This window comes from Antechinus flavipes, chromosome 3 (genome assembly GCF_016432865.1).
Source record: "Antechinus flavipes isolate AdamAnt ecotype Samford, QLD, Australia chromosome 3, AdamAnt_v2, whole genome shotgun sequence".
Classification (NCBI taxonomy): domain Eukaryota; kingdom Metazoa; phylum Chordata; class Mammalia; order Dasyuromorphia; family Dasyuridae; genus Antechinus; species Antechinus flavipes.
This window is the reverse complement of record NC_067400.1, coordinates 77,298,286-77,442,464: the sequence shown is the minus strand read 5'-3', so window position 1 is coordinate 77,442,464 and position 144,179 is coordinate 77,298,286. Positions and strand designations below refer to the sequence as shown.

The window sequence follows — 144,179 nt, the reverse complement described above, 5'->3', positions numbered from 1 at the left end:
TTTGGAGGGGGAGGGGGACATTACATCTAAAACCTTAATTTATTCACCTTAGACAGTAAATATCATTGAAATAGTCTGGACAAGGTGGGAAGCTGAAGGTTGGCTTTATAGGTGTTTTTATTTCTACTTCTTAAAGTTTGAGAATAACTAGCATCTACTATGACAATCATAGTTTCCTCCAAATACTCCTCCCTCCCCCTTCTCTCATCCTTCATCCTCTTCCCCTCCCCCCCTCCACAAATGTGCAAGTCGTTTCTATGTAGAAACAAAACCCCCATTGAGTCCTTAGGGGCTTTTCTTTCTCTGAATAAATCATAACCTTGAAAAGTCTGGCTTTAGGTGCCTCACGGGCTGCATGATGTAAATAGTAACAGAAAAGACTGCCTTGAAGGAAAATCTCTTTCTCAGTATCGGGCTGTTCTCCAACACCACCTGAAATTAAAACATATTTTCCCTTCTCTGTGAGAGTCAACAAAAGAACCAAACAAAGAAAGAGACATGTGCTGTTGGCTAGTGTTGAGGGGGCAAGAGCCGTGCACTCTTGAGACATTCCTTAGTCATTCTGGGTACAGTGGTTACTGATACAGGTACTGTGCAGGTGCAAGATGGAAGTAAGCTGGTTTGACTCAAGTACTGGTAGGGTAATCTATTGACAAATCCCATCCCCCCACTTCCTGATGAAATGAAATATTCTCTACTGAGGCCTGAAATTCCACAATTAGCAATTAATTTATGGTTTACTAGCAGGTTGTTGTTCCCAAACTGTTAATTCTCATCCCTGGGTAACCCCAACCTTCTTATTTCTCCATTGCACTTCCCAGGATGCTTTGTTAGTAAGTCATGTCTGACTCTTCCTGACCCTTTTGAGGTTTGCTTGGCAAAGATACTAAAGTGGTTTACCATTTCCTTCTCCAGCTCATTATACAGATGAGGAAACTGAGGAAAATAGGTTTAAGTGACTTGCCTAGAGTTACCCAGCTAGGAAGTATCTGAGTCCAGATTTGAACTTAGAAGGATGACTCCTCCTGATTCTATCCTAAGCAATAGCAAATAAAGTTGATTTCACCCATTATAGGTAGATGGTACTTAACCTAGGCTGGTCCCTCCTTGTTGAAGAACAACCATTCTATTTGACTTATTTCCTAGCTTATTGCCTCCAGAGAATGTTTCAAGATAAAAAAAAGTCCCTGGTTATATTATCTTCACCCTGAATTTAGAGTAGATGACATTTTCTTCTGCTTTGCAAAGATGAATCTTTTCTCACCCAAAGTCCTTAGACATGGTACATACAGTGGGAAGAGAGTTGGTCTCAGAATTCTGGCATTATTTCCTAAGAATCCATCAAGTCCACCCCTCTCCTTTTATAGATTAGGAAACCAAGGCACAGAGAGATTAAGCAACTTGTCCATAGTATCCAACTAGTAATCATCTGGATTTGAGGAAGCATTCTGTCTACTATACTACCTATCTCAAAGTCTGAGGAGTTGAATTGAATCTTAATTTTGCTATTTACTAGCTCTAGGACAAGTAATTTTACATCTTTGGACCTCATTTTCCTGATCAATATTCAATCAATCTATGAGTAATTATTAAATGCTTATTATGTAGCAGGCAAAATGCTAGAGAGACATAGAAAGACAAAAACAAAACAAAACAAAACCAAAAAACCATGGCTCCTGCCCTCAGGAAGTTTATATTTTAATACAGTAATTCTGTATAAGGGATAAGTAGAAGGTAAAATGTGGGAGTTGTACTAAATCTATGATACTAAGAATTTCCCCTCCTCCAATCCTCAAAACCTCTCACCAGCAATATTCTTGCCTCCCATCTCTTTCCTTTCTGCTTTGGAGGAACAGGTGTCCCTATTCCTCATTAAGACTCAGTGTATTCTCCATTACTACCTAGGTGAAAGTGATCTCTCCCTCCTCACATTTCCTAAAGCACTTTCTCAGGATCTAATCTTTGTTAGGTCTCCCTTATGTATTCTCCTTTGTGACATAACTTCTTGCATCTTTTCTCCCTGTTAGACTGTGGACTCCCTACCAGCAAGGTTGTGTCCTATTTATTTTTATATCTTCATCCCTTAGCACAGTGCCCATTGAACATTTAATAAATTTTAAATTTGATTAATTAATCAATGAAAAAGCATTAGCTAGTTGCTATGTACAAAAAAAGGTTTGTTGAACTAAGAAAAGAAAGTCTTTAAAATACACTCACATGTTCAAATTTTTTTTTAAAAAGTTTTCCATACTCAAATTTAAAAAAAAAAAGTTTTCCCTTTGTACTATTACTCACTGCCATTATGATCTCATCTCTCTCCTCCCTTTTAAGGCAGAATTTTCAAAAAAATGGCTTCCATACCATTACTCTACTTTTTCATCCCTCACTCTTTCTTCAACTGCTTATGGCCTGGCAACAGCCCCAATACAGTAATAAGAGTTTTAATTGCCAAATCCATTGACTATTTCCCTCCCCAGTCTTCACCCTTCTTAATCTTTTGACAGCATTCAATTCTATCTGCAACCCCCTCTTTCTTCCTTTGCTTCTGTTCCTTTCTAGGTTTCCTTTTAACTGTCCAGTTGCCCCATTCTTTGTCTCCTTTACTAGATCATCTTCTATCTGTACCGTAGTATGATTATTCCTCATGATGTTATTCTTGATGTTCTAGTTCTTCTCTCTCTATAGCCTCTTTGTAAACATTCTCTTCTAAAACCAAGGCTTCAGTTATCACCTCTAAGCAAAATATTGCCAAAACTATTTATCTGGCCTCAATTCTCCATTACATTCCAGACCTAATTTTCCAACTCAATGCTGAATATATATCATAGGGATGTTGCTCTGACTTTTCAAGTTCAACATGTCCTAAAGGAAATTCATCAACTGACCCATAGAACCTTGCCTCCTCCCAAATTCTTTACTTTAATATTATACTATTGTCCTAAAAATAAAAGAAATTTTGGTCATCTTTGCCTCTTCCCTTTTCTTCATCCCCCATGACCAATCAGTTAGTTGCTATATTCTGTCATTTACTCTTTCACAATATTTCTCCCATCTGTTCAATCTTTTCCATTTACATTGGCACCCTACTGATTCAGTTCCATGACCTCTTTTCCTCAATCTTTTGTAAAGGTCTCCTAACTCGGCTTCCTGCTTCCAGTCTTTTCCCTCTACAATCTATTTTTTTTATATACAATTGCTAAAAACAAACTTCTTCATATACAGGTTTAACCATGTCATTTCTTTTTTGGGGGGAGGGGGCAAGGCAGGAAAACAACTTTCAATGGCTTACTACTATTTATGGAATAAAATACAAACTCCTTATGGCAATACATAAGACCCTCAATCATCATCACCATCATCATCATTGCCAGCATTATATAATGCTTTAAAGTTTACAATCTGGTTTAACCTACCTTTCCAACTTTATTTCCTATCAGTCTATTTTTTCAGCCAAACTGACTTTATTTCTATCTCCAATTTTGTCCTTTTGTTTCCTGTCTGTTTATACAGGCCACCCCCTAGAAACTGGAACATAATCCTTCCACACTGTCTCTTGAAGTCTTTCTCATTCTTCAAGGAGTGGCTAAGGTAGCTCCTCTTCATTAAGTCTTCCCTGATCCCTCTAGCCAAAATTAGTTATTCACCATTTTCAATGTTTGTAAATAATTAAGACCATCTCCACAATAATTTTGCAAGATTCATTTATGTTTTCTAGTTTAAAAAAACTTAACCGAGTATTCTAAGGATTACCATGTGGAAGAGATCTTGAGTTTACTTTGTTTATCTCCAAACAGGAGAAATAGAAATGAAAATTGCAAATATTGAAATGGTACATTTAGTGAAAGAAAAAAAAGAAATACAAATAATGAGACCTAGTCAAGTGTGGAATGGACTTAGAAAGCAGTGGATTGCCCCTTATTAAAGGTCTTCAAGGAAAGACTGAGTGACCACTTGCTGTGGAGAGGACATCTTTTTTTTTCAAATACACTTTGTACTAGCTAATTCCTGGGATCTCTTTCAGTTTAAAATTTGGTGATTCTTCAAAATTTCTGGCAGAAATAGGTCTGCTTTTATCAAATTCTGTTGATGTCATGATTATTTGTGTACCTGATTATAGCTATATGGATAAACATATAAATAACATATCTATACCATATCTATATCTATCTATATGTCTATCTACATCTATATCTAGCTAGCTATATATATGTATACATATATATACTCATATATATATGTATATATATATATATTTATATATATATAAATAAAGAGAGAAAGAGAGAGAGAGAGAGAGAGAGATTGATTGTAAGTTCATTCAGGTCAAGAATTGTATCTTGTTATAGAGTGCTAAGATACACATAGGAACAGGATATGCTACTTTAATTGAACTAAATATTTCCTCTTTATACTTCCTTTCTCTTACCCCATTAAAGTACATCTATTTTATTTTTGAGTCTTTTCATCTTTCTGTATTTCTTGATGACTTAAGGTCATATTCAACATCATTTTTTACATGGAAAACTACAGGTTATAGTCTCTATGTATGATTATTGTTTAAAGACAATAGAAAAGAAAGCATGATTATCTCAAAAAAAATTTTTTAAAGGACAAAAACAACATTAGGTTCCACCCTTTCTTTTCTTGTACTCTCTTTTTATCCTGTAGATACTCACATTTTCTTCCCTTCCATCTCAGGAAGAAGTCTCCTTCTTCCCTTTTTAAGGTTAACAATATCTGACAGATGTGAATTCAATGAATTATTAATATTCAGTGTGAGATTCTGCTGGGGTGGGAAGGAAATTTGTTGTAATGGAAAAAACATTGAATGTGGAATTAAAACACTTAGATTTGAATCCCAGCTCAGTCTGGAGTTCATGTATGTGACCTTTGATGGCCATTTAACCTTTGTAGTCCCAAGTTTCTTCATCTGTAAATACAAAGGAATTAGCCTAAATTATTTACAAGCTTCCTTATATCTCTAAAACCCAGAATCAAAAAATATCCTAGAATGATTTCCAAAGTGCAAGAATTCATTCCTGTTGGCAGAGACACCTGAGTGCCTCAGAATTCAGAGTAAAACTCATTTATTTTCTAGATGTTTTCATGACTATCAGTGAAGATGGTTTAGAAGGATGACCCAGTTTAGAAGTGGAAGGAATTTTCTGACCAACTTTGTTACTTACAAAGATAGGTACAGGCTTAGCTTTGCCCAAGGTGGGCATTTGTATAACTTCCAGCATCAAAAAGGAGTTTGTATGCTTCTTTGTATCATATTCATTTGCTGTTCTAATGATATCACAGTAAAAACTATATCTATTAAAAGCCATATGTATCTAACACAAAGTGTAAATGAAGAGTTCTATTTTTTAAATGTAAGATAAAGCCATATATATCCTTAGCAACGTGGATTACTAATTAACTGTGAGTCTTGCATTATGAATAGAATTGTAGTTCATCTACTAGGAACCCTAAAAGTTCAAGTGTAAATAGTTGGCTTCTTAGAGTTGCAGAAGCTGAATTTTGCACTCTCCAGCTATCAATCATCTTTCTCTCTCCCTTGGAACACCATTCCAACAATGTTCTCAGTCTCTCTAGTACATCTAAGCTGGCACATCTGTTACTGGGTGTTCCAGGAGAAGAAAGAAGCATGTATTAGTGCACTCTGAGTCTCCTGAGGGAGGAATATAAAGTGCAAATACTTCTGAAAAGAACTTTGCTGTATGTCATCTTCTATCTTCCAGAGGGTCAAGATCTGTTACTATTGGTCTCCATACCATTTTCAATACCAGGACACTTTATCTCCCAAGTTCATTCAGATTCAGGGCTTATGATCCATTCATTAGGCATTTAATCATATACTGACTCTCACCATCTCTTGTATGATATGTAGTTCAGCAAGAGAACATATCCTTTGCATGTATAGGGACCCCCAGTGAGATCCCTGGCATTTCTAGCTTACCTTGTTATCTTGCTTATAACCTATATATGCTTTTCTTCCCCAATTCAAGAGCTGTGTTTTCTCTGTATCTTCTGTAGCCCACCTGTATGTCATGTATCAAGTGGTGGGAGTTGGGGTGAGGTCGGGGAAACAAGCACACAAGAAATATTTGCCAAGTGCAGAAAAGCATCCCAAGATAACCAGCTATAAAGTACTAATAAAATTTTATTGTATCCAGTTTTAAAGCCAGAACTAAGAATTTGAGAAGCGTGCTTTCCTCCACAAATGGTAGGGGGATGAGAAGGATACCCATAATGCATTTTAGAGTAACTACTTCTGTGAGATAGGAGAGAGAGAGAGACAGAGAGAGAGAGAGAGAGAGAGAGAGAGAGAGAGAGAGAGAGAGAGAGAGAGAGAGAGAGACAGAGAGAGAGACAGAGAGACAGAGACAGAGATACAGAGACAGAGACACACAAAGAGAGACAGAAAAAGAGAAACAGGGAGGCTTCATTACAAAGACAAATCAGCTCATTGACAAATCACTGGAGAAATTTCTGTGGAAGACACCCCACCATCCCACTTCAGTTTCCTGAAGTTCCTCAAAGACTGGAAGTGTGTTTAGAGCAGGTTGAAAGACAACTGTCATCTGGATAGCTAATGAGCTAATTGCTTGTTTTCTCAAGTCCAACTCGGATATAAGCCAAAGCCATCTTTTGGGGAAACTTGAGGATAAACTCACATATAAGGATTCACTTGCTTAGTGTCCCTCTCATTTATTTTCATTGTAATTCAATGAGTTTTCATTTTTTTCCCCAGCAGTCATGGGTGAGAAAAGGATCTGGACAAAATATATGGGGAAAACGGGTAGCCAAAAGCTTGGATGACTCTACATCCAACTAAGATTTAACCACATTATTCCTTCAAGGAGCACCTCAAATGATAGAGGTTCTCTGAATATTTAGTAATTAGTGCTCTACAAACTTTTTTATGAAAATTATTCTCTCTCTATGTAAGCATAAAGGTACATGTATATGTGTGGGGACATGAGTGTATGCATGTATATATGTTTTATATTGTAATCTCCTTAAGGTCAAACACTTTTATTTTCATCTTTTTGTACCTCCTGTGCCTAGTACAGTGTCTGGCACATAGTGAATTGCTCATTTGAATTGAATAATCAAAACCTCTATTTTCAGTTCATCGAGCCAGGTTTTTTTTCCTTTTAAAAAAGTATGTATGTTAAAGAATCAACATAGCTGAATTTCACCTAACTACAGGAGCATCTCATGGGTTTCCTTATGGTAGGATAGAAGTAAATTAAGGAGGGAGGAAGATGAAGGAACTACTTTGGAATGGGAGCTAGTGATACCCAAAAGATTTGATCAAGAAGACTACAAAGTGGGAAATTAATAAAGGTATTTTGAGAATAGAGCTCTTCATCTTGTCTTGATTCAGCTCTCTACATTCAAAGTTTCTAGAACCAACAGTGAAAAAATGTGTCCCTATAAAAAACAAGACCAAAGGATTGAATGTTAATTATGAAGCTCTAATAGAGAATCCAGCAGTATGTGAATGATCGTTTTAAAGGCATTAACAGACTTTTTTGCATTTAATTGCATTATATTATTTAACCAACTATAATTAGATGATAACCAGGGTAATTTAAGTATATTTAATGTGTTATTTTAAAATTCTTAATCATTGTGTTAAGAATAATGTTATTATCAATTAAATTAGCATCCTTACCAATTTTGTTATGAATGACAATAACTTTTCAGACTTTCCCAGACATCACCTAGTATTCTCATAAGCCTATCATGAATAAACACAAAGCATGACTATCCCTTCAGTTTCTTTAAGAGCCCTCTAAATTAAATGAGTTAATAGTTGTCCCTTTTGGTCCTCAGTGTCTTGTCACTATCTTTCTTCTGGAAGTTATTCCCCATTTCTCCTCCATTTCTGCTCCACAGACTCTCTCAGCTCTTAGTATTGTTTCACAAATGGTTTTTCTTCTTGTGATCCCCTCCACCCCGCCTACCCCAATCTGTTCTGTCTTCTTGATTTCAGATCCTTATTAAATGTTGCTTTTCAAATGTTTTTTTCTAGCTATTCTAAATCACTTCTTGCAGTCTTTCATTTCTCACTGAGCCAGTTGTCCCTGCTTTTTGTTCTGGTCCTGTTGACTTTTTCCTCTTTAGCATTTCCCCTTCATCAATTTCTTTACTTTCAATCTAGTTCTACTTCACCCCACTTTCTTTCTTTACTGAGCATTTCCCCCATATCACCTCATCCTCATTTAGATCCAAAATCCCAGTCTATTTTCTAGGGGATATCGTGTGTGTGTGTGTGTGTGTGTGTGTGTGTGTGTGTGTGTGTTTAATCTTCCTCCATCTTTATTTTAAGGGAAAATGCAGAAATGATAACATTGCAGAAACTTCCTGTAGCATTAGAACTGTCAATATAAAGAAAGCTCTTGCTTTATTATGAATTTTAATGTGTTTATGTGTTTATTCTTTTCCAAATATCCTTCTTATTCAGCTCTTTTGTTTACTGGCAAATGAAACTTTTTTTAAAGAGGCTACTCAAACTCTCTTGACATAGATCACAAAACTCTATGTCTTTGGAATAAGGAACCTACTTGTTAGTTAAACATAATTCTTAGAGCTTTCTTTGTGCTAATCTAATGGGCTCATTTTTTCCCCTTGGTGATGCTGTCATCATTTGAGATACTTTTGTTTCATCACTAAATAAAGCACCTGTGTCAGATGCCTATGATTTGGTTCGATTGAAAGGCAAGAAAAAGAAAAGGTCAGGATGAAATCTATTTTATCCAAATTGGTTTATCTGATTGGTTGTTCTTCTAAATTTCCAGATATGAGACATCTAAACCATTTTTTCTGATGTCATTGTTTGTGTTTTTCCCTCTCTAAGTTATATTGATGTCTTTTGATTTTTATATCGTACTCTCAAATTCAACTAGTATCTTTCCCACTAATTCTTCTATGTAGCAAAGAAAAGAGCTTAATCAAATCAACCAACAGTCCATTGACAATTCCTCACCCATAGTTTTTCCCCTCTCCAATGAAAAGAAAGAGGTTTATTTTCTTATCTTTTCTATGGTATATTAATATCAGTATTAGAATTCATTATGTAAATGATTATGTAGTACATACAGTTCATACAGCTAACACCTTAACAGGGATCTGATCGGTTAGTACAAACAAGAATCTAGAACTTAATATTTAATTAGATAAGATACATTTAAGAAAAGCTTAATATAAATTGAATTTTTGAAAATCAAATCCGATTTCAAATGTAATTTAGAACTGCCTTATGATAAATCCTTAGGTTATAGCAAAAGTTACCCCTAATCTGTTTAGTCATTTTTATTTTTCACATAACAGATTTGCTTTAGAGTTGCATCTGTAATAGTAATAATCATAGAAACAAAAATATTTATAACTCAATCTTTTACCTTCAAAAAAGGTTGAATTTATAGAAAAGAATCACAATAATGGATTTAGAGTTGAAAGAGAACCCAGGGCCATTAATGTTGATCTTTCCCCCACCCCTTTCTCATTTTTTTATGAATACAGAAATTGAAGCATAGAGAGGATGACTTTCCCATAATCAAATAGGTGGTAAGTGTCACAGCTGAAATTTAAACTCTAATTTTCTAATTCCAAATCCAATGTTCTTTCCAAGTAGAGGTGGTTCACAAAGTCCCTTGGTAACCTATCAGATCTCAGTTACCTTATTGTTATTGTTGTTAACAAGCAGAACTGCTTTTAAAAAGACAGCTAAATATTAATTATGATAAAAACTCTATACTATGATAGAAAGATAATTGGGCTAGCAATCAGGAGACCTGGATTCTATCCCTGCATCTATCCCTAATTGACTGTATGGTCTTAGCTAAGTCACTTGATGTTTAATGAGTCTTTTTCTTCCTGTGTAAAATGGGAGAACAGTTTAAGTATCAAATGAAATAATCTACATGAAAAAATACCCAAGTGCCATACAATTGAGACCTACCCAGACAACAATTGACCCACACAGACTAAATCTTACAAGGATGATTTGTGACTTTATGTAAGTTTTTCCCACTATAGGATTTTCTTCCAGCAATACAAAGCTGACTTGGTAGATTTGTCCTAGAGAGTTTCCTAGGAGCATTAAAAAAAAGTTAACTGACCCATCTAGAGTCACACAACTAATAAATATCAGGAAAAAGATTTTAATGAGAGCTTCCTGATTCCCAGCTCCTTCTTCTAGGCACTATCCCATGGGGACTCTAGAGTCAATAGTTTTTAGAGAGGATTGGGGGTTCTGGTGGTATTTAATTCTATCAATCTTTGATATCAAAAACTCCCAGTATGAAAAAAACCCTCCACTAATATAGCTCAATTGTTGCCATTGAAGGTCTTACAAAATTGCCTGTGGGTCACTGAAAACTTAAGCAATTTTCATATAATCATATGTGTCCGAGGTAGGACTCAAATTTGGCGCTTGTTGAATTCTCTGCCTGTTATGCTAGATTATCTCTCAGATTCAATCATACCATGAGTTAAATCATGTCTTACATGTACACATGGTGGTATAGTGCATTTTCTCTTATTGCTATCATTGTCTTCTAATTCAAATGTTATAAAAAATTTTACAGAGCTGAACTAATAACCTCAGTTTTACAAGGGACCAAGTTTAATTAGTTTTTCTTAACTTTCAAAATGTTAATAGCTACTTTTACAACAGTGTCGAATCATTGACCTTTGAAAATACCTTGTTATTAGTTTTATTAAGTCCATCCCTGTAAAATATCTTATTTAAATGAGGGGGGAGACAATTTAAACCACAGGCATTACAGAGGAACAGAGCCTTGGATTTGCAGTAAGAAAACCTAGTTTTCTCCCACTGCTCTGATATCTACTAGTGAGTTACTTAAGCTGAAGAATTTATAATCTTTCTGACTTCATTTCTTCATCTATAATCTTGAGACGATACTACTTTCATTCGCTACTGCATGTGATCACTTTGAGGAAAACACTTAGTAAACTATTAAGTGCCTCATCACATAAATGTGACTTTTGATTTTGTTTTAACATTTCTTGTTGCCTCATGCAGTATGAGGCTTCTATTGGGACCATTCTAATTTTCAGGGAGTTTGTTGCTTGGGTCAAGTTCTTATGCCCAATAAAATTGCAAAACTGTGCATAGCCTTTGATCCAGCAGTGTGTCTACTTCATCTATATCCCAAAGAGATCACAAAAGAAAGAAAGGACCCACATGTGCAAAAATATTTGTAGTAGTCCTTTTTGTAGTGGCAAGGAATGGGAAATTGAGTGGAAATTAGGGAATGGCTGATTAAATTATAGTAAATGAAGATCATGGAATATTATTGTTCTATAAAAATCATGAGCGGCTAAGTCACTATTGATCAGAGAAATGCAAATTAAGACAACTTTGAGATCACTATACACTTCTCAGATTGGTTAAGATAACAGAAAGAGATAATGACAAATGTTGGAGGAGAGGTGGGAAAACTAGGACACCAGTACATTGTTGGAGAACAGTGAACAGATCCAGCCATTCTGGAGAGCAATTTGGAACTATGCTCAAAAAGTTACCAAACTATGCATGCCCTTTGACCTAGCAGTGTTTCTACTGGGCTTATATCCCAAAGAGATCTTAAAGGAGGGAAAGGGACCCACAGGTACAAAAATGTTTGTGGCAGCCCTTTTCATAGAGGCAAGAAACAGGAAACTGAGTGGATGCCCATCAATTGGGGAATGGCTGAATAAGTGATGATATATGACTGTTATGGAATATTATTGTTCTGTAAGAAACAATCAGCCGGATGATTTCAGAAAGGCCTGGAAAGACTTACGTGAACTGATGCTAAGTAAAGTGAGTAGAACTAAGAGATTATTGTACAGGACAACATCAATATTATAGGATTATCAATTCTCATAGATGTGGCTCTTTCCAACAATGAGATGATGTCACTTCCAATGAACTTGTGATAAAGAGAGCCATCTACATTCAGAGAGAGGATTTTAGGAACTGAATGTGGATCACAACATAACATTTTCACTCTTTTTGTTGTTTATTTGCATATTGTTTTCTTATTCATTTTCTTTCCTTTTTAATCTGATCTTTCTTTTGCAGCAAGATAATTGTACAAATATGTGTATATATTTATTGGATTTAACATATATTTTAACGTGTATAACATATATTGGATTACTTGCCATCTAGGGGAAGGGGTGGAGGGAAGGAGGGGAAAATTTGGAACACAAGGCTATGCAAGGATCTATGTTGAAAAATTATCCATGCAATTGTTTTAAAAATGAAAAGCTTTAATAATAAAAAAATAAATAAAAAAGAAATAATGACCAGGCTGATTTTAGAAAAACCTGGAAAGACTTACATGAACTGATAGTGAGTGAAGTGAGCAGAACCAAGAGAACATTGTATATAGTAACAGCAAGATTACTTGATAATCAATTGTGATGGACTTGACTCTTTTCAACAGTAAAGTGATTGAAGGCAATTCCAATAGATTTGTGATGAAAAATGCCTATCCACATCCACAGAGAAGACTATGGAGAGTGAATATGAATCAGAGCATAAGTATTTTCACTTTTGTCATTGTTATTTGTTTGCTTGTTGCTTTTTTCTTTCTCTTTTTGATAGGATTTTTTTTTTTTGCTCAGCATGATGAATATGGAAATAGGTTTAGAAGAATTGTACACATTTAACCTATATTGGATTACTTGCTATCTTGGGCGAGGGGAGGAAGGAAAGGAAGAAAAATCTGGAACACAAGGTTTTGTAAAGATGAATATTGAAAACTATCTTTGCATGTATTCAGAAAGATAAAATACCATTAAAAGTTCAAAAAAAAAAGTTTGCAAACATGGGTCTCTAGCAGAATAGTGGTACCTTCAATAGAACCAGGTCTGGAGGTTGAAGGGCCTGCTCAAGGTTACACATCAATTTGTGATGAAATCACGGCCATAGCCAATCAACTATACTTTCTCTTGTACTGCCTACAGTATTTATAGATAGAATAGCATTTTTCATTAATCTAGTAAACTAGTAAATTCAACAAGACTTTAACTGATATTTTTAAATGACAATCTGATAGTAGAAAGATCTTGTTCTATGTTATTCTTCTATCTAAAAATAAAGAATTTTAACTATTTTCTTTTTTAAAAAAGTTCTATTTCTCAGCAAGCAAAACAGCTGCATAAGAAGGGGATTTGGAAAAGAATAAACAAATTAAAACTTAAAATAAAGCAAGACACTTTTCCTGATATTAACAGTTGATGTCACAGGAAGTTTCTACAGTGCTATCATTACCACATTTTCTCTTTAAATAAAGTTGGGGTGGGGGGAGAGACTGAATAACAAAACAAACCTACAAGAGATTCCCTAGAAAATAGACTGGGATTTTCTTGTATCTGAAAAATAATGAGATAGTAAGGGAGAATTCCCATTTTAAAGATGGAAAAACTGAAATAAGGATTATTTAGGGGCAGCGTGGTGGTATAATCAATAGAATGTTAGGTCTGAAGTCAGGAACAATTATTTCCCTGAGTTAAAATCTGGCTACAGACACTTTCTAGCTGGGAAAATCACTTAATTCTGTTTGCCTCAATTTTTTCATCTGGAAAAGGAATGGGAAAAGAAAATGATAAACTACTCTAATATCTTTGCCAAGAAAACCCCAAATGAGGTGACGAAAAATCAAACATGAGTGAATAACAAAACCCAACTTGCCCAATTTTATTAGGTTTATACGTATTAGCAATAATGATAACAGATATGTAATGATTTAAGATTTGTAAACACTTGACGTGCTATTTTATTTGCTCCTCACAATAATCTTGTGTGGTAGTCGTTGTAATTATACCCATTTTACAGATGGGGAAACTGAGGAGATTGTATAATGGGTCCAAGGTCACACAACCAATGTGTTCTGAGGCAAGAATCAAAATCAAATCTTCTTTAACACAGCAGAGCCCCACCTCAAGACAAGATCACATGATTCCCAGCCCAGTATGATTTCCATCGTCCCATCTTCCTTCCAAAAATGGTTTCTTGCTTTTCTTTGTATTTCATTCAGCACAGGGATTTCTATGGGTCTGAAAGGCACCCCATGGGACAATGTTGAAAGGTTGAATTGGGAAATGTTCATTTGTGTAACCTCAGCAAATGTTCAAATTAATGCAAAGTATTTTCACTTAACTCTTAGTGAATGTCCTGATAAAAATCCAGAAGGTAATCAAGCCAATTCCCCTATAACTTCTTACTACCCAACAAGACTCTCAGCCTGGAATTGATTCATAAATAATAATGATATTAATAAAGTGCCTATTTGTTGTTATTCAGTCGTGTCCGACTCTGTGACCCCTTTTGGGATTTTCTTGGCAAAGCTATTGGAACAGTTTTCCATTCCTATCTCTAGCTCATTTTATAGATGAGGAAAGAGAGATAAACAGGGTTAAATGACTAACTCAGGGTCACACAGCTAGGAAGGGTTTGAGACTAGATTCCAGATTTGAGATTTCCTGATCCCAGGCCTGGCACTCTATTGACCACATCACTCAACTGCCTCAATCTTTATGTAACACTTACTCTGTGCCAGATAATTTGGAATTGGTATAATAATAATTACAATAATAACATTTATAAAACATACTAATTGCCAGGTACTATGCTAAGTACTTTACAAATATTATTTCATTTGATCCTCCAACAGTCCTGTAGCAGAGGGAAGGTAAAGATTATTATTACCATCATCCCCATTTTACAGATGAGGAAACTGAGGCAAACAGAATGAAATATCTTGTCCAGGGTCTCACAGCTAGAACTTGTCTGAAGCTAAATTTGACCTCCACTGTATCACCTTATAAAATAGGTTTTTCCGTTGTCTTGAATTGAGGTCTATTCCCATGAATTCCTCTTTACATCCCCTCTGCCTCTTTTTCTTTTCTCTTTCTCACTCTTTCTTTCCCTCTTTTCTACCCTTTCCTCTTTCTCTCTCCCTCTGCTTTTCTCTTCCATTGTTCCAACTCTTTCTCTTTTCCCTCTTGTTTTCTCTCTTCTCTTCTTCTTTCTTCATCTCCCATTCTCTTCTTTTCTCCTTATCTCTCTGCCTCTTTCTATCTTTCCTTTTTCACTGTCTGCCTTTCCCCTCTCTTTATCCATCTCTTCTTTATCCATCTCTTTTTCTTTTCCTCCTCTTTCCTCTTTTTCTTTCTCTCCTGCCTTCTTTTCCTTCTCTCTATTCTCTCTCTTCCCTCTCCTCATCATTCTGCCTCTCCATCCCCCTCTTAGATCTCTCTCTTCCTTTTTGTGTTCTCTCCCCTTCCCTCCTTTCTCTCACTTGTGCTTGCAATGTTACAGAATACTAATCCCTTCTACTTACTTACCACTTTATTTTGAAGATTTGAATCCTTTACAACCAAGCAATGTTTTCTTTTGATGGCAAATAAAACAGTGGCAGAAAAACTGTGACTTGTCTAAAGTCAATTTGTTAGGGCTAGAGTTGAAGGGAAAAAATATTCCATCTTTTAGAATACCATTAACAAAGACAATTTTCACTTACAGCAAAAGCATCAGAAGTAAATTCAGTTAATACATTAAACACACACACACACACACACACACACACACACACACACATACACACATACATACACACACACACACACACACACACACACACACACACACACACAACTTCCCGCAGTTGTGAAGGAAAAGGAAGGAAATGAGTGTGTTCTTAATCACTGCTCCCCTCTGGGCAGAGTTTCCTGACCCTTCTTCCTCCCGGTACTCTCCAAGAATTGCAGGAAATTAGGCCTCTAATATGGAAAAAATAACACTTAGCAAAGAAAATTGTAAACATTTCCACTGGGGTTCCATTTTCTGAGAACACATCGATTAGCTTTTCGGGGATGAAATCTCTTGAGAAAAAGCAGAATTAAACCTATTAAACACAGAGCTCTCTAGATCCCTCTGGTTATTCCAGAATTAAGGAAGAGGAGGTTGTCCTCAAATCAGATTAAATGTGTGAATGAATTTCAGAATATCAAAAAGAATGGAGTGAAAGGAGACAAATTCCTAAAGCATTTAGGAACTTCTAGCATTCCCTGCTCCTACAACCAATGGATGTCACAAGTCACCAAGTAAACAGTGCTTGAAATTATGGGCCCTATTTACATTATTAGATTCCAGATCCAAGAAAATCCTTACAGGATACTAAATAAAATCATAGAATCTAAGTTTCAATTCTGGCTCTGCCTTTTCCTACAAATGAGATTTTGCAAGTTTTAATTTTTCTATGCCTCAGTTTCTGCACAAATGCGAAAAGATAGAACTAAAAGACATCTAAGGTCTGTTTCAAATTTACATCACTGCTTATATGATCCTAAATGTCTAAAAGAAGAAATGTTACTCAAGCATAATTTTTTTTTCATGCTATGGTCTATATTTTCTCACCTCCCAGAGATTTTATATTATTACAATTTGAACATAATGGAGGTACCTCATTGTGGTAGAAATAGCTCTGTCCTAGGAAACAGACACCTGGATTCCAGGATTCCTTCCCAAATCACACCTTCATTGTTAACTAGGTGTAGGATTTGAGCAAATTATTTAACTTCCCAGGGCTTCATTTGTCTTATCTGTCAAACATGATAAAAGGATGCCTAATTTTCCTGAAGGCCAAAGGCCTGAACCAAATGATGCACTGAATTTTCTTCCATATCTGAGTTTTTTGAGTTTGACCATATCACCTGGCAATGAAGTGGAAAAAATGATAGACTTAAGGGTGAATGTTCTGCATTTAAATTTTGATCCCAATACTGGTTGTTTCATTGTGAACAAATGACTTTACCTGAGTCCCAGTTTCTTTACTTACAAACTGGGCATGATAATTTATTATCTATATGACTGAATTTCTAATGAGTAAAATATTGATAAACTTTAAAGGATTATAGAAATGTGAACTACTATCATCATCCTCATCATTATTGTGAATATGATTATGATTACTGGAAAGATCCGTGGAGTGATTGATAGGAGAATTTTTATTTGGGCTCTGATTTCATTGTAACTAAAGGAGTTCTGTGACAAGATGTCAGCCATATAATTTATTTCTTATTCTTTAAAAGAAAGATACTCTCACCACAAGACATTACAAAGTGATCCATTACAAGGTGATTCTTCCATTTGCTATCTGTGAGACCTTGAACAAATATTTCACTTAGCTCCTCTGAGTCTCAATTAATGAAGGAGTTGGACTACATGACCTCTAAAGTATTCCTAAATTTATATTCTTAAGATTGAAGACTATTTCTCAGGTTGGCAGGTCAGAGTGCCCAGAGTTTGTGTTTAGACAAGCCTGCCAATTTGGGAAATGACTTCTGCCAAGCTGGTTCAGTACCATGAATATTATAAACATCAATAAAAAGAACTTATCTCAGGAGGACTCCAAGCATGTGAATTCCATGCCTGAGATTATTCAGTAGGCCTAAAATATTCTGAAGCCTTAAAAAGATGCAACATTATTAAAAAGAATTGAGTTTTTCTATGAAATCCACTAGAATCAAAGCTGCTCATACATCTCAAAGTTCTCAAAGTTCTTATTTCAAGAGTGTGCCACTTTTTAAGAACTACTTTCTTCACAGAAATTCCTTATTTCTAAAAAAGGGTACCTGGCAGCAGGTAGTAAACTTATAACAAGTAGGACACTGTAGAAGGAAGGGACAAGCTGACCTGAGTCCTGAGAATGTTGGTCAGAATGACAAGGGGGCTTGAAGCTATATCACAGGTGTAATGGTTGAAAGAACCAGGGATATGGGGTGTAGAGGAGATCAAGAGGGGAGATGGCAGCTATCATCTCCCTTCAGTTACTTGAAGGATTTGTCATATGGAAGAGAGATTAGACTTATTTTAACTTGGCCCTTGAGACCAGGATCACAAGACATTACAGAAAGGCAGATTTTGGCTCAATATAAGAAACTTAAGAATCTAAGATTCTCTAAATATGGACCATCACTAAGGGAAAAAGTTGCCTTGCTCCTTTGGAAGAAAGAATGCTAGATATACAATCAGAAGAACAGTTTCAATTCATATTTTTCTATTTATTATCTGGATACTCTTACCCTCCTTGAGCCTCTTGTTCATCATCTATAAAAATAAGTTAAAATGGGCTAGAAGATCTCTTCCAAATCCTATCCAAATGGTGAATGGGAAGTAGGAAGTAAGTTCCCTATCACTAAAAATATCCAAGCAAAGGCTGGAAGATTTGACCCTATGTAATTAATTTTGTAGAGAGAATTCATTATTTTGGCAGCAATTTGGACTAGATGACCTTGGAGTTCCTTGCCAATTCTAAAAGTTTATATGTATATTTTTAAATATACAATGTATTCCCCATCCTATATATGAAACATCTGAGGATGGGAGGAATTAAATGATGTATGCAAAATTTTTTTCAGAGCTAGAATTTGGATCCTTGTGCCAAATCTAGTTCTATTTACAGTAAACATTCCCTCTCCCTGGGTTATAAATTAGTGTTAAAAGTCTAAGACCCAGAGAGGTTAATCAGCTTGTCTAGAGATTCCCACTAAGGCACTGGTAAAGCCAGGTCTAAAAATGAGATCTCCTGATTGCCCTGTTCTATGCTCTTTCCACTAGCCCAGCTACCCCATTAAATAAGGGAGTCATTGTGTGGGGGGGGAGGGGGGAGTGTTGTTATGGAGAAATGTTCTTTGTAATTTGTTATAATGGAATTTTGACCACATAACTGATATTTCTGCCTTCTCCTTTTAGTTTGGCTTTCATAAGTATCTTCAAGAGGATGATTAAATGTATCCTCTAAACTTTGTGATATGAGGAATAGAAGGAAGCTTGAATGAGTAATAACAATTAACATGTACATAATGTTTTCAAGCTTCAATGTGCTTTACATATATTCCAGGAATGTCGTGTTTTACTGCACTTCATTTTATTTTGCTTTGCAAATTTTACAGTATTCTTACAAACTGAAGGTTTGTGCCAACCCTGCATCAAGGAAGCCTATCAACACCATATTTTCCAACAACATTGTGACACTGTGTCACATTTTGTGCAATATTTCAAACTTCTTCATTATCATTATATCTGTTAAGAAATATTTCAAACTTCTTCATTATCATTATATCTGTTAAGAAATATTTCAAACTTTTTCATTATAATGATCTGTGGTCAGTGATCTTTGATATTATTGTTTTGGGGCACCATGAATTTCACCCATATAAAATGGTGAACTTAATCAGTAAATATTGCATGTGTTCTGATTGTTCTACTGGCCCACCATCCCTGTCTTTCTCCCTTTCCTTGGACTTCTCTATTTCCTGAGACACAGCAATATTGAAATTAGATTAATTAATAATACTACAATAGCCTTTAAGTGTTCAAAGAAAGGAAGACTCAACCTGGCACACTTCATAGTAGTTTTATTTTAAGAAATTGCCACAGCTATCCCAACCTTCAGCAGTCAACTAAACTAGTAGCCATTAACATCAAGGAAGACCCTCCAGCAGCAAAAAAGAAAAAAAAAAGTAAAACTCATTGAAGGCTCAGATGATGGTTAGTATATTTTAGTAATAAAGAACTTTTAATTAAAGTATATACAATTTAGGGACAGCTAGATGGCACAGTAAATAGATCATCGGCCTTAGAGTCAAGAGGGCCTGAATTCAAATTTGGCCTCAGAGTTAGCATTTATTAACTGTGTGACTCTGGGCAAGTCATTTAATCCTGATTGCCTGATACAAAAAGAGAGACAGGAGGAAGAGAAAGAAGAAGAGAAAAAAATTAAAATAAAGTATATACATTGTTTTAGATATAATACTATGGCACATTTAATAGACTATAATGTAAACATAACTTTTATATGCACTGGAAAACCAAAACATTCATGTGACTGAGTTTACTGTGATATTTGCTTTATTGAAATGGTCTGGAACTCACAATATCTCTGAGGTGTGTCTATATTTCACTTAAGCTTCACAACTATCACCAGATGTAAGTAATATAGGAATTATTATGGTGATTTTATAAATGAGGGAACAAAGATTTGTTGAAGTTATCATGGCCCACTGGAATCAAACAGCTAGTAAGTGATTTTAAATCCACTTCACAAGCTAGTAACACTGGTTAGTGACTTCAATGTGAAGTGTTTTGGTGAAAGGCATACATCTCATATGGGTTTTGGGACATCAATAACATGGTTATCTAAAATAATCTCCTCTTTGAGAAACATGGCCCAGACATGAAAGGGCATAAATGACATAATTCCCTGGAGGAATGTGTATCTTCAAAGGAAGAAGCAGACAGGTTATGCTCAACTTAAAATGGGCAGGTAAATTAATGCCAAGGAGAGGAAGAAAATTATTTGTTGTTGTATAACCATGGGAAAACAGAATTATCTCCTAAGGAAATAGGAAAGGGGAGCAGAGATGAATTAGAGTCAGAGTATAAATATGCAGTACTTTAGTTTACAAAGTCCTTTCTTCAGTTAACAACTTGGTGAGATAGATAATATAGGTATCACCCCCAATTTAGATGATGAAACTAAAACTGAGAGCTTGCTTAAGTGTTTGATCAAGGGCTGACTACTAAGTGAAAAAGTTGAAATCCCATACCAAGCCTAATTGACTCCTCCATCTATAATGGAAACATCACCACCTGAGTATCGAAGCAGAGAATTTCAGAATTTATCTAGTACTCTAGCTGGATATCAAAATAGTACAGCAAAGAAAGAAAATGGAAGCACAGAGAGGTAAGGTGACAATGGCTGCCTTCCAGATATCCTTTTGGGTTAGTGCCCAAGCTGATTTGATTTCTACACCCAAGAAACTGATTGCATCAAAGTGAAGAAAGATTGGGAAATGTCCAATCACACTGAGTATAAATCAGATTCCAGGCATTTAAGACTGAACATTCATTAAGAGTCATTTAACACACCTGCTTTGGTTTTAGGTCAAAGCAGCATTTTAAAAAAAGATGTTTGCTTTATGTGTTTATACTTTGAGGTTGTTTTTTTTAATCACTAAATGGCTCAGCAAAAAATCACCACTTCCCCTTTAGTCAACAATAGGGCAACTGAGTCACCATTTGCACTATAGTTTTATTTTTTTTTTAATTTGCTCTGCTTGTCTACCCCATGTCATTTTCAAAGCTGGGGGGAAATAGTGTCTGGTATATGTCCGTCCCATCTTCCATAGTGACTGGTCACTGGACTGAGCTGCATGTAAGGCTAAATATTTCCCTCTTCATTAAGAGCATTTAGATGAGAAATAGGGAAGCAATGAAAAAAAATGGTTCCAAATTTCTTTTCCATTTTAGGACTAACTCTAGACTTCTCTGTGTGCATTCAAAGGTGATGTCTTGGGAGCAATGCATTCATTAGAGACATTGGGAGAAAAAGTCAAAAGTCTCTGAGACCTCATCTCACCTCTATCAGCCCTTGTTCATATGAGAGAAATAAATTCTAACAATATATTCGGTAAACATTTACCACAAAACAAGGCTTTGCTATATTGATTGCTGGATATCTGCTTCATCCTCTCCTTTCCAAATTAGCTCAGATTTACAGCACTTCTCTGCATATACCTTGAGCTAACTATATCATCCTTCCAAGGCTTCAGGGTCAAAGGAAGGAGAAAAGCAGAAATCTGTATCAGAGTATCTTGGAGGAAAGCTTTCACTATCATTTTGAAAATTTCTCTTTTATGCATTTTTTTTCCTCCTGGTTGGCTTTCCACAGCCCTATTTTTAGAGCTCCTGTCTCAGAATATAGATGTGTCCATATTCTCCTGCTGTCTGACCTTTGTTCTATCTCCTACTTTGACTAGAATAAAAATCTAAGGCTGAAAGTAGGGTTGGCCCAAGGCAAAACAGGTCAGTATCATCATGGTACCTTCTAGCTAACTTGCAGACCCAGAAATCATCTGCTCACAAGCTGATCTTCAGTAGCCAAGCTATGATAAATACAACAGACAATTTAAAGAACAAATTTAATTGTGTTCTAACAAAGGATATTATCATCTTATATTTTGTCTAATAAATAATGTTATCAAAGCCTAAATATTAGGAAAGAGGACAGGAATAGAAGTCAGGAGTCCTGGGTTCAAAATTTGCCTTTGATTCTTGTTGGATATATGAGTATAGGCAAATGACTTAACCTCTAGAAAACTCAGTTTCCTCATCTTTAAAAAAAATGAAAATTTATACTCTTTAAAATACTTAAGTCACAGAATTATTGTGAGAATCATAAAGGATAGAAAAGGGATTATGCTTATGATTTTTCTATCTACTATACCGCTCCTGGAAGATGGGAGGGAAATATACCAATAACTGTTTTCCCCTAACTCTGAAAATAGTATGGAGTAGGCAGGCAGAGCAAATTTAAAAATAATACTATAATGCAAATAGTGACTCAGTTGCCCTATTGTTGATTAAAGGGGAAGTGGTGATTTATTGCTGAACCATTTAGTGAGAAAAAAACTCAAAGTAAAAGCAAGCCGGTACAAACCTTAAGAGTGTATATATATATATATATTTGTGTATTTTTGTTGTACCTAACTTATGCTTTCATTAGTTTAATAAACACCTTCTGCCAACACAGATGAGCAACTCTCTGCAGCTATAGTCTAAGGGAAGACCTGGACTACTGAATGGTTAAGTGATTTGCTCATAGCTCATAGAGATGGTATGTCTCAAAGGCCAAACTTGAACCTATCTATATCTTTCAGGCTTCTAGAATAAGTATTCCATCCACTACATCCTCTGCCTGTTGTGTATATTTGTGGGCATGTATATGTATGTACAATATGGAAATAAAGGCAGGGGAAAGAGGACATTGCATAAAAGTTGCATAATGCCCAGTGCTAAATATAATGAAGCTGATAATGATGATTTAAAAAAAAAAAAGTTTTTTAGCTAGATATGTTGGAGGGAGGAGAAAAATGAAAAAAGATGGATGGGCTGATAAGAGATAGTTGAGTGAAAGCAAAACTACACAATTCTAATTTTAATGAGATGAGATAAGAGAGCACCTAGCTGTTCTTGTTAACTTCAACTCACCATACTCATATAGACTCATAAGTTACTGAAAATACCAGGAGATGTCATTTATAAATCACTGTTCAAGATCTTTAAAAAAAAAAAAACTCAAAAACATGGAGAACAGGACAGACTGCAGGATCAAAGTAAATGTTTCGATTTTCAAAATAAGGAAGTAGATAGAATATCACACTATTGATCAGTGTATTGATTTCATTTCTAGCAAAATTCTAGGGTAGCAGGGGATCTTTATGTGTCCTTCCTCCTCAAAACCCCTACACCATCACTACCCTAAGATCATGCTCAGTCATCATTCTTAGTGACTCCTTAGGAGCTTGCTGAGATGGCTAGGGAGAAGGCAGCTTCTGATTCATTACCAGCTCAAGCTTTCATGATTGAAATCATCACTGAAATTTGCAACTGATACAAAATTCTTTGGATTTACTAAAGGGTCAATCCACCCTTTGGTCAGTTCTTTTCCTTCTGACTTAAAAACCTGAGGATCATTCTCCAAGATGTCTGGAGGGTAGGATTACTAAACGCTCTTCTCCTTTATCCCCAACCTCAAGCCGCTGTCTACGTCTAAGTACATCCTGTCTACGGAAGTTTGCATCTTGAGTGGGGGCTGTGATCTTTTATGTATTTTTGTGTGTGTGTGGGCACAGGACCTTGAGGAAACTCAAAACACCTAGACATGTCCAATTACAGTGGCAGCTTTTCTCCCTGACAAGGTAGCATCTCCCCTGAAGGGGCAGTGACTGATAAAAGAAGGGAGGGAGTGACTACCTTGGGCAATTTGATTACCTGGAGGAATGTCTAAAGCTTACCTAGAGTGGGCTGGCTCTAAGGAAGGAATTGGTATTGGAAAGAGGTAAATCAAGTTTGGCCCTTTGATCAGATGATGCCAACTGAAGAGGTAAAATGTGAAATGGCTATTGAGGGGATCTGGGTGAATTATTCTATGTCTCAAAGAAGTTTGAATGTTGGGCTCCCAGATAATCATGTTAGTATTAACGAGTAAGCTACTGAATTCCGTTATAATTAGTCTGTACGGCACACTCTGATTCGCTTGCCCTTACCACAACCATATTTAAGTGGCAATAAATCAACTCCTCTACACAATTCAAATTTGTACACTGAGTACCTCTTGTACTTTCCCCCTATTTAGGGAAACCCTAGACTAAAGCTAAAAATAAAATTGTCCTCAGTGTCGTTAAGGTGAGGGTGATGAGTCAGTGAATGTGAGAGCAGGGAGCCCATTCCCCAAAGGAGACTCCTAGAACTAAACCCACAAAGATAAATAAAAGGATAGGGAATGGAGCATATTGCTGACCCTGGAGTCTCAGCTAAATTATTGCCTCTAATCACTGTTAGATTGAATCCCAGTATTCAAAGGATGATTTGTGCTAATTAAAAAAAGAAAATAATGATCACTAAGAACCAGCATGGCTTTATCAAAAATGGCTTTCTAATCTCATTTCACTTTTTGACAGGACTATTAGATTGGTAAAGTAAGGGGTTGATAGACATTGAGGTATACATCTACTTTACTCAGTGTCTCAATTATCAAGGAAACTTTAAAGGATGTCATTTAGAGAAAAGATGCTGAGGCTTCTATACCATTCAGGAATTCTCTATACCAATGAAATTACATTCCCAGCCTCTATTTAAATACTTAGATTTTAGGGAATCATTTGACCAGATCTCTCCTCCTTTGAACAAGTTGGATAAATTAGGTTAGATGACAGTACACTTTGGTAAATTTAGAACTGAATGAATGGCTGACCCACGCAGAAGGCACAAATGGGTCAGGATCACCTTGGGAAGAAATCTCCAATGGTATTTCTTTGAGTTCTGTCCTTGGTTCTATGCCCTTTGATATTTCATCAGTGAACTTAATGATATGTTTATCAAATCTACAGATAATATAAAACAGAGAGGTTAATTCTTATATGATGAAACCTGACAGAGATAAATGTCAAGTTCCATACTTGGGTTCAAAAAACCCATCTCACAAGTACAAAGAAGAAATATACTAGACAATGGTTCAGGAAGATAAAAAGATCTTGTGGTTTTAGTATCATTTGATAATTATTTGCAAAAGTGTGAACATGGTAACCAAAAAAACTCAGTATTACTTTACTTAGACCTTATCAAGAGAGGCATCATGACCAGAACAACAGAGCTAATACATTCTCTGTACTACATGTGCTCCTTCCGTATCAAAAGTACTATGATAAGTTTGGAATGCCATATTTTTAGTAGCACATTGACAAATTGGAATATAGTCAAAGGAGGAAAACTAGAATAAACTGAATTCAGACTATTCTATCTGAGAATCTCTCAAAGGAGATAAGGATGTTTTTCCTGGATTAGAGAAGCTTAGAGGATCATGATAGCTATCTTTAAGTCATTTAGAAAAAAGTTAGATTTTTCTTATTATGCCAGAAGATAACTAGAAACAAAGAATAGAAGTTGCAGGGAGGTAGATTTTGGCTCACTATGAGGAAAAGTTTCCTAATAATAGTGATCTATTCTAAAGGAGAATGCACTGCTTCACAAGGCATTGAGATGCCCGTCCAAATAGGTTTTCGATAACAGGGTGAATGACCAAGTTTTTGAGATGTTGTAGAAGATGACCTATTCAGATACAGGTCTCCTTCAACTCCACATTTTTGTAATTAAAAAAAAAATCTTTAAAAAATTTCCCCTTATAACCTTTAAAATATGATTTATTTAGAGAGAGGGATGGAACCTATGATTCCATATTTATATGGAACTCCCAAGTGAATCAGCTCTTTCTACCAGTGCAGTTTGGTATTTCTCTGCAACCTAAGAGTCTTACAGAATTTCCCAGAGCATTGAGATTAAGTGACTTGTCCAGGATCACACAACTAGTATATATCAAAGGTGGGACTTTGCCTCAGTTTGATTTTGAAAATAGCTCTCAATCCATTATGGTACATTGCTTACCGAAACAGATCTGTTTTGCAAAGAAAGGCTAACCTCTAGTTATAGTGAATGAATTGTGTTGAATGAACTATTTGGGGAATTCTCTAAGTGTTTTTCTTGTCATAACTCTTCCTAGTACTTAGTATGCAAATAGTTATTCTTTGCAAGTATGTGCAGTAGTTGTTTGTTAAGAAGTCAAAAGTGTGTGTGAAAAGTTAAGGTGGCTTCATGATACACTGGCATTTTTAATCCTGTCTGTAAATGATAAAAATATCAGCTTGTACCTAAGAGTCTCAGGGAAACCAACTACTATTCAGCATTCTCAATCTTAGATGTGTCTGGAAGCAGATCGGTCAAAAGTGGAATTAAGAGACATACATGGTGACCTGCCAGGAGTGTGGGGAGAGAAAGTAAGACAGACAAACAGAATAACAGAAACTATTATGGTCACAGAAATTAAGTCAGAAATAGACACATAGATGTAAAAATAGAAACAGAGAAAAGAGAGAAAAGGGAGAAGTGGAATGACCAAAAATAAAAATAAGGAGAAATACAGAGAGAGATGCTCTAAGAGAAAGTGAGTAAATGGATACTAGATTGATGAGTAGGTTGAACTGTCCTAGGAGCTAGACTAAAGCTGACTAGTAGAAAAACGGAATATAGGGAAATGGTGAAATGAGAAAATAAAAGGGAATAAAAGAGAGGGAGAACAGATAGGAGAAGTAAATAACATAGATGTCAGAGCAGATTATAACATGCTTAGGAAAGTTTACAGGGTCAAAATATATTGTCTTCATTTTCTATCTGGACAATATTGGATGATATCGTGAAGATATTGTGAGTCCTTGGCACCAATATGGCATTTTATAAATACAGTGTCGTAAATAATTGTTTCTGACATGTAAAATAATTTTGCAACAGAATTCACAAGCTCATCTGTTTGAGGTAGTACCTGTGATAAATCTCTTGGCATATTCATAGGAGTCCAACATAATTTACTAGTAACATTAATTTATCAATATTAGTTATGATACAACCCAAATATAAGTAAGCAATTGTAGGAACCTGGGTGAGTAGGGGGTGATAATGGAGGGAATCTGTGAATATATATTTTTGAAGTTGAAAAAACAAACAAACAAATAGTAGCTCCAGAGAAGAATTTATGTCAATGACCATGTTCTAAGAAGGCCCAAAACCAAATGCAGACTGCATCCTGGATTGTCAGACTTCAGGAAAATGACAAACTTCAAAGCTGTGACTCCGTCAAGGCATCCATCTTGACATGATTAAGTATACAGGAAAAATCGTCACAAATGTCCCCAATGACTCAGATGAGTGAATGTACCTACTGTCATAAAGAGACCATTTACTCCCTGCTTACTGGCAAGATTAGAGCCCAAGAAATTATTGCTTTACACACAGAAATAGGCCAAGTCACCATGGATCTGCCATTGATCCATTGATCTGCCATTGACCTGTTTGTCAGCATCTCACATAACTAAAGGCTATCCATTAAGGCTAGTGGCTGTTTTCCCTATGGAATCTTGCAGAATCAAGCTGTCATCCTTTTGATCCTACAGATGACTTTGCTTGCAGTCAATACAAAATATTGTTTTAAATCATATTCTTAGGAAATTCTGTGGTAACTGAGTAGTGGGAGATCAAAGTTCTTTTCTAATGTTCTATGATTCACTGAGTTTAATTGCCACAATCTTTACAGGCAAAATTAGGTCAGAAAAGGCAGCAGAGATCCTTGTCTGATCACCATGTCCCAAGAAAACTGAATATCTAAGGCATGAACATGGAATAAAGAGATTTGTTACTTTTTCTTCCTACCTGTGCCCTTCCTATGACATATTTTCTTCTCCAAGTGCTTTCTACCTTCCCACTTACATTAAAAAAACAGGTGATAATCTCATTCATGAGAGGCAGTTTAAGGAGTGGGCCTAAAGAGCTGACTTTGGAGTCAGCAAGTAAGAAAAACTGGATTGTTTCCAATATACATTGTAAATCTTTGGCAAGTCATCTAGTTTCCACTAAAATTTTAATTTATAAAGAAGGAAAAAAGAAGTTCTTCACTGAGCACTCTCAATTATGATAAAACTCTTTGTTTTTTGTTTTTTGTTTTTTTTTGTTTTTTTTTTAAGTCTAATTTATGCTAAAGGAAAAGTGAGGAAAAGTGACTGAGAAGGCACACCTTTTCTAGGAGTATTGACCTTTTAATAGTAAAGGGAAAAGGAGGTCAAAGGAACTTATTCTTACTGGTATAATTTTAAGAATAAGGAAACCTATGGGAGGAATAGATTATTGGTTTTGGGTTTAGGGTTGTTGTTTTGGTTTGGCATTTTGTTTGTTAGTTTTGGTTACCAAAATAACACTTCAAAGATTGACATTTACTCTTGAAATAATCCTATAAACCCTTTGTGAGGGGAGTGCTATTGCTTAATTATTTTGAGAGAGGTGTGGTGAAATGGGTAGAGAAATAGAGTTAGGAAGTCTCATCTTCCTGAATTCAAATCTGATCTCAGATACTTTCTAGCTATGTGATACTGGGCAAGGTACTTAATCCTCAATTTGCCTTCCGTTTCCTTATCTGTAAAATGAACTGGAAAAGGAAATGGCAAACTCCTTTAGTATCTTTGTCAAGAAAAACCCCCAAAGGGGTCATAAAATCAGACACAACTAAAAAACAACCAAACCAAAACCAAAACCAAAACCAAAACCAAACAAACCCATACTAATTCAATGCCTAATCTCAGTAATTTATACTCAATGCTCCATTTATCCTAGTGCTGGGTAGTAGTGACTATCTAAGATAGTCATTTCCTTAGGGATAAATGTGTCTGTTAGAAAGGTAAAACAGAGACAAAAATTGTATACTTACTTCTATTATATGCAATATTATTTTTCCTTCTGCCAAGAGTGTTCTGATACCTTTGGTATGGTATGGTATAATATAGTACGGTATGGTATGGCATGGTTAGTATGGTATGGTATCTTTATCATGGTACCAAAAGAATTGAATTAGCATTTATTACATCTTTTCATTGATATAACAAAAGGTACCCAGTCTGGAACTCAGAACAACCTCCCTCTTCCTTCCCCACCCGATTTAAATCTCAAGGAAAACCATGTAGACTAAAAACAAAACAAAACATGAAGACCTATATAAAAATGTCATACTTAGTAAAAGCCTAATGAGAAGAGATGAGTGGGGGAGACATGATTTTTCCAGCAGATTGTTTATAATGACTTGTTTATAGATATATAAAAGCATATAGTCAACTCTCAATGATCTAGTCAGTGATTTATCCAATATCTTCAGTTTTTTCTTTCCTCTGGGTACTTTCCTTATGGTCATTTCCTTACTCATGAGTACATCTAGCAGGAAAACAGATTATGTTCAAATGAGTCTTTTTTGTATTTGTTTATAAGCTCTGGGAAAAGCTGAGGTTATATAGTTCATAACCTCAACCAGGTGCTTGTAGCGCAACATCATTTGGACTCTATCCATTTGACACCTTCTCTGATCAATTTTCACTTTTTATTTTCCCCAATTGTACTCTGAACCATCACAATTTCATATAAAATTTTAAATAAAAAATTTTAAAATTCCTTTCCTATTCTTAGCAAAGCACTTTACCTCCATCCGCACTGGGAAGATTGAGGTCAACTGACCTTATTTCCTTCAGCTGCCCTCCTCCATTCCTCCAAGTTTTTTAGTATCATCAGTTACTATGTCTTCATGTTATAAAAGAGGCATTTCTTCATCTCACTATAAATAATTCCTCTACTACAGACTCAATTCATCTCATTCATCTTGGAGAGAGGACCTTGTTGTGACAGTCAGCTCCTTTGTTTTGGTTATACTCAATCTCTTTTTGTCTACTAGTACCTTTCGAGCAGCCTACTATAAAGTAGGTCTTTTCAGGTCTTTTAAAAATATTTCCTTCACCAATCAACACCAACTAATAATTACTGTCCCATCTTTCTCCATCGTGCTTCTCCTCATCCCAATTAAATTTGTTCAAAAAGGTTGCAGAAGCAGTGGATAGAACCCCAGGCTTGGTCTCAAGAAGATCTGAGTTCAAATCCAGTTGTAGTAACTTATTAGGTCTATGATCCTGGATAAATCACTTTAAGTCTGCCTGCTTCCATTTTCTAAACTATAAAATGGGGATGATACAATATTCACATGTTTGTTGCAAGGACCATCTAAGTGCTCAGAATAAATTCTGACCCATAATAAGCACTTAATAAGTGCTTGTTCTTTTCCTTCTTTAGGAAAATCTGAAATCAAATTTTGTTAGACATTTACTAGCAGTATGATCCCATACAAGGCAAGTGCCTAACCTCTTCAACTTCAGTATTATCATCTATAAAATGGGTACAATCATAACATCTGCTTCAGATGGTTGTTAAAATCAAATGAAATAAATATATGTGAAGCACATTGAAATTTTAAAATGCTATGTTAGCTATTATATACTCAAACTTCCTATCTCCCCTTTCCACATATCCTTGCAATCTAGCATCTCCCATCATCTTTCTATTCAAATATTTTCTCAAAGTCACCAGATAAATCCTAACCACCAAATTCAATGACATTTTTATTCTTATTATCCTCTTTGACCTTTCTCCACATTGATATACTTTTTGGTTTACTTCCTCTCTCCCTACACACCCACCTTTATTTGATTTTCCCTCTCAGTTTCAGAAAGCTTAAACTCTTCTTTTCCTTCCTAATTGGTCTCACTCTTTCTCCACTTCCCTCACTTCTTTACACCCTTCTCCTCTTCCCCTACCTTGATATGAGTATTCCCTAAAATCAGTGTTTGGCTCACTTTCTCTTCTTTATATAATGGATAATGAGATTTAGAGCTGTAAAGAAACCTAGATATTATCTTGCCCAACCTTTCCATTTGAAGATAAGGAAACTGTGGTTGGGGAGATAGGGCTTGCCCAAGGTCACACAATTTTCAGATTACACAGAACTAGAATTGAGATTCAAACTGAAGTCCTTTGACTTGCAAATCAATGCTTCTTTTTATTATAATAATAGTTCTCTAAGTAAGGTCTGGAGACCCCAAGAGTCCCTCAGAAGTCAAAACTTTTTTCACCATAACATTAACATGTTTTAATTTCTAATATGGTAAATATTGATAGATAGAACTCACATGAACAAAAGCTCTTTGGGGGAAGTGCCTTCAATAATTTTTGTATAAAAGAGTCTTGAGACCAAAACTTTGAGAATCATTTCCCTGCTTCATTTTCTTCAGGGAAATGGGAGTCCCCTTCAGAGTGGGGTCAATTAGCTTAGAAGGTAGTATAAAATTGAATTTGCTGACTCAACAAATGGGTTATCCCTTCATAAATGCCCTTTGTTAAATAGTAAGAGGTGAGAGCTGCTTGGAGCTATAACTAAGAAGTTATAGCTGACAATGAGGAAAATAGTAGAGATCCAGGCAATGTAGGGTCATTTAGTGCTGGCAAAAACAGCTCCACACCCTTCAATAATCCCTAAGGTCCTCACTATATTACAATGTAGTTTAACAAGTGATCTTTATAATGATGACCTTAAGTCACAGAAAAATTAGTCAATTATGTTCATATTCTTACATCAGTAAGACAGGAAAACTTTAGGGAAATAATGAAGTTTTGATCTTAAAAAAACCCAAAATTTCAGTACTTTGAAGCTTTTAAAAAACATATATATATACATACACATACACATATATAAACACTTTTACACGAAATCGAGCTTTCTTCCACTCTATTGGACTATCTCTAAAGAATTATTTCATTCTATCCAATTCTAGGCAAAATAGTATTTCTATTTATCAGAAAAGTTAAATGATTTATCCAGTGTCTTACAATTAGGAACAGCAAAGCACAAATCCCATGCTTCTAACTCCTAGTTAGTCAAGCTTTCCCACATGTAGTTCAGTCATATCTTCTCCTATAATACTTTCAACTCACATGTTTCGTAACCTTCAGGAGATATTTCAGGTGAAATTAACTTTTCTAGAAACAACTTCTTCCCAAATTTGGCTTTGTCTATTCGATAAGTACACAACTTTGGGATTTCTCTTCTATAACTATTTCCCTACCATGCTTCTTTTCCTGAGAAAGGGGTGTAGCTTTTGACACCACCCCTGTAATTACAGCTTTTCATGCAATCCTATTCAACTTTCCCTTCTTTCAAGATACTCCCTAGTTGTGAATCAAAGTCCAAGGCTTCATTCATTTCCTTCAGTCACCTGCTTCTGATTTAATTCTTCCTTATGAGCCCAGCAGGTAATGATTTGGTCATGTTGCCTCCCTTATGGCAAACAATTCATTTCAGATTTAAGTGGAAGTAGATTCTACCTGCTTTGGAGAAGCAAATATTATGGGAAAAGTGCAGAGAATAAAACTGTATATTGTATACTTCTTAATTTAACCCTCCCCTGAAAACCTTGGAGTAACAGGATAATCCTCCAATTTGTTTCAGAGCTTTATCTTTCCCTAGTCTATAGTCTTTCACTTCTAACACCTACTCATTGTTTTCTCCTCCCCTTATTTTTGAAGTTGATACCTACTTTTGTATCCCTGTTTTAAGATAATAAATCTTTAAGAGGCTACCACCTCTGACAGCCCTTCTCCATTTCCCTTCATAATAAGCATACTTCTCATAAACTCTTTTTCCCTACCTAATCAAGCTACCTTTTCTAAATCTCCCTTCCTCTTAAATAGTATCACTTATTCCCTTCCATTTGGTCTGACTCCTTTAATTGCCTCCAGAGTAAATAGCCTCCTACCTCCAGTCCCTAAAAGAAACTGCTTTAAGCAAGTCTCTCCTGTCCCCTCAAATAAATAGCTTTCCATAATCTGAATCAGTCTAAAATACTGCCTTTCAAAACCTCTACTCATTCTTCCTTCCCTCACAGGCATGAGCTTTCTTCTACCCTCCTTATCTGAATTTTGAATAATCTCATTGGAACTGATTTTTTTTTAAACTCTCAAAATAAAAAATCCTAATGTAACCTCTTTTGGTCCCTTTCTGTCCTGCAGAAAAAGCTATAGCATGAAGTATATAATATCTCACTTGTGCTTCTATGATTGCTTTTCTTCTAATAAAATGAGAAGGAGGATACGCTGAGCCATTCCCAGGCCAAACACATTCTACTGTTTATTACACATATTACATTCTTAAATAAAAATGCGTCACATAACATTTTTTGCATAGATATCTTACAATATACCAATTTAAAAAAGAATTATGAAACAGACCAGTAACAAAAATAAATTTTTTCTTCATTAATAATTTTGTAACATTAACATACCACCATCATATAATACAAATAATATTTTTAAATCTTAAGACTTTTGTACAGCAAAAAAACTTGACAAAGTAATATATTTATATATATATATATATATAAAAAGCTTAAAAAAAATAAAATGTCAAAAAAAGGCAGAACTGAGGGCTATAAGACTAGGTACTTCTGTGATATATTATAAATACCAAAGAAGGCCTGAGAGAATGTGACTGTGGGGTTGAGGGGTGGGTCTCTCCAAATACACTTGTTAGACATCTGGCAAAAGAAATGATATAGTGCAAAAAACAAATTCCTTCAAGCAGTATCTTTAAAAAAAAAGGGGGGGAGGATCAGATGCAATTTAAAAGCAAATAAGTTTGTGCGTGGAGGATTATGGGAGTGAGAAAGTAACTTTGGGGTAGTTTTGATGGTGAAGAGGGAAGGGCTAGGAAAACCACTAAACATTTATTTTGCCTTAAGTGTTGTTAGGGGAGATCTGGGTGATAAGTGGTTGTTTTGTTTTGACCCCTTCTTGGTCATGAAATACAAATGCAGACTTAAAAGAAAAAAACAAAACAAAACAAAAAAACCAAAACTCTAGTTTGAGCCTGTATTCAGAGAGCAAATGCATGCTAGAAAAAATAAATAAATCCAAGTCAAGGACCAGCCCATAAGCCAGAAAGCCTTCCTGGGTCTATGCGATTGCAATTATTCTACCTCCAGCCCAAAGGCGTCACAGTTAAAATGTCCCCTCATTGTGTTCTCCTCCCAGCGTTGACAAATTTTAACATACTGGCAACTGTAAGCATGCTTTCCCTCCAAAGAAGATAATAGGCACTGGTGGCTATTCCACTTATAATATTCGCAGCCCAACTGATTTCCTTTGGTGAAAGTACTGCACACACATACATGTGTGAATACCACCCTCAGAATTTTGATGTGGGGCTCATTTTATGGCAGTATACAAAAGCTGGAGTGAAATAAATTGAAGATTTCCAAGCTTACAGTTGAAAAAAAATTGTAAAAACAATCCCAATGAAGAATGCATCCACCTTCCCTCACAGTCACTAAGAAGCCCTGTTTGGGAGGAGGGGAGTAGGGACAAAAAAAAAAAAATTGAAAACACCAAAGTCTCTAGCTTAGGATAGTTGGAGATTGAGGAATTTAGGTGATTCATCTGTTTGTGGTCACCTGCTTCCCCTGGACTACATTTAGATAGCAGTGTTGGGATTCGAAGGATGAATACAGTCAATGATAGCTTTTCTGTGATCTTCCAGGAGATCCAGTAAAGGGAGATTTGAGAGAAAATATTTAAAAAGCAAGAGAAAACCCTGGAGTCTTAAGCTGTTAGCCACATGGTATTTACAAGCAGGTTGTTTTTGTTTTTTGTTTTTTTGATGTTGTTGTTTGCTCTAACAATTTTTGTTGCTTTCTCATCTCCAGGGATCCTGAAGACTCTTGGATAAAGGATCCAAGAGGTTAGTCTAGTCTCTATTCCCAGATATTTTAAAAGTTCAAAATAAGTTACCCCACCACATCTATACAGGTGAATCACAACCTCCCAGAATTTGTTCTTCTGCCCTCTCTACATGACAATCAGTTACTTCTGGGAAATACAAGCTGGAAAGTTTCAGCTAGCTGGTGCATTTCAATCAGGTTCTAATTTCTGAAATTTTATTTTATTTTGACAAAGATCTGGGGGCAGGATAACAGCCAGAAAAACTGGCTGTCATAGAACAGAGATTTTTTTAAAAAGCATCTGATTTTCCAGGTGGTATAATTAAATGGTTTGTATTCTATACATTTTTCCTTCCTTCTTCTCCTTCCTCCCAAAGGGCAAATAGTGGGAAATGGAAAATGGTAAATATTACCCATATCATGAATTTTTAAGGAATGACTTTCACAGAGGGAAAAATTTTTCAAACATATATTTGAGCCATTAAAGATAGTTCTCTTGTTTAAATGTCTTGTTGATGGCAAGGAATTAATATCCTTCCATTTAGCTTAGCTTTTGCAACGGCATAGCAATATTGATGTCCTTAATATATTGAATATACACATCTGAAGGTCCAATTTATTTGCCCCCTTCAGTGCAAAAACTCCACATGGCTGTCTTGGAAGTTGAGCCAAAGTGAAACCCTTCTTTTAAAATCTCCTTTGCCTTTTAGGCTTGTAGAGAATTTTAAAAAGAGGAATCAGTGCAATTAAACATGCATATGAGTTTCCTTTTATCTCCTCAGAATCAAGCCATCCAAAAAAAGGCAGAAAAAGATGGCAAAGAGGGAGTGAAAGATGAGGGTGAAAGTAAGGGGCAGTGTCCAGTAGAATCAGGATGAAGTGATGAAATCAGGAAGATTTGTTATGATCTTTGCTGAGGAAAGCACACAGGGACACACACAAAAAAAGGAAACAATTGGTTTATGAGATTCATTCTGAGCCTGGGAATATTTTGTAAGATGCTACTTTGACATGGAATTCAGACATCTATTTTTCTGGACATAATACCCTTCACTAGCAGGCCAATGGGCCGTGCCAATTAGTCATTCAAAGGACAGGAGATTCTATGAGATTTGTACACAATGACTGAGAGGTTGGTAGCCATGAGCTGCATTATGATTTAGGGGTACCTTGTCTTTGACTTATATTCAGGTGACAAGGGGAAAAGACACCTAAGTAGAAGAGAAAAAGAATCAGCAATATTTTCCATTCTGCAAAGTTAATTGTGGGCCAAGAGCAAAGTGCGTTTGAAAGGTCTCTTACACGAAATAAATAACATGCTGGCACTTTCCTTACATGGTTGGGATTTCCCAACATGTTAGAAGATATTAATTTAAGTGAAGAATGAGAAGAAATTGTTGTTCCATTAGGAACAACTTAGAAAATACTGCTCTGAATACCCAATCTTATTTAATTTCCTTCTCTCTCTCATTTAAATATGTGTGTATACACATATATACACACATATACATAGGCATATATATGCCCCAGATCTACTTATATGTATATGCATCTACATATATGTATATATGTACACACTGAGATTGGTTCCTTAGGTAGGCCCTTAAAAATCATCCTTGTACCTTCTTACCAGCTGGTAAGAAAGGCCTTTTCAGCAGATATTTTGTCTCAAGTTATTTCTCCCAAACAATAGCATTTAGTTCCTGGTGCCAATTGGGGCTGGTTGAAATTCACAGCTGAGACTTCAGCTTAAAGGAATATAGCTTTAAAATAACATTACATCGCAACTATCAAGTTCTTCAGCAATTCTAATGTTCCAACAAATGAATCAGGAGTAAGAGAGTGCCACCACCAAATATCAATGAGTCCAGCTCTGGGAGAGGTCAAGAACAAATTAATTAAGAGTCTCACTGGTACAAGAAAAGATAGAAGAATTACCAAAACATTTCAGACATTCTATGAGTACCAAAGGGCCCTTGTTCTGCCACATTTAAATGAGAACCTGACAAGACCACAAATGACAAAAGGAAGTAAATAATTAATGATTACTTTTTATAAAAAAAAAAAAAAATGTTATGGGTGTTATTTTTTTTAAGAGCCTTGCATTGAATTGTCAGTTTAAAATTTAAGTTGCCTTGTAGACCCTTAATAATAGTAGCATTTCAAGAGGCAAGAGCAGCTATTGCTCAGGAGAGGACCCTTATGATGTTGGCAGCCCAAGGCCTATTACCGCGAGTGATGTGATGTGTCCATGCACTCATGCTGAAGGCCGCAAACAGAAATGAGATTCTAGGGTGTCTACATTTTCATGTAACGCACTGGCTGGATGCGCTGCAGAGGAATACAGCTGAGGTTCAAGTACACTCACACTCCCAGCTATCACCCGGAAAGGATGCTCCACACATTCAAATGCAATCCCATGGAACTCCGGATGGAATGGCCAAAAAAGTATTCAAATGTAGAAGTAGAGAACTACAAGATTGTCAGCAAGCAGTGCTCCAGGAATTGTTTCTAACTTGTGTTAAGTTTTACATCTTTGGAATAAAATTAATTTTTTTTCTTAAAAAATACCCTCCGACTAATGTTTATATCATTGCCTCCAGCAGATGGGTAGAATTTCTGTGTGTGTGTGTTGATTTTTTTTTTTTCTATCGTAGAGTTTTTATTTGTTTTGGTCCACATCTTAAAGAAATTCTATGGGCCAGACCTCAAAATCCCTCCCCCTACCCCCCAAACGTCCAAATGGCAAGCCCACAGCATTTGGCTAAAGAGGCTCATTTACTCACAGTGGAGGAATTTCAACATCTCAATGAAATCAAAAGTTACAGAAAGCTGAGGAAAATCAGGTGCCAAAGATCTTGATGACTACTCATGGTGTTTATGTTTAATTATTATTATTATTATTAATTATTATTTTAAAGAGAGTTCAGTTTTGCATCCCAAATATGTCTGGGGTGACATTTTAACAGTCAATGAGTCAAAACAGTCAAAAGGAGGGCAGGAGGGTAGCCGGCTGGTATGAAGGAACAGCAACCATTGGTGGACCAAATGACATTTTTGTTTTCTAGATGTGTCTTGAAGGGATGGTCCAATAATATACAAAATATACAACCTGTCCTAGTGACCACCCCACCTGCTTGCATAGGCCATTTAATGGCCCTAAAGGCAGTCTTTGGAGTTGAGGCCAGTGCCAACTAGCTAGAGATACAGGTATATCGATATCAATTTGTACGTGTGTGATGAAAAAGTGAGGAATCTAAATCTCCTTTGAGCTCCAAAGGTCAAATTTAGCAATGGGCAGGATTTAGCTTGGAGAATAACTGGAGGGCCTCTGCTAGTCCTGGATGCTCTAAGTCCCAGGGCATGATGGGCCCGCTGCCTGAAATGAGCAATACTTCTCTCCCTTAGACAGAAAACCCCCAACACTTTGCATAAATGCCAGCCCTTCATTCCCACAATGGATTCTTAAAGTGTATTTTTTTTTCCCTTTTAAGCAAGCAGGATAATGTGAGCTCAGTGGAAATGAGAAAGAAGGATTGACTGATGCTGTGTGAAGACTCTGGACTTGGGAGGCATCCTCATTTTTGCTTCCACTCCTGGATGGAGGGATATTTTTGGCTTTTTTTTTTTTTTAATCAGGTCATAACCCAAAGTTAGGTTAAAGACACAGATGCCCATTGAGGCTAGAGACATCTATGCTGTAACTGGTTAGTAGGGTCGCAATAATAACACACAACACAATTGGTTGATCACCATGGGCTGAGGCCAGCAACGCCCCCAAGGAGGATATAAGAAGTGTGATGTCGCATCTGATTGGCCACTCCGGGATTCGGGGATCCAGGTGACGAGATAGTCCTAGAGGTTTTAGTCCATGGAGAAAAGATAAAACATTTAAGCTTCCAAATAAGCTTTTCAAGTTTTCATTAGCAAAATCAGAGAGATTAAAAAGAAAAAATCTAGCTATGGCAATAAGGTGAGGCCAAAGGTATACACTGTGATTTTTTTTTTCAAGGGTTTTATTCTCTTGGCCACTTTGTAGTCATGCTAGAAGTTTCCAGAATCCCTAGTGCATATGGTGTGCAAAAAGTAAGAAAACAAAATTCCTCCTTCACGAAGTCTACACGAACGCAGGCCAGAAAGTGTAAGGTGTCATTCCACAGTCTACTGCCGTTAAGGCCATTGGTACGGACTTGAAAAGATCTCAATAGCTCAGTCCTATGAAGAACCAAAACAGATCGAAAAGTCTGTGAGGAAGTCTGATGTTTTGAATATTGGGATTTTTTTTTTCTGACACAAAGGACAAATGAACCGAGAGGTTAATTTTGGCTACCAAACTGGGATTTGGTTTTCTAGGTCATTTTTTCCCCCAACCATTTAAAAAGAAGACAAGTTAGTGCTACAAGTATGCAACTTTAAGATGATGTATTCTCCTATCAAGTTGCATTGAGAAGCAAGTTAAATAAGCCCCTCTTACTGCTGCTGTCCACCTGCAGAGAAGTCACATCCATTTTCTTTGAATTCCATTGCCAACAGCAGGATGCAATTCTGATAGCGCTGAAGTAGGCAGCCTTTCTGCCTTGCTGAGAGTTCACCCGGTTTCTTCATCATCTTCTACCATCTGGCTAGAGCAAGGCATAAAGAACAGACGTAGATATCTTGAGTACAGTTGAGTGCATGACAGAGTGTGTGTGTGTGTGTGTGTGTGTGTGTGTGTGTGTGTGTGTACACAGAGGTTTATATGTGAGAACTCTCTCTCTCTCTTCCACAAGGCAGCAAGTTCCGACCAAATTCCAGCCCCTTGTCTAAAGATTCTTCCTTTAGACATTAGCCGGTACCATGAAGCTCCTCTGGTTATTAGGTTATTTAGATATGTCTCTTCATATGGAGGGCAAGGTGATCAGACCTGGAAAAACACCTAAGGAAATAAAAAAAAAAAAATACAATGTGTGAAAGTGGAGAAGACAAAGATCCCTCTTATCTAATAGTAGTTATAATTTACTGGTGAGACCCCAAGTTTATAGAACTGTGTCATAGGATCTCTGAGTCAATCCCATAAAGAATCTTGGCGATCACCAAGAATTGTCAGTAGCAATAATTCCAATATTACATACAATATACGATATACAATACCTCATTTGCATATATTATTACCTCATTGGATTTTCATAATATTCTTATGTGGTTGATGTTATTAATAATTACCTCTCATTAGACAGGTGATGGTGAGAGAGGTTAAATCATTTGCCTAGGGATTTGATTTCCAATGTACTCTCTTAACTGCTTTTACAAATGGCTCCAAACATTTATATGACTTGCTCAAAGTGGTAAGTACCAGAGCGAGGGTACAAACTTAGATCCTCTTTCTACCATACCAAGACTCCATTATTGTACTTTGAAAATATATGTCAAATGCATTAAATTTTTGTTTTGTTTTAATTTTCATTTATTCTTTTTTTTTTTTTTGCTTTATGGAGTAAAACAAGCACTTCCATAACATAACATGGAAATGCTTATTTTATTCCATAAAATAAAATAAAATAAAAATTTACGGAAAAATGAATATGTTCAATTTTTTAAAATATATTTTAAATATATTCTTTTTTTTTCCCCAAATAATTCATCCACCTAACACTGCCAGGCTACTAAAGGTACTATAGATATAGAATCCACCACTGGTATCTAAAAGCCATAGAATATATTCCTGATTTTTACTACTCTATTAAAGTAAATTCTTTTTTTTTCTTTTTTGCCTCTTTTTCTGCAATTCATAATCATGGGCTGAAAAGTTCTACTAGACTAAGGCTAATAGAATGGAGATTGTCATAATGCCTGTGTGGGTAGTTTCCTATTCTCCAATTTGGCCTCTATTTTTCTGAAGCTTGATGGTTCTCCTGCCTTTGAGAACATTCCCTAATGTTTTTCTTTTCCCCCAAGAAGAAGCCCCCATAATCAAAAGCACTTAAAAATATGTTAACAACTAGATTTCATATTTTCTCTTTGAGCTAGAGCCTCTCTCCATTTATGCATACTCTCATATTCTTCACATTTTCTCTCCTCGTGCACACAACCATAAAAATCTATAAATTAAGGTAGAACCATATTCTATAGAGAGCAGATAGAGATTAATAGCTACACTAACTCTTAAAACTACTTGTCAGTACAGGTCAGTGCAGAGATTTTTTCTTTAATTATGTAAGCGGGGGCAAGTAAGAAAAAAAAAAGTATATCTCCTTCTACAGAACTACAATGAAATTAAAGTGTGTAAAATCATGATAAAGAATCTCTTAAAGTCAGTCTCTTGTCACCTGTCAGAGAACTCTCTCATCTACCCTAGACAAGCAACACATGCTTTTCCTAAATAGAAACAAAGCTGGCAATAGCCACCAAAAGAAGAATGACCATCAATTCCTAGATTGATCCCTGAAAGGGACCTTACAAGTCTCATTAAGCCCAGGAATCTAAGTCCACACAGGGATCATATAATTTATCTAAGGTCACATAAATGTGGCAGAGTTGAGATCTCTGACCTCAAATCAAGCACTCTTCTCAATGTACCAGACAAATACATAATCATAATAAACTGACTATAAGGCATCATAAACTGAGTACAGATTAAAACCTATCTCTAAATAGTTTAATAAATCCTTTACTAAGGCCCTTTGTAATGACTCATTATGTCATTAAAAAGTCACAGGAGAGTCAAAGGATATGCTAGCACCAGTGCTGGAAGGACTTTGAGTCTAACTAAGTCTTATCTATGTACTGTGTCTGTCAATCAAAAACCTACATCTCTAGGAAGTGTTTGTGACTTGGTGAACTCTTAAAGACTGGAGGGGCTGAGATTTGCATTAATAGAGGGAACTGATAGAATATTGATAGAATAACAGATTGAAGAACAGAAGTAACAATTTAACAAAAGAATTTGGTCAATCTCCTTCGAGTTAATAAAAAGGATATTTGATCTGCTTACAAGTCAGTAGATTTCTTTCCAAGCATTGGTAGTAGCTTTATTTGTTGGCCAGAGTTATTCATCACTATTACATATTGTTCAAATTATACAAATAATAATTTTGTTTTTCTTCTCAGGTTTTTTTTCTTTCTAGATCTGATTTTTCTTGTGCAGCAAGATGCTGTATAAATATGCATACATATTTTGGATTTAACATATATTTTAACATATTTAACATGTATTAGACCACCTGCCATCTAGGGGAGGCGGTGGGGGGAAGGAGAGAAAAATTTGGAACAGAAAGTTTTGCAAGGGTCAATGTTGAAAACTTACCCATGCATATGTTAATATAAAATTTTAAAAAAGCTTTAATAAAAATAAATAAAATAAAATCATAAAAAGACAAATGAGCATAATATTAGGGTACATTTAAAAAACAGTATAAAATGGTGAGATATAAAGTATAAAATATATAAAGTGTTTTTTATACTGCTGGGTGGTATGGTGGATATAGATTGCTGGGCCTGGAATCAGGAAGCTCTGAATTCAAATTTGACATCATTACACTAACTGAAGACCTAGGCAAGCCATTTAACCCCATTTACCTCAATTCCTTATTTGCAAAATGGGGACAGACTGAAGAAGGAAATAGCAAACCACTCTAGTAGCTTTGCCAAGAAAATCCAAAACAGTGTCATGAAGAATTGGACACAACTGAACAATAACCATCATGTCACTATATGATCCAAGTCTTTGCATATATTGCTGCTGATCTGGTCATGACAGGGCAAGATTCAGTAGTCAGGCATTGATTTGTAGCCCACCTACTTCCTCTTTTTGTTCTGTTGTTAATTTCTTCTTCCCATCCCAGTCCTATCCTAAAAAAAATGCTAAAAGTCACTTATCATTTTTCAGGTTAAAAGTAGAAAGAAGATGGTGTTAAGCAGATAGATGGATACCAGGAACAAAATTCTGAATAAACGAACATCCTGGAAACTGAAATGAAGAGCTGAAGGCAAGGTGAGAGGCCAAGGGGCATGTAAGAACTGAAAACAGTAGAATAAAAGAAGAGGCTTTAGTACATCATTCTCAAAGTTAGGGCTTGTCAGGAAAAGACTACAAAAGGTTGGAAGATAATCCAATAGTTCTAGCAGTGGGCAAAAAAATTTTTTTAACTGTGCAATGGAAACCAATTGGGAAAAAAAGTCAATCCACAGAAGTTTGCTTTAATGTTGACTTTTCAGAAATGTGTCTACTTTGCATCTTTAGGCATTCATTCAACAAGAATATATTGAATGTGCCTAGAACTGTGTATTAAGATATATCTGAACAAAACTGTGTTTGTGTTAAAGACATGAAAAGTTTCTGTGAAAAAAGAAAATCAATGAAAACCAAAGAGAAGTTTAAAGCATTGGTAGTAGCTTTAATGAAATTTATCTTATTTGTTGGCCAGAGTTATTCATCACTATTACATATTGTTCAAATTATACGCACTATACAAGAAAGGTTAGGCTAGGTTCCTATCCATTGAACTTACTATTCAATAGAGCATCAATATACTTAACCATTATTAACTAGTATCTACTGGACTTGATTAATAAAATGGATAGTCCCTGTCTCTATCTCTATTCTTTCTTATTGAACATAGATGAGATCAGAGTCCCAGACCAAAAAAAGAACCTGAATGCTATTTAGGACTAACCCATGATATTAGGTAAGTCTGCAATCCAGAAACATAAAATCCAATTATTCAAAGAGGATAAGAAAAGACTGAGTTGGAAGGCTAAAGTCCTGCTTTCAATTTATAATAGCTGTATGAGCTTGCATAAGTCACTGATTTTCTCTGAGTCTCACTTTGTAAACTTTAAAAATGCTATATGAGTATAAGCTATTTGTTAATAATGATAATATAATTATGATATATGCAATATTATAGACAATATAATATATAACAATGATGTATATATAAACAGAATATATAATAAATTATATATAAACATATAATACATTTTACATATATATCTATGTTTATTTAGATAGATATAGATATATATAGTGGTCAGGAGCAGAAAACCAACCAAACTCTGAAATTGTCATTGTTCTTCCTTTGGAAAGAGGTAAAGATGGGGCAGGGGGAAAAGGAGTCACATAGTTATTAAAGACATATGGCTGCCAAAACAAATAGCCATCTTATTGAGCACCAAAGGGACACACACCAGCTGGCATTTCTACCTAATACTGGGCTAGACTGAGAACTCCAATGATCCACTCCTTTCCTCCCAATGCTCTGATCACTTCTTGCATTCACTCTGCCAGAAGCAGCCTTCTTGGACTCATACAAGCCTGCTGAGTCAGTGGTACAGTAACACTGGCTATTAGTGCTAATGGGAACAAAGCACTGTTTCCTATCAGCAGCGTCATGCTATGTGAGAGCATTTCTGTAAACAAAGAAGCCTGGTGCCTCCCTCTAGCTCTTCCCTCTTGCAGCTGGTGAGAGTGGGAAATATCCCCATCAAACAGTGAGGGAGTTATCAGTGAGAGGGGCCAAGAAAACAACATGGCCTTCCTCCACCAGACCATGGCGAAAGTCAGAGAATGGGAAGAACTCAATGAGACGTCATCAAATCCATCCCTATCGCTCTACACACATGGCAGTTGAGTTAACGCCACCAAGCTCATAGTTTTTGCCAAAGAAAACTCCAATCCTAGCTAGAAACTCAGTAGGATGGCACTGCTAAACTGAATACCAGATTAAAAGTAAGAGAAGGCTCAGATTCCCATTCACTTCCATTCTGGTAAGACTGCTGCACTGTGCTGCTATAGGTATTATGACTGTCTTAAAGGTGAGACTCTCTGTGGGAGGTCAGGAATGGTAATCATCTAGCCGCCCAGGGCTTTTCTCCCCCACGACTTTGTGCCATGTCAGCTCCCTCTCTGGTTCCCTATGCCACATCCCAAATGAATGCTATTCTTAGCACATAAATGCTGATTGAAAAGGAAAGTGGCTTGCCAATTCAAACTAACCCTGGCAATTGTGTGTCCTGAAGCCTCAGCACAAACTTCAACCCCTGGATTCAAGGGTACCTATTGTTTGCCTGTGCCATGTTTGCTCTTTTAATTGGGAATTTGATCTGTTTATACTTTTCCAAAACATCAAGAGAAAAGCAGTTCCCATCACCCACCCAGTCACCTGCAAATTTTCAGATCCAGATATTTTAGTATCTGATGTGTGGACCAGATACTAAAATATCTTGAAATCAAAGCCACAAAATACAAATATGATTGCAATGATTTTGTCCATCTCTCCTCAAGGCATGAATGAACACATTAGGTTCTACCACATTTCTAATAAGAAAGTTGTAAATACCCCAATATGTCAGGTTATGAGAGTTAGAAAGTGTATATAGCAATTATCCCCAAATGTCTCCTTCTCTTTCAAGTGTTCCATCATCTAATATGGCCATGTCCTTACTAACTCTAATTTAGAGTCTGCATTGCTCTTGAGAAGTGAGCAGCTTTTCACTGGTATTAGATTACCAACTAATTAAAAACATATGAAAGCTTCCAAAGGATTTGTCCTTCTGGGGTACCTAAGAAGTTTATATGACATAGAGGTACCTAAAGATTCAGTTCCCCCCCACAAAAAAAGGGGAGATTTAGTTCATCTAGGGATGAGAATGAGAGATATTAGGTAAAAAGAAATGATGAACTCAAAGCATCCTCAGTAGGAAGACAGCTGATGTCAGCTGAGTGAATTTGGAGGCAGGGGCTATAAAGGCAAAAGAGTACCATCTCCTAATATAGAAAAGGCAGACTCAGAGAATGAGCAACAGCTACTATATTTCCTTATGTCCTCATTGGAGCGGGGAGGAAGTTTATTTCTTTGGTTTTAGAAAGCAAAGTTTTAGTTAATTCTTAAAGAGTGATGGTAAGATGGGAGATAGCCCCCTTTTAGAAGGTGAAGACATAAAAGGGGGGAGAGGGAAGGGGAAGCCAGGAACCAAAACCCATGAATTCTCTTTTACAAATATCTAGAGAATGAGGAAAAGATCTCCTCTTGCAGGCACAGACCCGGCTTATCCTGTGTTTTATTTGAAACAAACAAAAAACTAATACAGGGAGAACAGGCAAAGGAAGCCTTAGTGAAATGAGCCTGGAGAGGGACATCAGGGCTTGGGAAGACAGGATGCGAAACTGATCGCATTTCCTTCCTTCTGAAAGCTGGGCCTTTGTTTACATCCTGTCCACCCCCTCCTGCCTTTCTGCATGCTCTCAGCCAACTCAGAGAGCCCAGAGGCTTTCAGTTAGCCTTTATTGTATTATAAGCATTTTTCTTATCACAACCGAGACCCTTAGTATTGCATTAAAAAGACAGTTAATTTTCTTAAGCTTCTTTTTTAATACAGAAATAGGATTAGAAGGATAACACGCTCAGATGCAAGCACGTTATTTGATTATGTCTAAACCTAATCCTGGCTTCACCTTGGTCTGCACAGTCTCCAGTTTGGGGGTTTTATTGGTTGATAATGTCAGCGCTGTCAGATATTATTACTTGGGCAGTGTCTGCTGTTACTTGTCCTTTCCTCCACTCCAAATTCTAAAGACTTGAAATTAAATTTTAGAATAATTCTTTGAAACCTCTCCATCTTGCAACTCTTGGGCCTTTCTCTCTCATTTCATAAGATCAATAAATCTAGAGCCCGTCAGCTAATTCAGCTTCTTTGCTTTAAAGATAAAAAAACTGAGATCCTGGAACTTGCCTTTATTACTTAGGTAGTTTATACTAGGTAGATTTGAAGCCAGATCTTCCAAGTTTTTGTCTTAAAAGAATAGGAATATAACCAGAAACATAGACCCGGCTTCACAAAAGGCAGGAAAACAGGGCAGGAATTTGAAATCCCACTTATTCCAGATTCAAGGTCCAACTGAAGTTTCACCTCTTCCCACTGATGCCAGAATGATATCTTCCTCTTTGAGCTTTCATAGCACTAGATGTCCCCAAAGTCTTAGTGCCATTTCAAACTATTCGGGCTTATAACATCACAAAGACTTTGGGATATCCTTTACTTTGAATTTCTGTTGCACACTTTCACACTGTACTTTGAATTAAACATTTTGATATGTTTAGCTTGCTAAAAACTTGTAAACTACAAGTTTCTTGAGATCTGAGACCCTCTCCTAGTCATCATTTTTAACGTCATATTTCCTAACATTCTTTCCATATAACAGGCACTCAATACAAGCCTGATAAATCAAATTTCGGGTCTTTTCTCTGTATTCCCAATGTCTGGCATATAGTAGGTGCTTAGTAAATACCAAGTAAAAAAAAGTGAAATTATTAAGAAGTTGCTTTTAGAGGAAAGTATTTTATACTTATAATTCTATCGCTCAGAAAAGGAATCTATGATTATAGGTCCCTTCAGAGGCTCATGACTAAGAGAAAGCAGAAAAGGGAGGGAGTGGTATATCAAACTAAGGAGTTGTTTCCTTCCTTAGCGTAAGACAGAATGACTAGGGAATTTAGAGCTGGCAGAATAAAATTAAAATCCCAAACCATGTTTTCAGTTTTCCTATTTAAAACTTCCTTGGGAGAGCACCTCTACTGTCCCAATTCTTTTAATGGAAAAGCTAAAGATATACATGCTTTAGGAAAGACTTGTGTTTAATCCTCCAGACTGATCAATCCACACTCTTCTCCCCTCCATCAATTCCCCAAATCATCTCATAAACCACTTTACCTGTCGCAGTGGTTGCATTTAAAGGGCTTTGCACCCGTGTGTTTCCTGTAGTGCCTTGTAAGCTCGTCACTTCGTGCAAAACGCCACTCACACCCTTCCCATGAACACTTATAAGGCTTCTCACCTGCGGGAAGAGATGAAATGAGACCTGTTAGTAAATGGCAGAATACCTGCTCCATCACACTTCATTATCTCGATGACCAATATTTTGGAAAGAGCTACTTAATGGGTAAAACTCCTTGGCTGCACGGGTGGCAAAAACTGAGAGATTAAAATGGACCTCAATAGTGTTCTGACAAGGTTCCTGCATCTGGAAATCCGATTTTGGTTCCCAGAGTTAGGGCATTTCCTTCAACTTGTAGAATAGTCATTTCTTATCCCAGGAGGATGCTCACCCCCACTGCCTGAGCAGGAAGGAAATGTGCTATTTTCATTAGAACCACAAATGCTTCTAATTCTATTTTCCACCAGAACCTACGGTAATTCGCCATTTCTGGCTTCTTGGTCTCCCCCTCCTCCTCTCTTTTTTCTCCATCACCACAAACTGTAGGCTTGTGGCTGATTTATAAGGACAGCAACTCACGACTCCAAGAGTGACTACTCCTTCCAGTAAATGCAGGTGAATAAATAGGCAAGAGAAAGAACCACAATCTTAGGGAAAAGAAGGCAAATAAAAAATGTGAAAAGTCTCAGGTATCCATGTTATCTTCAGCCATTAAAATCCCTGCTTAGCAAAGATGAGAGTTCAATTCTAAGCTATGAGACATACTGCTACCAGAGCTTTCAAACCAATTTGTGAGATGTGTTTTAGCCAGAATGGAGCTCTTATATGGGTATGTCTGAAATTATAGCATTTAGGATTCCCTGAAAAACTTTCCCATATAGCAACCATAGACTAAAAAATACAGTAAAAAGAAAGTGGGTTTTTCTTTAAAGTCTCCTTATCCATCACACCTAATCCCAGACATGACACACATATATATTTTTCACCCTACAGAAGGACAATTTGAAGGATAATCTCCATAAGATGACAGTTGTAGACAGTGATTTACTAATGATAATAGCTGATATTCATAAAATACTTTAAGGCTTTCATAGAATTTTATATTCCTTATCACATTTGAGTCAAATAACAATCAGATGAGATGGCTTCTACAAGTATTTTCACCATCCTTCTTGCCCCTGCCATCACCCATCATGGCATGAGGGAGTGTATTTCAGTTCTATTATTTCATCAATATAATCAGTATGGAAACTTTCTACTTATGAGACTATCAATTCTTTTTATGACTCTCCCATTAGACTGTGAGCTTTTTGAGGGCAGGGTCTGTCTTTGTATCCTCAGGGTTTACCAGGGACTTAATAAATGTTTACTGATGGACTGGCAATCTCACAGAATTACCTGGAGACATTAAGTAGATAAGTGATTTGTCCATGATCACACAGCTACTTTGAGTTAAAAGCAACTGATTTTAAAGCTAGCCTTTTATCCATTATGTCACATTATCTTTGATTATATTATATAGCTGAAGAATCTTAGACTCAGAGCATTTCAGTAAAATGTCCAGAGTCAGTCATATAACTTATAAAAATAGAGTTAGGATTAAAATCTATGTATTTTGTGACTCCAAAGTCAACACTCTTAACATCTTAAATTGTAGAAATTTGGATGTTTAGAGGACAAAAAAAATGCTTATAGTTATTGAAATCTGGTTGGTTGTTCCATTATTTCTACTTTGACAAGCTAAACCTGTCCTTCACTTTGAAATATTAAAAGACATTTTACTGTCCAGGCACAACACTTGACCTGCTTTCTTCTTCCCATCTTTTCCCTTCTCTTTAAAATTTGATTATGAAAGAAATGATCCTTTTTCAGTCTAATTTACCCTAAAACTAAATCTTAATGAAAGTCTTTTTTTTCTTCATGGGTTATTGTGAGCAAAAAAAAAAAAATTCAATATAAATATTTTCTTTTAAATTCTCTAAGAGCTTTTGAATGAATATCAGAAGAATGGGGAAAAGCCAGGATATGGATATATCAAAAATCAGAGGGGAAAAAATTCATTGATTACTATCAGGCTAAATTTGGATATTTAAGTAAAAATTTCAGAAAAGATACACTAGTGCAGTATAACAAACATCTTATAGACATCGAACCTATAACTTAACACTCTGCAAGTAGAAACACAATATTTAAATAGATCAGGGTTATCTGGTCTCATGGAGCTTACAGTCCAATAGGGAGATAAAATACAAACAGCTATCTCATTTGTCCTTTTGTTAATTGCTAAATAAATCCCAGGTAAAAGGGAAGCACCAGTCTTTCCTTTCCTGCCTCACTTGTTTTTCAGTTGTAATCCCTTTTGAGGTTTTTTGGGCAAAGAAAATCAGCTCATTGAGGCAAACAGGGTAAAGTGACTTGCCCAGAGCCATATAGTAAGTATAAGGTCAGATTTGAAGTCTTCCTCACTCCAGGTCCAACAACAACAATCATGCCTTTTCTTTCCTATTTCACTATTCATCCCCTCAATCTGCTCAAGTGATATTTACATTCAGGCCACCAAAGAAAACTTTTATTATCCTATGTGATAAGACACCAGCAAGTCTGCCCTTTTGTTAACTTTATTCCCAGAAAATGCAAGATTTCCGTAAATTTCTGCATTTGCTTTTAGTATATTAAACAGGAAACGATAAGAAAACTGAATTTTCTTTGTGCTTATGGAATGGAATGCTTGAGGGGGCTTAGGTAAGAACTGTATCCAAGAGAAGGGATAGAAGGAAGGAAAGAGCTTCATATAGACATCTCCTGTCATTTACCAATGTTACTGATCATGCGAAAAATTTTAAAATGGAAAATTGGGTCCAAACAGAAAAAGGGCAGCATTGGTAACTACCTGCTAGACTTCAGAAATTCAAAACATGCTTTAGTCCCCAAAACAAATAAGTAAGACACTCTTAGAGTCTCCGGGACCAAACAAAATTCAAAACCCAGCAGCAAGGTGTAGAAGAAATTCCATGAAAGGCTGTAGCTGTGAACCCAAAAAGCTAAATCCCAGAAATCAGTCCATCTATACAGTTGGCCTATCATAGGTTAACTGTGTTATGAAGGACAAAGGAAGGGAAAGGAGAAAAGAGGAAGAAAGGAAAGCTGAAAAAGTTATTCTTTAATTCAAAGCAAACATTCCCACTCCCATTCCCTGTACTTAGATTTAGTTATTTATTAAATAAATTTTTCACTGATATACAATGAAACTTGCTGGTACACTTATGGTAGATAATACATGTATTGAGTTACTCACTCAGCAAGGATACCCCACACAACTTTTCTAGGTCTCTCTAGGTTGTCCTAATATATACTGTCTCCAAGTACTACTATACTAACTTCTAGCAATACTGAAATTTCAGGTAGCTCCATTATTATTTATGAATGTTATCATTGCATAAGCTTAACTGCTCTCAGTGTGTAAGGTACAATCTAGAATATTTAAGCATGGTTCCTCTGAACCTTGAAGGTATCCTGCTTGGTTACATCTTACAATTTCATAAAGATATCTTCTCTATCCCTCTAATTGGTTTGGTTATACTATGTCATATCTAATGGGAAATATCAAAGTAAAATGAAAATAGCAGAAAACCAGGGACTTTTATCAAAACAATAGGGACTTGTGTATCCCAATCAACCTTGTCCCAAATCATGCTGGCTCTAGATATCAAGGACCTGAACAAATATAGGTCTGTCCTGAATTAAATTAGTAGAAAAGAACCACAGACAGGGATGGAGGAGGGCAGGAGAAGCTCTTTTAAAACTCTTTATCTACTTTCCAATCACCAATAACTCCCCAAGAATGGAAGAAAGAAGAATCTTCTGTCAGTGTGTGTAAGGTTGGAACACCAAATAATTACATGGGTGACCTAGGGGGAACAAAGCTCTCAATGTATTTGTTCTCATCCTGAAGTTTTTATTTGTTGTTTTAATAAAATACTTATGTTGCAAGAGGCTATGTCCTTTCCCCTTCAAGAAACCAGTAAGTTGGGTTATAGCTGAAGCAGATTGTTTGTACAATCAGAACACCCTCAGGTTGTGGAATAAGTACTGAACTAGAAGCAGAAAATCTGGGTTCAAGACCTGAAAGCAATAAGAGCTCTAAATCCATGGCTATTTAACCCAAACATCTATTTCCTTATTTGTAAAATAGAAATAGGAATCCTTATTATCATCAAATCCTTAAATTTCTTCTCTCAACACTTTTGTCAAAAAAAAAAAAAAAAAAAAACAACTTCATAAACTGTAAATAAGTAAACCGGTATGAGTGCAATCGATTATCATGGTACAAAGACAACAATTGACCATTTGGAACAATTTCCTTTAATGCTCTTATCTCCTATTTGTCCTGAAACCATTCCATTTCTTCTCTATTGAGAAGATTATCCTCCTGAGAAAATGCATATGAAACTACAGTAGGGATATATCTGGAATAACACATAGACGTATCTCTAAAATGGTGTGTTTAGACTGAAAAGTCCTATGATTCATTCCAGTTCTATACTTCCATGAAGATATAGTCTTCTTCCCTCAAGAGAATCTGGAAAACATCCACAGAAAAGAGCAACTAAATTCACCAAGATAGGTCTATGTGTATAAGGGGGATGGGAGAAAAGGTGATAAAGAAGATGAATCCCTAAAAAGCAGGTTTCCATCTAGAAAGAAGACCAGAGTTTGTAAAAATCACAAAGGGTATGAACAGGGTGATATTACTTTTCACCATGTTTCAGAAGACTAGGCATTATGCTACCTTAAAATTTGCTGGTAATAGTTGTAACAACCAAAGGTTGTATCATAAACTTGACAATTCCCAGACTTGGGATGGAAAATGCCACCTACATCCAGAGAGAAAACTATGGAGACTGAATATGTATTGAAGCATATTATTTTCTCCTTTTTTCTTGTTGTTACTTGTTTATTTATTTGTATGTTTCTCATGTTTTTTTCCCTTTTGGTCTATTTTTTTTTTTTTGCACAACATGATAAATATAGAAATATGTTTAAAAGAATTGTATTCAGAAAGGAATTTTAACTCAGACCCCATTACTCTTTTGAGTTCATTCAACATTTCAAAATCAGAACACACTCTTCTACCTCACTTGAGGCCTCTTATATGGCCACTGGAAGAAGCTGAAACCCCAGAAGATGGTATAGGTTGACTACATAAATAGATTTATGTTATAATGACTCATAAAGGATTATTAAAGGAAGTTTGTGGTACAGGCCTAATTGGGTGGGGGTTTAGGGGTTGGGAAACAGGGAACAGAATATTGAATCATAGACAGAAATTATTCTCTCTCTCTCTTTCTCTCTCTCTCTCTCTCTTTCTCTCTCTCTCTCTCTCTCTCTCTCTCTCTCTCACACACACACACACACACACACACACACACACACACACATGTTCATTGGTAGAATGACAAAGAACATATAGAATTGAGTAGACTCTTGTCCAAGTAGTGATGTTATCTCTGAGACTTTTTTTAGATCTAGAAGAATACAGATTACCTGATTGGTGTTTGGAAGAGTGGAAATTACTCTGATTAGCAATGCTTCTTTACCCAACTACTAGAATCTTCCCAGGTTATTTCTTTCCCCAGTGTAATAAGAAAGGAAAATGAATAGTTTTTACTTGACACACTGCTTTGCTATCCCCAAGTACCTCAAGAGAGTCCCTTGACAATAGCTCATGTCCCCACTCCCAGAAATTGCAGACTCCCCCATTGTCCTCCAGCCTAGACAATGAACACCCCTACATTTCCCTTAAGACTCTGATTTTGTACCTGATAATACAGCACTCTTGGGTATCACTCCACAGGGACAGCAAGTGCGTCATTTTATGAAACTCATTGGTGCAGCTGCTTTCCACTGATTGGATTTGGCAAATGTGTAAGTGCTATTTCAAATATATTGCGTTTTCATTTTTCCCCAACAGGAGCGGTCTTCTTTAGTCTAATATTTCATAGATAGTAATATATAGCAGAGATGTAATTATCATAGCATCTGCCACTCATGGATCACAAGGCCCCTTAAAATTATTGTTAATATAACTTAAATCATCATTAACAGCACTGATCCCAATGTACAGATGACAAATTAACTATAAATAAAGTTCAAGTTTTTGGTCCTGCTTGCAGAAGAAGAAGGTCCTGCTTGGAAAAACATAGAACTTTTCTACTCCAGTCTTGAAGAAGCTCTAGATATTGTCATCATGCATGTCCAAGAGTCAGAAGACCTGAGTTCAAATCCTCTTGTATCACACTGAGCAAGTCACTTAATCTTTACTTGCCTTAGTTTCCTCAATTATAAAAAAAAATCTCTCCAAGGGATCTACTAAGATAATTAATATTTGTAAAGTACTTAAAACAATGTCTGGCTATAGATATATTAGTTATAAATGTTAGTTATTATTATTATATACATGCCACATTTCTGCTCACCACTAAATAAAATTTTATGCAACATTAAGCTAAAAAATGGAAAATTAAAAAAATGTAAGAAAGATTGATTTGGATGGGCTTATACTTAAATGTGTACATGGATAATAACAACGAGAAAACCTCTTTCTTCCATATTTTCCTCAGAGACATGAATTTGATGAATTTGATATCACATTGGGGAGGAGAAGGTACAAGATAATAATAATAATGATAGCTAGCATTTGTATATTTACAGGCTTTACAATTTGCAAATCACTATACATATATAAATACACACACACATATAACCTTTGAGACAATGATGGTGACTCTGTTATAAATAATAAGCTAAAGCATAAAATAACAGCATCTTAGAATATTGTGCCTGTTAAGAGTCCAACTTTATTACAAAAGATTATCTTTGGTTGTAAGGAAGGAGAAAGAAGAGGAAGAGCCACCTAAAGAAAGAAGATTGCTTAATCATTCACTAATTTGTTCAAGTATTATTAAATTTAAGAGGGAACCTAGCACTGAACACCTAAAATTTGCTCAGCACTCCCATAGAAAATATAAACAGTTTCTGCCCCTTGAGTTTAAAACATTTACTCAATAAAACTTGTTTTTGGTATTAAAAATAAAACTGCCAAAAGGATAAATGGTTCAGAAAAACTCTTCCCAAACTAGAGCACAGTCTAACATGAATACAGATGTGAAGTTAGAGATGAATTGCTTGCATGTGTGTGAATCACACAGTCACTTCTTAAAATTATTGGTGTAACACACAATTTTTGTCAACACTCAGAAGTTCCTAGTCAAGGTGAGATGATGGGGACACTGTGGGGACACTTTGTATTAATCCTTATAGTCAAGAAAATCAGGGCCAAACCTATTCATACATATTTGCTGTGTGATTCCCATAAATAACCATCTAGTACTATAGGTAATTCTAAGACCAGAAATTTTAGGGAAAGTATTGATAAAGGCAGAGGTAATATTCTCATCAAGGAGTTACCTAGACCAGTGAAATTGTAGGTCTAGTGACTATCACTGTTTCCTATATAACTTTATTTTCAGCTGCTCTGAAGGTTGCCCCAGATTCTAACAGAAATTTAGCTGTAGAAATTTAAGAGGTTTTGCTGTATTCAAGCAATGAATTCCAAGCATAATTTTGAGATACAGCAGTGTTTGTAGTTATCTGAAGACATGCCGCAGAATTTTTAAAATCCATTTACTTTCATATGCCTTAATTAAAAAAAAAAAAAGAATAACATTCAAATTTTACTCAGGTGTTTAGATGAAGGGTGAAAAAAATTAGGGTGATGCAATTCTAAAAAAAATAGAATTAGTACAAAATATGTAATCTTTAACATTATTAAATTTCTCTTCTCTAGGTTATAATTGCTTATAACCAGTTAATACTCATGGCTACAAAACTGGTGAGCATAAGAAAGGCTGTGTTTTGGGGAAAGAATGGGGAAGGGAGTGTTTTGATGGCCCCAAGGTTATTTGATTTTTATCTTCTCTTTTATTCTACTTTACTGGAGTTAAATCTGGAATAATTTAATGCCCTTTACTATTTCGGTCAAAATAATCTTATTTTTCATTAGCTCTAAAAAATAAAACAGATGAAGATGAGGGCCTTCTATTACATAGGAACTAATCTGTTTTTCAGGAATGAGAAGGGACAGTATTTTTTAAAGAGTTTGCAATTATATATATATATACATATATATATATATACACACACACACACACACATACATATATGTATGTATGTATGTATATATATATATATATATATGTTTCCTTTCTGTTTTATGAAAGCAGCCTTCATTTTTACAATTCATTCAATAGCATTTTTTGGAGGTTCATTTTAGCCAATAACAGAGGTATGACCTTGGACACTTCTGAATGTCCTAATGTGGGAACTTGAAACCTGAGAAATATAACAACTTGATCCCAAGTATAACCTTAATTCTTAATACTCAAAACCCACAAGAGTAATATACATCATATCAAGTTTCACGACTATATAGTACATAACAATGCACATTACATATGTGGGAACATCAACTATTCACTGTAGATGATGGACAAAAATTCATTTTCCTTTGCATCAATTTTAAATATTTAACAAAAAGAGACAAATATCAGCAGAATGTTTATTTCATTTTTAAATATCATAATGGTTATTTTATATTATGACCAAGTAACTCCGATATATAGCAATCTTATCTTTTATTTAATCTGATGATTACTATCCATCTCTCTTCATGAACTACAATGATGCTGCCAGAAGTGATTTGGAAAGCATTGCTTACAATACGCAGGAAACTGAAGACCTTAGGAATGAAGACAGTGACTAATGTCAGGACTGATGTCAAAGAAAAGTGCTTCAGAATAAAGGTCAGATTTGAGCTGGTTAAAAAGATTGTGCATGAAAATTGGTTTTGTATTTGGAGCTCATGCTTAAAAACTGAGATAATAAGCTCTTGGCCAGGGATGAAATATACCTAACAAGTGTGAGGCGTGGAATATATCTCCCTCAAGTTCTACAAATCTAATCAAAAGATTAGAAAACTAAAAAGAAAGATAGGAGGAAAAAAATCATCATGTATATCCACCAAATTAGAGAATAGCTTAAAAGAATAACTAATAAGAAAGACAAACTACCTGGGATCTCAGTTAGCTATACAGAGATGCATAATGTATGGGTAACAATTGATTTTAGAAATCTTAATGTAAGGAAGAAAAGCTGGTTTCATTCATATCACTGCGACTTGGTGGTCTGAGACCGACCCTTAACAATATGACTATTAGAGAGTAGACATATTTGAAGGATAAGCAAAAGGAGTTCAAATAACACTGCATATTAAGAAGATAAACTCATGAGATTTATCCCAGGAATTTGGGAAAAGGGAAAGACTGAGATGAGGTTGTCACTCTGAGAGAAAATTGAAAGAACAGAAATAAAATAACTATCTCCAAAATATATTACAGACCACTAGAAAGAAAGGGAAAATAGATGAAAAGTTCACACAAACCTGGCACGAAAACACAAATAGAAGATTTCAATTATCCAAACATATGCTGGAGTTTTTTCTCTCTCTGCCAAAAGCAAAGTTGCTAATAAAATTCTTAACTTGGTTTACTGATAGCTTTACTTTTTGGAAGAGGAAAATGTTTATTCTGAGCATGATTCTCACCAAAAGGGTAAGACTAGTTGCTGAGGTAGAAATGATACAAACATTTTGGAAAGCCACTAATCATCCTAAAGTTCATATTTCTCACTGACAATATTCTATCTCCCATCTTCATGACTTTGTATGTATCATCTCTCAAGAATGGAATGGATGCTCTTCTTAAATTCTAACTCTGAGTTCCTCTCCCCCTTTGAATGAAACTCAATTACCAAAATTTTCCTAATCCCTCCTAAATGTTAGCGCCTTTTCTTCCATAGTACCTTGTAATTACCTACTTTGCATATATTTATATGTTCTTGTATATATATTTATCATTATATTTATATTGTATACATTATTATCATTATATTTATATTGTATACATTCATTATCTCTCCCATGAGAATGTAAACTCAATATGAAAAGGGATAATTTCTTCCTTTCTACTTATATTCACAGCACTTAGTACTTGACATGAAGTAATTGTTTAATAAATATTGGTTGATTGATTGAACGATTAATGATAGAGAAGAAAAAAGAAATCGGACATTATCTGATCTGTGTTCTACATCTTGAAAGAATAGATTTCAAAGAACAAGGAAATGATAGGATTAAATACAATATATTAAAATTCTACAAGGGGAAACCTTCCAATAGGAATAAGAAGCTCTTCAGAATGAAAATCTGAAGACATAAAGAAAAACAATTTTGGTGAAGATAAATGAAGAAATTCACCTATGTTAAGAACTTTTCTTAGATCCTTACTAGCTATGTGACTCTGGGAAAGTCAGTCACTTAATACCTGAGGCTCAGTTTATTCATCTACAAAATGGGAATAATATCTTACAGAGCTGTGGTTATTAAATGAAATAACTTCTGTAAAACTTTTGCAATCCTTAAATTGCTACATGAACATCAATGACATTGATGATAATGTAATTACTGAGAACTGTCTGATCTTTGAGAAATCTTAGAAGCAAAAACCGGTTTAGATCAACATATGAAGTTCCAAATGGAGATTTGATTTAAATGTAAAAAGTCACCTTGTTTTAAAAATTCAAGGACAATGGATGGAGGCATCTCTCAAAAAGGAAAATTCTTAATCACATACGGCATAGAGGAGATCCAAAATATAGACAATTTTGGTTACCTGCAGCAAATATTTTTTTTTTTTGCTTGAACAAAATCAATGCAGATAGGATAAGAATGGAAATTGTTGAGAGGGTGGGGATCTTTATATCAAAAGTTTCTACTCAAGATTTTAGATGCATAATGTAACGAATTGGTACAAATACATAATAATAGGAGCCATTCCCCAAGAGATACAAAGTTCTCAAAGTAATTGCAGCTTTTTAAAAAACATAGTGAATGACTCCAAGTCACTAATAACTACAAAATGAAAATTAAAACACCTAGAAAATTGTCAAAGATGAAAAAATGGACATAGTCAATGTTGAGGGACAATAGGAGTTATTGGTTTCTATTTCTTGATGATATACCAATTGATGAGATGGGAGATGTGTTTCCAGAGAATGTGGTACAACAAGAGAAAGTTTAACTCTGGTTAAAAATCAACTCCTGACAATTCACAAGAGTTAATCTTTACATAGCCAGTTGGGAAGCTGACTATAAGAATAAAGGCAGAAAATATCTCTGGATCAGATGTCATATGAGTTCAAAAGGACATGATATTCCTGCCCTCTGGAAGCTTTTCTCCAAGCCCAATTAATAATAGTTCACTACTTTCACAAGATAAATACTTCAACACAAACCTTAAAGCACAGTAGAATTAAAATCAATAAATAACCAGTTTAAAAATAATCAAATTATTTTTTAGAACATAGAATTTCTCCTTAAGCTAAAACCATATACCTAAGCCATCTGACCCAAGTTCAACATCTAAAGGTTGGAGAGGAATACTGGTCCTGAATCTGAGTTCAGATCTCAGTTTCAATACCTACTAAGTACTTAACTATAGGCAAATCTTTTAATCCCCTTGAGCTTCGATTTCCCTTTCTGTAAAAGACTCAGCAACATTTGTACTATTTGCCTCATAGATTTGCTGTATAGAAAATATTTTGTAAATTTAAAGGCCACATAGAAATGTGGAATAGTTATGGAGAATCTTATGGAGAAATTTTTACTCTCTCATTTTGACAAATGGTAAATCTTATGTGGTGGGTGACAAAACCCATGCAATAAATACCTATCTATGTTTCTCCCTTCAAGTCTTTCTTTTTTTTAATTTTCCTTTCCAACTACACTAGTTTGCTTTCTTATTCTAACCACAAAATGTGCTTCCAATTCCCTTTCTATCTGAAACCCAGCTCATGAAGACTACACTCAATCCAGCCTGAAGTTCTCTGCTTTCTCTGAGCTGTTTGAGAGTAGGCTCTCTCTTGGCTTTTTTCTATTTGTACTTCCCCAGCACAGAATTTGATACACAATGGTAACCACTTTACAAATGCTTTTTTAAAAAAAATTCATTCATAGTATATGTCAAATCTATCTGGTATTTTGTTCATGTTTTGTTAGCATTTTTTGAATGAACATTTTGATGATCATGTTTTATAGGGATAGATCTTATTCTTTTTGCAAGTTAAAGTTCATGAGACTATTCATTCATCATAACTTTCAGTCATCTGATCCCTAGTGCACCTCAGTCTACTGAGAACAGTTGAGCAAAATTTCTATGCATCCAATTAAAATTTTTAAATATAACTTTTATTTTATATACTTAATTCATTTAAAAAGCATTTATTTTCTTTCCCTTTTGTTCCCCCCATTTAAAGGGGAAAGAAAAAAACCACAATAAATCTTTTAATAAATATGGAAAGTCAAACAAAAACAGGTTCCTGCATTGGTCATGTTTAATAATATATATATTTCAGTTAGCACCCAGAGTACATTGCATCCTTTTCAATAGGCAAGTAACATACTTTATCATCAGTCTCTGGAATCATGGCGGGTCATTCAAATTTTTAAGTCTTTCAAAGTTGTTTTTCTCTACAATGTCACTGAGTTTGAAACTGTTTTAATGTTACTTGATTTGTTCTCTTCGCTTAAAATAAACCAGATCTGCTCTACAGTAGAGACTTTGCATTTCCACTTCTAAACCCTTTTTTACAGAGGGCCTAGTGTCAGTTCATCCTCAGTTACTCAGAGTAGCACAATCTCTCAGCAATCTTGGCTATCCCACGATTGTTATAGCCCCAAATTAGCACAATCCCTTCAACATCACTCTGGTCAGCTCATTTTCACCTCATCTCCACATGCAAAAAATGAGTTCTTCCACCAGAAAACAGATACAACAGACTGTAATGCATGCATTCTTTTCCTTTCTCCAAATCTTTTTATCATTTTATACTCCCACAGCTTCCCCTACCATTCCATGCTAGGAATACTAATAATGGGAAACAATACAATATAAACCACCCATGGAATAGATATCTAGATTCTACACACACACACACACACACACACACACACACACACACACCAACACACAAACACACACACACACACACACACACACACACACACCCCAACCCACAGAGAAACACACCCTCTTCCCCCTCCCAAGTTAAAGATCTGCCAACAATTTGGCTCAAACATAATGGCACCCACATATGTAGCTACACCCCCACACAGCCTGTCAGTATATATACTCCTAACCTCAAATACTCAACATATCTGTACCAAGCCAAGTAACCCCCAAATGATTTTTCTAGTTGTTCTAATATGAAAAGAAAATATACAGATTCAAATCCCTTCCTCAGATACATCAAAAGCAATAATGAAATAAAACAAGTACCTTATGCATCCTAGGAGAAAAACATCAATGCAATATAAGCTTATGTTCTAAAAACACAAAGGTCATGACATGTACAATTGTGTTTGACCTGAATTAAACATTTGTACACAAAATCATTAATGACCCATTCAAATAATGCAGTATTTTCATTAAATGCAAACTTTAAATTCTTTTTTTCCTACCATTTAACTACATTAAATTTTGCCTAATTAGTCCTTTCTCCTCTATTGTTCAACTATGCCTGCTTCACTTATCTCTCCCTACCTTAAATGTTCTGGTTTTCTAATCTTAGATTTCCAAAATCCCAATATGCATGTTTTCTCTTTTCCTTCAGCCCCTCATACCCACATTCCTAGCATTCAACTCAACTCTTCATGAGTCCATTTCATTCTTTACCTTCCAATCTTAGACTCCCAGTCCTTAAGACAGTGGTTCTCAAACTGTGATCCAGAGAATCCTGGGGGTCTCTGAAAACCCTTTCAGAGGGTGTACAAATTCAAAATTAGTTTTTATTTCCAGTATGGTAAATAGCCAAAAATATGATCCACACTAACAAAAACTCTTTGGACAGATCTTCAATAATTTTTTATATTATAAAGGTATTGAAAATAAAAATTTGAGAACCACATCTCTAAGATATGTGCTTCATTTTAAACAAATATCCTATTTCCATGAATGCTACTTCTCTATAGTTTAAATTGATCCCCATAAAAACACCCTATAATAAGCATCACTTTGCCAATAATGATTCTTCCCTTACTCATTCAGGAAATATTTATTAAATTCCTATTACAATGTGTTTGGTTCTGGGGTGCAAAGCCTATAGCTTATGCTTTTCATCTTTGACTCTTGGTACAGAAGTCAAATCAATACTGCTTTGGCAAGGCCATGTCAATTGCTTCTCCTGTGGCTCAAGTCATCCATCCTATCATTTTCCTCCTCTAGTAGATTGTAAGCACCTTGAAAGCAGGGACTCTTATTTTCCTTTATACCCTCTAGTATTTAGCATAGTATCATAAATTATAGGCATTAATAAATGCTTGTTGACTAGTATAGTGACTCATGTGATTCCCTGGATCAATTCATTTTTTTGGCCACCATTGTTCCATAGTTTCTTTCCTATTGGAACATAAATTCCTTGAAGGTAGTCACATTTTTCCATTTGTAGTTCTTTTTTATTCATTGTCAGTGATTTCTCATCTTCTACAATACTACACCTTCCTAGTTCTCCTTCTTCTGTCTTTCACCAGTTCGTCATCATTAACTTTATTCTCTAAATGTAAGAATTTCCCCAAGGTTCTGGTTTTTTTCATCCTTTCTCTCTATGCTTTCTCCCTCGGATATATGATTTACTCTCAGCTTCAACTACTGCATCTCAATAAATGTACCTCAGATCGGTATTTCTAAATCTAACTTTCCTAGAGCTATAGAAATAGCCACTTAGATGTCTAGCTGGTACCTTAAACTCAATCTGTCTAGAATTGACCTCATTATTGTTCCTAAAAACATGTAATCTTCCAACTTTGCTTTTATTATGACTAAGATCTTATCATGATCTTATTATGATGATAGCAACACCTATTCTCCCAGTTGAAACTTTGAAATTATTTTTGACTCCTCTGTCACTCAATTACCAAATTTCATTAAGTCTAGTCTATGGTCACAATCTGTCTTGTATATCTTTTCCTTTTTATTCCCAAAGCCATAAACGCAATTTAGGCTTTTTTCCCCTTTTACATGGAAAACTGTAATACCTCTTCATTGTTTTCCCAATTTCAAATCTGTCCTAGCTCCAACATATCCTGCAAAGTAATCACCCTGACATATCCACATAACCACAACACTGTACAGCCCAAAAATCTTCCATATCTCCACATCGTTAAATAAATAGCAGCTTCTTTAGTCAGGCATTTAATCCCCTTCCCAATCTGGTTCTATCCTACTTTTTCCAACTTGTTTTGACATTATCACCTTTCACATTCTCTATAGGGGATGTCCCAAAAGTCTTAGTGCAGTTTTAAGCAGTTAAAATAGCAGAATATAATAATAACACATTTATAATATATGTATATAATATTAGATGTAATATGATAATAAGATAGCAGGATATAATAATAATAATAATAATTAGTAGAACTTAGAGACATCCTATATTCCAGCCAGGACTTACACTACTCCCCATATATATCTCAAACTTTCTTTCTTCTGGTTCTTAGCACGACATTCTCTAGGAAATGCTTTTGCCTCCCTTGCATCCTTGCCTCCTTCAGAGAAGTATCCCTTAAAAATCCAGTTCAAAGGCTATCTGACTAAAAAGACTCTTCTAAAAGATCCCCTCAACTGAAAAGGATCTCATTTTCCTCTGAACCACAAGTTATATTTTACATCCTGATTGTATTATACTTGGTATTATGGTTGCTGCTGTAAATGTCTTATTTGTTGCTTACTAGATTTTAAGCTTTTTGAGTGTAAAATCCATTTCTTACTTAATTGAGTTTCCTTCCACCCTATTTTCTCATTGGTTACCATTGTAAGAAAATATAGCAGGAGCTTAATAAATATTTCTTGAATTACCTAACTCATTTCAGAAATTTTAGGCATCCATAGAAATCCAGAGTTTATATGGCTATTTTAGTTTTATGGAATTCCAGCAAATCATATATTAAAAATACACCAAGAGTCATGCTTACCACCTTAACAATTTAGAAATTCAGAACTTAAGGATAACACAGCAAAAATTTTGCAACACAGATTAATATAGAACCATCTTTAAGGCCAAAGGTCTAAATAGACTTGGCACAAGGAAAAAAAGAAAAGCTTAGATGTCATTAACACTGGGTCAAAAACTTATAATATAAAATCACCTTATACCTCATGGGAAAAAATTTTATTGCTACACAGGATCTTATTGCTCATTCAGATCAGCTATGGTAAAGTGACTATGGTACAATGAGAATGTGATCAGTTGAAGGTCATACAGTGACAATGGCAAAATCCAGATTTTCTGATTCCCAGGGCCAAATACAGACAACTACTTTACGAGCCACTTATGTACTTTGAAAGGATACCTCAAGAAACTACTCACGACAATCATGTCATATACAACACTGTCTATATGGATAACTGGAAAATGAAAAATACAATAACTTGATTTTTTAGAATTTTTAGATTTTTTAGAATATAGAGTTCATATAAGCCAAAATTGTAGACTGTCTCTGTCAGTTTTGATTTAATCAACACAGAGATTATTTACTTAACCCCAACTTGCTAGATCATAAAATGTTATACTGGAGTACAGTAGATAAGAGTAAGGAGGATCTGAATTCAAAACCAGCCTCAAACACTTGACATTTACTAGCTGTGTGACCCCAGGCAAATTAGCTAATCCTGATTGCCTTAAGAAAACAGATACAAAGTATCACTGAGCCTGACTATCTGCATTCAAATCTTTTACTTGTTTCTTTTGTGATCCTGAACAAATAATTTTACCTTGGGTGGTCTCAATTTTCTCATTTGGAAAAATAAAAGGGGTTGTACTAGATAAGCTTTAAAGTCCCTTCCAGATTTAAGTCTAGGCTCTTGACTTTTAAGGCTCTCTTAAAGTCTAAAATCTAATAATAAAATATTTAGATCACCAGTATTAGCTAGAAGAAGAAAAAAAAAAAACAACAAGCTACAGTCTATTCTATTTTTAATAACTAGTTAATGGAAATCAAAATCTTAGTTAACTGAATGACTTGCTTCGGATTATGTAAGCCTGATATATACTAACAAGCCAACTGTAGGAAAAAGGACAAATGAGAAAGACTTAATGCAAGTTTGTCTTTAAAAAGATGATGCTGCAAATTGTCCTAAAGGGCCAAGATTTGTGGACCAATTCCACCTAACCACCCACTTCCACTATATAGAAGTGTTTGAAAGCTCTAAACAGATGCTCATTTCAGCATGAACAATTAAAATACAAGAAATGCTTCTACCCACTTTGGAAATATTTGCTGGTGAAACAAATGTTTCAACTGGAAAGAATGTCTGGGGCATTCAGAAGCACCCAAGTATAGATGTACTTATTGTTAATTTAAAACATACTTGCCTACCTAGACTGTAACTCAAAGTTTATAATTTCCAGTCCAGTGTCTGCTCAACTTTGTCTTGGCAAAATGCAAAGATGACTCTGCCATATAATATTAGGTCTTTCTGTATTAACATACTTTCTTCCATGAAAGGAAAGATTAGATTTTACCTACTTATCAGTACTTGTTAGTATTAGTTCCAAGTCATCAAGGTAAATGTTAACAGTTGCTCTACTTTCTCTCCTCCCTTCCCCAAATCATTCTGTTTCTCTATCCACCATCTTGAGAGACATCCAAAACAGAGAAACTCCCAAAATGATGGATATGATCACTTCAAAGACACCAAGAAAAATGAACACAGCACAAGGCCAAAATAGTTCCTTCAGCGTGAACAGTATATCTTTATGAAAAGATCATAGAAAAAGTGCTGGAAAATTGGCAAAGATAATAAAAGACAAAAATAGTGGGACAGCTGAATAAATTGTGGTATAAAAAATGCAATGAAATATCAATGCCCCATAATAACAAAATGAAGGATTCAGAAAAACTTTGAAAGATTTTTATAAATTAATGTCAAGTTAATTAAGCAGAGGACAGGCAAATGGCACAGAGAATAGAATGTCAGGTCCAAAGTCTGAAAGACTCTTTCTGAGCCAAATCTAACCTTACTAACTTACTAGCTGTGTGATTCTGGGCAAGTCATTTAACCTTGTTTGCCTCTGTTTCCTCACCTGACAAATGAACAGGAGAAGGAAATGGCAAATCACTCTAGTATCTTTGCCAAGAAAACCCCAATTGGGGTCACAAAGAGGCAGACATGACTGAAACAACTGATCGACAACAAAAATTAAGTAGAATTAAAAGAATGAGACCCAACATTATTAAGAATATTGTCATGGAAAAACAAAGCTAAAAGAACATCAGAACTCATATCAATGTAATTCTTGATACCAGAGGACTGATGAAAAAATAATAGATAATGAACTATTAGTGTGAGCTAATATATTGTCAGATTTGGTCAATGTATTAGCTTCTTTGCAAGAGTTTTTGATAGAAATTATTAGGAAGTGATCAAGTAAAAAAGTAATAAACTTTATTTTAGGATTCTGAATTTAGAGTCAGTATAAATTATCTTTCCAGTATGTGAGATGCTAACTATATTAACATGGCTAGTCTGGGTCACAGCCTTAGAATCACAGAGAATAGGGAATTTACCTGGGAATATGACCCTGGGAAGGTCAGTTAATCTCTCTTCTAAGACCACAGTTTTGAGAGAAGATGCATACCTGTTTTGGTAGAGGGATTTTTCTTATGTGGGAGTTCTCTATGTAATTAAAATTATTAAAACAGTTCCCATACCTCTCTGTATCACCATGTGCAAATACAGCCTAAAAGCCACAAAGAGTATGTAGTCTTTTCTGTACCCTTAACATAATAATAACTGCTGTGTGTTTCAGGCTATAACCATAATTTCACAGAGTTCTAGTATTTTAGATCATCTTCAAAGCTAAGTGCTATTTGCAACTGTCACTTCACCTCAGTCCATTTAATTTCATTGGAATAGGCTTTTATGGAATGCAGGAAATTAGAAAAGAAAAATGAAAAAGAAGCACATAAAAAGAGAGAGAGAGAGACTGTTCTTTTTCTGAGGGCTGTTGTAAGGCAGCAGTTGTTAAAAGACCCAAGTAGAAATGGATAGGATTAAAACAAAGGCATGCTCCACTGTAGAGCCTAAATTCTACTCTATTTTGACTGGTATGCCTGATATTTATGCTATAGTTATCACATTTTCCAATGACATGATGATAGGAGGGATAACTGACCTAATGGAGGACAAAATCAATACCCAAAAAGATCTCATCAGGATTAACCTTCTAAGTTGAATCTCAAAAGACAGAATGATGTGGGCAAAAAACTGTCAGATTTGAAATCATAGAGAAACTGAGTTTAAAACCCAGCTCTCTCATTTTCCTATCTTGGGCAAATCATTGAGACGCTGGGATTCTGCTCCCTCCCTCACAAAATTAGGAGATATTAGATATTCATTAAGGTCTCTCCCGCTCTAAAGGTATGAGATGAAACTGGATAGATAATAAATAAATAATTGTAAAGTCTTACACTTGGGTACAAACAATAATCATCCTAAATATAAGACAGAGGTATAATTAGACAGCAGTTTGTTTGAAAAAAGAGCCAAGGGCTTCAGTGAATTGAAAGTTTGATATGAGTTAATATATTGTGATATGGCAGCTAAAAAAAAAGTTAATCTGATTTTAGGCTATATTAAGAAAAGCCGCTAGGCAGCACAGTGTATCGATAGAGCACTAGGTTGGAATCAGGAAGACACAATTTCAATTCAATTGTCTTCAGACACTTACATGTTGTAGCATTCTGGGCAAATCAGTTAACCTTGTTTGCCTCAGTTTGCTCATCTGTAAAAATGACCTGGGACAGAAAATGGCAAACATTCCAGTATCTTTGCCAAGAAAACACCAAAATGGAGTCATAAAGAGTTAGACATGATTGAAATGACTCATGAATATCAAAAGCAACAGTTGTGTCACTGTTTTCTGCCTTTGACAGATAATATCTGGAGAATTCTGTTTAGATCAAAGCATCCCCTTTTAGGAAGAAAATTAACAAACTAGCGAGTATCCAGAAGAGGAGAAGTAGAATGGTGAAAACCTCAAATCCCTGCTTTATGGAATCAGAGGAACTGGGAATTCATAGCCTACTAGAAAAATCATAGTACCAGGATAGAATTCAAACATTCAAATATTTAAAGAATTGGGCTGGGAAAGAGAAATTAAACTTAATACTACTTAGCCCCAGAGAGCAGAATTGGGAACAACAGAGGAAGTTGTGGAAATGAAAGAATTTTTGTAGAAAATATCCCTACCTCCTATCCCTCCATATATAATTTAATGGGAATTTTTGTACTTCTTTGTTGACCTACAAACATTGGAATCTAAATACTTCTTTACAGCTTTTGTAGTATAAATTGGTATATTAATATGTGTAGTATGGATAACATAAATACCAGCTAGAACTCAAACAGAATGTTTTTATGTTCTTACTGGATTCCTATTTCCCATTATCTGCTTTTAATAATTCTTTCAATAAATAATCATTAACCTTAAAAAAAAAAAGCCCAAGATTTAAGCTCAATATAAGGAAAAACTTTCTAGCAGTTAAAGGTGCCATGAAATGAAATGGGTTGCTTTTAAAAGTAGGAAGTTTTCTCTCCCTAAAAGCCTCCCTCCTTCCTTCCTTCTTCCTTCCTTCCTTCCTTCCTTCCTTCCTTCCTTCCTTCCTTCCTTCCTTCCTTCCTTCCTTCCTTCCTTCCTTCCTTCCTTTCTTCCTTTCTTTTCCTTCCTTCTTCCTTCCTTCCTTTTTTCCTTTCCTTTCTTGTTAAGTCACTTGCCCAGGGTCATACAGCCAGTTATGTCTGACTGAAGCAGGGTTTAAACTCAAGTCTTCCTGACACATGGGTCAATGCTCTATCCATTGTGCCACCTAGATGCCCCACTCAAGATTTTTCAAGCAGAGATGATAAATACTTGATGGATGTGTTATAGAGATCAAGAACAGATTGCATAAGATATTCTCTCTGATTCTTTTGACTTGGAGATTCTTTAATATTGTGACATTTCAAATGTTGAACTCTGCTATAAATATAACCTGTGTGACCTTGGATGATCACTCAATAGATCAATTGCCTACAGGATAGGCAATAGAATGCCCAACTTTTCTGGGTTTTGTTTCTGGATCAGATGCACTTGAAAATCTCTCCCAACTCTAAGAGCCTATAAACTCTCATAACTGTACAAACATAAAGCAGCATTGTTATTACACTTCAAGGTTTATATCTGTTTCCTTGGCTAAAATTTCATTTCTAAAATATCCCCAGTGTCTATAAAGAATTTCAAAGGGAAACATATTTTACAATGACTTTATATTATTCCATACAGTATGCCTAGAAGGACATTCAGCATCTCCATTTTATAGGAATCTACTTTTCCTCCACAGCTACCAAGAAGATAGATCACATCCTATATAGCTCTGAGGCATGGCTATAGAGAATATATACATCACCCATGACCTCTGCCATCTGAGCAACAGAAGGTCTGTGAGGGGCTCCCTTTCCTAACCACAGCTGACTAGAAAAACTGAGAAGTTTAAAAAAATATAAAAGGCTAAGGAAAGCTGCCATATATTGGGGGGAGGGGTAGTAATATGGTATCTTTATTCTGTTCCAATCCTTCTTTCCCAAAACCTAATCAAGGATAGGGAACATGGACAGTGCTTTGTATGCCTTTATACAGCATACAGTAAAAGGATAATTTGAAATACCATACAATGACCTCAGTGTCAAATTTCAAGTCACCGCAACATCAGTCAATTTTATGAAATGTGAACACTTCGGGGTCAAGGCACTGAAGACCATCAGGGGGGGATTCAGAGGGAAAAGAGCTCACAAGAACATCTAGGGCAATAGCTATTTGAGAATAGGATAGTAGAATAGGGCAGCTGGTTGATGAACCAAATACTGGTCTTGGAATCAGGAAGATTCATTTTTATGGGTTCAAATATGGCCTCAGCTCTTACTAGTGGTGTGACCCTGGGCAAGTCACTTAACCAAGTGTACCTCAATTTCCTCATCTGTAAAATTAGCCAGAGAAGGAAATAATAAACCACTCCAGTATCTTTTCCAAGCAAGTCACAAAGAGTCAAACACAATTGAAACAACTGAACAACAATAACATAGACTAGCCTGAAAATCAAAAGGTCTATTGAAAGAATGCCTCTGTCATTATGACTCTGGGCACTGGGCTTTGGTCACTTCATTGGTGAAGTGGGGATCACAGATTTTAGAAATGGAAGGGTTTTTAAAGACTCACTGCTCCTTTCTCATTTTTTGCCAATGGGGAAAATTAGGTTGAGGTTAAGTGATTTGCCCATGTTCATACAGGTATTAAGTAGGAGAGCCAGTCCTCTTGTTCCAAATCTAGTATTCTCTAATACTTTCTTCCTATCAGTTCTGACATGTTGGAATGAGATGACTGATGATAAAGAGAAAACTGTAAAGCACCATACAAATAGTATTAGCAACTACCATTTTACCCAATGCTTTAAGGAATACAGAACACTTTGATACATGATGTAGATGATTATTGTCTTCACTCTAGAAGGAATGAATCTACATAAATATACTATCAAGTTTTTTTCAGCATCTTAATAACTTCTAAATATAAAATTTGCTTGCAAAAGCCATGAACCATGAAACTTTGTATGCTTAAGGAATAATCAACAGCAGAATAAGTTTGTCCCAACATGTCTTTCCTCCTGAAAGCTCCCCAAATATTTTCCTTTCTTAAAATTCCAGAATATTTAACTAAGCATAAAATTGAGGCAAAAGGCACTTTAGAAAGTTGTTAATAATAATTGTTGGAAGCTGATTCAAGACAAGGACATGGGCCAGATGAAAAGGTCTTTTTTTTCTCTTTGTTGGTCTTTGCTTCTCTCCTCCCTAAGAAAACACTGGTATTCTTAAATGCCCTTTCCCGATTCCTGCCTAGGAGATGTAGGATTCATCTTTAAAAGCACCTGCCCACACACCTCAGTCAGTGGTGACAGGTGCTAAGGGAAATCAACACTTCTCACCTTTTGAATTTGAAATCATCACAGAGTGTATGAAAAAACTAGCCAATATGCAGCAACTTTAATTCTTCTGCTTTACAGCACACACTCACACAGACCATTTGCCTAGTTAAATGGGAGGCGTTATCATGAATAATTAAAACTAAACTAAGCTTATCAAAATAAATGAACAAAGAATGCTTCTGATGTAGCAGCCGTCTTAAAAAAATTTTTTTAATCATTTTCCCCCAGTTACTGCTCTACACAATTGGATAATCTTCAGTGGGCCTCCCTATCAATTTGGGTAAATTAGCTAGATTCTATTTGATATCACACTAAGGCAGTAAATCATATATATGAGTGTGTATAAAATTATATAGTATAGGCCCAGTGTAATAAAAAACACATTTATATTTTATAACGGCTGTTTTCTCAACATTCAAGCAATTTTGTTGCAAGTGCTCCAGAGATTTTTCTGAAGTACTCCCGATTTGCTGCTGTAACTGAGTCTGGCTTTGTTTGCAGATTCCTTCCCTCTCCATCATAAACCGTTATCTGCCAAATGTCAGACAGGGCCTCATTGTGCTGCCAAGAATCATGCCTGCTTCCAGTTCTCCGGGTAGCATTAACGCAAAAGCAAATGAGCAGGTGACCTTTCAAGCCGTGTCAAAAGAGATCCTTGACCCAGAGACCTCAAAACTTAACTGGTTTGGCTTCCTAAATCACCCAACTGTAAAGCACCATGTTTGCAGACAAGGATTGTGTTTACATAAAGATTTAACGCCTCAATAGAGCAAAAGCTGCCCTAACTGTTCATTTTAATTATAGCTTTATTCACCCTACAATGGATGAAATAATATTTTTTAAAATCTCTTAGTAATTGAGCTCACAAGCTGCCCATGGTCTTGCTAGCTCATTTAATGACAGTAGTGGGAATGACTTTATAAAAGGCTTTTCTCAGCTGAGAGGATTATTTCCGGATCCTCCTATGCTCATTATACAAGAAAACCATATAAGACTTCAAGATTGGGCTGAATGTAGTGGGAGTAAAGCAGGAAAAAAAAATTTAAACCTCACACAGGTGTGTGACACAGCCTTCTGAATGCTTATTCACTTTTGTCAAAATTTCTGCAAGTAGAAAAAAGCTAAGTTCAAGGTTGAAGAATGCAGCCAGATCATTCTTTAATTAGGGTTATTTTTTTCACAGCTAGAATACACCAAGAATAAAGATAGGTTGCAAGAGCAGAGTCATACACACTGAAACAATGAAAATCCTGGAATCTGACCCTTAAGACTATAAAGCTGTCATGGGTCATGTGGTCTACTTCTCCTCACTTACCTGGCAGTACAGAATGACTCCAAATAACATGTTTTGCAGCACTGCAACCTTCTAAATCTACAGATCTGTCGAAAACAATGGGAACTACCACCACTGGGATACCCATGGAGAGAGTGCCATTTGGCAAGATAGGTTCTTGGCTTGTATAAATGCAAAATACACTTTGCTGTTCTTATTTCCTTATCTTTCAAAATAGCCACATGATCTGCTCAGATTTTTTTCTGATCCATTAACAAGTTGATAGCAATATCACCTATATTTATAAGCCCTTTCCCGAAAAAATTCATCCATTAAGATCTTCACACAAGGTTGGGAAGGGATGGAGAAAATATTATCTTCATTTTTATATTAAGATAATTGAAAATACTAAAAAAAACTGCCACATTCACCTACTAAAATTTGGAATATAGAGCTAGGGTAGAAATTCCCAATATAGATCATTCTCTCTTACCTATGGCAATACTAATATTTCAGGATTTATTTTCTTAAAAACAATTTTATTTCCCAGTACATGTTCAGCTGTATTTTCATATTTTCTTATGTCATAGTAAAAACTCCAATAAGGTAATTATTCAAATTATAATTTCTAGCTACATTTCTCAGAAGTCTTAATGCTCCAAATTTCTGTATAGATCAGAACTTCTTACATTTTTCCCACTCATAACTCCTTTTTGCCCAAGAAATTTTTACATATCCGCAGGCATATGGGTATATAAATCAAACACCTGCTGATAATTAATCATAATTTTACCCCACACTTTCAGTTATGAGATCCCACAGAGGGTCCCATGATTTAAGAAGTGGGGGTGTAGATGAAGAAACTGAGTTCTAAAGAAATTAAGTTACTTGATAAAGGCTGCTTCAAACCAAACCCTCTGACTTGAATCCAAATCCTAATTCTAACTTATAGTGCTATACCTACTATCTATTCCACCACAATGTACCCATCTCTAAGAATGCTATAAAATATTGGCACATTACCTCAAGAACCAACAAGGATCCCATTTTTTTTCAAGGTAAACTTTTAAAAATGAAACTCTAGGAATTTGAAAACAAGTAGATTAACCAGAAGAACTGGCATTATTTGGCTATTTTCCTAGCAATTTAGAATTTTTTATCATGATGGTCATTTAGGCATTAACTCTGAGTAACCTGGAAATATGTATACATGACAATATACATATTTAGCATTTTCCTCTGAAACAAAATAACTGAAACCATATTTAATTTCTATTAAGTTAGGTTTAACAGAGAGGAAGTTAGCACTGAACATCAAGCACAGTATCCTGATGTCTTAGGCTGTTCTCAGCATATTGCAGATGCTTAATAAATGCTTGTTTAAATAATGAATATTTTTTTAAATCTAGGTTACCAAATCAGACTGTAAGATGTATTCAAAAAATTCACAAAAGCATGGATGTATTCAGCCATTCTTAGGGTATGCATTGGAATTACTCAGCCAATCACAATGGTCAAATGCCATTTTATCCTCTCTTAAATTCATTTTTTCTAAGTGTATCTAAAGGTATCTTTCAGCACTAGGTCTGTGGGATAAAAATGGCTACCCATAACATTATTCTAAAAATTAAGATACTAGGAATAAGTGCCAATACAAATATGCTATCAACTGTAGTTCATAACTATTAGTCTCTGCAAGTTGTATGTGTGTGTGTGTGTGTGTGTGTGTGTGTATAAAATATATATATATCCCCAAGAATGAACAAGCATTTATTAAATGTCTATTTAAGGGACAACATTAGAAATGTAAAAATGAAATGAGAGACCCTACTTTCTATGAGTTTACACTGCAATAGAGGTAGAAACAGAGGAATGGGAACATAAATATTATGGTACAATGATAAATGCAAAGAAAAGTGTTATATGAAATTTAAGGAAGGAGAAGGATAATTTCACAAAATGACAGAATGAGGGATGGCTTCATAGGGGATGAAAAATTACTTTGGAATGAGGGGGTTGTATTAGACACTAATTCAAAAAATGTGGGAAACTGACAAATTGGAGATGGGCAGGATAGGATGAAAACAGCAAAGTCACAGAGGTCCAAGAAGTAACCTGATCAAAATAGAATGTATGCAAGAAATAATGTCAGCAGAATTCTCTCTCAATACTAAAGGCAATGTGACATACACTTATAACAATGCATTATTGACCTTTGCGTCCAGAGATGGAACTCTTGACTCTGTTGCCTCCTATTCACATTAAGTAGAAGAAAATGACCAATATCTAACTACAATGGATTCTTGGTAGGAAGAGAATGTCCATTATCAGGTTCCTAATGTGTACATAGCACAGGAGGTAATCCAAAGACAAGAGGTTTACCATTCTGGATTAAGGGTAGATGTCCCATGACGTCTGGGTTCCTAGTTCTGATTTTCCTCTTGCATTACTTTATGGTCACAAGATTTTTATCTAGAGCCAGAAGGGGCCTTAAAGAACACGGAGGCAAGGAAAAGTACTCAATCTCAATTTCATCAGGATATAACTCACTTTGTTGTATCTTTTATTTGGCTCACACAAATGCCATAAGAAAACTACTGCAGGATGTGTGAAGTACTTTGAGTTCTGAAGGAGAAAAATGCTGAATATGGGAAGAATTTTCAATATTCTTATTTCTTATAGAATTAAATAGAAATTCTCATTGGGTCACAACCTGGCCCCAACCTAACCTTCTGGCCTTCATTTGGTCAATACTCTAGTCAGACTAGATATCTTATCTCCATCTCTTTGCATTGGTTGTCTCTCATTCTCTCATCTTGACTCCTGAGATGTCCTGCTCTCCTTCAAGACTCAGCATACATGCTACCTTATGTTTACACAGTGGCTAATTCCTTCACCTGAAAACTGCCTTGAATCATTTTATATATATTTATACACAACAATACATCTTATCTCCTTTGAGGCCAGAGATTTTTTCAATTTTGACTTTGCATTTTCCATGTCTATGACAGTGTCTGATTTTTTTTTTTTTTTTTTTTTTTTTTTTTTTTTTTTAGCTAAGAAGAAAAAAAATCTTATCCTTACAGAAAGACTCAAGACCATGGATTCAGTTTTCCTACTTTTAAGGTGCTAGGTGAGGCCAAAACTTAGCACTGAGTAGATAATTAGTATTTCCAAGCTCTTCTTCCCCTGCCATCTTCATTCACCAATCTTAAAAAACAACAATTCCTGACCTATCTGAGGGTCTCTCTCATTTGAAAATAACATATTACAGATTTCCAATCCAAAGATAACCAAGAGGTAAATGAAGCATGTGTTTCTCTTGGTGTTAAATGGTACTTCTTCAAAGTCCCAAAGAACACACACCCAGAACACACACCCATACCCTCCCCCCCCACACACACACTCTTTCTCTCTCTCTCTCTCTCTCTCTCTCTCTCTCTCTCTCTCTCTCTCTCTCTCTCTCTCTCTCTCTCTCTCTTTCTCTCTCTTTCTTTCCTCCACTCCGCCCCCCCCCCAGAACTTTATAGATCAAAAGGATGAAAAATAAATACATAAAAGCTGCCCTCCAAGAATAACAATAAAGGAAAGCGGTATGTACAAAGGTTTATTTATAGCAGAGATTTCTAACCATTGCTACTTCAGGCAACAGGAATGCCTGTCCTGGGAGCCTGCCTCTGTGTCTAACATAATACCCCAAAATTATTAACTTTTACTTAACTCTTACTTTAACTAACAATCTAGTATCTCTTAAAAGACATTCAAACATGATCACACGGGCCACAGAACAATTTCTACTGACTGCAAAATCAAGACACTAGATATCTTTTTTTTCCTATTTCAATAATATATTTACTCTCCCTGGACCATAGATTTTTCATTTGCACAATGAGGGAGGTAAACTAACGAATGTCAAGGGACCCATCCAGCTTTACCATTCCATGAATCCATGGACCTTGGAAAGTATCTCTAACCCAAAAAGAAAGTTGTCATTTTGACAACTGACTGAATTAGGATGACATGGATTCCAATCCCATCTCTAATACTTAGTAGTTATGAGCTCTTGACCAAGTTTTGAAAACTCCTTGAGCCTTAGCTTCTTCATCAGTAAAATGAGAGACTAAAGTCTCTCCTAGCACTATATCTATGATATCAATTTGATTAAGGGGAAAAGAAAGAAGAACAAGCAACATTTGTCAAGTGTGGGAGATATCCAAATTTTTTAAAAATTAAAAAACTAAAAAAAAAAAATCACTGATTCCTTTAACCAATACAGAAACAAGGATATGTTCACTTCTGAGGCTGAATTTCACTGTCTAAATGACAGGAACCATTAGATAATTCATTTTCCTAAATCTTACAGCCAAATTGCTAGAGTTTCATTTCCTTGAAGAACTGGAACTGAACATGGCCCACCCTTTTAAGATGGGGGGGTCTTTATATTTCCCCCTTTTAATTGTACTTGGTGGGAAAAACAGTTACAATAATATTGAGCTTGATCAGTAAAAAGAACTTTTTTACTCACATTATCTACTAAAGCTTTGTAACAGCCTTGTGAATTGGGATCTGCAAATATTATTTTTCTATTTTATAGATGAAGAAAATGAAGCTCTAAACAATCAAGTAATAGCTAGAAAGTAACAGAGGTGATTCCAAATCTAGTATTCTTTCCACCAAACCATGCTGCTAGAGAGCTGGCCAAATCTTTTTCTTCAATTAAAGGACTAGATCCTTGAGACAGAGCTTTTACTGCTTGTGTTATGATAGGCCTCAAATATGGAAGCAGTGTGTGAGAAAATGGCACTCTCAGTGAGAGCTTAAATAATAAGTCACCTTTCCAGGGACTGACTTACTGCCCTTATGTACATTCAACACAATAACCTCAGACTTCTCTATAGAGAACTCTCTCTTGGCTCTCTGAGGGAGCCAAGTTAGGCACAGTTTCTCAGCCTTTTAAAGTGAAACTATTCTAAACCTTCCCTAATTTTCCATTCTTTTAGAGAAACTTCCACTGCCCCATGCTCTACCACTTCTTTAAAAGATTGACTATACCTATGGAAAAATGGAAAATCTTATTTAACATAAGATCCTAATTCTTTTCTTCATGGTTTTTCTTTTTGAAAGTAAAATCAATTTCATAGTCATTCCTATTTATGACATCTGACAGAATGTTTAAAACCCATAAATTTTATTATATAATTGTGATAACACATGTTATATATTATATTAATTTTGAATAACACATGTTACATGGACAGACATTCATCAACCTAAAAAGAACACAGAATATATGTTCAGCCAACAGAGAAGATAATTTAACCAATAATAAGCTAATTCTTATAAATGATTGTAAGAAACAAGATTTTTCCATTTTCTTCCTCATTTTGAGTTAGCAGTCATGTGATACACACAAACATAATCTATTTGTGGTTTCTTTTATTTGTTATCTGTGGTCTTGCACTAACAAAAGGAACAGTTTTTGCTGTTGATTCTAAGAAGGCAACTGGGTGTTTTTTGTTTTGTCTTGTTTTGTTTTAAATAAATAAATAGACCATACTGTCTTAAAGCATTGAAAGTAAATCCTCCTTGCAAGGGCATTAACAATTTTTCTATATATGTTTATTTTGTTAGTATTTGTGTCAAATGTGAACAAAAGGCATAATAACAGATTAACTCCTTAAATAGGTGAGAATCACAATTTATATTTTCAAAATCCTCCTTTCTTTTAGAGTACCTCCGTAAGACTAATTAAAGAAGAGAGCAACTTCAGGATTCTAACATGCATTCTAAGCTGGAGGATTTAACAGAGAGAATGAGTCTAGGGGACGCAGGTGCCAGACACTGTGTAGAATTTGCACTTATGCTCCATTAATCGCCTGCATATCTTCCCTTCTCCTTTCCTTTCCTCCCCCCAACTAAATCCCTCAGGAGACAGGAGAACAGCAGAGCAGCAGGCCCAGACTGGTACCCAGCAGCAACACCAGTAGCAGAAGTAGCCAATTAGCCTCTAGAATACAAAAGAGGAAAAAAAAATGATGCAGTTACCTAGCAACCAGAAAGAGCAGAAACAGCTGTGGTGTAGCAGGCCCAGGCTGGTACCCAGGCAGTAACAGGATAGCCAATTAGCACACTGTATTTAATGCTGATGTGGTTTCCTAGTAACAAGCTGTAGAAGTCTGTCTGTTGCATTTTCTCCCTCCCTTCTTCACATTTTCCTCAATCATACACAGCATTACTATTTGCCCTAATTACTGTTTCTCTACTGCTTCAAGCTGCCATTATTTTGTCCCCAGAGAGATTGGAAGAACTAAAAAAAAAAAAGAAGAAGAAAGAAAAAGAAAAAAAAGTCTTCCATAATGGCAGTATTTAGTTTCAAATTCAGTTTAGTTGTAAGCCTTCAGATACCTTTAAAAAAAAAAAAAAAACTTTACCCCTCCCCAGCATACATAGACAACAGCCAATCATGTGCTGTGTAAATGTCTAAATAGCCTGTGGCATCTTCCTTGAATGTTTGTATTTATATCTGGTCAAGGAAAAGGATATTAAAAACATATCCTGCCATTTTAAACACATCCTATATTTAAATTGAAAGCTCTATGCCCTTGAATTTGTACACAATGATTTTCTGAAATTTCCATCTGAAGTTCTCTACAAAACTACATAATATTTTATTATTTCTATGCAGAAAGGAAACCTAGTTACGTTTTGGTTCTATGTATTTATTTAAACATAAGTACAAGATTCAGCAGTTCAAAAGCTCAATGCACTGAGAACTCATTGTTTCCTTGGCACAGGTAAAACCTTGAGAAGAGTAGACACCAAATTCTGTTATATTCAGTTGCAAAAGACCACCAGGTTAGATCTCTATCACTAAAGTAATTAATTCACTGGGGTGGCATTATGTTGGGAGATGTAAAGAGAATGAATACAAAAAACTCATAAATGCATAACTTGGCAACAATTGTGACATAAGAGTAAACAAATTATAGATATTCTAAAATATTCAGCATATTTCCATGGGAAATACTGTGATTTCAGATCGACAAGTCAGTTTGTATTATATAGTTCATATTTTTGTAGCATTTTACCATTTACAAAGCACTATTTCTACAACTATCCATGAGATTGGGAATATAATCCTTCTCTCTTTGCTTTCCAGATTTTTAAAAAAACTGAGGGTAAGGAGCAGCTGGGTAGCATAGTGGTTAGAGCACCAGCCCCAAAAGTCAGGAGAACCTGAGTTCAAATCTGGCCTCAGACACTTAACACCTCCTAGCTGTGTGACCCTGTGCAAGTCACTTAACCCCAATTGCTTCAGCAAAAATTAATTAATTAAAAATAAATTTAAAAAAATAACTGAGGGTAAGAGTGATTGAGTGTCTTGATCCACAATTAAGAAATTAAGAAATGTCATGTGGGATTCAAAGCCAGTTCTTCTGCCTAAACTCAGGGTTTCTTCTTCCTATGCTACATAGAGAGACATTCCCCCTATTCCACACAGGGAAGCCAACCTGTATAATATTTTTCTGAACAAATTCAATTGCACATTTTATATGATAATCTATGCATTAGACTCCTGAGGTCTGGGGAACAGCTCTCACTTAATATTAGTTTCTATATAGGAACAATCCATTGAGCTTTTGAGTAAAATATCCTATGTCTGAAAAGCAACATAGGCTAGATGTTTCAGAGGCAAAAGTTAAACAATAACACACATAACTGGGCAAAATTAAACCCTGAAGAAAAATGTCTCTCACAGATGGTAATAGGTCTTTTTGTTTTCCCTTATGGAAAACAGACTGGTATCTATTATTCTCTTTATTTGGTCTAGTAAACAATTGCGGCTTTTATTATTTAGATATATTTAAGCCTCTAAAAACTATGTTGTTTGTGAAAAAAAATTAGCATATCCCCAAAGTCTTAAATTAATTTTAAGTTACTAAAACTTAAACAATTTGGACTAAGACTTTTCAGATATGCTGTGCTGCCATTATTTTAACACCTTCCGTATTTTAAATATGGAATGTAAATTATGAGATTAATCAAGAAAATGTATTACAATGGAAAGGCTTTATAGAAATATCATTATTAGAATAGAAATGATACAGAAGGCAATGGATGTATTTCAGGACATCAAAAAGGGGTCATTACTATATAAAAGTATAAAAATGTTTGTTAAAATAGTATCAAATGTGTTACAAAGCAAAAAAAAAGTCTTGGAATTTTGAGACTGCAAAGAGAGGGAGGGGGTCAGCTTCCTCTCTGACCTTTGTTTAGAGAGGGAAAGGGGGTAAATGGGTAGAAAGAAAATGAGGACACAGAAGAGTGGGGGGGAAAAGGGATATGCTAAAAGAATAATAGAATAGGGCATTTATTAAGTGCCTACTATATGTCAGTCACTATGTTAAATGCTTTACAAATATTTCATTTGATCCTCAATTATATCTTGGGTGGGGAGAAAAGAAGAAGGGAGAGATAGGAGACAAAGAGACAGAGAACGAGAGAGAGAGAGAGAGAGAGAGAGAGAGAGAGAGAGAGGAGAGAGAGAGAGAGAGAAAGGGAGAGAGAGAGAAGCACATGCTTTTCTACCCCAAATCACACCTTTCCTGACCTGTTTGGTAATTGTAGAAATTCTCTTAAACCACAACAAATCCTTTTCATAGTCTAATATTGAAATACAAATATTCAATTAAAGTTACAGTGACACCAACATGTAAATATTCAGAAAGTATATGGGGCAGTGGTTCTGCATCATACTAACTTTCCTACTTGTGTGAAAGGATGGGATACAATTAGATGACCTTTAAAGTCTCCTCTAGTTCTAATCTAAAATCCTATAAATGGCCAATACTATGTCCTTTCAGTTTTAATAGAGGGAAAAGACAAGAAGTAGATGAAGAAAAGTTGTGACAGGAGTGAAAAATGGATACAGAAGGAGGAAGCTAGAACTAGGAAGATAAATTTTTTAGATTCAACAATTTTGCCAAGGATTTGGCCTATTTAACTTAGGCTGTGCACATGCCTATAGAAATGGGGAGGTGGAATCATAGGCACAGACTTTTATAAGAGCTGAGGGAAGAAGGGATCTTAGAGGTCATTTAGTCATGTCTCCTCATTTTACATTTGAAGAAATAAACAATTATTTTGGTTGCTTTTAGTTTTGTACACTAGCATTTCAACTGGAATGCTTAATTTATAAAGACTATTAAAGAAGGCCAACTTTGTCCCCAACGGTTTCATTAATTGAATTACCTAAGTATTTTTTTTTAGACTATACTAAAGATTCTTTGAGGTGTTTCAGAATATTTTACACATATCTTTTTGTATTTATTAACTTTTAAGATGGTGAGTCACATCAAAATTTTAAAGTGACAAAGATTTTCTTTTATCATTTAGGACATGCTCAAGCTTCATCTGCTTTAGCCAAATAAAATCATTCCTCTTTTTATTATTATTTCAACTTCAGGAGCTATGGGAATAATACTGATGTCTACCTGCAATAATTTGAACCCATTACCCCCTTCCTTCTCTTTCCAAACTATAACTCATTTTACTTTCCTCCTATCCTCAGAAAACATCCCAAGCAAAATGTATAGGGTAAACATTATTATCATAATGATTGCCACACTGCAATGAATAGTTTTTATATAATGTACTATTGTTGTCTTGTTAAAGAATAAGGCTGCCTTCTGATACCATTCTTTGACTTGAAACTCTCTTTCAGAGAATCTCTCTCTTCTCTATTTCAAATAAAGCCAACCTAATCTTTTTAATCTTTTGTACATGAAGAAGCTTTCACCCTGCCTTCTATCATTTTTCACTGCCCTTCAGGAACCCCACATCGTTAAGCTAGATCCTATTTTGAGATCAGATTTCAACTTTAATAGCATTATTAAATACCCAGCTTGGACCTATTTAATCTTCTTTACATTAAAATATAAGGTCTTTGAGGACAGGAACTATTCAGTGCTAATTCAGTTTATTATTCAGTGCTATTCAGTTTATTATAATAAACTCTTGATAGATCTTAATTGGTGATTACTCATTACCCATTAACCATATTTTTTTTCCTTTCTCCTCCATCCCTTTCATAATATATATTTATTAACTTTATGACTACCAATTATGCATAATACTTCCGGAGTGAGTTTACCCTAATGCCAATATCTAGTAGATGTTACAATGCTAAAAAAAAAAGTTCTCTTTTGTCTATGTGTACCATTTATGTTAGTCTGTCCAATATCATGTGGTTCAGTTTTTTCAACATGCTTGCTAACGAAAAATGACTCTAACTTGAAAAATCATGTCATCTAATTCAGTGAGGCACTTTAATCCATATCCTTGCTTCTATGTCTTTAAATAACATACTGAGATCAAATCTTAGAATCTTACTATTAAACTTTTATGGGGCTTTTTTGGATTGACTATTTAACTTTATTCAACTTTTTCTTCTGTAATCAGGTTTTAATGAGTTTCTCTTACCACATGGATAAACTTAATTAATGAACCTCATTAACAGCTCAGCCTTGTGTTAGCATATTAAATGTTCCTTAACATCTTAAATTTATCCATTGTATACACTCAATTGTTCCCTTTCTGTAGTCCAGGAAGTTGAAGTGCCAGATATTCGCCAGACATATCATATTGAAGTATTTCATTTTTCCCCTGGTGATTGATTTTTCTGATACTGAAATAAATCCACCATAACTATAAATAAGGGTATTATCACCCATGGCATCATTTTGAAAGACAAGCATAACATCAGACACCACCCAGTTCTACAGGAGAAATGGAGCATTTCATCACAAGTCCTTCTTCTAGCTGAGGTGCATTCTATTACTCCATCAGGTATTTTCTATCACCAGCTCACACATTTTCATCTATACTGTCTCTTACATCCAACTGCAAAGATTTATAACCATTTACTCTCTCACTTTCATAGACTGTCTCTTCCTTGATCCATACTTTCCTTTCCTTCTTTCATCTTTCCTACCTAGAAAAGACCAAACCCACTGAGTAAATAAGAAATGAGATGTTCTATAGTCAGGAGAACTGAATTCAAGCTAAACTGCCACAAATTTCCCAAATCCTGGATCAAAATTTAACTTCTCGGACTGGGCCTCAGTTTTCTAAGCTTTGGCTACAGACAAAAGTGGTTATTTATTTTTAGGAACAGAATATAGAAAAATGATGTCATTTTTAATGTAAAATTGCTTGGGGATTTTACAGGAAATCCCCTATATAAATTCAAGATAATTCTTAGCAGAAACAGCAACAACCCAAAAGGTAGAGACAGGAAAAGAGAATATGATATTTCTGTAATCTCCTTAAATTAATTACTGCTTTTGACAACTGGGGATTTTTAAGACCTTTCCCAATACTTCTTTTGGAATACAAATAAAGTGGCTACCATTTACTCCCTTTGGCTTTAAACTACAAACTCAAATTCTCTTACCACTTAGCTAAGGGGGAAAAAAAAATCTACTTAACATTTCTCTCTTTCTAGATTATTAGCATCCCTTTATTAGCAGTGTTCCACACTGAAGTATGTAGCAAAGAGAATTACCCAAAGATTCTGTTTTTGGTTTCTACATGAGCTCAAGAGCCCTAATCCGTATTAGATACTGTGATCTGATCTGGAACAAGCCTCATTCCTCAAATGGTCTTGGCCCACATTAGCTAGACTGGTAGCCACAGAACTGGTCTATAAAAAGGCAAATGGTTAGTTCTAAGTAAACTTAATTGAAGCAAAGAGGTAAAGGCCAATAAAATGACAAAATAATTACCCCTAATAATATGATAAATATACTTCTTATTATCTCAAATGTCTTTAATTTTTATAGAGAACTTGTGGCCTCTGGATTTGTCTTGAAGTTATTAAAGTTAATTTAAGTTTTTTGTTAAGGTATCCTATTAAAAAAAGCTTAATTTGGGAAGAGGTTGAAATGATTTACCAAGATTAGGTTTTAGAATAATTGGCAGATTTCCATTTTCCATGCTGCCGCTGTATATTGTGGAATGTATAGACATAGCTATAAAAAACTTCAAGCTCTGGCTTCAAAGCCCACCTCTGATGCCTATTACCCATGTGAGCCTGGGCAAATCACAAATTCCATGTACGTCAAATTTCTCATGTTTAAAAAAAGAATTTAGACTGGATGGCCTCTGAGATTTCTTCTAGTTTTAAATCTATAATCCTATCATCTTTAAAGGCCTGTGACTAAAAAAACTATTTTCCTGTTATTGTTTATGGTCCAATTGCTATGGTTTCCATGTTTTAAAATGTTTTCCTTCAATACATAAATTCAAGTAAAATGCATCCATCTACTGATGAGAGCTTAGGTTTTAGAGGTGGGAGATGGAATGAAAGGACCTTCCCAGGATCTCTTGAACTCTTAATTAGTCTATATCATATATACATTGCTCCTACATTAATATGAATTGTCAAATTATGTTTAAACTGATAATATATAAAATACTGATTTTAATAATTTTTTCTTCCTAATTTAATGAAGCTTTTGAGAAAAAGCAAATTTGCCTTTCATTTTCAGTGAGGGGAAAACGACATTCTAAAACATCACTTCGAGGTGAGATAGGATACTGGAAATAAGCAAAAATAATTTTAGTGAAACTATAACTAGAAGTAATGCTTGTTTCACACCCCCTTAACAAAACTGTAATGAAAGGAGAACAGAAAGAACAGCTCCTAGGATATACAAGCATTAGAGTTTTAAAGGTTGTATGTGTGTACTTATGTATGCATGTATGTTTTATGTTGGAGACAAGGAAATACATCATGCCTCCATTTTATGGACTTTATTTTACCGAGAACTTATTATTTTACCTCTACTGTTGCATTTCTGACCTGGCTCCTTCACCTCTTCCCTTTCCCATCTTCCATGGGCAACTAGTATTAATGACCAGACCATTAGTTTGGACATCTTCCTACCTTTAAAAATCTTTTAGTTTTATTGTCTGGTCCCTCCAGGACAGAGAGTTTGAAGGAATCAACCTAGAAGTAGCTTGCCACACAGAGACATTCCTGCCAAGGTACTGAACACGATCTTTATGGAGATGAAAACAAATAGCTCTTAAATCTCCAAGGTAAGCAAATCAGCAATATTGGCAATTTACTGGAACCCTTTGTTTGTACAGAGGCCAGGGAAAGCCTCACATGTCTTTATTTATTCCAACTACTTCCTGGTTCTCAAGACTCAAAGTATTTGCCATACTTCTATGTACTTCTAGCAACCAATCATAAACTTTTTTTTACCATCCCCCAACCTCTCCTCTTCAGGGATGGCCCTCTCTACCTATACTTTCAAGGGAGGTAGAGACTGGAATTGTCAATATTGAATTTATGGCAGCCCTGGGTTAGAGTGGCTGGATTAAACCTCCACCCAACCAGAACCCATCTATCCTGCTCAGCTTTTTTAACCTCCTCCAAACATTTGGTCAGCAACTCTCCCTGTATTTCTCACTTATATCAGCAGATTTTTTTTCTCTCTCCAGAAGCCCCCTTTTTCCCTCTCCCCTCCAAGTTTTACTCTTTTTTCCCCTTCTATGTTTGGATTTAATTTAATTCCATCGTTCACACTTCCTCCATTATTCTTGGTTCATCTACACCACATAAATTACCACCTTTTTTTCAGTTCCCCCTGTGCCCCATTCACACCAAATCCAAATAAATACTTTGCATTCCCATCCATTTAGTCTGAATTAATTCTCTCTCTTTGCTCTCAGACACCTATCTTTCCTTCTAAAGATTTTTTTCCCCTGAAGAAGTTTTCACAGGCAAACTGTTTCTCCAGGACACAAGGTGATAACTTTCTCTTTTCTTCAGAGAATAAAGCCATCAATATCACTGAGGACCACAAACAACTTCAAAGGACCATTAATATATATCAAATACATATCAATTAGAGATCACTCTATCATTTATTTTCATTGGCCAGTCTAGTTGTGCCACCTTCTCCCACTCAGTTTTTATTTTTCAGGGGACAAATTGTGGGAGGTGTTTGGGTGGGGAGAGAGAACAACTTTATTTGAGCAGACAAGATTTTACCTGGGTGTGGGCAATCCTGCCATCTTGTTGTGTATGTTCCAAAAGGCATTTCTAGCCTCAGTAAATACCTAGAATCCTTAGTTTGCACTAGACTGAATTGCCATTATAGGAAAAACTTCCTTATTTCAGTCTCCTACTGTGGGATGTGGCTCCTGATTCAAAGTATCAAGATAGGTAAGTAAATTCTGAACCTCTGGAATATGTATTTGTTTGTTTAAGATCACTGATGGGTGAGAAAAGGATCTTAACTTTCCAAAGTTTTCTTGAAGACATGATCTGACAGGACTGATATTCAGAGCAACTGGATTTTACTGGAGTTAGGTCCATAATCACAGATTCTGCTCATATATGGAAAGTGTCCTATACCCTTTTCCAACTTATTCCTCCAACTTTCTGCCTTCTTCAAATAATTGAAGAAGAAGCAAGATAAGATAGCTTAGGAAGCCAAGTTAGCTAACAATTCCATGCCTCCTCATTATTTTAAAAACCATTGACTCTAAAGTCTAAAAAAAATTAAACCCACTTTTAAGGATAAAGGTGCTATAAGAACAAGAGATAGCTCAGAACAGAAAGAGATTAAGAATCAACAGAGATAGGTTTGGTTTAAACAGAAACAAAGTCAGACCCTGAGATCTAGTGACTAAAACAACCACTCAATTGCAATATATGAAGGTCACTATTCTGATGAGCCTACGGCATTATAAAAGTATGCCTCACGAGAAGATTTACACCAACCGTGAGCCATATGGGAAATTAAGATTTTGACTTAGAGGGGCATATGTCTTAGTCCTTTGCTGGCAAAGAAACAATATCAGATGTGGCTCATCCCAATTTCCAGCTTCCTGTGATAAAGATTTAGAGGTCAAACATTATGGTTGTATTTTGCTTGTATTGTGCCTTATCTTATTCTTTAGAACTTATTTACAATTTGCCATGTTCTTTCCTTTCTAAAAGCTCTGAAAGGGACTAATTTCAAATAAAAGGTCATTTGGTTGGGATAGGTTCTATAAATCCCAGAGCCATTTCCTTGAGATTATGTCCATGAACCAGTAAATGCTCTCAAGAAAAATGACCAACACTCACTGACTTCAACTTCCTCTGAGTTGACCACCCAATTTTGCCATAGAGTTTATCTTGTTCCTAACCCTCATACTGTCTTAATTGTGACTATCTCAATCACAAAGACTACAAATGATTGCCTAAATCACTCATCACTGTATCATCACCTCCACCGGTACTGATTACAAGATCCATGAAAATATACTCACTAGAAGATTTCAACATTTTCTTTACAGGAATAAATGCACTCTGATTCTGGGTAGACCTCCCTAAATTAGTTTAACTCCATGATGCTGTTTGGCTTAAAAGACTGATCTGGCTTCACGTTTTCTATATCAAGGAGGTCTTAAAGAAGCATACAGTCCCCTCCATACCACACACGTTGCAATGCAGGCACATGCTAGCAATTTTGTAGTAACAAGCTCATTATAAAGCTATCTTACCATCTCCCAGAAAAGCAAGAACCAGAGAACAATGCAAAAGAGGAAATGCCAATTAATTACTGAATGATCACATCTAATGAACTCTGAAACTCCCCTGCTGCTGGTGAGTGATAAAAATCAGAATTGCTGGAGGAACTAGGACTAGTAAACCCTAGGTCTCTTTTAACAGTGAATTCATGGAAAGATGCCCCCTACCAAAATATATATATATAAACAAAATAAAACCAAACCAAACACAATATCCAAAGTTCTACAATCACATACACATGAATTAATGACAAAAGCCTAAATACACAAAGAGATCACAAGAATGATGGCAGGCTAATGCCTACAGTGGGCTACATAACTAGATTACTGCTGCTTTCTTCTGTGGAAAGGGTAGATTACCTAAATCCCACTAAAGAATTAACTTCACCAAATTTATAAAGGTACTTCACTGTCAGTGAACAGCAACCCCCTAAATGACCTCAGAAACCTTCTAGTGGTCCAACCTATATCCAAAAGACATTCCTCTTACAATCTTGGGGGGGGGGAAGTCATTTAGATATCTCTAGGGAAGGTATGTTCAATATCTTTGGTGGCAGCACAGTTATACTTTAGGAAAACCCTAATTTTAGGAAATGCTTCCTAACATAGAGCCTCATCCTACAACCATTTTACAATCTTGAAAAAAAAAAAATCACTCAGGTATCTCTAGGAAAGGGATATTTATCAAATTTATAAAGGTACTCCACAGTCAGTGGACAGCAACCCCCTAAATCACCTCAGAGACCTTCTAGTGGTCCAACCTACATTCAAAAGACATCCCTTTTACAATCTTGAAAAACATCACTCAGGTATCTCTAGGGAAGGGATATTCACCTACTCCATAGTCAGTAAATAGCAACCCCCTAATGACCTCAGAGACCTTCTAGTGGTCCAACCTATATCCAAAAGACAACCCTTCTACAATCTTAAAAAAGTCACCTGGGTATCTCTTGGGAAGGGATAATTAGTACCTCTATGTACTTTAGGACAGCCCTAATTTTAGGAAATGCTTCCTAATACCAAGCCTAACGTCACCTCTAGAACATATGACATCTTGAAATCTGATACCAAAAAACCAGCCGTTCCTTTCCCTCACCTCCCACCTCCCACCTCCATATCCTCAGAAGTAGCCTATAGAGTAAAAGAAGCTTTAGAGGAGTAGTGGGTCCCTTCCCCTGTGAACTAAAGGGGGAAAAAGGAGAGAAAACACATGTGTCCTACTTGTACCACTACCTGTGTGAGTCCTCTGGTGGGCCTTTAAGTGGGAGCTTTTTGTATAAACCTTCCGGCACCCGTTAAACTGACAACGGTGAACCCTCTTCTTGTTTTCTGGGGAGGCGTCAGCCCCCATTCCTCCTTGTTCACTGTCACTTTGTCCACTCTTTATGGCCCCAGCAGATGCCACTGCGGCTGCGGCCGCTACCCCTCCCACCTTTACTGAGCTAAGCGAGGCCTTCTTGGCCACCAGTTTCAAAGTCACCGTGCCATCTACAGCTGAGAGAGTCTGTGAAGTTTTGACCAAATGGCGGCTGAGCTCGGGGGAGGAAGGAGGCGTTAATGAGGTCACTGCATTGAGCTGGGCCTGGTTGACTGCTGTGTAGCTGTCTAAGGAGGAACTCGGAGGCTGCAGGCTGAGGCAGGTCTCAGATAGCAGCTTGTCCCGGGAGAGCAGGATGTCCACTGCAGAGCTTTTCTCACACGTGGATGCTTCCATGGGGAGCAGGAGGGGATCCAGGCGCCGGAAGCTTTCCTCAATGCTCGGGTGGGGAGTGGCGTGAAGGAAGCAGTCCAAATCCTCACCAAAAGTTTCTGAAATCCTCCTGGGCTCTGTCTGCAAGTAGCGTTCCAATTCGAGGCATGTCTGCAAAGAAGGGAAAGAAACAGCCATCAGAAGCCAAGAACATCAGGAGCCTACTTGCTGGCAGAAGGTGAAGGAAGAAATTACAAGAAGGCATTCCATGGTTGGAACCAGGACAGTCTCTTTATCAACAAGGCTTAACATTCTCAGTCTTCTCATGGGATATTACGCTGATTCTCAGAGGCTTATAACAGGTCAAATACTATTACCCCAACTAGCTGGATGGGAAAATGGAAACTCAGAAGTGGATACCTAACTTGACATGTCAGAGATGGAAGGGGACCCACAAGAGACAATCTCCCTTCTAACTCAGTTCAAAATATTCAACCATTGTTTTAAGAATCCCCAAACCAGGGGGCAGCTAGGTGGTGCAGTGGATAGAGTATCAGCCCTGAAGTCAGGAGGACCTGAGTTCAAATCTGACCTCAGACACTTAACTCTTCCTAGCTGTGTGACCCTGGGTAAGTTACTTAACCCCAATTGCTTCAGGGGGGAAAAAATCACCAAAACATCACTTTGAAGCTAGAAGATCAGAGATCAGTTAATCTAAAAACTTCATTTCACAGCTAACGATTTTACATATCTATAGTACTGTATAGAATGCTTGGAATTCAGAGACCTTAGAGATAATCTAGTTCCACCTAGCCCATTTTACAGATGAAATAACTGCTCAAGTTTAAACCAGTTGTTAGAGGTGATTCCCATGTGAACAAGAAGTAGGGAAATCAAATTATAAACCCATCCTAGTAAGAGTAAGCCTTCCTCTTGTCTAATATTCTCCTTTAAAGTAACTATTAAGCAGGCAATAATAAGTAAAATAAAAATCAAATTTCTCTGCTCTCTCCCAAACATTATCATATTTCTACCAATATTCTCCAACTGAAACATAGTATCTCTGGTAAACAAGAACCAAATCATTTTTATAAGTACCTCTTGCAGATAGTAAGATAAGGAGAGCACTTCTACTTCTGGAGGTATTGTTTCCAAAAATAATTGCAACATGCTTTGCAACAACCTTATTATATATATAACAATCCTGTTACAATTGTTTAGAGTCCCTGACCACATTATAAAGTAGCTTCATATACAGTTAAGTCATCTGGTAAAGATGTATCTCAATAAAATCCAAAGCTCCATTTCTTACATGACTCAATAGTATAGAAAAGAAAAAATCCAAAATGTTTCATCACATCTGAAATTCTTGAGCCATTATTAAGCACAAATCTTTGGAACAGCATGAAATTGTCTTCTAAGGCATGTTTGACCAAATAAGTGTCATAAAAACCCTTCTTAATTGTTATTGTTTTTAAGGACTGAGGGGAAGTCAATGGAGAGGCATTAGGATAGTGAACAGAGGGCTAGCTCTTCTAGTGAGGAATACCTAGGTGCAAATCTTGCTTCTGACACATATTAGCTATATGATATGGGCAAAATGCTCCGAGTAATCCAGGGGTCCTCAAACTATGTGGGCCAGATGCTACAGCTGAGGATGTTTATCCCCCTCACTCAGGGCTATGAAGTTTCTTTATTTAAAGGCCCACAAAACAAAGTTTTTGTTTTTACTATAGTCCGGCCCTCCAACAGTCTGAGGGACACTGAACTGGTCCCCTATTTAAAAAGTTTGCAGACCCCTAAATTGTAGGCTATCAGTTATCAGAGATGAAAGGAGTTTTTACCCTAGAAAGAAAATGAAAATGTTCCAAATAGAAAAAGTTCTAGATTTGGAATCAATTGGTCCTAAGTTCAAATATGAGTTTTATAGCTTCCTATCTGTATGGTCCTGGGCAAATCACAACCTCCCTGGCACTCAGTTTCTTCATCTGTAAAATGAGAAGGTTGAACTATACAACTTCTAAGGTCTCTTCCAGCCCTTTAACTGTCAGCAATAATTCAGAGCCTTCATGTCAATCTGCTCACACTTGACCAAATGTAGAACAATCACAGTCAGATATTTATAATAAAAAAAATTGGGGGGAGAGGGAAGGAGACTACCACTGTATTTCCATATTACTGTTTTCAAACCTTTTTTTTTTTTTTTTAATCAGATGTTCTGTCTTTAGGCTTTTATTCTCAATCATTTATCTAATCTGTAATGTACCTGTCAACAAGTTAAATATGTCTCTATTTTTGTGGCATTTACAAAGACAGAACAAAAGGGGGAAATCAGCCTTCTGGTAGAATTCTGCATTATTAGATAAAGAGACCAGATTTGAGCTTTGAGGTGCCTTTGGGCATTACTGTTACTTAAAAAAAGAGATTATGCATAAATAAGTGATTCCAATATTCATACAACACCAGCAGAGTGCACAGCACTCTTTCAATATGACTATTAACACTGGTATTAATAATATCACCTTGAGGCACTTGGAAAGGAGAAGAAGTTTAGGGAGAAGGAAAAAAAGAGATCACTCATCCTTCTCTTTAAAGGGTTTGGTATCCAAAACTTTACAAATGTACAGGGGACAAGTTTAAGCAGTGAGAACTGAACAGAGATTTTCCTGGTGACAAAGCAGCATTTATTCTGCTTTGGGATTGTTGTTTTTAATCTGATCCTTAAAGGTATCTATCTACCTCAATGAGTCACCACCAGTGAAAGTTAAATACCCTCTTGGTTTCTAGGAACTATCTTCTTTAACTTTGCCTCCTCGTTCTGTCTGGAATATTATACCAGAAAATTCTACCTATGCACACTGCCAAAATCGTCCTGGTTATTTTTTAGTCACATACCTAATACTACTGTTCTATTACAAAAACCTTTTTTTGATTGGTCTGGTCATCTTAATCTAAAACATAATGGGTGACTCCTTTGTCCCCTACCATCTTAATCATACCAAGACTATGCACATCAAAGAGCCTCTAAGTTACTTGCTATTGAGGACCATATGCTGATTGGATCAAGCCCAATATTCCCTAATGACCTCAACAGTATGAGCATTGCTGATGTGAACCTACATTTCTGTAAGTGCAAGGGCCCTGTTGGGAATTATACAGCTCATCCCTTCCATCCCCAGCTTAAATCAAAAAAGCAGATTTCCTCAGCTTTCCTATTCCAAGCAAGAAGTAACTTCTCTCTTTGAAAAGGGGACTAAAATGAAACAAAGCAAAACAAAACAATTGCCACCCTCTCCCACCATTCAAGTTTGTGTACTATAAACACCAAAAAGCTTCAATTTAAATCTGTATCTATTTCACTATAAATTATATTTATTTTATATTTAAATTTTCTTCACCAAATCCTCTAAACATCTTTATTGTTATCCTTCAAGTTTCCTTTCATTTTCTATGTTTTCTTTTACTTCTTCATTTCTCTTTCCTTATTCTCATACCAATCTACCCGAAAAATAGTCTGTTGGAAATCAGTTAATCCTCCCTTCATTCATAATACAAGTTGAAACTAACTTCTCTCAGAAAGCCTTCCAAAGGTCATGGGTGACAATACAATGCACTGATATTTCCAAAAACACATTTTCAAAATCAACATTAAACATTTGTGATATTTAGTACCTCAAGATTATAATCTCTTTAAAAGTTGTCCGTAGATTTTTAAAAATTGTTCTAGATCAGATATTCAATCAATGTTGACTGAACAAATATTTGCAAAAGATTTCATGGAGGAAGTACTTCATGATCTAGATCTTGAAGGATGAGTAGCATTTAAAGATGTATAGAAGGGAGGGGAGGAAGTATTCTAAGCATAGGGAATGGTAAATAAAAGGTGAAGTAATGAGTATCTAAAATAAAGGTGAAGACACAAAGGTAGGTTGGAAGTTCTTCAATGCCTGGTTAAAGAATTTCAAATTTATGTATCAGGAAATAAGGAGTTATTAATGTCTTGGGAATCACTGGAATGACACAATTTGATTTATGATTAATCTAAAGGAAGCATAAAGGGAAAAGAAACTGAAGGCAAAAATTGTTTAGAAGTTAAAATGAGAGCCTAAAATAAGGTGAAGGCAGTGGAAATGGAAAGGAAGAAATGTACTTGACTCTTATTTTGGAAGTAAACTTGATAGTACTTGACAACCAATTGTATACTATGGGTGAGGGACAAAAAGGGGGAAAATGACATGGGTTTCAAAGGAAATAGGTTTTAAGTATAGGTAGCTACTTGAATGATGGTGCCATTAACAGAAAGAATGGGGAAGAAGAGTTGATCTTGGAAATATACTTCATAGTAACTGACAAATGATTAGATGCTGGGGGTAAGGGACAAGAAGGTTTTTTTAAAAAAAAAAAAAAGAAGAAGAAGACTCGTTTCAAAGGAAATAGATTTTGGAGTGAGTTAGAATTTAAATGGCAAATTAACAGGTTTTTTTTAAAAAATCATTTGCAATTCTAGTCAAACAAAGAACAGATAGATATCTTAGACAAGAACAAGATGAGTTCTAAAATGTATTGGAAGTAGGATAAGGAAGAATTAGCTTAGCAATCCCTAGAGTTCCAAGAAGTATGGGAGGGCACTGAAAAGAGAGGGAGCTTAAGAACTCTTCCCTATGTAAGGGAAAGAAATCCCCTATGTTAAATGAAACATAAATGTGATATTGCCTCAAATTAAATATTGACATCACAAAGCTAAGAAGCAAAGCTAAGCTTTTTGTAATGGAAAATAACTAAATCACCCTATGTTACCTCAAACTAGGCATGTGTGAAAGTCAATAAACAGAGATGATTGTACAAATTTTCAGCGTGAGTATATATTTATACTTCAGAAATTGGAGAGTGCCACACACTGAGGATTGATTTAATATTTTGTTGATTCTTTAGACTTCAGAAAATGATAGATAAAATGTTAATAATGAAGATTAAAAGTGTATGTTGCATACATTTTTTTTTTCTGCAGAGCTGGTTGTTAAACATTTATAACTTATCCCTGTTTCTAACTTTCCTGGCTCTCCTCATTTGGTTAGTGTAGTACTTGAAACACAGAAATTTTCAAACTATTCAAGATCCTATTTGATGTAAAAATAGCCTGCAACCTGACTGTGTCCACACTAAGAAATATGGTATATTTACCTCTGTGCTTTTCAATAGAGACACACAAGGTGGATTCAAAGCTATTGTTCCAATGTTGAATCAAGTTCATTAGAACTACCCATTAAATCAACAGTCATTCAATCACTAGTTGAACAATTTCTATTCTGTTGAACTAAGGAAGTGCCTTATCTGAAATATGCCCAAGTGGGATGCTCATAAATAAAAATCAAAAGAATTGAATCTTACTATTGAATTTCACTGAAGTAATCCTAAGTTAATATAGCAATAGATCCATCTAACCAGTGTCTGCAATTTGTAATCAATCAGCAGTTATCTAGCAGCTTTTTGGTGGAGTTCCCCCAGGTATTTCCCCTTCCACATATTACTAGGTAAATAAGTATGATCCCAAACCCTAGGACTGCAAAGGTATCATTTGGGGGCAGTTCTAGGGAAATGGAAGGGTATGGAATATAAGGGGACTGAGGATATGGTCTCTTAGTGATTCTTGGTTACTTAGATATCCTGTCCCTCTTCTCAAATCTGGAACATGATTGACTTAAAAACACATTCAGCAAAGATGAATAAGGCATGAGCTGTGGTTCCTAGGCTGAATGTTAGCCCAGATAATTGCACTTTGCCTGAGTAAACAGCACCTGAAGATTTGATCTCCCAAGGGATGCCCTTTTCTGTCCTTTATTACTAACAGTTCTGCCCTGAGTGGTTAACCATGGTGCCACAACCCCAAGTGAGTCTGAAATACAGAAACAGAGGGACTAATCCCTGGTTTGCCCATACCCTTTCTCCTGGGGTTGTTATCATGAATAATTTACTTTTTTGTGCTTTGAGATCCTCAAGGGCATCCTAAAATGGAAAGTTAAAATTAACATGAAGAACCAAATGTCGGCCCTCCAGAACTTTGGGGTTGCTATTTACCAAAATCTCAGGCATACTTTTTTTGGTTGCTCTAGCTCTTATTTGCCAATTTTTCTGTCTGCTTATTTTAAACCATGGGTTGACCTTTTTTTTTTTTTTTTTTGTCATGAACCCCTCTTCTTGAATAACTGAAATGCTAAATTAATGACGAGGTTAATGAAAATAAATATATAATTATTTTCCTTTCAACTTCATGGAATCATTGCATTTACCAATATGTCCCTTACTTGACATACTTATTACAATCCATCTGGTTTTTGCCTTTTAGATCCTCTTTGAATTCCTTAAGAAATCTAAATTGATGAGATCTTAGAAGCCTACTTTACACACCTCCCTTCCTTTGTACTCGGGTATTTGTAGTTACCAGAATTGGAGTTGAGGTGGGAAGAACAGTCAATACTTTTTGAAGTCTGCTACCATTTTCCTCCAAAGGGAAAATTTTTAAATATGTCTAAATGACCCTTACCCATAGATACCATGGTCTTCTGTCACAGAACTATAGAGTAATTTAGATACCTAGACCTGAATCCCAGAGATGTTTAAAATTAGATATTTAATTGAGGGAAAATGTCATCTAACCATTTGTCTCAGGCCAAGAATTTTAAAATGGGATTAGGGGACAAGTGGTCTTAATACTGGCCTACCTCATCTTATATATGCATATATATTGTGTGTATATACTTGTATGTGTGTATATGTATACAAATACATATATTCCCATGTATACTATATATCCATATATTATTTGTGTTTATATTTTTCATACACACACATATATACACATACAATCAAGTATATATACATATATATTCAGAGAGAGAGAGAGATCCATATGTATCATATATCCACATATTGTGGGTATAAATTAGTTATAATAAGCTATTCGAAAGTTAGGAATCATTTTCTGAGATGTTTTAAAAACCAATAGCTAAGCAACTTTTCTTTTGACTTTCATTACTAGAAGGTATTTGAGTGGAAGGTCAGAAGCAAATGAAATTCCTTTAGGAAACATGGATAAGTAAGTAATATCTTAGTGAGGTGTTCTTCTTACTGCATTTTTTAAGCAATCAGGTGGGAGGAAACACACAAAGCCATCTATAGTACACCCCAGAGGTACAATAGCATTACACATTACTGTCAGAATTGCTGAACTCCACAGAATAACCACAGTATTGTAACCAATGTAAGACTGCATTTCTTCAGATAGCTTCTCACATCAACTAGTTGCTTGAACTGAAATTGAATTTACATTTTCCCTTTAGTGATTTGCAAAATCTGAGAAACAATGTTGTGAACATTAATTTAGTCCAATGTAAACATGAAAATGCTGAAATCTATCAAAGCTGTTCCAGAGTTTTCTTTTCCCAGAACTGTTTTCAAAATTGTTCCTGTGGGTTTTGTTCCCTTTTCTTGGGTTGGGAGAAGGGGAGAGTAAGGGTAAAAAAGGAAACAGTTTATTGAAAATATTTTTCTATCCTGGTACAAATCAGTTTCTTTTTTATTTCAATAGTATTTTATTTTTCCATTTACATGTAAAGATAGTTTTCAACCTTAATTTTTTAAAAGATTTTGAAGTCCAATTTTTTCTCTCTCCCTCCTTTATCTCCCCCAAACTGCAAGCAATTTGATATAGATTATACATGTACAATCAACAAATCAAGTTTTAAATAACCATCCCATTTCATCTTCCAACATTTCATAGTATCTTAAAGCCTGGAGCTCATCTAATTTAATCCTTTTACTTTTAGACATGTGAAGCTTAGGTTCTAGAAAGAGAATACTGACCAAGGTCATACCTCAAACATCCAGCTAGGACTACAACCTGACAATATGTCTTTAGCTGCCACTATGGAGCAAAGAGCCTCCTTGTATGGCATAGAGTCCTGCCCAAAACAGGAAGCAGCAGTTTTAAAGGTTTAGATCAAGTCTGAATTGGTATTTGAAGGGGTAGACAGTTTCTTTCTCTATTCCCTAAAGTCATTTTGAAATTAACCCATGTGGCCCTTTTGTGGGATCACAGATTTGGAGCTGGAAAAAAACTTAGAAAGCTACGGATCAACCCCCACCCCCATCACTTTACAGATAAGGCAACTGAGGAACAGAGCAATTAATATGTGCCCAGCATGAGATCCTGAAATAGGATTTATGCCTAACCTCTCAACAGTCACTACTCCAATCTGCTTCTTGCTTCTCTGCATTTCAGAAATATACATTAAAAGAACTGGCACATTGACTAGATGTTCTTTGCAGGATTTAGGGGAAAAAATGAATAAGACATTTCCTAGGAAGAAAAGTGCATATGTTTTAACTTTATTGGTACAATGAATCCCATGTCAGTAAGACTAGATCCATAGAGGGATCACAGAATCTTAGTAAACAGAAATATGAGGAGGGGTGAATTCACATCAATAAATCCACAGATTCATCAATGTGTATAATAGGAAAAAGTCTATTTGGGAAAAAAGAATATAGCCCATTGTCTTACACAACTATTCCCTCATCTGGTTCACTATTCTTTTGGCTGTGGTTTTTTAGGTGATGAACAAGAAAGGGTTCTCAAATTCTTCCCATTCCTACCAGTCTACAAATCACAAAGAGCAATAGTCCCTCACTGTTATTTAGGATTAGGAGGGAAAAAAAGAGAAAAAAAAAGATTCCAGGTGCTGGATAGTTTAACTAATTCCAGAATTCAAACTAGCACTGGTATATATGATTGTAGATTATACTATTTCAGAATTGTATAAACAGAAAAAAGATTGGATAATATCCTAATCCAGAACCAACCCCATTCTCTACTTAGTATGAAATTTAGGACCACTGGAGCGTAGACCCATTGGTTACCATCCAGACAAAGAAGGGGTCTGACAATTCTCTCCATCTTTTAACTTTCCTTTATATTTGATGAGGCAAATACAGAATAAATATTTTATTTTAATGCAAGAATTCATCCTAAGAAGAAGAGGGGGAAGGAGAGGAGGGAAGGGAGAGTGACAGTGAGAAAATAAACTTAATCCTAGATCTGGACTGGAGAGAGACAGAAAGAAGGCAGACAAAATGTGGAAGGTAGAGAAAGTGCCAGAGGATGAACCCATTCAGCCTAGTGACAGAGCCAATTGGTTCCGGCTCCAGAAAGAGAGGACTCTATCTTTTCTCTTCACTCTGGCCTAAAGACTTCTGAAGAGCCGATTACTTTAAGGAAGGAAGACTACCCAAGAACAACAATGGCTCTGACCAATTTTTTGTATGTAGTAGTTTTTTTTTTCTTTTTCCCCAGCTTCCCCATTAATTTTCCATAAAGAGCAGTTTTCTCGATGAGCCCTTGTCAGGCGAGGCCTGATGCTTCAGAAACCTGTAATTATTCTTGGTTCCCCACCCCCCACAGCCTCTGCACCTGTGTCAGTTCAAGACACCAGCTGGCCACATCTTGCCTCCTGCCTCTTGGAGGTGGGGGTGGGGAAGGCAGCCCTAGTTGAATTTTCCAACCAGCAAAGCCCACCACCCTCTCCCAAAATGGAAATCTGTATTTGACAACAAAAATAAAACACATGGGCACACTCCTCACCAATCTCCTCCCATCCCCCACTATGCCTTGCCAAAGGAAATAAACAAACATTAATGGCCTTTAAAATCTCCATTCAAATCAACTATGTTAAAAACAAACAATAACAACAACAACAACAAAAAAAAAAAAAAACCATTAAAAATGGTGAAAGCTGACAAGGGGTTATTAATACTCTTCTGACTACTCTTACCCCTTTCCCCCCATCCCTGCCTGCTGCTAACTTTTCAAGAAGCTGAGACTCTTTTCTTCACACACATACACACAGAGCTCCCCTCAACCCAACTCCCCAAATCCCTTTGCACTTAACTACTTAGACAAGGGGGAACATGCCGAACACATTACATCACCTCCCCTTTCCTCTTCCAAATCTCTAGTAGGGGCTGACTCAGGCTGTTGGTATTTTTTAAATAAGCCAGTTTCATTCACTCCCTCCCAAGATATTGTTATTCCCTTTTTGGTTGGGTTAATTAAGTACACATTCTCCACCTCCTCCTAACTTCCCTCCTTCCCCACTCCCATGCTCCCCCCAAAAATTACACATACAATTTCATCCTCACTAAAAACATACTTGTACATACACACAAAAATTAGATTTCCCAGGAATAACACGTTCCAGTCCCAAGAGACCTTTCAGGGCAGAGGCAATTTAATGGGTAGTGATGTTCTCGGTAAGGCTTTGAAAACTGTGATTCCTATCTATGTTCTTGGTGAGATGTCCAAGATAAAAAGATAGAAAGGGGGCACAGAGTCAGGGGATGTCTATAGGATCAACTGGGCTCAAGACACCAAAAAGTAGCCAGTGAGTCACCAGTGATTATGCTCCTTTATGGAACAGAACTGATTTGTGTAGCTTAGAATTATCACTTTCACATGCACCCACAAAAGCCCATTTAAGTGAGCCCAAACAGACATATACTCAGTACTGGACTGCTAGCCTCAGCTGCTGCTGCTGTTGTTGTTTGTCCTTCATTCTTGAAGAGAACTAAGACATCAGGAAGGCAACGCCATGACTTGTAAGCTTCTGCTAAAGTAACTATCTTGTCTCTTCCCTATCCAAAATAGCCAACACTACCACAGAATCACATAGCAAAAATAAATCTATAAACATTAATAAGCACCTACTGTGTACCAGGCATCAGGTTGAGCACCTAAAATGCTTCCAGTAAGTGGGGATCGATTTAAATTATTGACAGAATCTATTACTAGAAGAAAAAAAAAACACTAGCTTGGGAATTCTGGGAACTAGCTTTGCAACTTTGGGCAAAGCTAGCTCTATCTGCCTAACTCTCAGTTTCCACCTTTTCTAAATAGGGGAACTGGGCCAGAAGATCTCTAAGGTCCCTTCCAGCTTAGTTAAAAAGAAAGTTCCTGCGAATTCACAATTTCAGAATTTCACATGGCAATTACTAACAAAGGATCATTTTTTTTCTTTATGATTTCATCATCTTAGGGAGCTCCCAGTAATTCCCTTTACCAATTTTCTGGCCAGCTCCTTCTCTGCAATTTAAAATCTTGAAAAGTTTCTGGGGCACAGAGAGGTTATATGACTTCTCTGGAGTTCCCCAGTCAGCAGTATGTGTCAGAGATGACATGACATGGCATCTTTCTGCTTTATCTGCTATGCTATATTGTGCAAAGGAGCAGAAATGAGATTTTTTTGGTCTTTTAAAAGTTAATATTTTTAAACATATCAAATATCTTTCCATTATCCAAGGATGTGGTAAGTATTACAAAGGAAAAAGAAAGAGGAAAGGGTGAGGGAGGGGGAGAGAGGAAGAGGGGAGAAAAAGAAGGGAAGAAAGGAAAAAAGGAGAAGAAAGAAAAGAAAGAAGGAAAGGGGGAGCTGAGAGGAAAATAGAAAGGAAAGGGAAGAGGGAAGGGAAGAAAAAGGAAGCAAAGAGAATAAGAAAGTAAGAAAACAAGATCTCCAGTGTCTAGCACAGTGCCTAATATATTATAGGTGATTAATAAACATTTATTAATTAGTTGTTATAAATTAGTCAAAGGATGTATAGATGCTGAAAACTGGATGGTCCAGTGGATAGAGTGCTGGGCCTAAAGTCAGGAAGACTCAACTCTGGCTTCAGACACTTCCTATCTGTATGACTCTGGCAAGTTACTTTACCTTTTTGCCTCAGTTTCCTCATCTGTAAAATGAGCTGTAGAAGAAAATAGAAAATCACTCCAACATTTTTGTAAAGATATCCCCCCCCAAAAAAATACAGTCACAAAAAATCAGAGAGAACTGAAATGACTGAACAACAATTGTAGGGACAACTAGTTGGTACAGTGAATAGGGCACCAGCCCTGAAGTCAGGAGGACTCAACTTTAAATTTGGCCTCAGACACTTAATACTTCCTAGCTTCGTGACTCTGGGCAAGTCATTTAATCCCAATTGCCTCCACAAAAACAAACAAACAAACAAACAAAAAAATAACTGTATATGAATGTTACATTATGGAATCAAAGGAAGTTTGCTTTGGAGGAAGTAAGGAACAGTGGGCTAATCCCATCAACAGTTATCAAATGGTTCTCAACATTTTGAGAGTTATTTTGGACAATGCCATCCTTTCTACCCTCAAAGTGCATCAAGATCTATTGAAAGTAAGGTAAACATCCCATCAACAGTTATCAAATGGTTCTCAACATTTTGAGAGTTATTTTGGACAATGCCATCCTTTCTACCCCCAAAGTGCATCAAGACCTATTGAAAGTAAGGTAAAATCATTTTTTTTTTGAGAACTTCATTATATTCTGGGAAATAACAGAAACATATGGAGATGTTAACATCCCCTCTCTTCACCAGAGTACCATTGTCCCTCTCATTCTCCGAAATGGAAAAAGGAGACAGGATTGTTGATAGCAATAGATCAGACTTTTCCAGAGATGAAGACTAGTTGTCATAATTTCTCATCTAAAACTTCCTGCCCAAGAAAAGCTTCTTAACTTCATTCATATAGAGTGGGGAGAAAACATTCATTCATTCACACTCATTAGATGTGACTGAAAATGGAATTGTCTCTCAAAACAAAGTTCAGTGTATAGGACTGAACCCAAAGGTCTCTTCCAATTGCTTCACTTCAAGTAAGTACAAAGGTCATTTCTCCATAAAAAGTAAGTATTGCATCATGCACTCAAGGTGTTCATGTGGTGATGGGGGAAAATCGGAATGCACGAACACACACACACATACGTGTGCACATATCCCAAGCCCCTTCTCCTCTCTCCTAGACCCCAGGTGCTCATTACTCTACATCTTAAGGGACTCTTGGTTAAAAGCTCAACCCAACTTGTTGCTTTCAGATTTCCACAGCATCAGCCACCTATGAACTGTAGATATGTCTATGTAACCCTGTTTTTAAACTTTTTTTTTAATCACAAAGGCAAGGTATATGAATCAGAATACTCTCTCCATACAAAACAATTCTTTTAGCATGAAAGACTATTTATTCCAAGACAGACATCAGGAAAGTTCCAAAAACTTCTGAATTTTACCAACTCCAACCTGAAGGTTAATTCAGAGGTGATCCTTTTGGAATACTTTTTTTAGCTCATTCTGATGACTTTCCCATAATTTTCAGATAAAAGAGGGTATTGTCACATGTTTTGAGTTTGACTTACATAAGCTTTTCTGCTAGGAGGGGGCTAGTTATTTCAAACCATAATCCCTTAGATGTGATGTGACCCCAAGCACTGAATCTGGAAAGGATCCAAAATCTAATTAAGAGGATATAGCACTTGAAACACATTAGAATGGAAGGTGAATATACTAAATATGTGCTTAGGTGGAGCCATATCAATGGGCTGTTTAATTTATTTTTGTTAACTACCAGCAGTGAAATTTAGAAGCTATTCACTGGTGCTTGAGATGTCTCCTGCTAAAACCATCATTAGATCCTTGAGTCCCCAAGCTCTTCCCTTTTTTGCTCATTGTAAAGGACCACAGAAAACCTTTTTTTTACCTGTTGCCTTGGAAGAGGTGAGAGAGAAAGGAAAAAGCTGAGTATTCCATCATGTCAAGAAGAGTAAATTGTGTCTGCCCCACTTCTGAACCACATTACAATGCTGTGGGATTTCAAATTAACAATTCAACTCAACTTGACAAGGGAGTTATCATTCATTGGACTAAGTAAAAGGAGATCTGGAAGTTCTGATCCCAATAGCTCTGTAACCTTACTTAACCCTGAACAAGTCTGATGATATTGGCTGACACTCACACCAGAAGAAGTGCTACACTCTCAAAGAGAGAGACACTAATTTGAATCATCACTGCAATTCCTCTCTCCTTTGTTCCTGCCTGAACCAATTTTCATACACTTTCAAAGACCATCACCCCACACTAAGGGGAAATCCCAGAAGCATAAGGACAGCATTAGCAGCATGAGGAAGAAAATCAAATTTCCAATATAAATGGGGATTGTAGTTTCGACCTCCAAGGAGGGTTAATACATATGCATGACAGAATTTAGGTTAAAGTGCACTGACCTGATTTAAAATGAACTCTGAAGACCTATGAAAACAGTGACCTTAAGCACAGAAGGACAGTTATGGATGCTCTAAATCTGATCTGGCCTCAATCGTTACATCCACCAACATATGTTAGGGAACATTTCCATTCAAACATGATAGATTTTTCTCTCTGAACTTTGTAGCAAGGTTGGGGATCCTAGGTGAATTCAAAGTTTAAAGGAGCATTTGAATTTGGGATTAATTCAGAAATTTTTTTTGATCACTATATTATAGAGGCATTTATTTCAGTTTTCCATATTGGAAATTCCTTTTTGAATGGGACTTGCTACACCCATTCTGACTTTTCCCTAATGTTCTGCTTACTGGAATAGAAACTGTGGCAAAACACCAACCTAACTATATCAGTAATTAACCTGAATCAGATACCGGAACACCTTGCTAATAGAGATTCCCTGTAAAGAAAATGTGTTTTATCTCTTGAGAATTTCCCAGCATGGGAGCCCCAGCAGAGACAGTGCCTAGAGCAGAATTTCACTGCCCACACCAGCATCTGCTATCTTCATGAGCTTCACGGTCATGCCAGGCTCGAGCATCCTCCATAAACAGAGCCTCTGGCATAATGTTAGTAGGACAGGAAAGCCAACAGTGTTGCATCCCTCAGGCTTAATTCAGGACCAACTGTGCGGATGAAAGAAATGCTATAAGTCAAAAGACGTGGAATACCCTTTTATCACACCCTGTGAAAGATATACTACACTCTCTAACCAAGATTCACTAAATCTCGGCAAGACACTATAGAAAAGATCTTCTCCAGAAAGCATCCAGAAAAAAAGAAAGACAAAAGGCAGGGAGACTATACCTCATGATCATAGCATCTTGTTGATTGTACAATTGAATAATCTACATGGAAAATAATATGGGGACTATGCTTCCTACAAATGTCCTTTCCCCCAGATCTGAAAATTATCTGCCATATCAGTCATTTTTCAGGGTACTCACTAACATTTATATATTTATATACTATATTTGGATATTGATTAAATACCTTACATATATTGTATCATTTGATCCTCAAAATTTGATGTGAGGTAGGTATGATTATTATCCTAATTTTACAGACTAAGAAAGATAAATGATTTGCCCAATCGTTTAGTTAATCAGTGACTGATGAAGGATTTAAACTCAAATTTTTTACCTCCCCACCTAGCACACAATTCATTGTACCACCATGCTGTCTCTGAGATATGAAATATTATAATCCTAATTTTATTTATAGCCATTCAGATAAAATGTAACACAGCCTCCCCCCCCCCATACACAATCCTTATCACCATAGTTCATAGAGTTAAATCATCAGTATAACCTAGAACACCACCCAAATATTTTTAATTGCTCATAACCCACCCCTATTACTTCCAAGAATCTCAAAGTATTCAATAAATTCAACAAACCAATGACCCTCCAACTCTATCTCCCACCAATTAATCCTCTACTACTCTTACAAAAGCAGGTATTCTCAATCAGGAACAGAGCTGACAATAAAATGCTGAATCCCAAGCTCCAGCCCATTTCACAAGACCACATTTCCTTTAGGGAACCTCTACCCTACCCCTGGATATGCCAGCTAGCACGCAGCATATTCCTTTATTTGTTGGAGGGTGGAGCAAAGAACAAGAGCTAAAGTCTCATTTTAAACACTTATTGCTTTGCTCCCTTCTGTTAAGTTCTCAATTTTTCTCTGGCTATTTCCTCTTTATTTCAGAGGGGAAATGGGTGGTCAAGATAGAAGTTCCCTTCCACCATCCCCAAATACTTTTTTCCCTTCCTTATAATTGCAGAGAAGGAAGGGAACTAGACTAGCCCACAGAAAGCTGCTTTAGCAAGTTGTGTGAAGTGCAGGAATTTTAAAAGACAGAGAGAAAGGTGGGAGGGGAGACAGAGACAGACAGAGGTGGGGGGAGAAAGGAAGGGGAGAGAGAGGGAGAGAAAGAAAGAGAGAGAGACAGAGAGAGACACGGAGGAAGGGAAGGAGAGGGAGAGAAGGTTGGAGGGAAGGAGGGAGAGGAGGGGGAAGAGGGAAAGGGAAGAAGGGGGAGGGGCAGAGAGAGAGGGAGAGAGACAGAAAGAGAAACTTCAAATTTGTAGCTTATTAGAAGCCCATTTTGTTTCTATTTAGTTAAAGAAAAATACACGATGATAGGAATTTTGATGTGTCTTTTCTTTAAGACACACTTTAAAAAAGACATTTCCCAATTGAAGAAAACATATAAATAAAGTTAAACTAAACCAGCCTCTATTAAGTCTACCTTGGGACTAACAGTTCTTGGTTGATTTTGATCATCTCAATATTTTCTATCTCCCATCCAACTTCATGGCTCAAAGAGAAGAATCCAGTCACGCAAGATGTAATAGCAGCAGACAAGGAGGTTCAGAAGAAGGAAAAACAGCAGTAGTCCGGAAACAGACTAGCAGTAATCAGAAGTGGAGTAGTTACATAAAAAACATCTCATTCCTGTATGCAAATCCTGACTTCTAGGAGCTACTAGTTGCCTCAAATAGAGGACATATAGAGAAGGGACCTACCTCTAAGGGCAGCATATCAGCTAAAGAGCAAAATGCGTAGTACTATTGCTATACATTAGAGAATCTGAAGGTCAGACTGTAAATATCTTTGTGTTTGATGATCTGGCAACCAATGGGCTGAAAGGAATGTAGTACATAGACTCCTGTATCCCAAATATGCTTATATTTTTAAACAAATGCATCTTAAAGAAAGAATAGATGATTGAGGGGGACTATATTATGTCTTGTCTTGGTTCTATCACTGATTCATCATGTGACCTTGGACAAGTCATAGTTCTGTGCCTGTTTCTTTGCTTAGAAAATGTAGTTGATATTAACTACATTGTTCACGAGTAAATTGCCATGATATAAGGTTGACTGACATCCCTGAAGATAGTTTTTCTAAGGGCAAAAGTTCTAGGAATAATACTATTAGAAAGCCAAGTGAGAGACATGGAAGAATGGACTAGGAAAGATTCGTTTCATAAGTCACCCTCAACAGCACTGGTTGCATTAGATAAAATGTCCTCTGAGGGTTCAAGATAGAATGTGAGTGAATTTAGTATCTGCAGAAATCTCTCTCCCTTTTTTTTTTTGGCATTGGAGAAAGCCCAATACAAAAATAAATGTACTATTAAATACACAGGAGAATTGAGAGCAGATATAATGTCTGCTCAAATAAGAAATTAACCTGAAAAAATTATCTTCAATCCCCGACACATACCTAGACATCCATATGTTTTCTATGTTCTCCTAACTTAACATTTATAGAATCCTAGGAGGCCTCAGAAGACGTGTAATCCAGCCTCCTCATTTCATAGATGAGAAAATGAGACCCAGAGATGTGAAGGAAATTGCTTTTCTAAGGTAACATAGATAGGCAGAATTCATCTTCTGACTCCAAACACAGTGTGCTTTCCATCATTCCATACTGCCTCAACTCATCTCAGTCATTACCATGGGTCTTAACTCTAAGCTCAATGGAATAATCACTAATAATGAAAAGAATAAAAACTAGAAGCATCTTAAACATAAAATGATGCTCCATAAATGCTAAAAAAGATGGATTATATTATTAGCCCCTCTTAATGAACCAGTTCTGTGAATACCAATGACAACTGAATCAGGATATCCTCAATAGTATCTCCAACAAACCTTCTTTCAAAGTATAGAAAAGTCAAACCTGGATGTTATTCTAGCATTACCAAATTGAATTCCCGGTGCCATCCTTCTCATTTCAACATTTCATTAGATTTAGGATCTCAACAATGCATAGTCTCCCTCCAACACTGTAGACAACAACCCGGCAGCATCCACTTATCCGGTGGGACACAAATATCCTGACATCACGTGAGTTCCAAATCAAGGTGGCCAATGTAGCTACTACATCTTGCATGACCTAGATTCCTTCTCTTTGAGGCATGAAGATCGATGAGAGATAGAAAATATCAAGATGATCAAACAGATAATAGATAATAATCCTTCGCTCTGGTGGCTACACAACTAGGTCACCTTTCCTAGTCATTCATTCATATATATATGTTTTAATGACATCTTTTATGTCACATAGTACATGCAGTTCATAATGTGTAAGAATCTGCAGTTCCCTCATGTTCATTTTGTATAATCTCCATTTCCCTCTGGGTGAACTGAGATTTTGATTCCTTGAAGACACTGGCGTTTCAAGATTTGTAACCATAAAACCTCACCAGAAAAACAGCATTGTTGGGAAGAAAAAAAAAAGGATGTATTTTCACTAATAAAAACATATATATATATATATATATATACACACACACAAATATATGCATGTATGTGTGTATATGCATATATAGCATATATGTAGAGACATACACACTAAATGAATAAATAGAAAATTAACAGACATACATATCTAACATATATAGACACATACACACTAAATAAATAGAAAATTAATGTAAACATATATATGACTATGAACCAAGGATCAAAGGATATAACAATTTTCCAAAGAAAAATCAGCTAGAAGTATATGAAATAATGCTCCACATCACTCATAAGAGAAACACAAGTTAAAAAACAAAACATCAATGATTTATTCCATACCCGGCATATTGGCAAATATAACAAAAAAACCCGAAAATGTTTAATGCGTATATCCTGACAGTATGTGTGCACATGTTTATGTACACAAGTATGTATACACAGATATATGTACATGTGTATGTATACATTAAAAATACTTAAAATGTCTACATGTGTACATACAGAGATAGACCAGCTCAATGGTCTGTTCAAGTGACTTTAAATCAAAATATAAATACCAGATATTCCTTATTCACCTGGCTTTCCCTTTGTATATAGATGGGCTGAACTCTTTAGGGATGATTTTCTGATGGTACTTTGCAGATTCTCCTAAATTCTAGAACTTAATTCAACCAGCATAACATCACCTGCAAATCCAAGCATGTATAGGACCTCATCATTTATATAATGAATGATTTTTTCCTTTGGGACCCTGAGCAAGACATCCTCCCTGACTGTGATAAGCACCTCTGATAACATTGTGCTTCTCTGTTTTATAGAATGGCTGATGTTTACGATTAGATTGTTGACAGAAGTATCATTTTTGATATATCTATCAGGGAATCATATGATTGTAACTTATACACGGCAGATATCTTTCTGGAGAGAGCTGTTAAGACTGCATTTTGTGCTCCTGAATCTATTTTTTAAATAGTCAAACAAAGAGTAAATAACACAGAATCCTTTCTTTTCTGCACCTTTTAGTCAACTGTGCAACTATAAAGATGAGATCTGCTGTAGAATGTAATTTGTCAAATATGTTTATTCGATTCTCATACTTTTAAGAGGGCCCTTCCCAGCTATATAAGTTATTTTCAGGAGTACTTTATAGAGATAGAAGGTAAGCACATGAAGCAGAAGGCCACCAATCTCCTCTTGGTGACCTGTTGGTAATAATAATGCCCATGATTCTATACTAACAAATTACTCCCTGCCCACATGGAAGAAACTAGTTCAATTGTAAACAATAGGTAAAGGGATGAGAAGCAAAAAGAAGAATATATTAAAAGGGACAAGCGAAGGAAGAAGAAACAACATGATGAACAGACCTTCTAGTAGACTAAGCTACTGAGGGAAGTGACTCAGTTTTTGTTTATATGCCTCCCCTTCCAGATCCCAGCTCTGTGTATACAGTGGGTGCCTAATATTTGCATGTTGACCTGATCTTCTAAAAGACCCAAATCCCTCAGTAAATTCTGTGTGAATTTTGCTTGCTAAAGGTCTCCAAGTCTGGATATATTTTCCCTCACTCATAACCTCTCTGTTGATGTTTTGCTGGCTTTCTAAGCAAAGAGGAAACCTCACCCATTCCTGTAGGCACGAGTTTATAACCAACCACATTCCACTGGCCAACAACACCCACTAACTAGCTCCTTGAGGCTCTGCTCAAGGGCACCGAGTCAAGCAATTGGATCTGGCTGCTGCCCTGGTAAAAAGTTGGCCAACTCTGCGGAGGTTGGGAGGGCAGCTCTAACTCAGGAGGAACAAAATGTGCAGGTACATTTGACCTTCGGAAATCTAACACTCCTCTAAAAATCCCCTGAAAACCAAAACATAAAATAAACCCCACCCAGTGCTCTTTACTAAAAGGAGGCCTGGAAAACGTGTTTTAAAAAAAGCACACAGCTAGGATGGAGCCCAGCCCCCTCACCCCAGGTCCCCAGTGGCGGAGAGACTCACAAAAATCAATAAAGATCATTATTAGCTCTGCAATATCATAAAAAAAAAAAAAAATAGGGCTGCACTCGCCTGCCTTTATGGATAGGAGAGGTGGGGGAGGGGAGGAAGATTTGCACTGCAAATGGCTCTGAGGGAAACTATGCATCATTAAATTGTTAGCTCTGGTGAGACAATTGCTTGGTTAGCTAGAGAGCACTAGCCTTTGATAACCTCCAGTTTGAAAAACAAAAACAAAAAATTATCTGTCTCTGGTTGCCACAACAGTGATCCCAAGTTCAGGCCAGCCAAACCAGTTAAATTCTGACTGGGGAAAGTTTTTTTGGCCTATTCTTCCCAGCTCAGCCCAAATCCCAGAAACCTCAGTAAATAGGCCCATCAGGGGAACTAACCTTAAGGTTAGAAGGAAGGGGAAAAATGGAAAAAATATATATATTTTTTTAAGTCTTAAAACTAACTCTTCAAAACAATGTGGGGCTACAGATTTTTTTTTTCCTGGAAGAGATATAATTTTAAGTTTTCTTTTATTTCTTCTTCCATGTCAACAAAATGAAATACTCTCAAATTTTAAATGCAAGAAAGCAGAGGACTTTCAACCCTTTCAAGTGCGGAAGAACAAGGACAAATAGATAGATCCTTATTGTTCCTTTCCACCTCACCCTGACATTTGGCATGATAATCTGGGCTTCTAGTCCATTCCAGACCCATTAGTGCCTTACCATATGTTTTCTAATGAAACAAACAGTATCAGGTCTTGTGACCCTACTAGCCTTTACCACTGGGAGGAGGAACCATAAACCACAAAGCAAATACTACCCGTGGGTAGGGCCAGCTAGCAGGCTGTGTCAATTTTACCATGAAAATATAAAAGGGGCTATTTCCTTTTTTTTTTTTTTTCACTTCTCATTTGCCTTATCACTCACTGGCTCTCTGCAATGACAAGGACTATTCTCAACGTCTGGGTAGCTAGGTAGTACAATGGATAGAGCCTGAAGGCTGAAGTCAGGAAGACACAACTTCAAATCCTGCCTCAGCTGTGTGACCCTGGACAAGTCACTTAACCCTGTTTGCCTCAGTTTCCTCATCTGGGAAATCAGCTGGAAAAAAGAAATGGCAAATCACTCTTGTATCTTTGCCAAGAAAACCTCATGAAGAATTGGATATTACTGAAGAAATGAGGAACAACAACATTCTCAACATCAGGATTGATGTTAGGTACCAAGGAAGAAGAATAAACCTTGGAGTCACAGGAGTTGACTTTGGAACTGAGCTATGTAACATGTTACCTTGTGATTCTCAGCAAATCATCTGGGCTTCACATTTTCTCATCTAAAATCCATCAGATAACTACTAAGGTCTCTCAAACGCTAAGATTTTTGATCCCATGAGTAAGTCTTCAGGCTGCTGTGATCAGTTAGACTTACTTATTTAATACTATTTGCCTCAGTTTCCTCTTCTGTAAAACGAGCTAGAGAAGGAAATGGCAAAAACTACTCTAGTATCTCTGTCAAGAAAACTTCAAAATGACATCAAGAAGAGTCAGACACAACTCAACAATAATAACAAATATAGGATTATCCCAGAGCCAGTTCTAACTAACTCAAGAAAGCTGATTGTTAAATTTTCAATGTGAGCTTTGAAAGCTTGGAAATCAATAAATGCTACAAATCCCAGCTGGATTTATTGTTTTGTTGATTGTCTACAAGTGAGAAAGGAGAAAATATTAATAATACAGATTAAATTTAAAGTGTATCATATACATAGCAGTTTGTTTCTCCCCTCCCACCCCCACCCCTCACCACTCCGTAAAAAATGTTGTTCAACATTTACCAACACTCTTCTGCACATCATGTGCAAAATGAAGTGACAGGAATACAAAGACATGTCCTAAGAGAGCCCTAAACCTACAGAGCTTGCCTTCTATTAGAAGAATATAGCTCGTACCCAAGAAAGTAAATCACAATTTCAGGAGGGAGAGATCACTCATAGCTAGAAGAAATCAAGAAGGGCCAACTTATTTTTTGGTGTTGTTCAAACCTGCCAATTAAAGGCTATTTCTACACACTCGGTCCAGTGGACAGACTTTGCATGCATTAGAAATAAGATTTCCTATATCCTGTGATTAAGGGAAAAAAAGCAACAACTGCAAAACGCAACACATGGAAAAGATTGATGATCTCTGACTGGCCATAGCTTTCATGTGTCACCAGCTTTGTCAGGTTATATTGTTTTCTATTAGAAAGGAAATGCTGCCTTAAGGATGAAATTCAGTCTAAATCAGCATGCTACCAGTTTGCTGTGTGACCTTGGAAAAATCAAGCAGGGGATCTGTGTAGTCTCCTCAGTATGTCCACTTTGCAAATGGGAGTGGATGTTATTATGATCCTATTAGTAATGCTGAGGTTTTGGGTTGCTTTTTTTTTAAACTATTAACATAAATGACATCTATTGAATACCAACAATGGGCAGATTGTAACCTGGATTATAGCATTTGGCTTTAATTTTTTTTTTTTTTTTTTTTTTTTTGGCACAGCAGGCTTAAGACTCCAGCTGGAGGGATAGAAAGGTAAAGATATAAAGCCCAAGAACACTGGGTCAGTAATCAAAAGAAAAAGACAGGTGGCCAAAAGCTGAAAATATCCTCAGCATCTAGAAATGTCAAGTCCATTTCAGGGCTGCCTTTAGATGACAAAGAAAAGACTTCTAGGAAGATTTTCAGGAAGACTCGAGGAGAGCTATGAAGCAGCTTGTCACAACTAGAAGGGGACAAATTCATATTTTAAGAATGGTTTAAAGAAATGCTCAAAAAGTAGGTAGAGGAAATCCAAAAGTCTAACAAGAGAGTTGGAGGGAACAAATAGGCCAAGTTCCCTATAAAAGTTTCTCAATACCATAGTAAATTCAGAACTGATTCAATACTGAACCCAGTGATCATATCCTGGGGTTTTCCATACTTGCCATATTGTAAATATATAATTCATTTGGGCATTGGACTGAGTCAAAATCTCTCAGGCCTTGAAAACAAATAAGTAGTCTGATACAGTTTTATCAAACAGGAAGTAGACAGATGATGCTGCCCCAGCCATACTGAGGAATTAAAGCATTTCCCCCCTGCCAGAAGGTAATAGGAAAGAAGAGATTCTGTCTAATAACTGTATCATTTAGCTAAACCTACTAGCTTGGGTCCTTCAACTCTGTTTACTTTTGCTTATCTGAGGTAGGTTTCACCAAGCACACCTGCAGTCTTCCAAAACTTTAAAAACTCAGTTCTTTTTCCTTCTTTGATGTCCAAGGGCTGGTAAAGAACATGTGCACAGATTTCAAATGGTGTTGGAACTTTTAATACTTTGGTAACTGTATTTCAATATAATAGATTTTTTTTTTATATTTCAATACATAAACTTCACCAGATTTCAGATGAGTCCATGATACACCAAAAAAGGTGAAGGAGTTCTTTCAGATTGCTTCTTGGCTACAAAGGGTGCCTTCATGTTTTTTTGTGGAAAACTCTCTCTTCCTCTACAGGACTCATAGCCTCCAAAGTCTTTTTTTCCTTCACTAAATTAACTCGTACTCTCACTCAAGTAGCCAGAGACATTGTGGTCAATTCCCTCTCCCCCTTATTATATAGAAGGAAGGAAGGTAGGAAGGAAAGAAGGAAGGTAAGAAGAAAGGTAGGAAGGAAGGTAGGAAGGAAGGAAGGAAGGAAGGAAGGAAGGAAGGAAGGAAGGAAGGAAGGAAGGAAGGAAGGAAGGAAGGAAGGAAGGAAGGAAGGAAGGAAGGAAGGAAGGAAGAAAGAGAAGGAAGGAAGGAAGGAAGGAAGAAAGGAAGAAGGAAAAGAAGGAAGGAAGGAAGGAAGAAAGGAAGGGAGGGAGGGAGGAAGGAAGGAAAGGAGGGAGGGAGGAAGGAAAGGGAGAGAGGGAGAGAGGGAGAGAGGGAGAGAGAGAGAGAGAGAGAGAGAGAGAGAGAGAGAGAGAGAGAGAGAGAGAGAGAGAGAGAGGAAGAGAAGAAGGAAGGGAGAGAGAGAAGGAGGGAGGGAGGGAAGGAAAGATGGCAGCTAATTATTGTTGACAAAGCACTTAGAAAAGATGTGTTCAACAATAACATCAGCAGCTCTTGCCCCCACTGTTTCCAAAGTCAGCTGTCTGCAATGGTTTTAACTTAAGGCCTGTCTCAAAGTGCTTTTATTGTATGTTTTTTTTTGTTAGCAATAAAACAGAGTTTTCAAATAAAGCTATTGGCTGCAATAAATCGCATCACTCAGCCAAAGGGACTTGGAACCCAAGAGCTTTATCAAAGCTATTGCTTCTTTTAAAGTCAGTTCTTAAACAGTTATTTTTAAATAGTTTGTGTACTCTTAAAATAAAAAATGTGTTTACTTTTGAGAACTGGTTGCGAATCTTATAGGGCAAAGCTTGGCTAACCATGTATTTAATGGAGATCTAATTCATGGCAGCAAGTGTCTTATTGTTGGAATCATACTGCATAGTTGATTGAGAAAACTAAAACCAAGGCTCGGCAAAGTGTGCAAATGCCATGGGATGCCACAAGGAAATATGTGTGAGTGTGTGAGTGTGTGAGTGTGTGTGTATTTAGTGTGCCTTTTTATAAACATACATGCCAGAAAATTCCATTCCTCGTGGCATATAAAAAATTTCAAAGTTTCTTGTAAATAGAAACACAGAGATGTCATAATTTTCCAACATAAAGAAATGCAATTCCATTGGAGGGGATGCGGGAAAACTGGGACATTGATACATTGTTGGTGGAGTTGTGAACGAATCCAACTATTCTGGAGAGCAATCTGGAATTATGCCCCAAAAGTTATCAAACTGTGCATACCCTTTTATCCAGCAGTGTTACTATTAGGTTTATATATCCCAAAAAAATACTAAAGAAGGGAAAGGGACCCGTATGTGCCAAAATGTTTGTGGCAGCCCTTTTTGTAGTGGCTAGAAACTGGAAAATGAATAGATGCCCATCAATTGGAGAATGGTTCGGTAAATTGTGGCATATGAATGTTATAGAATATTATTGTTCTGTAAGAAATGACCAGCAGGATGATTACAGAGAGGCTTGGAGAGACTTACATGAACTGATGCTGAGTGAAATGAGCAGAACCAGGAGATCATTATATACTTCAACAACAATACTGTATGAAGATGTATTCTGATGGAAGTGGATTTCTTAGACAAAGAGATCTAATTAAGTTCCAATAGATTAATGATGAACAGAATCAGCTATACTCAGAGAAGGAACACTGGGAAATAACTGTGAACTGCATTTTTGTTTTTCTTCCTGGGTTATTTCTACCTTCTAAATCCAATTCTTCCTGTGCAACAAGAGAACTGTTCAGTTCTGCACACATATATTGTATCTAGGATGTACTGTGACATATTTAACATGTATAGGACTAATAACTGGGAACCACAACCTGCCTATGTGTCCCTGACTTGATCATATTTTCTGCTCTAGATTGAAATTTCCATCTGAAGCATAAAATCAGAGGTATAGCCTAACAAATTCCAAAGAAACTCTGGCAGAGACGCTGGTGCCAAGTACATTCAATTCCATTTAAGGAATACAGTAAGTAATTACTATGTAGTTGTCAGTAAGCAGGGCAGTAGAATCAAAAAGAAAAATAACTCAGGTACTCAACACCTTACAACTTATTAGGATTTCTTCCTAGAAGCTTGGAGAAAGAGGGCAAAAGTGGAAGCAATGGCAATAATGGATTGACTAACTTTGTAATGGTGCCAGATTATAATCCTGGTCCTCTCTACATATCGCTGCAAGCACTGTGCTTATCAAATCACTCACTACAAGCCTAAACTGGTGCTTTAGATGGATATTCCAGGTAGAGGGTAGTATGAATACTAATTAAGGAAAGTACAAACCTTTAGCAAATCTGGCTTTAGAAGTTTCCTATCTCTAGCTTTTTAGGATTTCCATCTAAAGTCTTAGTTCCTAAAATATGATTTTTTAAAATTCAAAGTAAGCACCAAGGCAGAATGAAATGGAATCAGAGTACTCAAGTTCTAATCCCAAATCTGTCAATACCTATATGATTTTTTAAAAGTCTCAAACTATCTGGGTCTCAGTTTCCTCATTCACTCTCAGCTAACAGTCTACAATCTTATGATCTGAATCACTGAAAGTATGAGATCTGTTCTATTTAGTTAATGACAAAGCGGAGACTTTTCCTTATGAACTCCTTACTACCATGAAATTGAGGCAGAGGCCTTACTTAATTCCCAAATTTAGTAGCCTTATAATCATTAGCCAAATCTCTTAACCTCTTTCAGCCTCAGTTTACCCAAATCTCTTACCCTTTAAATCACTCTGGCTATATTTTGCATTTAAACATTTGTGTATACATTGTACTTTTGTGATAGAATGGAAGTTTTTTAAGGGCAAAAATTGTTTCTTTTTTGTGTGTTTGTATTTCTAGCGTGTATCACAGTGCCCAGCTGCTTAAAAATGATGGCAAAATTGAACTGAATTTTACAAAATGAAATAATATTTGCACCACTCACTTCACAAAGCTTTTCAATGAGCTTTGTAAATGGGTAAAATGCTGTGTGTAAATGCATGAGTTAATAATTATTACTACTGCCTCTACCTCTCTCCTGCTTTGGTATATTGATTTACTAAAAATAAGCAAAAGATTGATGTACATGCTCTCTTCTATGATGCAAGGTTCTTAGGTGACTATGGGTGTGTGCATATGTGTGTGCATATATGTGGGTATGTGTATATATGTTTGTGTGTATGGAGATATGTGTTTAGGATCCTCCAGAGAGAATAATGAAAGGTAATTTAAAACAGAAAATCTGCCATTTTGTCTGAACACAGTTGTATTGTCTCCTAGGGTATTTGACCATTTCTTTAAGCATTTATCACTACCTTGATTCAGCAGAGATGTTAGACTAGCATGGGGGAAATTAGCTTCTGGTGCCTACACTCCAGGCTTGCCCAAATGTGCTTAGCAAGAAGCTGCCCATTCTATTTTGCTGGTCCATAAATACTAATACATAACTTTACAGCATACCAACAGGGACTGTTACTTTTGGTTACTACAGGTCAGAAAGATCCAGAAACAAAGAGGGAAACAAGAATAAATGGACATGGGAGCCAAAATTTACTCGACCTATGTCTGAACTAAAGCTTTTGTCTATGTAGTAGTACTATAAATGTGATTTTTTTTTTTACAAAGCCTATGCTTTCTAATAAAACCTTCAACATCAAGAAATGAATAGTTCAATTCAACAAATACTGTCACTCCTCCAAGAGCTACTAATGGCTGCCTTGAGGCAGAAGCATATGGGAATGAAATGAGCTCTCTCGAAAATGAACAGGAGATATCCTAGACCCCATGTTGTGGTCCTGGCCTTAAAAAAAAAGCAATGGTACAAATTCCATCTGAGAGATGGCAGCACTAAAAAGGGGAATCACATGACCTGAATGCTGAAGGTTTCTGAGGTCCAATCTCCAATACAGAGGAAGGCGGATTTCCTGGGTAGCACAAAAACATAGTCCAACATTCCAGCAAGAAGAAAGGGTATTTCTGAGCAGCAACAGCTTCAGAGGAGTCACTTGTAAACCTCATGTTCAAGGATTTGGGGCCTTGGTATTCCAGGAAAAACACTATATTAAGAAATCAAGGGCTGTACGTGTGGCCTCTATAGCTAAAGAAATACCAAGGGACTAAAGCAACTATAGCAACAACAAAAGCCTTGGTCCTTTTCGATTACTGTGAATTTTTGGATACTAGGTGTCAAAGGTATCAAACTCACAGCACATGGGGTCTGGAAAACTCCAAAGGGTATCTTGAACCAGATTAAAATGTAATTGGGTATTGTTTAATAAAATAAATAAAAATACAATACAACATCAAAAATGTTAATGTTCCCTGCAAGGAATCTATTTATATTTTATATTTTACATCACTGCTGGTAGATAATATTAGGTTTGATCACAGAAATTTCCTAATTAATTCCTTATAAGGAGGCACTACAAAGATTATTTTTAACAAAATCCAATTACTTAAAGACAATTTCTAAGTAACCAAAAATAAAACACGATCTAAAGAAAACTTAATTAAAGTCCTCCATTTGGAAAAATAATTTGAAATTTTTTCAGTGCTAAGCTGAAGGGACAACTTCATTGAGATGAACCAGAAAGAATTAAGTATATGAACTTTGAACTAACTTCTTAACTGTAAAATGAAGGAATTGGACTACATGATGTCCAAGTTCCTTTCCAATTTTAAGTCTATGAATCTTATATTTCTATAATCTATAGATTCTATAGTTCTATAATATCTATGAATCTTAGGATAAAAACCCGTAAGAAGAATGAAATTCAAGCAATTAAAAATTGTGGGAACTGGGATCTATGGAGGTCTTAAAATGGCTTTAAAAATAAAGATCCAAATCAAATTGACTTGCCTATCTCTACATCTAAAATGAAACTTGACCTTAATGGACCTCGGTTTCCTCAACTTCAAAATGACAGGGGTGGACAAGATTATCCCTAAAGTTCTTTTTGGAACCAAATATTATGATCCTTTGTTCTTAGCTTCTGTGAGTGGGGGAGAGAAACAAAGGAACCAAGGATACAATAGTTGAATATTGGAACAAAGAGACATATTTGGGCATGAAAATAAGTAACCTGTGGTTTTTTTCCCTTTTCTTCTACAAAGAATGTTTATTTCATCTTATAATTTAACATATTGTAAAATGATCACTAAAAAAAAAAAACTAAAAATATGCACAAGACAGAGGAAAGAATTACTTTGGACAGCTATAAATATAAAAAGAGAATGAAAATATGTTCATTATTGGAAATGGAAATGTTTCCATTATGCTGACAACAATCAAATAATTTTAACATTTCAGGAATTGTCCAATGAACTTTCCTGAACATCTCAAGTGGAACATCAAAAGCAAATAAGTATTTTAAATGATTAACTTCCAAAAGAGGAAAAAAAATGATAATAACTCTAAAATGACGACCTAGTAAGTCTAAAGACTCTCCCTGTTAAATTCCTATTCATCTTTGAAAACCCATTCTCAAATGCCACCTTCTTCCAGAAGACTTCCTTGATCTACTCAATAAGCACCTTCTTTCTTAAATATCATGTAGCACTTTGTTATCTAATTCTTTGCTATAGCCATATAATTGTGTGTCTATTAAATATTGTGTTCATCTTCTTTCTCTTCTACTGCAAACATCTGAAGGGCAGAGACCTTATATTATATAAACATTATATATTCACCAGTGCCAAGTACAATATTATATAAACAGTATGGGAAGATGCTTAATAAATGTTTGGTAAGCTTTATAATGGATAGCCAATACAAACAAAATACCAAAATGCCTAATGGAGAATAGAAATCTAAGAATATTGGGAAATGAATGCAATACGCATCAGTGAGAAAGTTTGAGAAACCATCATGACAAAGGTCTGAAAACAGGAGTCTTGAATATCAAAAAAAAAAAAAAAAGTAATTATAGGTTCCTGAAGTTTTCCCACATTAAGATATTATCTTGTAGACTAAGTCATGTAAAACAGCTCCTCAAAAATGAAGCATCTGTAGAGATGGAAAAGAGCTTAGTAAAAATCTGCACAAAGTTCTCTTCTACCAAATGAAGGAAGCCCAGAAGAGGTTATATCCTTTATCTGGGCAAACACTTGACTACAAAGGAAGTTGCTTTTACCCACCCACCTCTATCACATATCCTCAAATAGTGACACAGTCACAAGGTCTAAAATCTGGCAGAAAGAACAGTGACAACTGGCCCTCTCTTTAGTTGCAGAGATGTCTAATAGACTAGGGAGATTATTGTTAGGTCTTGTCCCATTTAACACCCACTTATGACCAAGAAGAGACTGCCTGCTAAGGAAACTCAGTGTCTGATTCCAAATTGGAAAATGTTGCAAATACCAATAAGGAATGAACATTATTAGAGCAACTGCTCAGCCCAGGCAGGGGGATGAACCAGATGGTCTTTTCCATCCCAGATTTCTATGATCTACAACAGAGCCTGGATGACTAGGAAAATGTGAGATCCAATTTGGAAATTATTTCATAAAAATGAATCCCAGACAAAGACATTCGAGAAGGAGAAATCAGGAAAGTAAATCATGGAGGCTTAGGGCTAACTGGAGAAATCAAACCAGTTTCAAGAGCTTTTGATAAGATAAAATATCAAAAGACAATATAATTGTCCTAACTCAGAGAAAGAAATTCAAGATCATTTAGTCTAATACTCTCACTTTACAGATAGCAAACTGAGACATGGCAGAAGTTAAATAATTTGCCAAAAATCACAACCCAGTCATCACTGATAATTCCTCATGCTTTTATACTTTCTCACCTATTCACTACCTAGAATATCCTTCCCCCTTTCAGGAAGGGAAATATAATCATAGATATAGAGATGAAAGGAAACTAAAAAGCCAAGTAGTCCAATCTGTTCATATTACAGGTGAGAAAACTGAGGCTAAGGAGATTAAATGGCTTATAGAAATTGTCATAGAAAAAAAAATAGAAATTGTCATAGAACCCAAATCCCCTGCCCCCAAAGTAGGCTTTCTATTGCATCTCCAGTCTAAATCCTATTACTCAGATGCCAACATTTCTTTGAAGATACACCTAACTGCCTACATTCACTCCTACAAGAAAGCACCTTCAGTCTTTCCCTTCTGTATAAATCACGTAGCATCTTTGTACAAAATGGTGTTGGACTTTGCATCCATATCACCTCTCTACACCCCCAAAAGATTTATAAGTAAGCAGAAAACTACATAATATTGTCTTCTGCATTAATTAGCAAGCACAGTTTTATGCAAAAAAAGTGAAGAGTTACCATGTTTTATTGAATTCAATTAGTTATAGAATCAGACCTGCAATCCATATCAAACTGCCAACCAGAGGTATATGCCCATACTTTCAACTACACTACACTGAGAACCATTTAAAAAAAAAAAAAAACCTTAATAGCCCAATTCTTGGGCTATTAAACCACCTCCTCATTTAAGGACTGTAATTTCATTCACATAGAGAACTTCCAAGTGAAGAAACTCTACCAGTACAGATTAATATCTTCTCTGAAACTTATAGTCTTTAAAGAGTTACCTAGAATAGTGAGAGATACATGACTTACTCAAAGTCACACAATCAGTGTGTGTCAGATGCAGCACCTGAACTAAACTCTATTTGACTTACAAATCAGCTCTCTATCCCACTCTACCAAGTTGCTCCTCAGCTACCTTGCTTTTTTTTTTAATTTAAAGTAAACAAGGTAGAAGTGAAAGTTAAAGACCCACTAGAATGGAAGCTTTCTTGAGGGTGGAAATTGTTGTCTTTTTTGTCTTTGTATATGGGAGCCTAACACTGCCTTTAGAACACAGTATTTGCTTGATAAAGGCTTGAATTGGAAAAAAAAATAAATGAGTCAATGTGATGTCATAGTCTAGACAAATTTATGAGGAGAGATTAGGGATTGTTAAACTTCAATTTGACAATAGAAAGTAAAGTTAGAATCTCAAAATTAACTAAACACCCTGAAGTTTTTGAGTTATACAAAATCTTTCTGGTGGAAATCTAGCCCAAAGTGATGAACAACATTCTCATCACACTGTTGACTGTATGTATCATGTAGGGCATACTACTACTGTTTTATAAGCATGGCTGATAAAACTCTAAAAATATCATGCAGATTTTGAGAAAAAACTGGGGAGGGGGGAATACACACGAGTGTGTGTGTGTGTGTGTGTGTGTGTGTGTGTGTGTATGGGTTAAAAATCCAGGGCTCCAAACTATAAACCGCTTAAGTAACAAGTTAAGAACAAAAGCCTCCTAATATTGAAAATGGCTGAAAGAAGTGGAATAAGCCTGAATTTTTTAAAATACTAAAATTCTGGGGTGGGAGGGTTGTGGTAGGGGGGTGGAATGTTAACCATGAGATACATTAGCATGAGAAATCTTCCCAGGGAAGGAGTCAGTTAATCCAAGGGAAGCATGAGAGCATACTCTCTTGGGACATTTGAAACTAGAGCAGACAAAGGAAGGGAAAGGATATTTCATGGAACCTTCTTGAAGCAACAGGGATTTTCCTTCTCTTATTTTCTCTAAAGCTATGAAAATACAAAACATACTGAGCTAAGGAATAAGTACAACTTCAGGACCAGCATCTCAGAACATAAAATAAATCTCTCAGTAGGTGGTGTGATCAGCCCTAAATACCTGGAAATCATCTTTTGGTTTTATGGTAGTGTATGTATTTCTTCCCCGCCCCCCCAATACACTCCAAACATGAAAAACCATATCAAATTATTGCTTTTCAGAGGCCAATTCTAGAACTCCCCATTTTATCATGGAAAGAATATTCCTTGTGTATGTGAGTGCTTCCATTATGTCTTATTTGAAGGGGGGAAAATGAAATAAAAATCCTATCCAAGATATTTATAGATCTCATAAAATCTTATTCACTCTCATAAGCCAATATAAGCTCAGTCATCAGGTATGGCAGAAATAGCAGGTGTAGTAACCAGCACTACATTATAGTAGCTATGCTTAATTCTGACTCTAAAGGAAAAAAAAAAAGAAAGAAATCATTTTCACATTGGAAAAATAGAGTTAGTAATCATTAAAGCTCAAAAGAAACAGAAATGTACCTTCTGTAGACCAAGCCCGATATCAAATCCAGACTGAGATTCCAGGGGCAACAGACCATTTCTGTTCTCCTCCCGATCCCAATAAAAGTATGAGAAGTTACTTCATCACAGTTTACTGTGATAAAGAAAATAATAAAGTCATGCTCTCACCCCAACAATCTGCTCCCTCCCAGAGCCACAGAAACTCCTCCAGTCTCATGAGACTGCTCATGTTAGAAGAGGTTCTGAGATTTTTTCAATGATGGTACCATCTGCTTGAAGAGATATAATTTCATCAACATGGGTATTCCTAACACACCTGAGTCAATGGAACCATGAACTGCAGAAGCCAAAAAGTTCATTGTCAGGTAATGAAAATCTCTGGGTGAGATTTTCTTTTCGAGCCTGACCTCATGAAAGGAAATCCCAAAGCCTGTATCTGAAAATTTTCCAGCTTGGTAAGACATGATCAGAGCTTTGAATCTACTGACATAACCAAAAAGAGCCCACAGTCATTTTCGCCTTTTGATGAAGCAACAGTTGGACAATAATAATACATGAATTACCAAAATATATAGTGTTTTAAAGTTGGCAAAATGTTGTACATATATTGTCACATTTGAGACTCTGAACAACCCTGTATATCACAAGATATTTCAAGCACTCTCCTCATTTTAAAAATTAAGAAACTAAGGTCCAGAGAAGTTAAATTGTTAGACTAGGTAGCATTTAGTGGTTGTATCAGATGTAGTCCTTTCTAGCACTAGACCTGATCTTCTGTTCTGATCATGGCTACACTGCCAGTAAGTATCAGGGACAAGATTTAAATCTGAAGTTTCTATCCCAAATCAAGTACTCAAGACATTACATTGCACTAACTCCCACCCACCCCTTTCTCTCTGTCTCTGTCTCTCTTTTACACACACACACTGTACCTAAACAATGGAATATATATATATATATATATATATATATATATATATATATATATATATATATATATATATATATATATATATATATATATATATATATATATTCCAGATAGAAAGATGATTGGGCTGAGAAGCTGAATTCTATATTGGACTGGCTCTGCCTATAATCTGCTATATAACCTTAAAAAATATATATATTTATTCTTCCTCTGTCTCAATCTCGTTACCTGTGAAAGGTTAACACTGGAATTCCTTCCTCCTCCCTAATTACAGGGAAGACGTGTTAATGAACAGGAACTGAGTGAAGCTTTCTGAGCCCTTCAGGAGAAGGGCATGCTAAGAATGTTTAATATTCCCTCATAGTAACAAACAAAAACAAAGCTTTGAGCTAGCAGGCTGATCTTGCCCCAGAGTTCATATGCATTCTTAAAGAGTTAGATATGTAGACAATCTGAGATAGTAGAAAGAATGCAAGATTTGGAATCTGAAGGACAAGAGTTCAATTTTTGGCTTTTACATGTGTTACTTGGCAAGTAACAATCTCAGGACACCTTAGTTTTTATATCTTTAAAATGGGAGGTAACAAAAATTTGACTGTTGTGAGGGAAGTGCTTTCTAAGTAGTAAAGTGCTATATAAATGAAAGTTCTTGTTATCATACCAACCTAAGAATGCAAATTCCATGATCTAGTTTTAGTCAGTTACACCAATATTACTCAGATGAATTACAAAGAAATCACTCAAGGCAGTGGCTATGGACTGTAAATAGGAACAAAGACGACAGATTAAAAAGCAGACATTGAAAAGATTTAATAAAAGCCCCTGCTCCTACTCCCTTCCATGCCATCCACAATCACCCATCCTTCAAACTAGGTGCCAATACCAAGACTACTCTCTATTTAATCCCTGTTAACCAGGGTCTGAAAGGTGAGTGAAAGTTCCCTACAATTAGAGTAGAGGTCACTGGTGAAGAAATATACCCAGTAGGATAATTTAGCCATGGATAATTGCAATTTTTATTGCTCTCGTGAACTTCCCAAAAAGCATTATTTAATATTAAGCACTCCCTCATAATGTTTTCCCTTGCCAACCATACAAAAAAATTCTCTTAAAAAGGGGGAAAGAGAGGAAGAGACAAAGAGAGATGGAAAGAGAAAACAAAGTGGGAGAAAAAGGGAGAGTGGCAAGAAGATAGAGGCAGACACAGAAATATATACAGAAAGGGAGACATTAGATCTGGAGCTCAGACCTCACTTTGTCACTTTCTATCTTTGTAACCATCGACAACTCAATTAATCTCTTTAGGTCTCAGTTTCTTCAGATGTAATGTGAAGGATTTGGATCAGAAGATTTTCAATGTCTCTTCCACCTATATCTAAATCTATGATCCTACGTGTTTGGATAGCCAGCATCAGTTAAGAAAAAAGAAGAAGGGGAAAAAATATTCCAAAATTTTCTTCAATGTCTGAACCTATTTTATCTGAAAATAGCCCCATTTTAAGTCCCCCTCAGTGGCTTTGTTTTCTTTATATTAGAAGGAAAACTTCTTCAAGCTCAGCCTGCTTTCAAATGAGTACAGCTTAAAGGAATATGGAGATGCAGATCAGCCACCATCTGACAAATATCTGTATAGAAGTCCATTACTTTAAAACCTCAAAGCAGTCTTGGGAACATGAAAAACCAGGGCTGAGTGCCCAAAGAATGAATTATCTGAACCAAGTCAGGATAGGAATGCAATTCCGAACAACACATGGGTACCAGAAATGGAATTTGATCAGGTTAAGCAAACCTCTGGGCACCCTTATTACGAAATAGGGGACAAAGAGATCTACCTTTAACTCTTCTGGGTGAAAGCAAAACAAAAAACTGATTTAATACTATTTGGATTTAATACTACCCAAAAATATCCAATTTTAACCAATGGGCTAAGTCAAAGGCCCTTGGACCCTTCAGAAGCTCCCTTATTCTAAACAGCAAGTTATTCACAAGATCTCTTGTATAAGATAAATACCTGCAAAAATGTTCACCTCTTTTCACTCTTTTTACATTTAGACAAAATCCCATTGTAAGGATTTCTTTGCATCTTATTGATCCTAACAAATCTGGAAAAAGGAGGAAGGGACAGGAAATAGAGAACTGTTCTGTCACCTAAATCCAGGAAACTAACTACTCTTCTCCCAAGGGATAAATGACTACTGTGAACCAATACTGCATCATTTCCAACCCCTAAAATTGTCTTATTAACAAAGAGAGCTGGAGCTTTCTCTTCTTTGTTGATTGCTGCAAAATATAGTGAAATTGGGGGGTTAGATTCTCCCCCCTCCATTTTAAACATTTAAACAGCAGAGCCTTGCCACTCCTCCAACCTACTCATGAGTTTAGAAACACTTCACAAAAGGTTTTCATGAACTGGCACGTGGATTTCCATTAGAGCTGCAAGCTCTGCTGCAAGCAGGTCAAAGACAAAGCATTTTCTGGATTGAAGCTTTCTATGTGAAACACCAGCTCTATCTTCTATCCAGAACCACCCCCAACCCAAATTCTCCCCCACCCACATTTCCAAGTATTTCTCCCCCATACACAATTCCATATTACTCACATAGTGGTGATTACTTACTGTACTAGACCTGTCTATTCTTCTAGGTAACATAAATTTTTTTTAATTATGTAACTAATTCCCAAGAATTTTTTGCATCTTTATATTAAACATCAAGGAAATCACCTCCTTTAAATGAAAAATAAAAATAAAAAAAAACCAAGAAGAATTAAGAGCAATTCTGAATCTTATTCCATGTAAAAAAGTGGACTTTGATCTGGGAACTGGGAACACCTAGGTTCTAGATCTTACTCTTCCACTGATTAGCTATCATGACCTTAATAAAGGTACTTCCTTTCTCTGGAACTCAGTTTCTTCATCTGGCAAATGAGGTGGTTAAATTATAGTAAGGTCCCTTCCATATTCAAAATTCTATTGATTCTCCTACCTTTGGCTTCCAAGTCAGACTCCTTATGTACAAGGACTTGACTCTCAACATACTACAAAGGGATTTTTGACAAATCCTGTATATTTAGTGACAGATGGCAGGCAAATTGCCAGCTCTAACCACTTCTGAATGAGGGCTATTTCCTGGTCTGGTGTGGCCAAGGAGATTATACAATGTACAAATCATACTATGTATGAATATTTGTAACACTCTTACCAGCTTTAACTATTCTAAGGAGATCTTGAAAGGTGCCTATTAGAAACTGCACCTGCAATGCCCCATGGCTAATCTGTTGCAGACCTGACTAAGCTGCAATACTTTGTAACCATATCTAGACACCAATTATATTGCAGGTAGAACAGTTTTCATTCAATAATTAATTGGTGTCAAATACTAGCCTTAAAGATTCCCTGATTTCAACATAAAGCAAGAATATTTTTAAACAAGTATTAAAAGATATCTTTATCACATCAAACAGGCAAAATTATCACCATACAAACCACAGCTGCATCCAGGGTTTTGATATTTAATCAAGAGACCAATCTTTATCACTGACCAATAGTTATAGCATCCATACATAGTGGACTGCCATTCAGAAATCTGAATAGATTAAAATCCCCAACAGGGTAAAGTTCTTAGGACACACACATACACACACACACACACACACACACACACACACACACACAAAGCAAGAAGAACCCACATTCTATGAAGGCAATCCTGTGGATAAACAGGCCCCCAAACAGGAAGCAAGAACACTGGATCACATATACCTTGATTAAAAAGCTTACATTAGCAGTGAATTTCTATCCTGAGTGTACCTTTTAAGAAGACCAATGTTGTGAAGTTCACAAGGAATTCTTCTCAAGTGAGTATGTGTGTTTTCAAGGATGAACATCTACCCTAATGACAATATGTGTGAATATAGCAGGATGAAAAAAAGATTAGCTGCAGCGACCATCTTCCCTCCCCAAATCTAACATAAGCTTAATAGTTATAGACTATAAGAAGGAAGAATTCCTCCTGTCTGACTACCAACTCTATCAAGCTTAATTGAAGCAAAGGCACTGATGAATTCTGGAAAGAAAGCAGAAGTGTATAGAGATGAAATAAATCCCATTCCAAATCAAAGCTATTTAAGATGAGGAGCTGTCCTAAATTTTCAGCAAACTCCTGCCCTAACTATCTACACACACATACACACACACATACACATACAATAAGCAAAATTATAATAAAAGCACCAAAACAGTTTGCATCAGAATAGTACACCCTAAAACAAAAACTTACATGAAGAAGGAGAAAGAAAATGAACAGAAGGAGGAGAAGAAGGAGAAAGAAGAAAAGAAGGAAGGAAGAAGAAGAAGAGAAAAGAAAAGAAGAAGAAGAAGAAGAAGAAGAAGAAGAAGAAGAAGAAGAAGAAGAAGAAGAAGAAGAAGAAGAAGAAGAAGAAGAAGAAGAAGAAGAAGAAGAAGAAGAAGAAGAAGAAGAAGAAGAAGAAGAAGAAGAAGGAAGGAAGGAAGGAAGAAGGAAGGAAGGAAGGAAGGAAGGAAGATAGGAAGAAAGAAAGAAAGAAAGAAAGAAAGAAAGAAAGAAAGAAAGAAAGAAAGAAAGAAAGAAAGAAAGAAAGAAAGAAAGAAAGAAAGAAAGAAAGAAAGAAAGAAAGAAAAAGAGAAAGAAAGAAAAAGAGAAAGAAAGAAAGAAAGATCATCCTTAATGAGTAAAATTAAGGCAGGGGTCATTTAGTGACTACCTTTGCTATAAAGGAAGTTAAAGATGTCAGTATATACCAACTAGGACAAACAGAATAGAATGAACTCGTTTCTCTCCAGCAGGAGATATAAGTTAACAGTGGAAGGAGACTGAAGGAGGACTCAGTAATGACTATTTCCCAGGTATACAGAGAGTTTAAAATGTAGAATGACAATTCAATTCTCTGGATAAGAAGGGATCTGGAGACAGAGAAGCCAGAGCTACTACTAAAAGTTCCCTTTGATTCAAAGATATGGTCTAAGCAGGGAATTGATAATGATAATAATAACAATAACAACAACAACATAACAATCTTACACTTGAATGCCTAAGGCCCCTGACATACACATATAAATCATTTCAGAGTAAAGCTGTCATACTACATCTTCTTCTCTGTCTTTTAAATGGATGGAACCCCAATGTCACCCTCTCCTCTAGGATAAAAAAAAAAAGTCAAAAGGATGGTATCTTCTTTCTCCTGACAATAAAGATGGGAACAATGTCTCCCAATTATTAATTACCAAAAGTGAGAATTTTCTTCCATATGCACTTTTCTTAACAACCTAATAATCCTTCTCATTATTCCCCCAAAAGTTTGGCTACTATAGCATCTTTAAAGCAAACAGTTCACCTCATTATAAAACACCGAAAGGGAAATCTAGACTGAACAATAGTACAGACACTCTGATTTTGTAGATTCCTTCTAATAAAAGAGAATTTTGATACATCTGCTAATTTTTAAAAAGATCAAATACTAAATCCTCTCCTATGACCAAGGACTCATTACTAACACAGATATATTTTTAAAAAGAGAAATCTAGGTAAGAGAGATATTTCTATTTTTTAAAAAAAGATATAGCCACTCTGCTTCAAATGAAGAGATACATTTACTGTATCTAAAGACCACACGAATCACACACAAAACAAGCACTAGATATTTTATGATTTCAGTGTGGTTTGCAAGGCTCCTTTGTGTCTACAAATTCACCCAGCCAATGCTGTTGCCAAGAATTATAATTCATAAAAAAGGGTTAGTTAGTTTTTTGTTTTTTTGTTTTTTTTACAAATTGGGGACCAAGACAAAACTGAAGATGGGGAGACTTGAGCTTGCTTTGTCCTTTTTTGTGACAGTACTTGGCTTTTAGGGCCCAGAGAAGGCAGCTTTCCTTGCTGTGTAGGGCAAGAAGAAGCATGGCTCAAAAGCCAAATCAAGTCTCTTTCTCTACAGACTGTTCTTGGAAGGCAACCATTTCTGCAGGTTGTCCCCTGGAGACACCTTGTACCAGAGGCCCTTCTAAAAAGTGTTTCAGGGTGGCTGGAACTAAGATGAAACTGCAATATTATTAGGATGCTTTAGTTCTTACAGTAGCCAAGTATGCCATTAGTCTAAAACAATGAAGCATGGGGGAAGGGGAAAGGAATGCTCTGATTTATTTATTTGTTTCCAGTAGCAGTGGAAAATTTTCTCCAAGTAGAAAAGAGGCCTGAAACTGACCCCATCTGCCAATTATGAATCAGCATTAACAACTAACAGAATTTCAAAATGGTTTTCAAATAAACATGCCATGCTCCTGATGGCATGAAGCAAAACTGGTTTCATATAGGACTTACAGAACATTATTATGTCCTTTCCTCTGCTTCTCCTTCCACAATGAAACAATACAGATAGACCAAGGATAAATCTTAGTGTTCAGATTTTTAGCTTTGGGGGGAAAAATCTCTGAAAGAAGTGCCCCCCATAAGCTAAAACTATAAATCAGTTTTCAAATTGGAAGTGGAGGCTAGGTCCAGAAAAGTCACTATCCCTACTGACAAGGAAGATGAAAGATCTTGCTACTTTCTTTCCAAAAACTGGAACAGGACCCTCAAATCCACACCAGCACTCTCCCTACCTTTGCCTTTCCCCCGCTTTTTCGGAGAGTTATTGGAAATTTTCTTGCAAGTTTTCAGAAACCTACTTTGGGGACCTTAAGAGTTGTGTGTCAGCTAAATTCCACAAAATAATAGACCACATGTGCACAGTGTAATTTACCGTTACATGACGGAGAGAGATGCTGTTACTTGGGCTGCGATCCTAAGTGTGCCGAGACTAGGAATGGCTAATAGCTAAAGTGGAGGATTCATTTTTATTTTAAATTACAGGAAAGTCTAGATAATGTTTTCTTGATTTGGATCCCTTCATGGCAGACTCCCTTGCCTGAAAAGCCAGTGTCAAAATTCTTATCCTTGATGTTGTACATGTTCATCATTGATGTTGAGACAATGTTAACACATTGATGTTAATCACTAACGATTAAGCAGAAAAATCACTCCATATTATCAGCATGAAACAAAATATGGAGATAACAAGAGTCCAGATTCAACCCTCAAATACAGAGCTATTCTGGCCTATTTTCTCTTGAAATTAAATCCAATTATTTGGATTTCCTCCTTTGGTTTAGGTTTTCTTTAAGACTAGTTACCTTTCTTAGTATCTGAGTGAGAATACCATCTAATAATTACCTCCATTTCACCTCTAAATTTTACCATTTAACAGCCCACCTCATGTCACAAGGAAGCTTCCTCTTGCCCAGCTTTCTTTGCAAATAATAGCAAAAGAGTTTTTCTTGTTTTTTTCCCCAAAAAGAGAATGGGGTGGAGAGCAATGGTGCTATTGTCAGTATTTAGTAATACCTTTGAGCTCTTCTGAGCAATCAGTATTCAAAATTTCAAAACCTAAATGGTTATCTGGGCTCAACAGTTCCGTGCAACTGCCTTTGGTACATTTCATTAAGAAGCAAAAAGGCAAAAGACCAGACAATATGAAAAGCTAAAGGAGTTTAAGGTTGTATCTTCTATGATCTGGAATCAAGAGACCTGAGTTCAAATCCTATATCAGTATCCTAAAGGATACCTTTTTATAGTCTTGAGTTAGCTCATTTGTAATAGAAATAATAATAGAAGAAATATAAACTTTGGAATTCTTCATATGTAATATATGAGAAAAATTAATAAAATGGGCATCATAATACAGGGGACAAAAACTGCAAACCTTAAAATGCAATATACACTAAAATCAGTAGTATAAGTACCCCTTTATAGGTTAGAGCCACATTTATATGACTTAGTTGAGCCTGCAAGGCACAAAACCGAAATACTAGGAGAATGATGCTTTGTTTATTATAAGCACTCTCCCACAAGTTAAATCTAACTCTGGCTTCCAACCATGTGCTTACAGTACCCTGGTAAAGAGGTAAAAAAAGTTAGGGGTTCAGGGTTTGTATCAAAATTAGAGGAGAGTCTGCTTCCTGTTATCAGAAACCCAATTAAGAGACATTGGTGGGGAGGGCAAAGAGGAGGAGGGAAGGAGTGACTATGAGGAACAATGGATCTAATACTTTTCATCACACAGTCAAGCCAAGTATGTTTGGATTGTTTGTTTTCACACACTGTAAGGCTGCTAGCTACTAAAGAGTGAAAGAAGCAGGCTTTACTCAGAAACTGCCTTGGGCTCCAACATTATTACTATGAAAACTTCAAATACAACAAAGTTGCACGATTAATCATCATGCGATGCTGTAACAAATACAACTCACTTTCCTTCCATAGGACTGCACCAACAAATCATATATAGACATGCTGGTAGATGATCGAGATTGCCTTCCCTTGAACTTGTCTAGACTGTGGTTAATATACAACTGGTTCAACATTACTAATCTGGTGGAATAAAAGCTTTCCTTTTTTTTTTTTAATTGTGAGATTATAATATGTTTTTCAATTTAATTAGCTTGTTGGAAAATTTTTTAAAAATGGGGGGGGAGGGAATGAGTCTTTTTTAAACCAGATATTATTAATGACAGAGGGAGAAAATGCATTTAATAAATGTCTTATGACAGCCAGTTATAAATTAAACCTTAATAATATGTGAAAACATATTCATTACTGTCACAGAGAGGTAAAATAAAATATATCTGACAGAATAGTCACACTGGCATGCATATATGTGGGTACACTGATACGCACAGAGAGAAGGGAGGCCAAAACCTTGAGGAAAGCTCCTACTGTCTAATCACTGCTGAACTAGGTAACAATGGTACAATCAAAGAGAATCGTTCCCATACATGCTCCTTGTGCAAAAAGCTCACTTAGTAGAGAAGTAACTTCCACATCAGCTTAATGCTGGCAAATACTGCTCTGTATCCCTGCAAAGAGGAAATCCAGCAGTTCATTAGTCTTAACAAGCTGCTGTCATAGAGCTTCGAAGTTACCCTAGCAGCCACATGCTGTTCCTCTCACGTCTATTACCAATGGCAAAGTGGATTCTTGAGAAGAGACTACAAGTTAATATTGTCAACAGGAAAAAAATGCGGATCCTATTCTTGAATATGCTGACCTCTACTCACACGCATGTTGAGGGAAATAGTGCACATTGAGCCAGGATCATAGACTTCCCTGAAAGATGCCCCCACCCCCATCTTCATAATCTCAGAAGGGTTGGAGCCCGGCAGAACCAGGGTTTTTTAGCTATCCACACTTTCTACTGACAATTTCTTTATCTGCTTCTCACAGACTTGGATTGTACTGTAGTCCTGAATGGTCTAAGGAAAACTAGAAATCAACCCCACTTTTCCCTCCTCCAGACCACCTGAAAACCTGGTGGCTGGGGTCTCCTCGAGCATCGTATCAGTTTCTCAAAGCTCCTATTCTAAATAAGATAAAATAAAACACACAAAAAACACACCACACCCCTTTCTAAGCGATGTGTGGCTGCCAGCATGAACCAAAGGGTTCTCAGGAATGAGAACAACAAACAGTAGCTGAAGGGGACTAGGTTGCTCCCCCCCCCCCCCACTTCTCTTCTAAAGGCATTTGACTCCATGGGGGCGGAAGCTGAAAATACATTATAAATCTAAAACAAATGCACTTTCGTGTCCCACTCATGGATATTGCTTAGTGTCTTTTGTTACTGGTTCTCTGCTTTCTCCTTGTCCACCCTTTCAATACGCCGGAATGAAGCTTTTTATTGTTTGTTTTATAGACACATACTAATTAGCTGAAAATACCTCTCCGATCCCTTTTCTACCACCTGCCAGTTGTCAAAATCAGCTGAAAGCGATCAACCTGACAAGTTACTAAGCAGGGATAAGTAATATCTATAATCCAATACATGCACATATCTCTATAGATATATCGCTATCAAATCAACCATCCCAACCCTAAACCGAGAAGTTAAGCGGATCTCTACAACGGAATGGTCTGCAAGGCTAGGAGTGTAAGGATGTGTGTTTATGATTGAATACAGACAGCTCTGACCCGACTGCTCTGTTTGGCAAATGGGGGGGTAGAGGGGAGGGGGAGGGGGAAAGGGGTTAAGGTTAGAGTATGTATGTTTCAGGAAACATTTTAAACAACAAACACACATACACACACACGCAAAAAAAAAAAAAAAAAAAAAAAAAAGGAAAGGAAAGGAAAGGAAATAAAAATCTTAAAAAAAAAAAAAAAAACAACCCTTAAAAACCCCAAAGCCCGCACCAACGCAGCCCCAGCGTCTCGCCGCTACAAGATTTACACAAGTAATTTAAATCATTCACCTGCTGCCAGTTCTCCTCCAGGGATGGCAAAGCTGAGAAGTAGCCGGTGTCGTGGACAAGTTGCAGCTCCTGGAATATACTATAACTAGCCAACACGTCCATGCTGCTGCTGCTGCTGGGCAAAGCAGGAGGAGAAACCCTCCCCCTTCCACAGTTTTGTTTGTTTGTTTGTCTATTTGTTTGTTTGTCTCACCCCCCAAAAAAGGCATAAATCCAGGGTCCCTTTTGGTTTTTTTTGTTTCGTTTCAGTCACACTTAAAAAAAATTCAATGCGGAGGAGAAAGGGAGAGAGGAGATGAGAGAAGAGAGAGTGAAAGAGGATGGAGAGAGGCATCCAACATGTACAGTGGAAACGGCTGCCAGGAAAGGGGTACTTCTCCACTGTAGTAAATGCAATAATTCCCTTCCAGGGCTCTAATCACTCCAGCTCGTGGACCAGGAAGGGGGATGCAAACTCACTGACACGAAGCTGCCATCTATTTCTGCATTGCTGTTCGCTCCTAATGCAATCTTTGCTCTTTATTTTGGGAGGTTGCATTTTTTTTTTCTCGCGATCGCTTCCCCCCCCTTCCCTCCCCACCCCCCACCCCATCCCTGCTAGTTTGTAGTCCTCCCCCCCCTCCCTTTCTTTCCCCTCCTCCTTCTCCTGCTGCTGCTCCTCTTCCCCCTCCCCAATCTCCCTCCCTCCTCACGCCTCTCCGCGCAGTCGTGGGATCTTGGAAGAAAGCGTCCATTAAGGCAACGTGTGACCATGTAAGGTAAACGAAGGGGGGGGCTCATGAAGTCACTGAGGACCAATCGGGGGCAGAGAGACGGGACCTGGGGCGGAGCTTGGCAGCCAAGGGGTCTGGGGATTGGAGCAAGCCTGATCTCCCTTCTGCCTTACAAGGCGGTGTAAGGCGAGCTATTTTTAGAGAGCTATATAAGGGGCCAGAGCCGGCCGGCCGTGCTGAGGCCTGGGAGAGGGAGAGTGGGAGAGAGGGAGAGAGGGAGAAAGGGAGAGAGGGAGAGAAGGATGGGGCGGGAGTGGGACACACGGTGAATCTGTGAAGCAGGGCAACACACACACGCGCGCGCGCGCGCACTCACACACACACACACACACACACGATGGAGTTCGGGTGGTCTGGAGTGGAATGCAAAACCGGGCCGGCCGAGAGAGCTGGGCACCCCCAAAGTGCGTGAGCTGGAGAGGCGGTCGCCGTTTTGCCCAAGTTTCGCTTTTGCAATCCACCTTCCTCTTCCCGGGGTGAGGGGGGACAACGGCCCAGACTACGAGAGGTCCAGAGAGGAACTCAGCCCCCAGGGAGCCCCATTCTTCCGCATCCCCGGATTGGGATGGACTGGGACAGAGGAGGATCAGTCTCGTCTCTATTCACCATTTTGAGCAGAAAAATCCTGGCGCGCACCCCTAGACTCCGGGGCAGTACAGATCTAGGCTAGGCTACCTAGGTGAAGAGCCCCTCACTTCGACCAGTCACGCCCACGCCCCCGCCCCCACCTCTCCCGGGGGAGGAGCTGGAGGGGGTGTCGGGAGAACCGGCGGTATCGGCTAGGGGAACAAGATGGAACCGAAAAGGAGAAGAATCCAACTTAGTTTAAAAAAAAAAAAAAAAAAAAAAAGCAAACCAGCAAATTTCCCACAGGCGGCCGGGGCTGGAGAATAGAAAAGCAGATGCAGCATCAGAGGGAGAAAGAACAAAGGAGGAGGCGCTGCTTAGACCTGTCCTGTAAGGAAGGCTGTCTTTGGCTCTGCTCCCAGCCTCCCACCCAGGATGGAAACACTTCCACCTACGCCACCGACCACCCCTATCCTACTCCCTTCCCCCGCTTCTGATCCTAAATGGTAGAGGGGGAGGGTCCGTAGCTTTTATAATTTTTTAAAAATCGGATGCCCAGACTGATTGAAAGGGAGTGATTTTGCCCGATGGATTTGTTATAAACAGTAGATAGGAGTTCAGAATGAGCATGTGAGCCATGTTGCAGTAGGCAGCTTGCCTGAGAGTTTTAAAATGATGTAGATACACCATGTGGTTTCCGCGTGGATCTGGAGAGTGCTTTGTGCAAGCAATGCTTAGTGAAAAAGCAAGATTTGGGGAATATTGGGCATCATATAAGCCGTTGCAGATGTGCGTGTATATACATTATTCATGTGTATATACACGCATATGTATGCATTCTGAGGGCTATTTCCTTACAAATAATACATATATGCATGCATTTATGTATACTATCTTACAGTTTTTGAATACCTAGATACATATGCATATAGATACATACACATACATAATAATCATATAACCTGGCAAAGCAGAAAAACATTAAGGGTCATTAAAATGAATGCAAATATATGTGATGTGTCTACATGTACATTTACATACATGTCTACATGTGCATCATATTGTATACTTATGGATATATACAAATATATTATTTATTTATCTTCATTCTGATATCTATATGGTGGAATGGGGGAATCTGGCATGATATATATGTATATGTGTGTGTGTGTGTGTGTATATATATATATGTATACACTGTTATAGTTGGCCAATCAGTTATTAATTCTTAAATGGCGATTGCAGTTTAAGTTCCCCAAATTGCATTGTCAGCTGAACAGAATGCTACTTCCACTTTCGGAATGATTTCAAATTGTGTGCAAATTCACAGAGAAGACTCTTTCCCCTTTTTACCGTTAATAAGAAGAACATCTCCATCTTAGCGCTCTCTCTCTCTCTCTCTCTCTCTCTCTCTCTCTCTCTCTCTCTCTCTGCTCTGGCTATTTCTGGCTTGATTTCAAACTATTAAAAAGTTAAATCAGTGATTTTCTAGGTGAAGTTAAACGGTAAGCACTGGAATTGGAATTGTGTCTATGCATAAATCTATCTTATCTATATTGGGGGGAGGCTAGCCCTGTAATTGTCTCATGCGAAGAAACTCCCACTGTGAAAACTCTCCATTATTATAAGGTTAGACTACATACAGTCTAAAAGATACACACAGTTGTAACTTGTAAAGTCTATTTCCCTATATGTTATAGAAATAGTACTCCCTTTAAAAGAAATTCATGTATTAGAAAGCAATTTTGTTCCAACAAATTGTAGAAAAGAACATTGTTCTTAGAAATAAGACATTGTTCTAATAGGATCCATCTGTCATTTGCAATAATAAACCCCTCTGTTTAGGATTCAAGAGAGATCTGTCTTGTAAGTGAACTGAATTTTGTGCTTATGTAATATAGAGGGTCCAAGGTATTATGGATTATGTCTATATAATCTGAATCATCATTATGGATAGGTGAAAGGTTGCAAAGTAAATTTGAACTCTTGACTTCTGGGATTTAAATAAATAAGTCGTTAGATTATGAACAAAATGGTCAATGTAGGAATAACCCTAAATATTATCAAGAACTCAAGTCACTGACTTAATAATATTGGAGAACACTGGGAGAAATATCTGCTGCTAAGAAAAAATTGAAATTTTCATAAGATCATATTTTCTTGGAGCTGCAAGAGACTTTAAAATATCTATCCTAGTAGTTCTCAAACTTTGACCCCTATATTCTTAGAATTTGAGGATTTATTTATGTGGACTATGCTATTGATTTTTATTATATCTGAAATTAAAACATTTCAGCATTATTATGAAAATAGATTCAGCCTCACAAACCCATTGAAAAGGCTGTGGGGACCCCCAGGAATCCATCTGACCACACTGAGAAGTACCATGCAAGTTGTAAACAGATATGAGACTCAGAATCATATCCTTTGAATCCAAGTCTAATGTTTTGTTTTATTTTCACTATAATAGAAAAATACGTCCTGTTATTTAGTCTAACTATATAGCTATTACTACACAAAGATATTTGGACAGCAATAGGTATCGCCAATTACAACACCTCTCCAAAAAAAGTCTCATAAATAATCATTATGGAACAAAAAGGTGGTATAGTGGATAGAGCATTTGCCCTAGAGATTTGAAAACCTGAGTTCAAATCTAGCCTCAGAGAGGCTGTGTTACCCTGGAGAGGTCATTTAACCCTGATTGCCTCAAAAAGAAAAATCACCCCTGATATTAAAGTTAGAAGTACTTAATTTGAGCTAGAGAAACAACTCAAATCATAGAAGTTCATTTAACTAAATTTATGTTATTTAACAAGTTCTAGGCCTCATTGTAGCCTAGTGGTGATCCTGGCTATACAAGGGTCTTGCCATTTTGGGGAACAGAGAGGAGAGGAAATTTTACCATTTTGAAGACTATGCAAAAGGAGTGAAAACTCTGGCAATTCCATTATGGAGAGGATGCTTTAAATACTGTCCCAGCAACAGATTTCTAAAAATCAATTTAGCTAAATGTCATCAAAGAATAGTCACTTAGTGATGAATTTTTTGGCATTGGCTTGAAGTAGAGAAAACCATAAAATGATCCTCATTGTTGCTGCATCCTACTTTTTGCATGGTTGCAGAAGGGCAGAATAATGGAAAAGAGGATTCTGGGAATCACATAATTTTTAGACTGACATATACATTATTTTATCTGTTTATAACTGAAATGTGAGATCCTTGTCCAATCACACACTACTGGAGAAACCAAACTTTATCAATCTTGACATTCCTTTCAAAGGAAAGAAGTTTCAAGGAAGTTGTAGTTCAACTGAAGCATGACTTACAACTTCTCTTTGAAGTATCAGATAAAGGAGGAGATAAAGTTGGTTTTATCATGTATCCAAAGACAATTTAAATGATAGAATTGTAGTTATATTGTTATCATTTCACCAACTCCCAAGAAACTTTATTTCTTAGGACATTGAGTCAGCCCATAATGTTGTATTGAGAATTTTTTGTTTGATTATTTTCAGTCATGTCTGATTCTTCATGACCCCATTTGGAGTTTTCTTGGCAAAGATATTGGAGTCATTGCAATTTCCTTTTCATTTGTGGTGACAAATTCAGGTAAACAGTATTAAGTGACTTGCCCAGGATCACACAGCTAGAAAGTATCTGAAGCTAGAATTTAAACTCAGGCCCTCTTAATACTAGGACCAATATCCTATCCATTGTGCCACCTACGTGCTATGTCCAAGATAAATATTTGTAAAACAATCCATAAAAATTTTTACAGCTTATGCCTATATTCTCATGTATATACTCTGATAGAAAAAAAAAAGGTATAATCCTATTTAAAAGAAAAGAAAAGAAAAAAACCATGGCAAGTTTATCCTAATTAAATAACTTCTATTTTTATATTCAATAACTTCAAAAGAAAGGTGGGTTATAGACTGTTGAAGCCTTACATCTATACATCATGAATACTTTCTTCAAGAAAAGATTTGGAAGATTCTGGACATGGTGAACACCAAATAACATCATAAAAGATGAAATTGATTATATTTTAATGGACAGGAAATGACTCATTATTCATACCTGAATAAAGTGTCTCTGTACAGTCAAGCCACAGACTTTAAGGAAAACACAAAATTAACATAAAACTTAAAGAATACAATGAGAATGCTTTATGGTATGTGCAATTTAGAGAAAATATGATAGGAGAAAATAATAATAGGAAAAAGAGATAGACTAAGAAGGAAGTGTGTACTAAAAGTGATGTAATTTTGAGGATATTATAAGATCAGTGCTTAAATTATCTAAAGAAGTAGAAGATATCAAAGTATGGAAAATCTTGAATCTTCACATTGTTCCCAAAAAGATGACCAAAAGGACATAAATAAATAGTACTGTGTATGGCACATAGTAAGTGCTATCCCTAATATTACATGTTTTCATTTATTTTTCTGTTATTTAATGGAATGACTATATAAAATTTTCACACATTAAAAGCATTCTTGATGAAAGATGAATCATCTTCTAAGAATTCTCCAAGATTATAGTCTGTATTGAGATAGCAAGGATGTCTTCTATAGAATTCAGAAAAGACAGTTGAGGCTGTGAGTTGATAACAATGGGACATGTGGGGTTTGCGATATTCCATGACAGACTGCTTCTAGAAAATATAAAATCCCCCGGGATATTTTCTTGGATTTGTTGACTTTTAAAAAGGACATTTTTAAAAAGTCAAAACACTGCCTTATAGGTTTTACTCTAACAAGACATCTCCTCTGCCTATGGCAAACTTTTACAAAAATTCTTGATAAATAGAAGAGAAAGAACCTTATTCAATGATACATAGATTCTAATGATCAAACAAGTAACAAAACAGGGAAATGCTAGCCAAATCTGACTGACATTATCACAGACAGTCCAGTGTGGCTACCAATTGGATGACAGTCATCCAAATATTTCCATTTATTAGCAGACATCATGCAGATTGCATTAAACATTAGCCTATCATAGAGCTTTCTAGATGAAATTAATAATGATTTAAAAGAATTTGGCCTCTCTCTACAAATAGGGAAAATGAAATGGATGAAGAATGCCAGTTGTCCAAACTATGATATGCAATTGGACGGACAAGTTATAGAGATCATATACTGTAAATGGACAGTGAGCTAAGTTAAGAATTGAACATAAGAAGGAAAGTGAGTTGATTGCCTTTAAAAAAAATGCTAAATTGTGTTAAAGACTCCAAACATGTTCTAGGAGCAAAGATTCAACTTTGTAACATATTTTTCTGGTTATGTTGCATGGCTAGTAGTCATAGAATACTTAAGTTTCTGAAGACTTGAAGTTGTTGATGAGCTGAGGAAAATCAAATGACAAAAACATATACAAATCAAGAATTATGAAAGAAGAGTCATGCAAAGGAAAGGGACAAAGATTAGTGATTTCGTTGATATAGGGAACTCTTAATGGAGGAAACCTTCTACCGGTGCAGGTTACACTTGAACAATTTATAGTTTATAGATTTAGAAGGTATGTGATTTCCCTAGGGTCACACAGATAATATGTGTCAGAGACTTAAACTCAAGTCTTCTCAGCTCCAAGACAAATTCTCTACCAATTATTCCAAATTATCATTTTTTCAATTGCCCCATAGTGAAAACAAGGGGCACTCCATTGGCACCATTTTGATACTGAGAGAACTGAGAGAGAGAGAGACAGCACATTGGATAGACCATCCAAACTTTGGGGAGGACAGAGAAAAGTTACACAGGATCGACAGGTATAGATGAATTATGACTGTCATCACAGAGAGCTATAATGATGAGATCACACATCCATTGGAATACCAGAGAAACTTCTTATATTTTAGGTATTTCTAACTGTTAGTGGCAACTGACGAGAAGCTAAGATAATATAGGACCCCAAAAGGAGAGTGAATCAATGTCAATGGAATAGATTATATACTGGGCTAGGTTCCAGAAGAGAATTAGTTATAATAACCATCTAGAAAATCTAGCATAGATTGTCAAGGTCTATGAGCCTTCTTTTCAAAAGACTGTCATTGTTCTATCCCTCAGAATTATTCTGGTATCTTCTATCCTTGGAAAATTTTCTCTTTGTGCCTCATAGAGTTGAATAGAGTTGTTCCTCTATTCAACTTATGGTTATAATTCTCTTCATCTAACTGATCATACTTTACTAATTTATATTGCTAATTAATAATAAGTAATAATAAGTCGGGCTCTAGAAGAGCACTGGAGTAAATTGATTCAAATGGATGGACTACGCTATCTAAGTAACCCACATTACTCTTTGATTTGGAAATACTTACCAGGAAGAGGTGTCTCCCTTTAAGTCAGGAAATAATACTACCATAAAATGTAACTAATGTTAAAAAAAAGTTGTAATCTTGGAAATTGTAACATATCCTGAAGTGATGTTGTAATGGCAAAAGTTTCCACTAACCAGGAGACAACCATAAAACTCAGTTTCCCAATAGCCTAGTGAAATGATCCCTGGACTGTGAGATGCTCATCCTTAATGTCCAACTGATCTGAAACAGAATCCATCTTTGGATAAAAGCAAACTAGAGTCTAGGATGGTTATACAGGAATTCTTCAGCTGAGAAATGGAGAAGAGTAAGAAACAGAGACATAGACAAAATCAGAGACAGAGAGATAGATAGAGATAGAGACACACAGAGATGGAGACAGGACAGACAGACAGACAGACAGACAGAGAGTGACAGAGAAAAAGAAAGAGAAGAGGAGGAAGAGAGAGAAAAAAAGAAAAAGAGAGAGAGAGAGATGGAGAGAGAGAGAGAGAGAGAGAGAGATCACTTCACTTATTTGTTACAACAGCTCCCTTACAAGATTACATGAAATAATGTTAAAGTTTTATAGTTGCTTTTCTATGTCTCACTTCATTTATATAATTTTTTCAATATTACAAATGTCACAAATCTGCATAGTGCTTTTTTTTAACCTCAGCTCCTTTCATTTGCTAATAACTTCCTAATATTCTATGGGCCGATACTGGATTTTTTTCTACTAGAACCTATGTACACATGTATGTACATATATGTACATGAATGTGTAAGACAGATTCTGAGAATTTCTTGGCAACCTTCCCTTTCCTGTTATTTTCAGATTCAAGATACTCTCTTCAGCTGTGCCCTTACTCACAGGAAACCTTCATTTCCTCTAAGATCTTATTAGCAAATCACTTAGAATTCATATCATAATAAGGAGTAAAGATGATTTTCTTTAAATAGCAAGATTGCAATGAAAAGAAAATATCAAGTACTAAACTCCTGTGCCCCTCATCTAAACCATCTTCTTTCTTCCCAACTCCAAACCTAGTTCTACACTTCAGCCTTGAAAGTCAAACTAGGGAAACTGAGAACACTGGAGTAACAAGTTGCCTGCATTACAAGAAAACCAAGTGTTCATGATCTTAAAATAATTACTTTTTTTGTTAATTATATTAAAAAAATTTTTTTCAAGGTTATTTTTCCTCCATCCTAACTCCCCCTCCCTTTCTGGAAAAAAAAATACAATCCTTATAACAGCAAAATATAGTCAAATGAAACAAAGTCCTATATTGACCATGTCTTCTTGTAAAATATTCATATTTTACTTTTTTGTAATGAGGTAGTGATTCTTTATCAAGAGTCTTTGGAAATCATATTTGATCATTGTGTTGATCAGAATTCTTGTCTCAGAATTGTTCATATTTACAATGTTATAGGATAACTTATTTGTATGAACTCCATATCAGTTTATATGCCATAGTTATAGACCATAGTTTTCAATCATCCTCCCAAATGATGATCACATCCTTAGTTTTCAATTTTTTCTCTACAAAAAGAGCTTCTATGAATATTTTCATATGTATACCAGAGGATTACTTTATAGAACTAGGAATAAATTAATAATAAAATTCATATAGAAGAACTAGAGGTCAAATCTCAAGGAAAACAATGGGGGAAAGAAGTGGGAAGAAAGACGGTCTAGCTGTACCAGATCTCAAACTATACTATAAAATAGTAATTATCAAAAAAAAAAAAAATTGGTACTGATTAAAAAATAGATCAATCAGTAGAAACAGATTAGGTATACAACATATTAATGAACTTAACAAGCTGGTATTTAGGACCCCAAAGATTCTATCTATTGTAGTAAGAGCTCACTATTCAACAAGAGTTTCTAAGAAAACTGGAGAGAAGTCTAGCAGAAATAAGGTTTAAATCTCCACCACACATCAAATACCAAAATAAGCTCAGAATTGATATGAAAGATCAGATAAACAAATTAGAGGAATAAGGAAGAAATTACCTTTCAGATCCGCAGATGGGGGGAAAGTTCATGAACAAAGGATAAAAAGAATCTTTGAATATAAAGTAGGAAATTTTGCTTATCCAAAATTTAAAAGTTTTTGCACAAAGAAGTCCTATATACCTAACTAAGCAGAGGGGAGCAATCTTTGAAGGTAATGTATCTTGACATGGAAACTTGATTTTCTTTCTTCTGATCTGGGAAGCATGACCCATCCTTTGTCTTAAAAAAAATTCAGTTATAACAAAAGCATTAACCATGCATCAACAGCAGTAATGAGACCTCCCATATATTTCATACCTGATGTTTAATGTCAGCAGAAGAGAAGAGAAATTGGAATCTCCAAAAGTCCCAGCATGCTACTTCCTTCGCCCCCATTTAAAAATATTTTTATTTAATGTTTTGAGTTTCAAATTCTATCCCTTCCTCCCACCTCCCTGAGGTGCTAATCAATCACATATGATTTAGACATATGCAATTATGTAAACATTTCCAAACTAGTCATTTTATACAAGAAGACTCAAATAAAGGGAGAAAAATGAAAAAAAGAAAGTGAAAAACAGCATGCTTCAGTCTGTATTCAATCAATATTTGTTTTTCCCTGGAGGTAGATAGTATACTTCATCATTAGTCCCTTGGGATTATCTTGGATCATTGTATTGCTGAATAGCTAAGTCATTCACAATTCAACAATATTTCCCTTGCGACATACAACATTTCTCCTGGTCCTGTTCACTTCTCTATGCCTCAGTTCATGTAAATTTTCCCAGATTTTTCTGAACCATTCTGCTTGCTATTTCTTATAGAATAATACTTTACCATTATAATAATATTCCACAGCTTGTTTAGTCATTTCCCAACTGATGAACATCCCTTTGATTTTCAATTCTTTAGCCACCATAAAAAGGGCTGCTATAAATATTTTTGTACAAATAGGTCATTTTCCCTTTTTTAAATATACCTTTTGGAT

The 144,179-nt window shown here is 36.2% G+C and overlaps 1 protein-coding gene across 4 annotated transcripts; it reads right to left on the bottom strand.

Annotated features, from left to right (window-relative positions):
• Window positions 1-33,162: 33,162 nt before the first annotated feature.
• KLF7 (KLF transcription factor 7) lies at window positions 33,163-136,270 on the bottom strand. 4 transcript variants are annotated; one of them, XR_007951691.1, is made up of 5 exons: window positions 133,534-136,267; window positions 88,750-89,380; window positions 47,464-47,587; window positions 39,251-39,691; window positions 33,163-38,991 (listed from the first exon to the last, which is right to left on the bottom strand). XR_007951691.1 is itself a non-coding variant. In XM_051983685.1 (4 exons), exons 1-4 carry the CDS (start codon window positions 133,633-133,635, stop codon window positions 39,640-39,642), a joined length of 909 nt encoding a protein of 302 aa, XP_051839645.1. In that variant the 5' UTR covers window positions 133,636-136,267; the 3' UTR covers window positions 33,163-39,639. The 4 variants fall into 4 exon arrangements, 3 of the variants coding, with proteins under 3 accessions (XP_051839645.1, XP_051839646.1, XP_051839647.1); XM_051983685.1 differs by having other exon boundaries at window positions 33,163-39,691; XM_051983686.1 differs by having other exon boundaries at window positions 33,163-39,691; window positions 88,753-89,380; window positions 133,534-136,265.
• Between the last annotated feature and the right edge of the window lie 7,909 nt (window positions 136,271-144,179).

Excerpts from the sequence above, each read along its gene's own strand:
- KLF7 (XM_051983685.1), bottom strand. The coding sequence starts at position 133,635 with ATGGACGTGTTGGCTAGTTATAGTATATTCCAGGAGCTGCAACTTGTC. Across the intron at positions 89,381-133,533 it reads TGGAGGAGAACTGGCAGCAG|ACATGCCTCGAATTGGAACG; the intron begins GTGAATGATTTA and ends CCTTCTTTGCAG. Across the intron at positions 47,588-88,749 it reads CCAGAGGACTCACACAGGTA|GTGAGAAGCCTTATAAGTGT; the intron begins GTGGTACAAGTA and ends CTCTTCCCGCAG.